The sequence below is a fragment of the Haemaphysalis longicornis genome, unplaced genomic scaffold, assembly GCF_048455015.1.
Source record: "Haemaphysalis longicornis isolate Haplotype H1 unplaced genomic scaffold, Haemaphysalis longicornis Haplotype H1 scaffold_6, whole genome shotgun sequence".
Taxonomy (NCBI): domain Eukaryota; kingdom Metazoa; phylum Arthropoda; class Arachnida; order Ixodida; family Ixodidae; genus Haemaphysalis; species Haemaphysalis longicornis.
The window spans coordinates 177,391,547-177,535,725 of record NW_027526407.1 but is presented as its reverse complement, the minus strand read 5'-3'; the positions used below and the strand labels follow the sequence as shown (position 1 = coordinate 177,535,725).

The following is a 144,179-nucleotide window of genomic DNA, read 5'->3' as shown; positions in this document are numbered from 1 at the left end:
CATCCACATACAGAATATGAGGTTTGATGAATTTCTTGGTGAGCATCTACACTAGTTGTATCGCCCTACCTCTGTGGCAGGTGGGGTGCATGTTCCTTGGAGGAGCGCGGATGCAAAGGCCGTCGCGAACACGCGGGGAATGTGAATAGCCTATTCGGTACAGTCTGAGGCCCCGATTCTCAGACGGGCCAGCATATGTTGACCAGTGGAAGTAGTTTATTGGCAATAAAACTCTTTGATAGCACACGCCTCAACCAGATTCTCGGCACTGTAATTAATCCGTGGACCTCTATTCTGGCAGTGGATGTTCTCACAATACGGTGTAGAGGAGCTTTTCAGGTCTTTCTGGTGGTAAAATTAATATTTGTCATTTACGAATTCGCAAAACAAAAGTTAAGTAGTTAAAATGATATGCGCCTAATGATAACGGCATTGACATGCCGTATTCCCTCAATGTTCTTGAGCCGTTGGTGACGTCAAGTATTTTTCCCATAGTGGCAATTGCCTGATTAACGTGCGTACATGAGGTAGCTTTGTGTTGCTACGATCAAACTGAATGTCAAGACCCAGGCACATTTTATACTCAACACCGCAGTCGCAATTAAGAAAAAAGGTGAACGTAATTTTTTATATTTTACTATTTTGGTGGTGTCATTTTTAACAATGGCACGCAAACAATTAAGTTACTTTGTGCTCGCAACTTTGTTTACAGGCCTGCCTCATTACAAATGTTTTCCTAAAAGCTTAAAACCATGTGGACGCTTACGAAAATGTTTAGGTGTCGATAACTTGTTTTCAGAACTTTCTGTCGCCTTGGTCGCGTCGGCCTGGATAGAAATGTTTATTGCTGAGTTGGGCAACAAACAACCTAATAACCTGCCTGGCCTAGGCTCTTCCTTTGCTCTTCAGTCTCTTTATTGCATTCATGCAATATTGTATGTATAATGATTTGGTGAGGAGAGACTGCCTCGCAGGTTCTTTTCAGGTATCCTCTTGCGACTGGGACCTGCCAGAGCGACAATAATTAGACGTGAGGGCGTGACAATAGCACAAATGCCTATATTCTTAAACCGAGGACATGCAGATGGCAGGCAATTGCCAATGAAACCTAAACAACCTGTAAATAACTCCAAGAAATACGAAATACCCAAAAAACACAGCGAAACGTCCCCACCATCTGTTCTGGGCGAAATACCCAAAAAGCACAGCGAAACGTCCCCACCATCTGTTCTGGGCGATGAGGGGTTGTCGGCAGTTGTCGTGGGTGCTGGTGACAATGCGGGGTCTGGCGTTGCGGGGCGATGACGACGGCCTCGCACACGCCGGAGGGTTGACGAGGAGCAGGAACTGTTGTACTCATTGACAGTCGGGCGCCCCGTAGCAGTGTGCAGGAGGCAATCGCACACTGCAGGTCGCCGACGCGCAGCTGGGGGAGGGTCGTTCAAGGGCAGAGCACGCCAATGTTGCCTGCTTCTACGATTCAGGAGTAGCTCACTTGCTCCAGGATCCAAGGTGCCAGGTAGACCTCTCTCGAGCTGGGCTAGAGGAAAGCCGAAGAGTGTCGAGTCTTCAACCTTGGCGTCGCCCTCCTTCACGCTGCTTCGTCCGCTCCCCCTTCGTTCTCGCCTCTTCTCGCCTGTCCTCCCGAAGTATTCGGTCGTGGCTGCCTCCTATTGATCCACGGCGACACCTCGTGTGGCTTGCCACTGCCTTCTCGGCGCAATCACCCTCAGTGCTATCTGCGCAGGCCGCACTGGAGCCACGAGCATTCTGTAGGTTGGTTGGTTCGTTGCCTTCCACCATTGTGCACACCCACGCGGGGGATTGGCCAAGAAGTTTTGTGCCTAATGAGGATGTGACCTATAATATTTTAGATCACAAAATTTAGAAAAAAAATACCCAACAGAATTTTTAATATGTATACTATAAAACTAGATCCACAAAGGAAAATGAGCTAAGTGTGGATGTTGGATGTTTAGCTGGCTAGCAGGAAAACCGGCCTCTCGCTGCAACATAAGACTGGAGGGCAGACACAACATCTCTGTGGCAGACTCCTAGGGCGGAAGCGCCTAGTAACAGGACCTCGGAACTAGAAAGCGGAAGGTTAAGGCGTATAATGGTTGACTCCAGATGCGTGCGTCGCATGGGGAGAAGCTGCGGCAATTAAACACGAAATGTTCTATATTTTCTAGTTCGTCGCAGAAACGGCATTGCGGAGATAGAGCCAGACGTTATTTATAGTGATAAAAATTTAGGGGGGGGGTAATTTTGCACCGAAGTTTAGTGAGTACTACCTCGCATATCCTTGTTTCACAAAACATCGGCTTCCATGCATGACGAAGGTTGCTATAATCTCTAGAAGATAGAAGGGCGTCTTGCTTATAAGCCTGAAGTAGCTCTAGACGTTTAATTCTCGCCCCCAAAAGAAAACTGTGATTTGGACATTGCACGACCACAGGGCCAACAAGAGACATGCTGGGTAATTGATCCGCCACTTCATTGTATGAGATTCCGGCATGCCCTGGAACCCACATTAGCCGAACCTCACAAAGCTGATGCGGAAGAAATGATCGGGATGTGCGGATAAATGGAGAATCTTTTTCGGATGTTAATGCGGAACACCCAGAGAGGGAGTCAGAAAGTATAACTACATTGGAAAATCTATGCTGAAGTTTTTAAAGAGCCAAAATTATTGCCAATAATTCTGCCTGGAAAATAGTGGTAAAATCAGGTAACCTGATCGAAAAGGACCCTACGAGGTAGTGGGAGAATATCCCGACTCAAGCTTTCTCATCAACTTGTGTGGCATCAGTAGCAATGACGATAAGGGAATGAAGGGTTGACAAATGATCCTCCAGCAATCCATTTAGAATTCGGGCTAGCAATATCTTTGCATTCGGGGGGAAGATAACATCAAAGTTAATTTCAACAGATGACACACTAATAAGGTAGAGGGGAGCCGGAAAAGGTCTGCGTGAAGTGGCTGAAGCCATGACTGTACTAGATTCATCTAGGATCTCTGGAAGCGCGTCCACTGAATGCCTTGAAAAAGATGAGGCCTCAGACGGAAAACGAACTGTGCGTCATTCAGTGGGGGTTCAAACAATTTGACAAAGGTTAATACGGTCAATCATTGGAATCTAAACTTCAGTGGAGAAAATCGTGCCTCAAGGTGTGAAATAGGGTTAGCGACATATTTTGGCAATCCCAAGCATAGTCGCAAAGCCATTCTCTTGACGATAAATAGGGGATTTAATTTGTACGCCGCACAACCAGAAAATAGGACGCAGCGAAACTCTAATACCGCGCGGACATAACTGCGATATATCATTAACAGTGTATCTCTACGCAACCCAAATTTGTGGCTACATAACCTGCGTAGCACGCCTGCAGCTGTTTCTCCTTTAGTAGCAATGTGTTTAATATGAGGATGCCATGTAAGCTTGTCATCATAGATTATACCGAGGTATTTTGTACGTTCCCGTCATGGCGACGTCGTCGTCGTCATCATCAACACGAGCATCACACCTCTCAGGTGGCCACTTTGGTGTTGGTTTTTGCTTCTTTTGAGAAAAATAAAAAAAACCCTATTTTTATGTTCTTCGAGACAATTTACACCACACGTGGCCAAGTTCAAGAGTCAAATATCAGCTCAGAAACCTCCGCTATTGCCGTCTGCTCTTAAGCTTGCCAAATAAACGGTAATAAACGTGCATGAATACCTCCACGCTCTTTCTTTTTCCTAGCTTGGAGTGTCGCGATGCACTTTTCCTACCTCCAAAAAATCTTCAAGAAGTCTAAAGTATCTACAAGTGCCATGTACCGAAGGGCAATCTGCTGCCGCTATTCTACGACCAAAAGTAGTGTCTCAGGCAGCGCACCAGCAGCACATTAGTCATTGCAATCTATCTTTCACGGTATCTGCAGCTTACAAATGTTTTCTTTTTGTTGTATGTATAACAGAAAAATTTCCGTGTCTTTTCATTGCTAACTGCAAGGTATAGAGCCTGTTTTCAAGTTTTTTTTTTCATTATGCTTGGACGACTTTGCGTATTTTTTTATTGTTCCAGATTGCTAGGTTAGCAACTGTACGTATGTGTTTTTTACTCCTGAAACAAGCTGTCAAAGAATCTGAAAGGTGTAAAAATTACAGCCACCCTTTTAAGGAAGGCTTCTGTGCTGCTGATGCAGCCGATTGGGGATTTGGTGCTCACGCTGATATTTGTAGCCTTGTTGCAAGTTCAATCACCAAAGCTTGAAGCAGGGGTAATTTGTAGTAATACAATATTGCAACAGAGCCAAAAAATTCAGATTCTTTCCCAAATATTTGAGCAACCTTGGTTTTGTTGAGCCATTGACATTGTTTCTACCAGTAACTTTACAACCGAAAAGCTGCGATAAAGGGGGAAACCTATATAACCACAACATCACTTGCACCTAAACACCGTATAGCGCAGTAGGCAAGACACAGGAAGAAGGGGACACGGACGAGCGCTAACTCGTCCGTGTCCCCGTGTCACGCGGGAGATTATCGAAGCAGCGGAAATGCAGAAGATTGGTGACTGCGTAAGCACGATGTCCATATCTTTGACCTCGAAAGAGCTGGCTTTCTTGGATGGACGCTGCTGATTATGCCTTCATGGCGAGGTGGCTTCGCAACCTTTCGTGATCACAAGAGCGTGATAATCTTTCCTATTTATATGTTTTCGTGTTGTTAATAAAATTCAGTTGTAAATTAGCGCTCGTCCGTGTCCCCTTCGTCCTGTGTCTTGCCTACTGCGCTATACGGTGTTTAGATGGAGTACCAGCTAGCTCGTACCCATACGTTGTTAAATCACTTGCACTTTTAAATGCGGATTGTGTACCTATTCAGAAATCCACTGATATTTCTGTGACGCTCCAAGAAAGTTGTAATATCTATGTTCCGGCAGTTTATCTACCGGACATCTCACGTTCCTACACTTTTTGATCAAAAATTTTCGATATTCAGACAAAGTTGAGGAAACATCTATTTTAGATGTCTTTGAACTGATGTTCAAGGCGTACTTTATATGTTGCTTGTACCTATTTGTTGGCGCTAATTAACATAAAATATTTTGTCGACGTACCTAAGACCTGGATGCTATTCTAGATTTTTTGTACACATATGTATTCTAGTTTTACTTAGCCGTTTCCTCTAAGTCTATTTTCAGATTCCTTATAGACGTACTTTTGCAAGATTACCTAGAATTTGGTAAGTCACCGCACGAGTTTTTTTTCTTCGGGATTGTTCCATTTGTTTCAAATATGTGGAGGTCGTATTCCTCATTTAAACTCAATATATGACCGAAAAATTTTCGGATCATTGCCGCCTCTTTATATTAAAGCAATTGAAGTTCTCAGTCCAGCCGCCTAATAAAATACAACGGCCGGCATGACAGACCATCTGAAACACTATGCAGACACACGTGTAACTTAAGTAAAATGTTCTGATATTTTTGCAAACAATTCAAAGGCTTTTCCTAAATTTCATTATTCGTCTTTCTCCAAAAATGGCAATGCCTTCTACTAATGAAAATCCTATCAACCCCATACGTCAACTCACAGATAAACAGCAAGATCAATTGTCTGTAAAAACCTTTTCTGTACATTCCGCCGATTGGCGGCACTTGAAGGTTGCGAGAACTGGGTATTTCAGTACTTGACAAAAATAAATGCAACTGCGAGTATTCTAACTGTTCACGTGCTGAGATTGTTCCTAATATTAAACGATTTTGCAAGGCACACTCGAGCACTGCCTATTTAGGAGCGGCCAGAATTACGTTGTGTTATAAGACAATAAGATTGCGAGAATGCAGCAAGATTGCACAAGGCTCTGGAAAGACTGCTAGTGCGAAAAATAATAATAGTGTTCATCTGTATTCAGCCAACATTCAACAACCTCTTCTTTTCCGGGTGAATGGTCGGCAGAAGAAAAGAAACTGTGTATTTGCGGGTTATATTGCCACGGAGAGGAGGCAAAGACGACAAAGCAGTGCACACTGTGAGTGGCCTATCAAGGTGCTTTGATGGTCGATGTCAAGTAAACGTATTTTGCCTCACATTAGCCTTTTTTTACTCTAATTCGTCCTGCCCCAACGTAAGATTTTCTTGTAGCTTTCGGTGTGCATTCTTATGCCAGCCATCAAGAATTGGCAATCTCGGCTTGTAACGCCTTTCTCTGGGGTTACCTGGGTTGTGACAACTCGCCCCTGCCCCGGTGCTTGTTAGACATGTCGATGTCCTCAGCCTTGTTCCCCAGCCAAGAAGTGACCCGTCGCGCAAAGATCTAACGACATTCTGCCTCCTCCCCGGCAAGAACACCGGCGCAACTAAAACAGCCTTCTGCATTGCAGCTCCATTTGCGGGCACGACTGTTTGTAAGCCAGGATTAATTTAGCTCGCCACCTTCATTTGTGGCAGCATTGACTTCCTGACTGCTGTAATCATTTCACTTTTCATTCCATGCAGTGAAATATCCACGGCGCCCTCCACTGGGACGGTTGCCATCGACAAGGGTGCCTTTTTACAGACAGAATACAAAGACGACGAAGCTGTGTACGTTGTGAGTGGTGTTTCTGGGTGCTGTGATGGCCACATCATGTAAAAAATGTGAAATGCGGTAGATTCTTTTTTTATAGAAACCAATAAAACACGAAAGTGAACATGCCCTAAAGGTAATGTAATTTTGTGTTGCAATGAACTTGCGCATTGCTATTTATTTTTCATCATTATGGCAGCGTTTTTCGCACAAACGTTAGACACTGAATTGCCCGCACCCGAGCATTTCCCAAATGAACTGAAACCACAGGCACTCGCAAACAATTCATGCGAATGAAACCAAACGAGTTTGCAGTGAATATTTACGTGAACACAGAGCTCGCACCAGCGAAAGGAGCAGCGGAACGTGTCATGAACGCGTCATCCGTACACGTAGCACTGGCATCAAGATACCAACTATCGGCGACCAAAAGCTTCATGATGCCCTACTTCGCTTCGCCTGTTTTAGGCGGCCGCACCATGTGAAGGTAAGGACATAAGGCGCTTCGGTAATCCTATTCGCGCGTCTCTTTGCAGCCATGTCGGGAACGCGTTTCGTACCTCCCTTTGCAGCGAAAGAGTTCGTGGCTCGAATCTCGCGCAGCCGCGTCAATGCAAGTTTTTCTGGCGATGTCATTTTCTCGAAAAATAAGACTTCACTGGAATATCGGTGGACCCATGCATAAAACACTATGGTGTTAAAAAATTCCCTTTCACAAAAAAGTTCCCAAATACGGATCAGATCACTGTTGCCTTGAGCGGCTCGCGGATAATTGGAACCATTAAGCACGGTGAAACAAGAATACTGCAGCTATCGGCCGAGTTCTTTTTTGTAAATCTTTGCACACTCTGAAAAGCTTCATCATACTTGTGTTTGGCGTGGAGAGCAAACTACTTTTAATTAACTTTGTCAAACGGGCAGAACTTTAAAAATTGCCCAATGGAGATTCGTTTCTCAGAATCTAAACATGCGCGCTAGTTGAAAGTTTCCGTCTTCTTATTCTATTGTGGTTCACTCTTCATGTCAATTTCGGCGTTTGTGGTCAAGACGCTTCATTATGGAAAGAGCCTTGTACTGCAGCAAGCAAACGCATCCTGGTATATTTTGAATGCCAATTGAAAAAAAGTACCTCTTTGAGTTCTACCATCATCCACAAATTAAAGCCGAGGTTGCTCTTCATCACCTACATCAAAAACATGTTTCACGGTTTTTTTTTTTTTGTTTCAAATACAAAGCGCCAAGTATGGACTGCTCGCAGCATTGCGGTGACATACCCCAGCGTTTTGTAAGAAAATTATGACCGTTATGTAGGGTCAGAAATGGTAGTTACAACGAGAAAATTATGAAGTAAATATTGCGGTGAGCATGATCCGTTGAAATTGTGAGCGTGTAAAGAACATTGCGCCTAAATCTCATAGTGAATCTCCGGCTTCCAGCCCATGTTTTGGTCGTGTTTATAATTATGGACTGGTGCAGTCTCAACTGCGCAACTCGACACCTTGTTGTAGTGTAGTGGCGCCCTCTGTGGAGCGCCCACGCACTGTGTGCGTTTCTGTTGTATGAGGTTGTTACTAGATGTCGTTGCGGTGGGACGCACGTGATGCTAATGATCCAATCACGTGCGTATGCGTGTCCGGTGGTGCCGTTGTGATGTGAAATAAATAATTCTTTGTCTGGGGTTGTAACAGCGAGGTCGCACTCCTTCTTGTGGGCTTGTGTGTGGGCAGGCGCGTTGCGGATTCGCTCCCGCCGCTGGAGAAGCCGCTCGCTGTCGCCCACGACACAACATCTTTTGGCGACGAGAATGGAATTCTTTTCTTGTGCTGCGACATCGACATCGTCGACGGTTCCGACAGAATTAAAAAGTGAGTGCGTTGTTTGACCTCGCTCGAGTGTGACTGTCTGGCGCGTCTGGCGTCCCGAGGCCTAGCGTTCTTTTGTGCTCACGCTCGTCGAACCGTTGCCTAGGCCTCGCCCTACTTCGTTCTTCTGCTTCTGCTCCTGCGTCTCTCTCCATCCTGCTTGGCAGCATTGGCCTCTTCAATAACCTGCCCGTATTCCTCGAATTGCCGGGGCCGCCTCCGATTCCGTGGCATAACCGGAGAAAATTGTTTCATGCCCATCTTGAGGCGGCTGGCGGCAGCGAGTGGAGCGACGGACGGCGCGCGTCGGCGCTTGTCAGCGTTTTGGGTAGGGAGGGGCAACGGAAGTATTTTGCCGAGACGGAGCAGGAGGAAGCAAGGAGGGACGCCAGTAACGTGACCGACTCTAATGTGACCAACCCTAACGTAACCGACTCCGCCTCTGGCTCTAGTGTGACCGCATCCTTGGCTTCGGCCATTTCGAAATTTGATCAACTCGTGGAGCAGCTAGACCGGCTCTTCGCCGCCTCCATAAACACGCTTGTTGAACGACACGAGTTCACAAGCCGTCGTCAATTTCAGGGGGAAAGTTTTTTAGAATACATGACCGTTCTAAAGGAGAAAGCCGTACGTTGCAAGTTCGGTCTGACGTACTCGAAGCGCGTCCGAGATCAAATTATTCATGGAACGTCTAACCCCCAAGTTAGAGAAAAGCTGCTCGCGCATGGTGAAACGTTGTCTTTGGAGAAAGCTGAAGAGATTGGTTGGAGTTTTGAATCGCTGTCGTGGGCGAATCAAGCCTTTGGTTCGCATCATCGTCAAGTACAAGCGGTAGGACGACGCGGAGAAGGTGGCGTCTCGGAAGATGGCGGCGGGAAGCATCAATATGGCATAGGCCGCCGGGGAAGCCAGCGCGCTCAAGATGGCCGCACAGGAATTCAAGATGGCCTGGCCAGCCGGGAAGGCCATGACGTCATTCCACCGGGTTCGGGAAGGCAAGATGGTGGCCCCCAAGATGGACGTTTCCATTCGCAGTCAGCTGCAGAGTTTCGCGGTACAGTCCAGTCGAAGAAGTTTGCAGGCAAGCTTCAGTTGTGCGAACGATGCGGAAATATATGGCTTAATTCAGGATTTTAAAATTGTCGAGCACGAAATCGGCACTGCAACTTTTGTAACAAGTGGGGACATTTCGCGTCGATGTGCCGCAAGCCGGCACCAGTGCATCGAGTTTCTTTGAAGGAAGCTACGGGCTCCGCTCCAGCACCGGAACCTGTACAGCATCCAACATCCACGGAGACCAACTCATCTTCGAGATCTTCCGTCTTAACAGTCAGCAATTCTTCGAGGAAGGACTTAGTCGTCCAAGCGGAAGTCAGCGTCAACAATCCTCCGAGAAAGGACTTAGTCGTACAAGCGGAAGTCAGCAGAGTGAACATGCAACTCTTGGTCGATACCGGAGCATCCGTGCCGTTGATGACTGCCGAAGATTTCAAGCGTCATTTCAGTAAACAGCATGCCTTGTGGAAGGACTCCGTCGACTTGTGGAATTTTTCCAAGCAGCGTATCGGCATCCGCGGCTCATTCCAAGCTCCTGTTCAAATCTTGCAACGGCCTTGCTCCTACACATTCTACGTCACAGACAAAGGGACATCACTTTTGGGACTCGATGCCATCCAGCAATTGGGTATTCAGATCGACGTTGCGTCTCTTACGTGTCGAGTAGCATAGGTGTCTGCAGTGCAGTGTCCCGTGAACGTGTCCTCGGGTTTCGAACATCTCTTCAACGGCGAGTTGGGTCTTGTCAAAGACGTCTCGCATAAGATCCAACGGCGGGCAGGTGTGACTCCAGTTGCATCTAAGCTACGGCGATTGCCTCTTGCTCTCTGTGATCTAGTGTCCAGCGAGCTGCGACGCCTGGAGGACAATGATGTCGTTGAACGTGCGACGCCTCGGAGTGGGTTTCGCCACTCGTCGTCGTCCGGAAAAAGAACGGTGACATTCGGCTTGTGTGGACCTCCGGGAACCGAATAAGGCAATTATCATTGATGGTTATCCTTTGCCGCATGTCGAGGAGCTGTTGCAGATGTTTCATGGGGCTGTTTCTTTTTGTAAGCTCTACTTAGCGTCGGCTTATCATCAGTTGTTTCTGGAAGAGGGAAGTAGTGACTTAACTACCTTTCTGACATGAAGGCTTATTCAGGTTTAAGATGGTGTGTTTTGGTCTAGCGTCGGCACCTGTGGTCTTTCAAAAAATGATGTCTCAGACCTTGAAGAATTGCATAAATGTCGTTTGCTATCTTGAGGATATTCTTGTTGGGGGAAAGACTCAGTCTGAGCACGACGCGAGCTTAGTTGAAGTCTTAACATGTATAGCAAACAGTGGCATGAAGTTGAACGACAAATGTCTTTTTTCGGTCAAAGAACTTGATTTTTTGGGTCACAAGATTTCGACTGAGGGCATCTCACTTTTGGAATGCAAAGTAAAAGCTATAGTACATAATCCGGCTCCTATGGACATAAAGTCACTACAATCATTTTTAGGTCTTGCAGGATACTATGCCAAGTTCATAAAAAACTATGCAGAGATAGTTAAACCACTGCGGCTCATGCTCAGGAAGGGTCAGACGTTTTGTTGGTCTGATGATGCTCAGCGCAGTTTTGATGAGTTAAAAGCGTGCCTCACTTGTTCTCCTGTCGTGAAGGTGTTTAATCCTGACTTGCTGTAGTAGTTACTACCGATGAATCTGATGTGGGAATTGGCGCGGTACTACAGCAGCGGTATGGTACTAGGCTTGAAACCGTAGGTTTTGCTCCTAGAACTTCGTCGGAGTTCTAGGAGGATAACTAACACTATTACAGAAGAAAGCAGTTCGGGCCGTTGAAAATGTTCCCTACCTGGAACACACCAGAGAGTTGTTCATTAAAAAAAAAAATTATAAAAGCTCCTTTCATATACGCATATAAGGTAATCCAAAGCTACAAAAGGGCAGTACAAGGAAATTTGGACTCTTTCTTATGTTTAGCAAACTTACGTTCGAGTGAATCTGTATATTCTTACAGATACCAACCACCATGGCAAATACCGTTTTCCCGCACCAACTACGGTCAGCAACGACTGTGTCATACATTACCTTACATACTAAATAATTTTCACCGTCATCACAGGGAAGTCATGACCTTAAGCAAAGCTCATATACAGGAACTTTTTGTAGCAGACATGCATTAATTACGGCAATGATTAAAAAAAAAAGGCTAAGATACGCGCAAATATAGGTCTGTGGCTTTGAAATAACATGAGTATGCCAGAAATGTGTCTTTCAATTTTTATGCTTCATTTCTGTTGTTGTCATTGAGTGTTTGCAATTATGTTTTAATTTTGAGGACCCGTCATCAAAACGCATGCGTTTGTGATTGTGTATTTTATTGTAATTATTTTACTTCCTTTGAGCGTCGACCTGTCACGACCGTGTGGGAGACCGGAGCTTTGTCAAGCCGTAAACAAGCGGCTTTTTCTGCGGCCACACCCCCTTTTTCACTGGATGCTGTACTGGTGAAAATAAAAACATGATTGATTGATTGATTGATTGATTGATTGGAGACTGAGAGAAAATACTCCGTGGGACAGCGCGAAGCGCTGGCTTGTTTGTTCGCGTGTGAAAAGTGGCACATTTTTTGGGGGGGTAGACGGTTCATGCTTAGAACTGACCATCAGGCTGTAGTTGCTTTGTTAGCCGCAGGAGATGCAGGTCGGAAACCTTTAGGAATTTCAAGGCGGTCAGCTCGTCTGCTGTACTACAATTTTGACATCGAGTACTGCAAAGGGTCAGAAAATCTGGTGGCTGATGCTCTATCAAGATTACCCATTCAGACCGGTCAAGAGCTTGTTAAGGAGGAAGAGATAGTGTCACTAGTAACATCAGTAGTCCATAAAGAAACCGTGCAGCTGGCAACAAAGGCTGATGTGACGTTTTAGAAGGTAGTCGAGTATGTGTCTATGGGTTGGCCAGATAAGAAAGGAGTACAGAATGAATTAACAGCTTATTTTCTTGTGAAGGATGAACTTTCTGTGGTGAACGGTTTACTCATGCGTGATGACCGTGTAGTTATCCCTTGTGTACTTGTACCTACGTTCCTCCAGTTAGCACATAAAAATCATCAAGTACGTACGAAACAACTTCTCCGGGAACGTTACTGGTGGCCTCAAATGGATCGTAATGTTGAAGAACATGTAAAGCATTGTCACGTTTGTCAGCTGGCAGACAAGCCTGCTAAGCCTCATGTAGTTCTGTTGCAGCCAGTGGAATGGCCTGAAGGGCCTTGGCAGAAGTTGGGAATGGACATCGTCGGTCCGTTAGATGTGTCGTACCCCCGATTTCTTGTTACACTAGTCGATTACTGCTCTAAGTAGCCTGAGGATCTGGGCACAAATTTCATTTTAACTGAGGATAGCATTAAGTTGTTGGACTGGTCTTTCAGTCGGGAAGGGCTTTCTGAGGTTTTAGTGACGGATAATTGACCCCAGTTTGTCTCCAAACAAATGCAAGAGTATCTAAAGAAGAAAGGTATCCGCCACGTATTCTCGTCTAATAATTACCCTCAGGCTAACGGTCAGATTGAACGGTTTAATAGGGTTCTCAAAGAACATTTACAGGTAGCCAGACTTAAAGGCAAGGATGCTTCGAAAAGTATTACACAATATCTTGGGTCGTATAGTGTCACACCACATTCAGTGACAGGTCTTTCTCCAGCTTTTTTGCTGAATGGACGTCCGCCTCGTTCTAAAGTGGATACATAAAAAGGCAGCAACATCGAACAATTTCCTTCCTGATGTTCAGAATCAGGTCTTTACGAAGCAGCATAAAGCTAAACAGTACATTGACAGAAGGAAAGGTGCGCAGCAGACCCGCATAAAGGTGGGAGATGTCGTGAGAGTACAATTCCATAAGCAAGGATTTCTGAAGTATAGTAATCCGTTGACAGTGCAAGCTCAGGTTGCACCTTTCACCTTTAAGCTCAGTGATGGAAAGATCTGGAACGCTTCAAAACTCGCAGTCATTCCGAAAGGAATTGATGTTGGCTCGGCACCGTATTCCTTTGAAAATGTTGAACTCTCTTCGACGCATAAAGAGTTTATACTCTTCGTCTAACTTAGACATTTGTGACAGTCAGTCCCCTAGTCTACCGTTGACTGATGGGGCAACCCCACTGTCCAGACAGACTCTGATCTGTCAGAGCTTCCTTCCAGTACAAGGTCTGGATCTGTTGTTCCTCAGGAAACGGTAGAATGTCAGCAAGAAAATAGTGAGCAAACAGATTCAAGTTACCATGTAGACAAAACAAGGAAAAATGAGGGGGAGTCTGGGTCGTCAGATAATTCAAGTTTAACGTCTACGCGTCCGCGCTGTAAGACTAAGCAGCCTCAGTGGCTGCGCGACTATGTGCGTAGGGGGTAGACGTAGGGTTCATGCCTTGTCATGTTGGACGTGTCATGTCTTGTGTTAGGTCGCAAATCACCATTGAAAGTGTTCTCGGACGTTTTTTCTTAATGGGTGTTAAAAAAAGTCTTACTCTGTTGCGTGTCATGTGTGCAACTTACAGGAGCGTGCGCGACCCTGTTAGTCATACCTCTACTGCTCCTGCGCAAGTGATGAGTGCTTTTGTGGGACTATGTAGGACTGTCCAGAGCGACTGAGTGCTTTTGTGTGGTACATGTGCAACGTGCAGACAGTCTTTTTAAGCACGGGGGAATGGTGTGGAGTATGTATTTCACAGAGTGTGCGAACTTTTTTTGCACGGGGAGAAGATGTGGTGTAGTGGCGCCCTCTGTGGAGCGCCCGCGCACTGTGTGCGTTTGTGTTGTATTAGGTTGTTCCGTAGATGTTGCTGCGGTGGGACGCACGTGATGCTAATGATCCAATCACGTGCGTATGGGTGTCCGGTGGTGCCGTTTTGATGTGAAATAAATCATTCTTTGTCTGAAGTTGTAACAGCGAGGTCGCACTCCTTCTTGTGGGCTTGTGCTTGGGCCGGCACGGTGCGCCTTCGCTCCCGTCGCTGCCGAGGCCTCTAGCTGTCGCCCACCACACAACACTTGTCACTTTATGTTCTGGGCTCTATGTGGTTGCCTCAATATATTACACGATAAACATTGAAGTGAGGTAGTGATACAAAAAAGCTTGTGATAAACTAAGACTGCCAGTTACTCTTCTGTCCCAAGTGTATGCATTGAGGTTGTTTGGTGTCTTCAAGCTTCGGGAAGAGCAGCCTTGTGTGTTGGGATCACGAAAATTTATGTGGCACGACATTCTATGGCAGACCGCGTAGCAACGACGAGGTCATACCTCATTACTTTCTTTTTCGTGAGCTTGAGCAGGAGGGCAGTGAAGTGATCCAATAAGTGAATAGCCGGTTAGCGGCAACCAAAGCGTTTTATGTAAAATTCTCCGGGAGGCAGTCGATTGGCGACATTCAGTACAGGCCTGGACGGACATGATGGTTAATCGTATACACGGCAAATTTTGTTACATTGCTCAGATCGTTCACGCTAGGGACGTTTGGTTTTCAGACATTGTTTTGTCTAATGCCCTCCTAAATAACAAACACAAAGTAAGTGATCACCTTTACGTTGCGGCTACTAGCCTCCTCTGGCTCGTCGCTGTGCTCGAATCGCCGCTGGCTATGATCAGGCTGAAAATGTTACTAGGCAATGATCTTTTTTAAGCCGCATAATCCTGATCCTGCTCAAGGAAGCTATGGTCATGGTTGTATGTTCTGTTTGAACCTTGAAGTTTCGCTTGGAAGCATAGGATGAAATCTTTTAGAAATGGGCACGTAGTTCGGCCTTCATCCTTTTTGTAACTATTTCTTTCCATTCTAAAAAATAACCCGATGCTGAAAGTTAGAATAAGATAGAGCTGCCCCTGCACCTCCTTTCCTCAGTCGCCTCCGACCCGAGAAGTCCGGAATTTTATCTTAGCAACTCGGTATACGGAAGTAAGCCTACAAGCCACCCACACGACAACATTGGGTAGCGCATAATTATGCCTCCAGAGGTGAGAGTGGGATTTGGCAAGAATTGAAGAATATTACTGGAACATTCTATGACCGAGCATTGATAGATTTCGAGAAAGAAAGCTTCCCCTTTGAGCACTTGTCAAAATATTTTACCGTTTGGCAATATTGATTAAAAAGTTTGCTCTTCAAGCCAAAAACGAATCCAAGCAGAGTATTTTTCTACAGGTTTTTTTAAATTCTTCGTTGTTTTTCGAGCCTAAATTTAACATATAATGCTCACCGCTACGGGTATTTATTGATTTTGTCCTCATAACGGCCTTTTCTCGCAGAAGATTACGGTCATAAGCTCCTGAAAAACCACTTTGGTACCTAAACACAGTGCTGCTAACTAGGCCATATTTGACGCTCAGTATCTGCAAAGTAGCAGAAATATCAAGAGATATTTTTGATGTAGTTGATGCAGAGCCCCCTTGGGTGTAATTTGTGAAATTTTGAAAAAAATCGATGATGGCGTTTTTGATTTGGCTTCCAAACATGACAGAATGAGTTATCTTGCCGCAGTACAGTGCTCTTTTTATAATTAGGCCTCTTAAAAACGTACGCAAAAATTGGCCCAAAGATTGAACAATGTCCAACACACTAAAAATGTTAACATCTTACATGTACGAATTGGCACAATGTTTTCCCATTTGGGATTTTATTAAGAAATAAAATTTTCTCTGTCAGCCTAACCCGTATGTGTCAAGTCATTTCAGACTATGCAAAGTTTCCCATAACAAAAACTGAGGCGGTTGCTACAGTATTATGTTGTTTAAAAGCGGCGAAACATTCCAATTTTGTGTGAGCCGCTCAACGCGCTATTGACCTCAGCCGGCTTTTCGAATTTTTTGAGTAGGGGAAACTTTTATGCCACAAAATAGTGTCAGATTCACTTTCCCCATGTGCAGAAGAACCTATATTAATTTTTCGGAATAATAAAAATGTCGACCGGACACGCCTGTTCGATCTCTAGAGAAAACGCACAATACCCTTTACAGAGTTCTGTGTGTACGTAATATAACCATGAGGCACTCTAAAGGTCCAAAACCATATTGCTCGCTACCCGCCCGAGTACCTTGGAGGAGTTTGGCTTTCCAGGTTTTCTCAGTTTTCAAAGTGTGTCATCTGCAGTGTAAAGATTGCACTCACCATTGATGGTAAGGCCAGCCTGAACCCATAGGCATAATTGCCCCACCGGAGTTAATCATATTTTACGCGTAATCACATAGCGAGAAAACCGGTCACGTGTTATTCTTCTAAATACCCGGGAGTAGGACAACATAAAGCCTATTTGCAGAACGCTCAAAAATCACGAAAAAAACAAACAAAACAATACAGCATAGCATCTCGCATCGGCATGTTACGAAACTTCTTCGCAGTGAAATGGCAAGATATGTATATCTAATTATTATTCTACGAGGCACATGGATACAAGCAGAGATGGTGGCGGAATAGTTTTTTCCACTAAAATAATGTCCGAGATGTTGCTCTGTTAGACGTTTTCCTCCAGGTCATCTGCACTAGGACATTGGTTGATGTGAGTGAAAACAAAACAAATATATACGGGAATTTGGTAATGGTCTTCAGAGGATAAAAAACACATTTTCAAACTTGATAAAGATTGGCCTGTATAGTAAACTGGCTCTGAAAAATATGAACGTAAAATAAATGGCCAGTTGAATAAATAACTGCTGCTTCAACCTCCGAAAGATCTGACGTATCTAGATGTAATTTACAGTCCCTAAATTTTTCTGATGATGGTTCCGAGAAGGCTAGGGCTGAACAACTTTTTTTCTGACTCCGGGCTTCTTGCCACAACAACAAGAAGCGTCTTTTTTGGAAGAAGCGTCTTCACGTAAGGACCTATTAAGAGTGGCTTCTGGGTTGACTTCGCTTTAAACAAATGAGCATTTATCCTTTTCTTCATAGAATGTCGGCCACTCCTCTCTGAGTTGTATGTATCTGTTGGATATATACTGGTACTTTTTAAAATGTACAGGTTTTTCCCGTGTACTATATAGATCCTTCCCCTGATCATACTTGTAGTTATTTTAGTGCAACTCTACCTGCTTAGCAAATTCCTTATTCTATCGAAGCAAAAGCTTTTTCCAGAAAAGGCAGCAACGGTAATTACAGTAATCCCGTGTTTGTGTATCCAAGCACAACCACAACCTATGTGAAGGTAACCCAAACGGTTTCGCATCAACATGAGATAATTTAGCCATTCAATAGTATCTGTGGTAGCGTAACACAAACGTCCAGCAGGAAAATGGACAAATACCTGCCTAATTTGACAGATAAAGTAGAGTTTACTTGTTTACTTTAAAATGAGTGATTTGGAGAATACCAATAAATAGGGCATATACTGCTGTGTGAAATTGGATTATGTCAGGAAAGTATGTGGCAGCAGGGTGTTGGTGAATCTAAGATGAAATGAGTCATATTCCCTGCGTTTTTGTGCCAAAGGGCGGCATGGAGGAATATATTTGTTTAGCATACAGAGAAGATAGTAAGGGGATAGTAGTATTTGTTTAGCTCAGAAAAAAAGTGAAAATAGAAGGCTCTAAACGCTGTTCTTGCTCAGTTTAGGTCAACAATGTCGGTTTTGAGTTTTTTCTTTGCCCGAAAAATAAAAAAGCACATCGTTGGGCTATGTAGCGCACATTTGCTTTAAAGGAACACTGAAGCAATGTGTAAACGTTGCGGTACTCATAGCGCAAGCTGTAGTCTAGAGTTCATAGGTCGCGTTTCGACCAATCTGAGTGCGTTTACGGAAATTTATTGAGTAAAAAATTAATTCGAAAATGCTATCCTCCTCTTTGAATTCTCGCCCGTTTTCTCTGGCGTTTTTCTGTCATATCAAAAGGAGATGACTTGGCTTGACTGCACTACTGCACGGCTCGCCGACCTTAAGACAGAGTTAGCCGCTGAGAAACTCTATGAGTCGGACCAGTCATTAGTCCGCCCGCCGGCGACGGGTCGTCGCAATTTGTTCGCTCACTTTAACCTAAGCCACGACACGTTTGTGACTAGAAGAATGTGCGTTACTTTATTTTGTTAGTCTGTACACTGTATCAAGCTCCAAGTCCCCGTCACTCAACACAAGCACTGCACAAGCGCACATACGGCGCTTTGCTGACTGGTACTAGCAGGGAAACCTAAGGCCACTTGAAGGCGGGAGAAGAGTCAACGAAGTGTATCTAGGTACTAAGGGAACTAAAACAACTGAAACTTTTACCGTGCTGCGTAAAACAGGGGAGCGGGAAGCACTTTTTTTGCGCTGGGTGAATAAGCACAGCGGTCAGCAGCACGACAACGCATCTGCAAACACTTTTCCGGCTAAGAAAGCAATTGCTAGGCGTGAAATAGTGTGAAAAATTTGGCGCACGCTTACTGCACGAGCGCTATACAACAAATATTCACCTAAGCTACTTCGAATACTAAAACTAAATATAGGTGTAAATTGTGTATACATTATATACCTCATAGTTCATACGTCGGCAGCTCTGGCCTCTGGCCGATTCGTAAGTTATTTTGCAAGTTCCAAATTGAAATCCCCGTGGGTACGTTATTTTTTTTTGAAAGTTAGTTTTTTAGTTCTCGGCCGGTGTTTCCCACACTGAGTTCACCATTTTTGGCCGTAACGTTCACTGCTCCAGGAACGAGGTCGAAGATAGTGCGGAGACTGACACTGACGCGCTAGAGAGTTTTTGTTGGCGTGCGGTTGCCATAAGCACCGACTGCTTGCGGGCAGTCGGCACAGGCCAGAAACAGCTGACACTTGGCCTCGTGCGAACACGCTTTTTAAAATACAGGCATAAGTAAGGCAAGCTCCTAATAGGGGATTGGGGGGGGGTGGATGGCATTTGAGCGCCTGCGGTGACGCGGAGGGCGTTCCTTCCCTGCGTAGGCCTCGGCTAGTGATTGCTACTATTACAAGTCGTCCTGGGATGCGGGTTGAGACATTTTACCGCCGACAACCAACATGGCCGAAGCGTGGTGTAACAATGTTTAGGATATCGAAATTGGACATCCAACAATAACGTCGGATGTCCAGGATGTTGTTTGACAAAGCCGAAACTGAAACTTGTTTTATAGCTAATCCTAATGCCAATCGCGGTGCACCTCCTCTCCACGTGACAGCGATTTGTTAGTGCGACCACAGCAGACCGTCCATGGCAGTTTTCCTTCTTTCCGGCTTTATAACGTATTTACTAACGTGTCAACCAGACAAACGATGAAAAGCGTGTTATTGTGAAGCAGTGTACGCAGCGAAATCAATAATAGGAGGTTGACAAATTCGCTTCAATGTCCCTTTACAATGTAGTAGTTTATTTGTGCTTCTCACAATCTAGGATGTTTCTCACTTTATATTTTAAGGCCAATCCCAGGATCCCCCAAACTCTTCTTATAAATAAGAGGATCCAAAGTAGTTATTTCGTAGTGTCTGCTACTTGGTTTTGTTGCTCTACCACTTTGCTTATCTAGGCGGCAGCCGAAATATATTACAACCAAAACTTGCACAAATCTGTCTCGTAGTTCAAATTGTGCATGTGTACGGGTGACGGACTTGCTCTCTAGTGCTGTGAACTCGGGCTTGAAACAATGTTTGGCACGACGAAGCTAAGTGTAATGTCAGGATTTTTGTGGAGACCCCTCCACATTGGTTAAGGTAGCTGCGGCGCTAACATAACAGACGCACTCTTTCCATAGTATATGCCGGATCGAGCTCTGGTGTACGTGCGATGTCGAAGCTTCTAGCTTGAGTAAATGTTACCTTTAATGTGTTTGCGGTAAGGTAGTTCTTCTTTTGCTCTCGACCAGTGTTCACAGCACAACAGCAATCAATGCTTGTTATCATATCGCTGCATCTTCCACTCAAATACCCGCCCTGATGAAAGGCGTGTATTTCACTGCGAATGAAAAACTAGGGTTGCAAAGATAGACAGAACATCGGGCGAGTTTGGGTGTGCTCAAGTGAGTGCTTTGTGTTTCCACGTTTAGTTTTTCCCGGGTAACTAGACTTGATTTCAAAACTAATGCAGCAAGGCATTTTTGTTTCTAACCAGTAACATTTACTGTAGGGAAACAAACGCTTTTATCAGTGCTTAATCTGTAAATGCTGAGAACAACACCAGTGGTTCAACCAGGAGCGACTTGGTACATGTCTCTGAAGAACAACGCTGAAACAGGACATAGGAAGAGAGACGCGAACGCTAACTAGAAACATTAACTCTGAATGAACGGAAATTGCTGAACTGAAACATTGCGCTGAGCCAATGAAATCCTGCTAAGCCACTTTACATGAAAATATTCCCCACAACAAAAAAAGAAATTCGAGTAGCACGACCGTAATGTGAACCATATGATGAATGGCACACAAAAACGGAAAAGGAAACTTTTCTTGCGAAAGTGCATGCCGATGCTGCTTAGGTGAAAATTTGCAAACATGGAGAAACTGATATCACTTCCGCGCTTGGGTTGCCCTGTTGGCCGGAATAGGCGACTGGTGGTATCATTTATTTCACTCGACTAGCCTTGAGAAACAACGGTCTTCAGAACAAAAACAAAGTAGCGGAAGGTTATTTCGACCTGATCATTGAGGAAAACTTGAAAACAAACAGGCAGAAACTGTTCTCTGTAAAACGAAGTACTAGGCGTCCGTATGTAAATCTTTTTGCCTGGCACATTATTCGCAAGATCCTGATACATCGATGTGTCGGGGAGCGCGCAGTACAGAGAGAAAGCGAGATAAACATTTTTATTGTTTACGGCGGTTTAGCGACGCTTGAGAACTATTGTCTGGGCTGTAGAAATGTTGTACATAATTTACTCGCAGAGTTTGCAGAAAACGAGATTCTACTCGTCATGAAGACCTTCTTTGGGAAAGGGGAGAGCTAGAGGTGGACGTGGACCAGCCTGAATGGGCAGTATAAAAATTACATTGTCTTCATACTATGCGTTAACCCAGTCGTCGTGCAGGATGTGGAGTTCCTCCGTGGGGTGAAGTGTACTCACCACCGTATAGTAAGACCTCGAATTAGGCTAGATTTTAGGAATGATCGTAACAAGTTAGGAGAAAATAAGCCGGACTCTCAGCTAATAATAGGACAGAAAGTTCAAGAATTTAGGATAGCACTGCAGTACCGATGTTCAGCTCCAAGCGAGGACGCCGAGCTACGACACAGAAAGCCAGCGACAATCTCACATGCAACATGACGGAGTGTGCAGTATATGTAGGAGGTACGATAGCTAGACAGGATACTGAGAAACTTTCCCACCAGATAAAAGTTTATATAGGACTCACTAAAGAATAAATCTCCCACTGTAGCTGACAGAATAGAACTAGCGGGCTTTTGAAGTTATTAAGGCTAAGACAACTTGCATACGGAAGTGTAATATGGAGAGGACGAAGCATGCTGTAAAGAATGAAGGTATCCTGAAAGCACTGAAGAGGCGTTTAGGCTTGAGGAAGAAGTGTATGTATGCACGTAAAGACAATAAAGTCAATGATATCCCAAATCGAGGCAAAATAGTTATATTCTCGGAGGAGTTCTATAATGATCTCTACTAGATCCGCGACTTGCTGGAGAATAATGAACGAAGATGTAGTGTACAGTAGCTAGCCATACCAGTTTTAATGACAGAACTAAAGAAGGCTTTAAAACAAAAGCAAGGGGTAGAGCACACGATGAGGATAAGATAACAGCAGTCCTCTAGAAGAATGGCGAGCAACTTTTATTGGAAAAACGGGAAACTTGTATTCCCAGTGACTAATCACCGCGATTAGGGATTCTCGCATTCGCCGCCTGCTTCATTCGGGCTGTGTCTCCCTGCTGTGTCTTTGCACTCGGTTGACATCTGATGCTTGTCCGCACTAGATTTGGCGTGTCCTTCACTTACTGTCATCCTAATACACTTAAGATCGCATGAACGATCTGGAGGCGATTTGGAGGGAAGCGAGTTGAAGGCGAGCTGGAGAAAAATCGGCCGCGTATCTGCTCCTTTCGTTGCAAATGACTTCAAAAGACGATAATCTTTATCGAATTTTGCGAAGTAAATGCCTCTTTTCGCTTTCCCGCTGACCTCTCATGTTGTTCCTCTTTCGTCGCGCTCCTCCCAAGGTAAAGACGCCAAAGGTTTGCTTAAATCATTTTAAATTTCCCGCGTTGCACAGCTCCAAACCGGGTTTCTCGATGCGAACGCTGCCGTACGGCGAAGACGAGCGTTAATCGAGGCGCCCTACTTCAACGTTTATAGAACCGCGTTTCCCTACTCCACGTTCGTTGCAAGCAGAACGTGGAACCTATCTAGTGGAACCTTGCGTAACTGTAGCCGGTTGATTTCCTAAAATGGCGCTAGAAGCTATAGTGGCGCGGGCGACAGCAGGCTACGGCGGAGTGAATTCTTTTCCTGATGATGATGAAGTATTTAATTTTGCAAAAGTCAAGAATGTTTGATTTTTTTTATAAAGGAACACTGCAAATATCACTTCTGTATTGATTTGTTGTCTCATATTTGCGTAATGTCTTGTTCTTCTTCAACAGTGTTGACAAGTATGAACATTACACCGGACATAGACGGGTAGATTTAGCTGTGACTATATAAGACTATTGCGCAGGCATTGTTTTGCTTTGCACAATGGCTGAATCGAGTCACAGACAGACAGACGGACAGACATACAGACATACAGACAGACCAAAATTTCTGGGTTTAGGTAGCCCAAGAAAGACTATCGTCTTTAAAAGATACATTGCCGGTGTCGCACCATTCCTTGCGACGCCGGTCCTGTGCGGAGTGCGGAAAGTCGGAGCTAGGCTGGAGCTTCTGCATTAAGCAAATAACGAACAATAGCGAATAAATCATTCGAACAAAGGAAAGAGAAAGCGGCTAGTAACCGAATGCAGCGACAATGCAAGACCAAAACAAATTGCTACGCGGCTGTAAGCTTTTGCAGAAGGCATTAGGACCACCGGGAATCATATTTTGGCGAAACCAGTTCTTGCAATGTATCGATCACTCGAAAGTATTGAATCAGTATAATTTACGTAGTAATCACATAAAAGTATGTCGACATGCACTATTGGCTGAAAGACCTGTAAGTTGACTTTCAAACGACCCACTCTATTTATAGGCGCGTGATAATGGATTTATACCTGGCGTCTAACCAGTATCGAAGTTTATTGAGCAGAACGAGTCATGTCCACACCAACGATGGAGTAACACAATGCTTGTTCAGACCTAGAGGGAAATTTTGGTGCATTCCCCACAGCCATCTCTTCCCAATATTCAGATGCTTTATGAGAAAACTGCCCTGGAAAAAGGGGATGGAAGAAAATTTAACAGTCAAACTAAGCTAATAGTAGACAGGGCCGTTCGTCCTTAACAGGAGAGTGTACTTTTTTTTATTCGACAAGACGCCATCCTGAGTGCACAAGGATTTGTTCTTTACGTCTGAAAAGATTAGAAAACAATAAGGAGTGGCTTGAACATGATCATCGGTTTCAAAACTTATAACATATGCACGTATACTACTCATTGTGTTCTTTTGCCAGTATATGAAGCCTTAAACATCGTAATCATGTTATAAATGTTCGGGCTGTAAGCTATTTTGTTATGATAACGATGGTTGCGGTGGCAATTCGGAGAACAAAAGCCGCCTTCAAGTACTCTGGACAACGTTGTCTGGGGCGCGATCGCGGTGGCGCTTCACAAACCTTCTAATTGTATGTCCATGTGAAAGAGCAAAGCCGGCTGCCATTAATCCTCTTCTTGCACAATACCGAAAGCCAATTTGTTATTAGTTCGTTACAACTTTTACATGAAACTATTTCCGAGATTTCTGGGGAAATCTTTCTTCTTGCTGGAGACTTTAACCTACCAGATATGCTTTGGGATGACGGTGCATGCACGTGCAAAACTGGTAGCCGCATTAACAGCGAGATGAAGAACATCGTTAATGCTTTTGGGCTGTACCAGTATGTGCATCAGCCAACCCGAAATGGCAACATTCTAGACTTGATGTTTTGTAATGTTCCTACTATTGTAACTTCTGTCGATAACGTTCCGGGTATAAGTGATCACACCGCTGTCGTCGCGAGTATCAAGTTTGAAAAGAACAAGGCAAAGAAGAAACCTACAAGGATGGTATTTCTTTTTGGTAAAGGTGATTACTCAGCGATGCCACAGGCGCTTTCAAATCATCTGCCTGTTTTCGAATGCCTTGCCGAATATTCTACCACACAAGAATTGTGGTGTGCTTTTAAAAGTAAGGTAATGGAACTTGTAGATATTTACATACCAAGTGTGCATTCTCGTGGGATGAAAAGCCGCAAGAAGCCTTGGGTTACCTCACAGTTATTAAACATAATTAAAAACAGGCAGCGAGTATACCGTAGCTTCAAAAGAACGAAGGCGAAAAAACACTTCGACAGGTTAAGCGCCCTAACGCGTGAATACAAAGTTATGGCAAAAAACGCGAAGGCGGGCTACTTAAATAGGCTAAACGAAGAAATGAAAACAAATCCCAAAATGTTTTGGCGGTACTTAAAACGTTGCGGGTCGGATGCTACCGGTATTAACGAAATCCAATATAATAATCAAGTGTTCTCGGAAGATATAGACAAGGCGAACTGCCTTAATGAATATTTTCGTTCTGTATTTTCGCCAAAGACTGATGAATACTGTGATATCCCACGTTCATATCTCGTACCCTTAATGCAGCCTATTGAGCTTAGCGTGAATGGCATTCAAGCCTTTCTAAGTAATCTCGATGAAACAAAAGCGAATGGTCCTGACGGCATTCCTCTGCGTGTTTACAAACATTGTGCTTCTCCTGTTTCCATGTATCTTTACTTAATTTACTCGAAGTCTTTATCTACTGGTGTCTTACCAGATGACTGGAAGATCGCACACGTTGTACCGATCCACAAAGGTGGACCCAAAAAGGAAGCTGTCTACTATAGACCAATTTCATTACCAAAAATTGCCTGCAAAGTACTTGAGCACATCTTGTACAAGGAAATAATGCGACATATAACACAGTAAAAATTGTTAATAGAAAATCCCCACGGATTCCGTAAAGGGCTATCTTGTACCACGCAGCTCGTTGAATTTTATCACGATTTATCATCTTAGTATTGACGAAAGTGGGCAGATTGACTGTATTTTTCTTGATTTCCAAAAAGCTTTTGATTCGGTTTCGCATGCTCTCCTTTTGCAAAAACTTAAGTCATTTAATTTAGACCTAAATGTGATAAGCTGGATAGAAAATTATTTAAATCATCGTCGCCAATGTGTTGTTTTGAATGGAAAAGCATCCAGTTATGTTGACGTGACAACAGGTGTGCCACAGAGCTCTGTTTTAGGTCCTTTGTTGTTTTTAATTTATATCAATGATATTTCGGTTGGTATCTCATCGTCTATCCGGCTTTTTGCCGATGATTGTATAGTCTACCGGAAAATTAAGAGTGAGCAGGATGCCTTCCAACTTCAAAACGATTTGGTGCGTATTCATGACTGGTGTACAACGTGGAAAATGTCTTTGAATTTTAATAAGTGCGTTAATCTTTGTTTTTCAAAGAAGAAAAAGAAGATCGAATATAGATACTGTATAAATGGTGTGCCAGTTACCACGAAGACCACTTACAAATACCTGGGTGTTTTCTTTTCTTCTGACTGTTCATGGAATGTACATGTGGATTATGTTGTCGCGAAAGCTGCGAGAGTGTTAAATTTTATTCAGCGTAACTTAAGATGTTCGCATCAGCGACCTAAAGAATGTGCGTATTTGACGTGTGTACGACCAGTCTTAGAGTACGCCTGCGCTGTCTGGGACCCGGCGCAGGTATCTCTCAGTGATAAGATAGAAAAAATACAGAACAGGGCGGCAAGGTTCGTCCTGGAACGGTATCAATGGCGGGAAAGCTGTACCGCTATGAAACAAGAATTGAATTGGGAGCTGCTTTCATCACGTAGCAGAAAATTGCGATTAAAACTTTTATATTTATATTTAATAATAAAACTGGAATCAACAAGGACATGTATTTACAGACGCCATATTATTTGTCAAATCGAATTGATCATTCCTTTAAACTGAGGGAATAACGTCCTAGGACTGCAATTTTTGCAAATTCATTTTTTGTCAAAACGATACATGAGTGGAATGGGCTCTCAAATGTACAAGTGTCTGCTGTGAATGAAAACTTGTTTTTTTCGAACCTGTAACCCCCCTGCTATTACGCCTTCGGGCGCTGCAGGTATATGTTGAATAAAGAATAAAGAATAAAGAAATATTTCTTGCTGTGCGATGCCGTGTGTAGGAGCCCGCTGCTTGGTACATAGCACTAGTGTTGAGTCTTCATAGGAGCATCTCAAATGCACTCTAGGGAAGCCACGCATTTGGAATTGTTATCAAGAAGCTCTGAGCGCTGAACTTCGTGAATGAGTTAGAATGCACGAGTTACAAACGATTTCCGGACCGATGCTCTAAAGAAAGTTGTTTTTTCTCTCCTCATGTGTTGCAAAGTTGGGGGGGGGGGCGGACACGGCTCGAAATTACTCAGATGTGTCAGCAGGTGGCCAACATAACTCATCTACTAGAAATAGCCTTCTAATGCGCTAAAGAATCAAAGGGGGCGATTTATAGCACTGGCAGTCCTGCCCATCATAATCGGAGTGTCGCAGACGACAGCGGCTCGAGTCCCTAAGCTGACTACAGAGCCAGGGGGCTGCCACTCAAACGTCTCTGCGCCAATACACCTAGACTGTTCGTAGATGTGTTTACTTAGTGCACGAAAAACCGTGGAATGGTTTTGTTGTTTTTTACATATTTGGGTCTCTAAAGGTATGACAATAGCTTCAATGCATTTTCAACGAATGATAGACGCAGTTTTAGCTTTCACGATTCTCTTAACTTTCCTTGAGAAAGGTTGGCAATTTTTTTCTCAGGCCGCGTGGAGCTCGTCAATGGTGGACTGGTGATGAACGACGAGGCGACCATCCCCTACAAGAATATTATCGAACAGGTGACGCTGGGCATACGCTGCATCAACGCCCCGCGGTCTGGCAACTGGGCTCCTACGGTCATTCCAGAGAGCAGGCTTCCCTGTTTGCGCCGGTCCGTGCGGTAACCACACCCTGTGCAGCAGCTATTCCAGTCCTGCAAGTATTAGCAGTCTAGTAGAGAGAGATATAGAGTGCACCTAATATCAAAAGCCAGGTTTACTGCAGCTGACACTGACTATGACAATCTTCTGGCGATTCGAAGAAATGCAGAAAGACGCGCGTGAAAGCCTCACCGATGAAAACGGACTAGCGGCCACATGCACGCAAGAGCTCTTTCAAAGAATTTGAAACAGCTCGCCAAACGGGAATGAATTTTGTTTTGATCTTTTTTAGGTCCCAGGAACCCTCTCACGAGGATATGCAGACTAGTTCATGGTCGTCGTGCATCACGGGTTCAATGTTTTCCCTTCACCCTGATTTCCTGTGGATGTACCCGAAGCTACTCCACCATCAAACACAATCACCAAAATCACCAACGCGCAAGGGTAACTTTTTTCAAGCACAGTAGGAGCAATCAGCCCTCCATCAGCGAACACCACCTTCCTCAACACACCATAGTCCATGGCGGAGCTCGAGGTTCTGGGCGGTTCGGAGCCATCTAGGTGGTTCGTAGCTGGGCGGTTCGGAGCCATCAAGGTGCTAATGCGATGCGGTGGCTTCTCCCAGTGTTTAACCGTTCTTGGGAGACCGGCCACCTTGAAACAAATTGGAGGCGTGCCTGCATAGTACCAGTTTTGAAAACTGGCCAGGTGCCTACGCACATTGACTCATATCGCCAATTGCGCTCCTCAGCTGCATTGGTAAATTGACGGAGCAAACGACATTGCAGCACTTGGACTGGGGACTCATTGAGCGAAGTATATATCCGTCCCAGATGTCAGGCTTCCGCAATGGCCGGAGCAGCATCGATAATATGATTTCCCCTACAACGAATGCTAAGCAGGCAAAGGCTCGACGACAATTACCCATTGCACTATTCATTGCCGTAGAATAGGCTTATGACTGTCAGCTGTTACATAAATGCACAGCAGAGAGCTCCAGTGTTCTCTTCATGGTTTTCACTTGTGGTGGCATTTTACTGCAAAGCATTTGCATTACCAGCCCAGAAAATTTTCGATTCCGCGTCAGAAAAATTACCAGTTTAATAAAAAAAAACTACTCGCACCGCTAGAGATCAAACCTGCATTCGGATACAGAACGGGGCGAGAGCCGTCATCTTACCTACTAAGCTAACCCCACATTTTTCTTTATTACCTTTTCTTCGCACACAATAAACGTCACATATAGATAAAAAAGCGTCGGCTGGACTTAGACTGAAGGAAAAACGTAAGATAAACATCAAACGTACTCAGTTCTTCTACTACAAGTAGCCATTCAAATTCGGGCGTCTGCAACTCGTGTACTTACAAGAGCAAAGTAATACTTTGTGCGAAGTAATTGCTCACAGTGAGGCCATGAGGGTCAGCATAACTAACCGGCATCCTGGACCTCCAAATGGTATGCAAGCATAGCGACATAATGAGGTCATACAGCACACAGTTTTCACTACGGACGCTAAGAAATCGTATGCCTTCCGGTGAAATGGCACGTCTTTCTTTAAGGCCCTCTGTAGCACATCCTAGAAAGAGGCGGTGTCCTTGCACTTCGCGAAAACGGGCTCAACGTTTTCCGGTTTGTCGCAAAGTGCAATTTGTAGCACTAGCGACAAAAAAGCCTTTCTCCAGCATCCACGTCTTAGCGAGAAGTGTACCGATGTGTAGTTTAAAAAAAAAGGTTTTTTCAGATGCTTGGACGGCCAACTTTTTAACATACGAAAACACGTCCTGGCAAAGAACACATCTATATACTCATCGGTAAAGTGGTACAGGTAAGAACACATCCCTGAAGTCTTCAGTAAGTGCCTCTCTTGACACTGTTGCTATGTACTTCAATGAAAATCGTAGTGTTTGAAACCTGAAAGCGACTACAACATTCTTCATATAGTCTTTAGTGCTACTGCAGCTTTCGTTTGCGGATGAGAAAATAAACGTTGGCCACACTTTTGACAGTACACTTTGTAAAAATGTTCGCAGGAAGGGGTCATTCGCATCCCGTGAAAACTAAAACCGGTTGACAAGCTGGCGAATATACCAACGACACAAGCTAACCCCGCCCTCCTTTACTCGCTGGAAAAAATTGGTTCTCCTTGAACGCTCCCAAACTCGGCAAACACACGATACATTTTCAGTACTCGCTAAACTCGGGAAACACAAGGCAAACTCGGCAAACACACGATGCATTTTCAGTACTTAAACTCGGGAACAATGGAGGACTCCCAGCACGTACCGCAGCTTTGCTACGGCACGTCCAAAAACAGACAAATCTCGATATCCCAACTTGCTTGTCTTTTCGCGCTGTCTCGCCGTTTCGGATTCCCGCTACTGGCGACTATCCTGATGGCTGTCCGAGGAACTCAAAGATAACACACACGTGTGCGTAACCAAGACAAATTATCAAACACTACTATGGCTGCCACCCACTTCCCACAAAAAGCACCGCCACACCTATCCCAATTAACAGAACTCTTTTTAATGAGACAAACTTCATTTGTTTTAATTATTGCTTTTCTGATGCTCCCCTTGTCCTAAAGAATACGCCCACGTCTTCCGCGTTTGTTACTAGTCTCACCTCACTCGAGTGGAGACGAAACCCGCGCATATAACAATCATAATATTGCGCCGACTCTGCTTTTCCAATAAAGAGCCTTCTCTCTCTCTCAAAAAGGTTCCAATAAAATGGAAAACCACCAGGGAGAGGCAGGACATCGTTGTCTCACAGAAAAAAAGAGGGAATACTTTTGAATACATGCTTTTTTAAAATCAATTTCGTGAAACATTCAGGATACGCCATACATACACTGTACTTCACTACCTCCCCAGCATTATATAGTCCAAAACGCAAAACAAGATTTCGTAACACACTTTATCAAAAGCCTTCTCATAATCAATGTGAAGCATTGCTACTCTTCTACAAAATACATCACAACACTGTAAAACACTGCGAGCGACATGAACATTGTTTATTATTCTTTTACATCGTATGTCACATGTCTGCGGCTGCCCTACTAGTGTTGATGTTATTACCTGTACTCTATTAGCTCTAATCTTCATCAGTGATTTGTAGTCTGTATTCGCTAGAGTGATTGGCCTGTAGCGAGTTACAGAGGGAAGTTTTGCCCTGGCGTCTGACTTTGCTACTAACACAGTATGCGTTCGTAAAAAAGAAAGCGCTAGAACACCCGCCACGAATGATTCACATAACACCCTATACAAAAATGGTGCTATAATGTTTGAAAATCTCTTGTGAAAAACAGCACCCAAGCCGTCAAGGCATGGAAATTTGCCTCCCTTTAAATTTCTTACGGCTCTCTCTACTTGGCCTAACGTTATGGTTTCTTCTAATATATTTTTAACATAATCATCGAAGGGTGGCATGAACCGAATAAAGTCTTTTTTGAAGTCTTCGATATTGTCAATGGCACGGTTGAAGGGTATAGTGTAATCTACGAAGGAAAGCTTGGCATCCACCTGAATGCAGGCAAACGGCTGCAAAGGAAAGCTAAGTAGCTTTCTTCAGGTAGATGTCAAGCTTTCCTTCGTAAAAACGTACTCCACATCGGGGATTTTCCCTAAATCTGGTCAATTTGGGTATAGTAATTTTGTACAAAAGCATCTTGTATAACCTTTTTATCTCGGTTAAGCTCTCAACTACCAGTATTTCATGAATCCTGTTGGGTTTAGCATAACGTGCCTTTTCACTTAACGCTCGTTTCGTGGGCGCTTCGCCGGCCAAATTGTGTTCAGCTCTGGCTTGCACGGTCGTCCCCCCCCCCCCCCTATATTTTCTGCTTATCTATTGGATTAGGCTACGCCCATACAAGAAGACAGGGAAACAGACGGTATACTCAAGGAGCACAGCAGCATGTTCCCCACCATGGCTTATTCAAGGCCCTCGTGTGAAGTGGCAACTGCATAAGGTAGGATAACAGCGTTCACGTGATTTGGGGTAGCCGTAACTCGAACAGAGGCAAAATGCAAGGGCCTTCGCGGCGACGCATAAAACAAGAGTCAGGAGGAGGCAATAGCAGAGCCATAGCCGGCGTTCCGCCCTCCTCCTTACCCTTTACAAGACGCTCCTCTATGTTTTATTTCTGCCGTCGCTGCTGCCTTCGTTCACTCGCTTAAGCGGCCATAAACGCCGACACCGCAAAACACAGCTAACGGATGCCAGTCTCTCTGGTTTCACTCTTTGTGGAGCCACGTGTGTGAATTCAAGTGACGCCGCATGGGTAATCATTGTGCGTGCTGTTTTCAGCTCCACAGTACAACCAACTTCACAGCTTGAATTGGAGCCAAATTATTTCAAAGAAACATATTGAGCGTACAGAAAGACGTGTCAGTGTAAAACTGTCGAAGGAATTTACGGTTCATACGTGCCACTACAGAAAAAGATTATAAGCATTCTATGTTCCGGACAGTGTAACGAAACCAGTAATATATAGAAGCACAATATCAAGACATTACGATATATTAGCTCTGGATAAACAGGTTTAAGCGCTATGCACAAGGGAAAGGCAAAAAAATTAACAATTCAAATGTTCCCTATGCAAGGATAATAATCAGAAAGAAAATGCCGTTTTATTTTTTTATCGATTAAATGTACGTAACTGACAACAAAGAAGGAGGTTTCAGGACAATGCCTTTTTTGAAGACCGTAGTTTGCACATCAGAATACCTTTCATTTACTGCGAATAAAACGAAGAGAATGAAATCTTTTAAATAATATTGGTAATGTATTTCATTCTTCTATCACTGCAAAAATGAAATTAGTTTAGACCTTCGGTACAAAAAAATAATGACGCGTAATCAATCTCGCAGAGTTGGTATTTGCAAGGCTGCCGCATGAAAAGAAATATATGTTCATGTCTTTTAGTGACGAATACGACTTCAAAAATTTTTCCCGAAAGCAAATAAAAAATATGTTGTCTATTATCACGTCAACCGCGAGAATCACCATCACAAATTAATCAGAATAGTCGTGTCTTATTGGACAAGCACGCCACGCGGTGATTCAAAAAACTTGTCCTACAGAAGCTCGTGTGGCACTGCGGTATAAGAAAATGCCCAGGTACCAGTCCGGCATTGGGCAAATTCTGAAAATTCTGAAAGCATTTTTAGCTTTCAGAACTTTGAACTTTTCGCTCATCCTGCATTTTCGTTAACGCTTTTCAATTCTGGTTATTACTATATCAATCGATCGATGCACAGTACTTCTAGAATGGTTTTGGTTGGGTTTAATATAGGTTGTATTCTATGTCGTTGGGCTGGGTTAGGTTACGTTCCTTGAAGTTTGGCTGGACTTGGGTAGGTTGCGATACATTCTGTAGGGTACAATACTTCGAGTAGAATAGGTTATTGCTTGTTAGGTTAGATTCGGTGAGGTTACGTTACGCGAGATCAGGTTTGGGTAAATCTCGCCCACACCTTGGTCGCTTGATTTGCAAGGTTCTCGCCATACGGGACTCTCGTTGGTTACCCGTACATTATACGCGTAAATTCAGGTGGGCTTAATTTACATCACGTAACCTTATCCTGCGAATTTCAGGCGGCCAGCTTTCTTCAAAACTGGCGTAAGGACTCCTCGGAAGTAATTCTTCCGGCTGCCGCTAGAAGAGATGCAGCCAGCGAAAAAACTACGCGTTCAAAAACGTTGTTGCCAAACGCCGGGAATAAAGCAAACTTTAAGACAAGATTTCTTGTGGAGCCGTTTGAAGCGAAACACAAAACCAAATAAAAATATAAAGGTGAGAGTTGTCCCTAAAAGCTGTGCGTGAGCAGTGCTAATGCGGGAAACTGAATCTACTCATATGTTTTAAGAATTGCGTTGCATTCATCATGAGTGGAGCGAGAGGATTAGGCAAGAGCGTTAGCAGTAGGAGTTGTAGAGGGGCGGTAATTGCGCGGCCTGGGTGGCATGAGGTCAGCATTTTTCGACTAAATTTGCGGCGGAGCAAACAGATACGCCATTCTCTACCATTATAAAGTCATTCGGTCACGTCTGTACGGATGGGTTGTAACGGCCTCTTTCTCGGAAGAGTACAGAAAAACAAAGCGCCGCTGTCGGGAAAACTTGAATGCGCTCAAGTTCGTACGGCGTGCCGTGATCAATTTGGTGAGTGGTCTGCACCATAACGACTGCTTCGATGCTCAAAGAATAAGGTGCGTCACTTCTCCTGAACGATGTGTCTAACGTATACGTTTGTTGCCAGGCCATCAAATCTGAAGGATGGAGGTATGTTCCGCTGCTTTTGTAAAGTTAAAAAAAAAACAAAGATAGTGTTGAAGTTACGTGGGCTGTTTTAATTCTCGAAATAGGCTGACATAGACGCTGAGATGAATATTTCTTGCGAAGAATTTTTTTGTTGGAATGGTGGGTCCGCAAGATGTTTTAGGCTCGTTTTTGTTAAAAGGCAAACGCTGTTTCTCCTCTTTAATGATATTATGTTCACCCACTCTATGACTTTTTATCGACCTATTTTTTGTCTCCTGTAATATTAACCTCATATACAATCTCCGACCTGTTAAAATCTATTCAGTTTGTCAGGATGCTGCTAAAAGTAGCGTGTCGGCTACAATACACTTGCTCATAATCATGGCCCACGATAAATATTCGTATCGCAGATGGAAGGGCAGGAACTGAGGATACACATGAGATCACCTAAGCAATACCTCACCGCTAATTTATATCTAATACAGCTGACAGGAGATGATGGACATGCAAAAATCCAGATACAGTCGAACCTCGTCATAACGAATTAGTACAGGGGGAGTAAATTAGTTCGTTATATCTGATATTTGTTCTAACCGTAGAGACAAAAATCGGCTCTAATAAAACGGCGATCTCGCTCTCGCAACAATTCTAGCTAAAAATGCGTTGTTCAAGGCTTTGAACCAGCTATAAACGAGGAAATCCTGATCGGTCTCCTTGTGGCATTTTGAACTAAACTGAGCGGAACGTGAGATCGTGAAATTACAACACAACAAAGTTCGTTCGGCAAAACAGGCCGGCCTCCTTATTTACTTGAAGGAGAATGTGGCTTTCGGTCATTGGCTTTTGGCAGTCGGGGGGGAATGAAGCTTTTCACAGTATCCACGCAATTAAAGAGCCTGCTCTTCTTGTGCAGTTTTCGATGATATAAAAAATGGTTGTAAAAGCGTTGTTTCGTCCCGTTTTTTGATCAATTTTGCTTTTAATATAAATCGCAGCGTTCGAGTTTTGAGCCTCACGGAAAACAAAAATCTTTTTGTTATAACCGGTATTGCTCGGCTCTCGACATTTCTGTTTTGTTACAAAAAGAACAGCCGTCATTTAAATGAAGCGTGACCAAACAACGTTCGTATTTAGTTAGCTAAAAACGATAATTCGCTATATCGATGTTCGCTGTAACAATTTTGGACTTTATAGTACCCGAATAACGGAAAAGGCAGCCAGAACGAATAAGACGTGTACGATTCGCACCATACCAAAAATAAGCAAAAACTGACAGGAGAAACATGTGTCACGTTTAACACTTGTAAACCTTCTTATCACGAGGGAAAGCTGCAGAACACCCCCACACGGGGCACCTTGAGTAATCTTGGTGACGGTGTTGGCGACACCGCGGACCCCGAGCCCCCATACTCTTGATGTAATCTACCGTGGCTACGAGTTGTAAGGTGAAGGGCAGAAACCACAAACGGTGGCCGTCGGAGCCCAGGTCAAGCTCCGGCGGATGAGCTCCCTGTCTGTTTACCAGGCAGGGAGCTCCGGGACCTCTCAGGCTATCAGGGTAAAGTTTGAGAAGAAAGTACCCCCGTCCCCTGCTTTTTTCAATATCGCATGGCTTTTTCTTTATCCCCCCAATCCAATGATCGGCCCCCTAAAAGGGGCCGCACCGAAGTACTAGCTAGAGGTAAACCAGAACATTTCCACAAATTTCTTGTCATTCACGCTGCAGAAACCACTCCTGTTGCAAAGAATTCTGTCATTCTGTTGGCAAAGTGCATTGAGTCTGTTGTTGGTTCAGACTATGATGCTAAGAAACTCGCCTCAGGTGATGTACTGGTCGAAGTAAAAAGGAAAAATCAGAGTGAGAACCTACTGAAACAGACGACGTTGGCCAACTTGACTGTCACTGTAACACCACACCGGACCCTCAACTCCTCGCAAGGAGGCATATCAGAGAAAGAAGTAGAGTCTGAGACCGAAGCAGATCTTCTTGAGGCGCTCCAACCTCAACATGTAACTGCAGTAAAACGAATCGTGATTCGGAGAGCAAACCAAGAAATTCCGACAAAGCATCTAATCCTAACGTTTGATCGCACAACGCCTCCAGAAAAGGTCAAAGTGGGTTTTCTTACCTGCAACGTACGACCGTATGTCCCAAATCCGAGGCGCTGCTTTAAGTGCCAACGATACGGCCATGGAACCCAATCATGCAGAGGGAAGTTGACATGTGCCAACTGTGCTGAGACAGGTCACTCCTCAGAAGCTTGTGAAAGCACCACTCAGAAGTGCCCGAATTGCAGCGGACCGCACGCTGCTTATTCGCGTGCGTGTACACAATTCAAGGCCGAAAAGGAAATAATTCACATAAAAGTAAATGAAAACATCACCTATCCAGAAGCGCGCCAAAAGCACAAGCTGCTTTCGGCCACATCGTACGCAGACGCTGCCCGCCGGGGGTTGGGGCGGCGTTTGGTCAGCACGGCAACACAGTGCAGCCTTCTTGCTGACGCGTTGTTGTCCCAACCCCCATCTGAGCAGCCACCTGCTGCCTCTACAACACCTGTAGAGGCTGCGGGGGCCCCGTCTCTTGCCGGACTGCCTTCGGTAGTCCAGAGTAGTCAGGAATCGCCCAGTGTGGCGACTCCAACGAATGTGGCGAGTGCGATCGCCGCTGGGAGCTCTGCCGCTCTCACTGTGTCCTCTCCACAGGCCCTAGGGACACCTGAGGGCATGGAGGACATGGACACGGTAGGGCCCACAGAAGCGCCCATCCTAGCCCCGCCGCCTGCCCCACCCGCGGCGCTTGCGGCTGGAACCAAAGGCACCCGTAAGGGTGCCAAGTCCAGGGGGCCCGGTCCGCCGGACACCCCCCGAACATCTGATGAGGAAATGGACGTCGGACCGTTCCTGTCTGCATCGCTGCGCAAGGAACGGGCTGCGGCATCCAAACCAACAGAAAAGCCAAAGAAACCCGCTCCAAGAATACAAGCCCCGATAGACAAAACATGAACCCACACACACATTCCAGTATCTCTTAAGGTACATAATGGGAACAGAATATCATCCAGTGGAACTGTAGAGGCCTCCTTAACAATCTTGATGATGTCTACGAAATATTGCATTCCAATCAGCCAAGTGTGATGTGTCTACAAGAAACACATTTAAACTCCAAACACACAAATGTCTTGAATAGTTACATGGTATTTAGGAAGGACAGGGCTGGTGGTGGTACATCTTCAGGTGGTGTGGCCATCATTGCCCGAAAATCATTGGCATGCCACCCTATCCAAATACAGACTGTCCTTGAGGCTATTGCCATTAGAACCATAATTTTCAATAGGCTAATAACAGTGTGCTCCATCTACATCCCTCCTGATTTCCAGCTTTCAAGCTCCGATTTCGAGGGCCTTGTAGATCAGCTACCAGAACCTTTCATTCTTATAGGTGACCTCAATGCACACAACACTCTTTGGGGCTCTCACCGCACAGATGCCCGAGGTCGCCTAATCGAAAAATTTCTAATATCTTCAGGAGCATGCCTATTTAACAAAAACAAGCCTACCTACCATAATATAGCACACAACACTTATTCACACCTCGACTTGGCCATTGGCTCTGCAGTACTCGTTCCATCACTTGAGTGGGATGTTGGCACTAACCAATATGGTAGTGACCACTTCCCTACCTCAGTAACATACATAGATAAAGGCCCTAGCAGTTCCCCTTCCCATTGCAAGTTTATAGAAGCAAGAGCAAACTGGAACACATTCACAGAGGCATCTCAACTACACTATACAGACATAACACCCTTACCTGTAGAGAAGGCAACCCAGCTCGTCACGGAGCACATTCTCGCCGCCGCCAAAAAGTCAATACCCCAGGCCTCTGGGGTCCCGCGCAACCCGAGAAGGCCCTGGTAGAATGACGACTGCAAGCGTGTGCGGGAGGCCCAGAACAAGGCGTGGGGCATCCTCCGTAGACACCCCACAAGTTTTAACCTTATTTCTTTCAAAAGAGCGAAGGCATTAGGTAAGCGTGTGCGCCGTGAGGCAAAAAGGGAGAGCTGGCGCGCCTTTCTCACATCCATAAATTCATATACGGACACCCACAAGGTATGGACCCGAATACGTAAACTAAAAGGACAACACACACATAGCCTGCAACTGGTTACCACCGCAGGGGACACTCTGGAAGATCAGGCTAACACACTTGCACAACACGTTCAACACGTCTCTAGTTCTGCGCACTATACAAACACTTTTATGCAACACAAAACATCTGCCGAAAAGAAGCCTATACGCGACAAGAAGAAGTCAAAGTCTGGATACAACTGTGAATTTACACTCCATGAGCTGAAGATTGCTCTTGCCACTTGTAAACCTTCTGCTCCAGGTGCAGACAACATTACATACACTATGATTCAACACCTACACGCAGACACCCTTGAGACACTCCTGCACCTATACAACCAAATATGGCTATCGGGGCACCTTCCAAGGCTTTGGAGGGAGGCCATAGTTGTGGCTTTTCTGAAAGAAGGGAAGGACCCTTCTTATCCCGCAAGCTATAGACCTATTGCCCTGACAAGCTGCCTGTGCAAGCTCTTCGAGAAGATGATTAACCGGAGGCTCATGTACTTTCTTGAGTACAATGGTCTTCTCGAGAGCTGCCAGGCAGGCTTCCTGGCAGGGCGATCCACAAACGATCAATTAGTTGCACTGGAATCTTACATTAAGGATGCCTTTATACACAAACAGTACTGCATGACCGTATTTTTTGATATCGAAAAAGCATATGATACGGCATGGCGTTACGGCATCCTTGCAGACTTAAAATCGTATGGTGTAACAGGTAATATGTTGAACACTCTTGATAGTTACCTGTCCAAACGAACATTTCGTGTGAGAGTCGGGTCAGCACTGTCGAGAGTTCACATTCAAGAAAATGGCGTGCCTCAAGGCGGAGTTTTGAGCTGCACGCTTTTTATCGTCAAAATAAATTCGCTTCGGAAAGCATTGCCTCCATCGATCTCCTGTTTAGTATATGTGGATGATGTACAAATATCTTTTAACTCTTGTAACATATCCATATGTGAAAGTCAAGTCCAGCTTGGGGTAAAGAAACTCTCTCGCTGGGCAGACGAAAATGGTTTCAAACTTAATCCCACAAAAAGTACCTGTGTCGTATTCTCAAGGAGACGTGGAGTACGGCCCGATCCCGAAATAAACCTCAATGGTGACCCGATCCCTGTTAAAAAGGAACATACGTTTTTGGGTGTGGTGATGGATGAAAAACTTACATTCATACCTCACATCAAACAACTAAAAAAAAATGTCTAAAAACAATGAATATTTTGAAAGTCCTGTCTCACCAATCATACGGTGCAGATAAACAACTCCTGCGGCGCCTTTATACCGCTTTGGTAGGGTCTCGTTTGGATTACGGTAGTGTTGTCTACGGGTCGGCCACAAAAACAGCGCTAAAAATGCTCGACCCAGTGCTGCACCTGGGGCTTCGCCTCTCGTGTGGTGCTTTTCGTACAAGCCGTGTCCAAAGCCTGTATGTGGAGTGTGACAAGCGGTGCCTGGAGTACCAGCGAATTTATGTTGATCTTTTATATGCTTGTAAAATATCATCAATCGACAACCATCCTTTTAAACCTGTTTTTATGGATACATCCACGTCACAGCTGTTTTTAAATCGTCCATCTCTGTCTCTACCTTTCTCACTTAGGGTGAGAAGGGAAGCTTCTGAACTGTCAATCTCCTTTTTGGACACATTCTGAACATCTACCATTGACTTTATAGCCCCCTGGCAATCTCGCCCTGTATTGTGTGACCTGTCCTTTACACACTTACAGAAAAGCAAGGTACCACAAATCGCGATTTCACAACATTTTCAGTATCTACAGCAAAAATACCAGGCTGCCGAATTTTTTAGTGATGCATCGAAAACTTCCATCGCGGTGTCTTGTGCTGCGCACGGACCCAACTTTACGGCCTCTACATCGATGCATGTAAATTAAAGCATCTTCACGGCGGAAGCGTATGGCATTTTTCTTGTTGCTGGTCACATTGTTCAACATCACATTCAAAAATCCATCATCTACACAGATTCACTCAGCGTTGTACGAGCATTATCATCCCAAAAGCGTTCTAAAAATCACGTCATAAATCTAGTTTTTAGGACTTTAATGTCAGCGTATGTCAAAAATCTTGAAGTGATTGTATGTTGGGTACCGGGTCACTGTGGGATTGCGGGAAATGAGACCGCAGACCAAATGGCCGCCGCTGCGGCACACACGAGCACAGTGGACATTACAAAAGTACCGTACACCGACCTCAAGCCATACATAAGAGAACACCTTCGCAGAACCTGGCAAGCCGACTGGAGCACACAGACAGACAAGTTACACCTAAATAAACCAAACCTAGGACCATACACTACTGACTCACACAACAGATTCATTGAAGTTGCACTAGCTAGATTGTGGATAGGCCACACACACGCAACACACTCTCATCTGCTCACTGGTTCTCCAAAACCCTTGTGTAGCAGGTGTGGGGAGGGCCTATCTGTAATTCGCATCCTCATTACATGCAGAGCACTCCACAGAACAAGACGCAAATATTTCCCACGACTATACAGACAACACATCCCACTACATCCAGCACTGTTTTTAGCGGATGATCCCATAGTCCCCCTACAACGTACTTTTAGGTTTCTTAGCGAAATCAAATTTTTACAGCTTATTTCCTATCACGCGTAATTCTTGCACGTAGTTTCATGCCCTGCACTATCACACCATGGCCTTTTACACCAGCCATCCTCATCGTCTCACTTATTTTACTATTTTAATCTATGCTCTTATTGAGTAGTCTTAGGGATTACATCTTCAACCGTCATACATAACCATAGCTTTGGCGCTCTTTGCCCTAGTTGGCCTTGCGCCATAAACATCCAATCATCATCATCATCAAAGCTGCAGAACAAGCACAGAGAGCCCAGCCTGCACGCTATCCAAGAAGAGAGTGAGCGACCAAGTACCAGCGAAGGAGCCGTTGAACGCTCGCCCAGTCACGTTATACCGCAGCAGTGAGGCTCCGTGTGAGCGCAGCCGCGACGTTTCTCTGCTGCGGATCACGTGGCGTGGCGTCACACCCGCCACACGGCTGCTCCGGCTGCGACACGATGAATGACTTTGCTATACGTGGTGTAGTGAAGCTATCACTTTAAAACAATTACCAACCAACAAGATAAACCGTTGTTCGGTAGCTGATTTTAAGTTTTTTCGACCGCACGAGTTCATGAATAGCCTGCAAGCTTCTACGTTACACCTGCTGGCCTATGCTTCAGCTACCCCTTGTAATCTTAGCATACAGCGTCAAAGACGAACGTACCGGCTTTACCGTCGCGCATATTCTCCCGTACAACCTCTTCCTTCGAAGTAGATGAAACTCTTAGTTTGTTTTCCGTTTTTGCGCTAATACAAAAACGCAACTAAGACAATCTTCCCGACCATTCTGACCCACCGATAGAACCCTCCGATTGAGGTGAACTTTCGCCAGTTTTTTTTCTTATAATGCGTAACGAAGTGTCCTCGCAAAATCAAATGCGGGAGCCTCGGTCGGAGTGTTACCTGGTAGTTTTCGTGACTGATTTGATTGTGGGCTTTTAAGCCCCGAAGCTACACCTGCGCTTCAAGACGGGCCAAAGTCCGGTGCTTCGAAATCCTTTTGAATACCTGGGGATTTTTAAAATGTGTATCAAAAACTCGCATTTTTGTGTCATTTTTCCAGGAATCAGCTCAAAGGGGGCGGGAAGACAAAGTACAAGTTCGGCTTATAAACATGACTTCTTCATCCCGGTAACAACGATAACAATTTTATCTTCAACCTCCCATACATAACCATGATGTCACATACATAATCACATATATATCATAATCACGACATAATCAAGAACATATGAGTTTTGTCAAGCTCTCGAATACGGGTGCCTGTGATTTCAGTGGTATTGAAGCCCAGGACCTATATTATTCCATGCGATTTAAAGATCTTACGACGAGTGTGCGGCTTTGCATCACTGAAGATGAGATAGTAACCGCTAGCACTTGTGGTGTGTCTGTCAACACCTTCCTGTAAATTTGTACCATTTTATTTTAGTTCCACGTTGTGGAGTGGAAAGGAAAGATTGATATCTAGAAAACAGGTATGTGCATGGGGTTTAAAGTTTCCCCTGATCTTAGCCACACATTTCTCGGAAGAATTGAAATCCAATTATTAAAAACTAGGCAGAGGTGGTCAGTAAGGTTTTCATATATGTCGATGATTTTCTACAATTTGAAAACCCTGATAGGGTCGATAAAAAGGTGAATCAGGCTGGCATCCTTTTTAAACAGTACATCTGTGGACCGAGCTTCACAGTCGATTTACAAAAGAAACATTAATTACAGTTTTAGATGCAAAGAATCTCTTACTCAGCGCTATGTCCGGCGTCTGTCCGTTGTCCGCACCTCTCCCCCTACACTATATAAAAAAGAAATAGTTAGCGGTGTCAAGTTTCCATTGAACGACTCTCTGGCCGCAACGGGAGGCACGCAGCGCTTTTCCCACTGCGTTACAAAACCGAGAGAGGAGCAAGTGCTACGAACGCGCCTTATGTCTTTCACTCATCCAAACTACGTCACGAAGCTACTGATACAACGAAGGCACACGAAGCTCTATGTCAACGGAAACGACGAACTGAAATCTTTAGAGGAGGATGTTTGCGTCTCTTGCTCGGGGGGATGTCCCGCGTCCGTGCCCCGTCCGCAGCGCCTCTGATTATGATTGTGGCAGGATGCCCCTAGGGACTGGCCAACCAAAGAAACCATCACAAGATAGCTTCGCTTTCAACCAACGTCGTCATCTTCCGTAGGGGAACCGATGAAGAAGAAGAAGGAGAAGAAGACAAAGCTGCAAAGACGAAGGCGTGTACGTTGCTGAAAGCCGGTGCACCAATATCAACAACCTTTAACTAACAAACGCTGACGGAGACTACCGATTCTACCACAGAGACAACAACATCGATAAGAACATGATGGACGAGTTTCGGCGCCTCGGGCACCAGCGCCTACTCACCGTAACGCAACAGTACTTGCGTGCCTTCGCCACCGGTGTGGACCCGGACGTGGAATTCCCCCTGGCTGTACTAAACACCATATCAATAAACATAACGGCAACTCGCCAGCTGCGGGATAAGCGCGCATGCGCATCTCCTCTCTATTCTCCTCCCCTCCACTCCATCTGCTCTATATAATAAGCCCCTTCAGCGCGCCGCTTCCTCCGTTGCTGCTTCGGTTGAGACACGCTGCACCGTCCGATGAGTTCAATGGACGCCAGCAATTCTGCTTTGCTTCACCACATAGTTCCTTGCGGGGAGATGGTGTGATTTTTTGGATCTGAGGCTGCATCTAGAAGTAAAACGTTTATGTATTTCTACTTCCGCATTCAGGGAAGCCCATACTAAACTTGAATTCTGGGAACTGAAAGCTCCTTAAATTGGAGATCGGTGTTTCTCGTCTGCTATAGCATCCCTCACAAAACCATGCACAAAAACAATATTCAGTAGTTTCAGATGACAGCTAGAATGACCAAATAGGGCCGGTTTTTCACAATTGTCATTCACAATACACTGAAGTAATGAAATGCACGAAATCAGATTGAGGTACGAGAAAAAAGAAATGAATGTAAAATACCTGTAGTCATTCCGTATATGTACGAGACGGCACACGGGTTAATCAATAAGAATAACAGGTATGACATTGACGTAGTTTTTTCGGCCCCAAACAAACTGAGCAATTTATGCTGAAAAATAGATAGAATGTAATGTGCCAGTGAGAGGCTGTCAAGAAAACAAGTATGCCGAGGGAAATACACCTCCGACTTTGTGGGTTTTGCTACGTGGGTTGTGTATCTGATACGGATGACGTGTGGCCACACTTATATAGAACAAAGTGGAAGATGTTTAGACATATCGTTGCCAGAACATAGAAGCGCAAAAAAATAAAGCAGGCCTGCCAACTATGGGAACACTGCACCGCATATGGCTGCTCACCCATCTTCGCCGATACCACATTTTTGTCCATGCATCGATATAAAACAACTGGAGAGCTCATCGAAGCATTTCACTATAAAGGTCTTGCGATAGGTGTGTTAGTGCCGCGGTAATTTTAAAACAGACAAAAATACATTTATCTGTGTCACTCATTGCGATCGTAGCAGGTTCTTGGTGAGTCATTGTTTCGCTCTGGTGATGCCCTTAGCCTTCCATTGTCGCGTATACCACGGTATGTATTTGATCCTTGTAAAAGGTGACCTCCATTGTTTTATCTTGGGCAAGATGAAAGCACCACGTGAGATTTTGAGTGTATATATTTGTGTTTCGTATGAATATATAACTGTTTGCTATTTAGTGCCGTGTCGTCTCTGTTTTTTCTACTTTAATTCCTATTGTAGGAGGGTTGCCCCTTCAAGATGAACAGCTACCAACTAGCCCAATTGTCCATTTCACTGCTGTGTGTTTGCCTACTAAACGGTGCGGTCTATCCCTAGGAGCGAATCGCTGGGCTTTAAAGTTTTTCCACACGTGTTTTGTGCCCGGGATTATGTTGCGAATTGTAGATTGGGATCCTGGAATAGCCAGCACCACTATCATCATCATTGTGCATTAATCTTTTATTGCCATTAAAGAGACCTTCCATCAGGGTTTACACGGCTCCGTTCCAAGCGGCTCAACAGCAACAAGGTGGTCATTCCGCAACCATATTATGTATAGTAGTAGAGCTAGTAATAGCAAAAGTAGTAATGGTAGTATTAATAGTAGAAGTTGTGGTGTGTGCGAGGACTTCAACCACGTCATATGTGAATGCACGCGGTATATAGCGGCTAGGACGCCCCTTTTGACGTCGTTGGTCCTTCCGCTTTCTAGAGGAATAACTTCAAGTGACGTGTTATGCCCTTGGTTTAACTCGAAACCAGCACCTCGTGCGACAAAAGCTGTATAATCTTTCCTCTAATGTCCGGCCTCGATATGTGAACATTACTATCCTCCTTTCGACCCTCCCCCTTCTCCGGCAGCCTAGGGCCATGCTTTCACAACAAAGTTTGCTTCCTTGTTTTGTCTTTCCTGTGAAGCACAGGACTGAAGCAGACTCCCTAAACAGGATTCCAATAATGAGTGCATCACCGGCTTCATGGTCATCATCACCATGGCTTCACCAATTTCGTTTTTTTTTCATACATGTAGTGTTGCAGCTAGGCGCTTCGGCTAGGTAGGCTAACCTCACCAGTATCATTAAAGATTATTTTCTATTCTCTAACTCTAGTAAGAGTAAAAGTAGAGCTGCTTGTAGTAGCAGTAGTAGGCGTAACAGAAGTATCAGTATTATTAATTCTAGTAGAAGTAGTAATAGTAAAAGTAGTAGTAGTAGCAAAAGTAGCAGTATTACTAGCAGCGGCGGTATTAGTGACCACTTTGTAGGCCAAGAACAGAAAGCGTAGGGGAAAGAGAGTCTGAATCCTGAAATTCACTAAGCAACAAGACGCAGCTGAGTTCAGGGCCATCCAGAGTTTCTTTAGAGTGATATATGCGCGACGCCACACCTTTCAAAGTCATTCATTGCGACGAATTGACCTTCAGCATCCGACCCGCAAACTCTGACTTTAATGCTTATCGCTTGTGAGCTGACCCGCTTGCGTACGAAGTGAGTAATAGAGGATGGCACGGCTGCTTTGCTTGCGCCTCATCATCCCACGCCGGCTGGGCCGTCTGAGCGTGTGGTTCAGCACCGGCTAGGCACGTGACTGAGCGAGGGCTTAACAACTCGTACTGCGCTGAGTGAGTTTAGAGGAACTACTACTAGAGAAACAAACCATACACGCACATGGAAGCGCTACTTTGCCGGGGCTCTGTTCTCGAGCCTCACGACTGATGGATCCCCGCCTGCGTATTTCCAAACAATTCGCTGCATAGAGCCCTCATGTGACATGTATGTTCCGCCATTCAGGCCGGCTAATAAGCGTCGTCAGTAGCTGCCCCCCAAACCTGAGGCGACATAAAACATACCAAATCAGTATGATTAACAAAAACAACAGTATGAAAGAAATTATATTTAAAAAATATATGCAATGAAAACAAATAAACTCCGACATACACCTGCTGAGGCTCGAACCCAAGCCGTCAGCGCAAATACTCAGTACTCTATATCGAGGCCAAAGAGCCCAAAGGGTTGGGCTCCGTTTATTAAGCGCTCAAAAGAGTAGCCCGCGAAGTGACATCTCACATGTCACGTGGGTGCTCTGTGCAGCGAAGCGTTTGGAAACACAGTTCCGGATTAGCCGTCCACGCGTGCCCTTCAGTGCAATCGCAAGAAGGAATTTTATCATCCAGAGATACATTTAAATGGCAGGCAACAGAATCTCAAAGCAAGGTAATCTTTCACAAAACACCCTGTGCATAGGTTGTGCTTTCTGCCGCGATAACCTGGTTCCGAAGTGTTGAACAATGGCCATGTTTGTAATGTGCGATTATACGCCCAAAGGCACCAAAAATTTGATTTGTTATTGTTCTGGTGTCGACCTGCTCAGCCCAGACTTTATCCGCTGAATTCATCCGGTCATAATCCGGGACAAGGAACTTCAGTTAGTCAGGGCAAGCTTGCGGCAAAGCCTAGGCTGCGAGAGGGCCGTTGAAAGAGTGTCAGTAGTGCTGGACGAGGGATGGGTAAGCATGTGGTAGAACAGCGTGGCTGATGTATGTACCGGTCGGTAGCCGACTTCATACATGTAGTTTCTAGTGGAGACAAATGATACACAAGAACAGGACAACGTCATCTGTCTGTCGTCGTATCGTCTCTCTGCCGTCTGCCATCGTATTGGCCTTAGGCCGTCGTATGGTCGGTCTGTGTTTTAAACATAAATCAGCTCCCAATTGATAAACTTTCCGTTTTACTTCATGCATTAGGTTGGCGCGGGGGCAAATCATTTGGAAGCGCCGGAAGATAGACAGGGTGGCGTTGTGGGTACAATCGAGGTGGAGGCCGAGCTGCGGGTGTCGTTTGCCTGAAAGATGGGAATTGCGGGAGGTTTGTAGCGTGAGCTGCCTCATTCCCGGCAAGGTACGAATAGCCTGGAGTCCACACGGTGTTTCTTTAGAATATGTAGCAACACATATGCCTGATCAAGGCTTTTTTCACTGTGCCAAGTGTGAATATGGGGTACTCCCTCTCCCACTGTAAACAATCACAAACGCGAGAAACCATGCCCGTTTTGCGTGCGCTGACCTAATGGGGTATTTGCTAATTAACCATAGAGCTTTTTAGTACTAAATGACCTTGATTTATAACGGTCCCTTTACAAAGCGGCTGGGCAATAAAGCGTACAGTCTTTATTGTAAACATAGTGTGTGCGCGAAGCTCCTGACAAAAAGTGTCCCAGCCAGCGATCCGGTGGTTATTGGTAAAAAAACATTTTTGGGAAACCTTTTGTCAGGAGCTGGGCCAGATATTCGGCAGGCCGACAGCTTGGTCAGACATCGCGAAAAAGAACCTCGCCACTTGCCTTCAGCTCCCTCAGGAGACCTATGCGTCTTACATTAAGGACGATCTCGCTCTCTGTCGCCGTGTGGATGGAAGTATGCAAGAGGGGGACAAGGATCGTCATGTCCTGAAGGGCATTGCACTTTTTGCCTTCAACGCCCTTGTAGTTCGAAATCCTTCGACCGTCAGCGATATCCGGGCAACATGTGAGTGCCTGGACAAACATGGAGGAAAGTGGCAAAGCTCCCAACCGGTACCACATAAGTACAAACGGCCGTCAGTCTGCAACGGATTGCTCTGGCTATGAACTACAGGGGAACATGGACCTAGGCGCCCTCCTACGTCAAACCATCCTCCAAGTCCTCCAGTTCAATGACCCGCCGTCTCCTCCAAGCGATCTCTTTCGCTCTGAAGCATTCCAGTTGCGCGAACTTGTGAAGGAGGAGCTGGCATCCATGACGGGTGTGCCACCCCCCATTGCTACAACCCCTCCGCCATCCTACTAGGCGATCCCATCGCGACCGCCTTTGTGCAAGATGCCCCGTTCGCACACGGACATATAACAGCTATCTTCGCAGTGAGCGTTCCATTGGGGTATTACACCAACATGCGAACCCCTCGCCAAGGTTTTCCCGAGCGCCCTAACCGGCTGCTAGCACTACACTATCTGGGGGAACATATTCCGCTTCTGCCGACGCTGCATGCAAGACGAACGACGAGGGTACGCACCGTTTGAACGAGATTTTTGTTATCCTTTCGGTTCAAAAAGTCGTGTCTATGATCCAACCCCGCGGCGCTCATCGCCACCCTCCTACTAGCTGGACCCGCCTCAGACCAACGGTCCTTCCCGCCGCCAATCACCCTCACTGAATCGACGGTCCGTGTCTCCTATTCACCTGGCATCCTACGTTCCCGACAACTGCTCGGAAAACTAGCGCCTGAAGTTTTGGTTGGTGAAATTGCGTCGCCCGGAAAATGGCCATGTCCTCCTGAACGACCATCAAAATATTTATGTGGTTTAGTGGAAGGAATTTTTGTTAATGCCCTTGTTGATAACGGTGCAAGTGTTTAGGTGATTCCCGCAGAGATATTTTATTTATTTATTTATTATTTATTTATTTAGGTTTACTTCTTTATTATTTATTTATTTCTTTCTTTATTTTCCCAGCTCAAACAAGAATACCACTACTCTAAAAGCATAGTGTACCGACGTAACGGCTGAGCAGAGCCTCCAAACGGTCGCTTGCACCACCAGAAAACAAAATTTATGGTTGTGGATGGCGTGTGGCATCATCAAAATTACCATCGTACAGGAGAAACGTGGGTTCACATTGCACCCCGGGCACCACTAGGGAAAAGTTTAGTTGCCTTTCATGACGATGCGACCGCTGGCCTTTGGATATCAGAAAACGGATGACCGCATCCGAGCCCGTTTCTCTTGTCCTGGCATGTCTACAAGCGTATTAAAGTACGCCGCGTCCTGAACCACCTGCCAGTGCCGAAAGTGCAACTACATCACCTACGGCTGGACAGCTACAACCAATCTCTAGCCCGCCTGAGCCTGTTGAGGTTGTTTGGATTGATTTGTACGGGCGGCTATCTCGAACTGCTACCGGTTACCGCTAGATTGTGGCAGCTGTGGACCATCTGCCACGCTGTTCTGGAACGGCTCCCCTGCGTACTGGATGTGCCGATGATGTCGCCAGCTTCCTTTTGCATCGCAACATGTTGCGGCATGGCGTCTGTAGCGTTCTTCTAATTGACCGGGAGAGAACGTTTATCTCGAACATCGTTGCATACCTCGCAAACTTTTCACAAATTGACCACCGGGTATCACCCTCGGACTAATAGACTCACAGAAAGATTTCATTGCACGCTTTCTCACAAGCTTTCAATGTACATTGCACCTGATCACAGGAACCGGGACTACGTACTCCCGTTTGTAACGTTTGCTTACAATGCGGCTACCCAACGCAAAGCCGGCTATTTCCCATTCTTTTCATATACGGCCACCAACCGTCCTCGCCACTAGACACATGTTTCTTTAGGGCCCCAGTGTCAGGTTCTGCTCCAAGCACTGAACAGTTCGTCTTTCGCGTGAAGTACTGCCGCTAGCTTCCACATGACCGCTCTACTGGGTATCAGCAGGACAGGAAAGATTGCTACGTCGGCTCTCACCAGACTGTTCATTTCTGACCTGGCGATGAAGGTTTGTTATGGACTTTATTCCGGGTTCCTGGACTCGGCGAAAAGTTCCTTCACCGTACTCTTGAACCGTACACTGTTCTAGAGAAAACAACATGAAAGATCAACTTCCGCATAACCCCCGTAACTCCACCGGCCGGCCGCCGATGCCAAGGTACCCAGTTTGTGCCCGTGTCTTGACTGAAGCTGTTCCATCGTCGTCCTTCCCTGTTATTGCGGCCGGGAGGCCGCGTCGACGGGTGGGAAGCTCCGAAGCGTAGAAAATCATTTATTTTACTTCCCCATTATGTCCATTATCAAGCACATCCAGGAACGTTTTGTCTACTACGTGACTGATCATCATCATCGTTGGGTGATGAATCGGTGTTCGGAGACGACTTTGTCGTAAAATAAACGCCTAACCTAATCGAGTACCCAAGGCTCTTGCAATATTGCTAAATGTGTATGCGTGGACATTTGCACGTGTGCAGGTGTTTACGCACTCTTGAAAATTCCCTGGTGGGCGTTTCGACATCGTGTTTTTCTGTTGTGGGTGTTGCATGCTTGATCAAAGAATGGCACGAGGAGGTGTTAGGCGATTTTGTTTATTGGCGAAGATGTTGCTAGTGGCATGTGTCAATGCATCCAAAATCAACGAAGTTCGACACGCAAGCATTCTTCTTTGTTGAAAGCGGCCTCCGAGGAAAGATGAGTGAGGTAAGTGTTCATTTTTTTCAGAAACGCGACGCGCCCGAAAGGAGCCACGAGACCAAACTCCGGGCACGGCGGATAGTCTGGCTGGTCGTCGTATTCAATGTCGTAGGCTGCTACGACAAAGGTCACTCCTTGGCAGGTGCTCTTCGCTTCGCATACCTACGCCGTGGAAGCAAGAAACACAGATATGACAAACTGTACGACTCCTGTCCCTCATATAACGCATCACGGGGTCGAATCGTGTTACGGCGACATTTACTTATTTATTTGTGTTTATTTTTATTTTATTTATGTAGTTATTAATTTTATTATATATTTGTAATTTATTTGTTTATTTAATGATTGTTTTTCTACATACTGCATATATTGCACAAGAAGAGCAAAAACAACAATACACAATAAACATGAGAACATAAATTAAGGGAGTTACAATTTGGTTGAATATCAAAGTTCGAATAAAAAAAATTCAACAGGTCTGTACAAGTGAAGTATGGCGCCAACTTTGCCCTGTGATTATGGCGAGTATACTTTATTAAAAAAGGAATGAGGTAATTACTTGGAATTAGGGCAGGCTTTCTATCGACGATAAGAGAAAGGCAATCTGAACGGAGTGTCCTGGGACGAACCTAAAGTGAAGGAATGTTACTATCACGCAAAATATCTTAGAGAAACATTAATGTGAAAATTTAGATTATTTAAACGTGACGGCTTTACTTTGGATTTTTTTCTAACTTCCTGATGTGAGAAGATGCCAACGGGTCTCACATTTTAAACGCGTACTCGAGCTTGGGCCTCATCAATGAGCAATAACTCAAAAGCTTAATTTAACATTCGAAGGAGCAGCATTAAGTTTATATCTTATAAAGCACAGCTGATGAAAACCAGATGTACATAGATTGTCAATATCCGTGATAAAGTATTTGTTAATTTCAAACCCAAATATTTTACTGAATTGACCACTTTTAAGGGTGATGATCCCAGCATGTAGGTATAGCCTAAATGCGCTTTCTTGCGTGCATTGTGCATTAGGAAAATTTTATCTGGGTTTAAACCATTCCCTGGAGGTCACAGCAATCCGTTAAACTACTGAGGTCTTTATAGATGCTTTCGATAATTGACGGGGACAGCGGGGTAATTGCAAACTCTGGCACGGTTAAGAGCTGCGCCCTTTCCGAGCTCAAAGAGTTACGGAAAAAGTTGAGGCTCTTTGCTGTGTGACACGAATGTCCTGAAACGAATAGTTCATTGATTACGAACTTTTCTACGTGGCCCCAAACCTTTCAAGTGCTTGAACGATGCTCACGAAAGGGGGCGACGGGACTGCGGGTATAGAGCAGGCGAATTTTCGCTTGGTTCACTTCCTCAATTATACGTGCATCGCGCGCGGGCGTCCTGACAATCATTCCCGTATCCGGACGAGTCGCGCCGAGACTGCGGTAAAGGAAGCTGTGGGTCGTGTGATGTGTCTTTCCCGGCACTCCGCGAGGTCTTTCCCTAGTGCGGGGCTGGGGAAGGAGCGGCAATCGCCCCTGTGTATCGAATTTTCTACAATCTTTCCGCCTTAGCCTTACAATTTATAAAGGATACCGGGAGGCCCGGATTTCCTGTGTACAAGCTTGTTAACACTTGAGGCTAATAAACCTCGATCCCCGGTTTTTCTTTCTGGAGTAAACTGTCGTCGCCAGCGGGGGCCGTTCTCCCCGCACCGACAAGGTCGCAGAAGGGTTTTGCATAGTGATTGTGATCCCATCAAACGATCATATCTGTCATTACACAACTTGAAGTCACTTTGAAATAGAGGCTTCAAGTTCAACTCCACTTTTTATTAATTTAGGGTTTTTTGGAGGACCGTTTTGTTTTAATCAGGTAGTTCCTACAGTTGTAACCTTGGGATGGCTGAGGAACATCCAAACAAGCATCCAATGAATGCCCCGCTGGTCAGATGGGAGGGCATTATTTACTTTTAAATTTTTTTGGCATTTTCTATGTGACTTGGGTGCTGGCTGAGAGCTCTGCTTTCTGTCCACCTTTGCGGCAATCTTGAGAATAACACTTCACCGGGGAAGATATAATAACTGAAAAGAATGATAGGTATGCATTAACACCCTTTAGTAATCGAATTGTTTCAAATACCGGTGGGTCTAAACACATGTGGTAATAGCATTTCTTACTACGTTAACTGCATAATCATACTATGTACGCCAAAATAACCTAACAGCCTGTCGATCTATTTTGTCCCACTGTATCGCACCGTTCTCAGTGAAATAAAATTGATAAACACTCTGGTTAGGTTAGGGGAAATTAGGTTATTCAAGTCATGGCTTTGTGTTTGATGCGGTTTTATTAGATTTCGCCGCTACTGCAAGCACCGACCGCAAAACAGCCGGCCGTCGGTTTCCCAGAATAGACGGCATGGGGTATAAACTGACTAGTCCCACGTTACATTCCGCGGAATTGGTCAACGATGCCACGACCAGGAATTCTCCTGATAAACATGCCTGCAATGCTGGGTTCTAGCAGGGGGTGTGTTTTGGTGCCACAACACCCCCAAGTTTCCTGAGGAGTTGCATTTCCACCTTTTTCAGCGCTTTTTTTCTTCCATGCTATTACATCTGCATCTACATATTATATCTACCTCTACATGATGCATGCACAGAACTGCATCTATAAATTAAAATACAAAACCGAAAATGGGTTAATAAAACGAAAATAAGACAATATTTAGGCGCAGGATATCAATCCCTTAATTTATTTTTTGCAGGCAGCGTATCACAACCGTTGAAAAATATTTTTGCTTGCGCCTCTGCTGGACTGTGATAAGCACCCTGATCCTTACACAAAAAGGCGATATGGCAAGTGCTGCACTGAATATAGACGAGAAAGAAATAAAACCTTCGGGTGATGGGGTATAAAGGTAAGCATTTTTGCACGCCAAAGGTGGTTTGCTTTTTTTGTCCGGAGAAAGCGTTTTCGAATTTCCTATCTTTGACGTCTGCTGGCTGCGGGCTGATAAAATAATATTCGGCCCACCAAGCTATGCCAGAGCTCATTCCTGTGTAGCTTTCCCAAAAGAAAGTAATTAGGTGTGAATGATGCAAGTGAAAAACTGAGCAAGATTTCGAATCTTGCGACATGATGATTACTCACCGCATTTAGCGCACCTCGCGACACTAACTTCACAGCCCTCTTTGCGTGGAAGGGAATTTCTTGACCGAAAACGCCCTTAGGAGGTGTTGTAAAGAGCTGTTCTTGCCCTTCTTCCCAAAGCACACATTTCTCGCCAACAGAAGGCTAGTACTTCAAAGCCGGTCGTGGATACAAGAAGGTAAAACCAGCACAACACGATCATTATTGTGAAACTTTCTTCTCGAGGCTGCCGCACCGACCTTGCTCTTTATCGTCGCGTCGATTTCGAATGTCAGTGCTCGTTGAGCAGAGGTGTTGAACGTGAACATAAAATGCTCACTTCTTTGAACTTTGTCGAAAAATCTGATGTTTGGTTTGCATAATACCTGTAAGAGATGTAAGAGGAAACTGTTAGAAAAGTAGGTCCCCGTCTATATCAGTGCTCTCAAAAATTCAGCGAATTGCTTGGACAGCATTAGACTAGGTAGGAGAATGAAGGCTGTTCTCGTTTTTCAAACAATTAGCGAAGTAGGCTCGCCTCGTTGGCTTAGTGGCTGAGGCGTTGTGCTGCTGAGCACGAGGATGCGGGTTCGATTCCCGGCTGCGGCGGCCGCTTTTCTGGTGACGCCGAAAAGCAAAAAACACCGGTGTGTACGAGATTTCGGCGCGCGTTAAAGATTCCTGGGTGGTCAAAATAATCCGAAGCCTTCACTATGCGCGCCTCATCGCCTGCGTTGCGTCGGAGCCTTAAACCCTAGAATTATTCAATTGACTAAGTAGAAGATGAGGATAAATTGCGGGACCACGTGTTTACAGGACGCGAGTTTTAGATTCAATGTCAATTTGTCTGCTGCCTGGCGGCTGAGCTCCTTCTATGGGTATGTGTATGATGCCACAAGGTGTGACCTTTTGCCTAGAAAGTCAGTGTTGGTATAAAGTTTGACGGATCACCTAAATACATATCTTGGAGATATGTCTCTTGCCACTGAGAATGGTTTAACCCCAATGTTTGCAATGGTACGCATGTGGAAGTGTCGTAACCAATACGGGTCCTCACCACGTCACTAGTATAAACCTTTAAGGAAGTTCAACGCCTCTTTCATGCTTTCAGAGATGACCAGCAAATTTGCAGTGCTTTGCCAGTGTTAGCTGGAACATTATTTGGGTAGAGCATTTTCCGTTCTCTGTGAATAAGTGTACCTGAAAAAAAAACATACGCACACGGAGATGCAAATCCGTCTGTGTTAAAAACCAGAAGCCTTTCACCTTGTGAAAAGGGAAGCCAAAAGCAGCTGCCGCTTTGGGTGAATTTCGTGCGCTGTTTTGGTATAACTAGTTATTTCATATGTTCAATCATTCGGTCGTAAACTAAAGACACGCGATTTGTGGGTAGAAAGAATTATGTTTTATTACAGCCTGACTACGCCTATGATGGCTAAGGGGCTTTTGTGCTGCACATATGCCCTCCGAGGAGCGGACGCATTGCGAAATGCCCGGGAGGGAGAAAGCCGCACCTGTCGGGAAGTAAGTGGCGTTGGAGAGCACTCTATATTGTAGCTGTCAGCATACTCCCTCCGTAGAAGGACATGGTTCACAATGCAACAGACAGTGTAGAAAAGCAAGCTTACAAACATAACGCTGACACCAGTCCTCTTAAAGTGAGCTACACCTCTGAACATGACGGGATTGCTTAAAAGACGTTTTTCAAGAGAAATATGAGCCATTCCTAAAGTATAGAGGCCTTAGGACATTTTTACTATTTTAACATTTTGGCTATGCACTGAAAATTGTTTGTCTATGCTTTGTCTGGCGCCGGGAACGATCTGATGGATATTATCCATACGTAGACGACTCCACTGCGAAACAACTTGGTGGTTTTTATTCCACTAATTTCATCCGGAGTTCCAGCACTCTTGCAGCTCACCTCGTACGGAGTCACGTAGTAATTTCCTTCAAAGTTCTCGCATGGGCAAAAAAGGTTGTAGTCTTCAGGTTGCTTGCCTTTAGGCTTGTACATGTGACCGCTCAACGTAAACGAGACAGCCAGGGTAATGTTGAGGCTAGCCTTGGCCACCTCCGAAAGAACCTGGCAGCTCGACATCTTCATGCAAAGATTTCAAATAAAATCGATTAGGCGATCTGCGCATTCCAGTGTCAACCTAATACTTCATAACAAAAGTGCGGCACGCAGAAAAATAAGTAGTCGACTGGAATGATATCTGGATTTCAAACATGAGGTAGAACTTACGAAACCTGGGTTTTCAATGCTTCCCTCGTGGCTTTTATACAAAATGCTGCAATTCTTTTGGTAAAGTCTGATTGTTGATACTGTTTTTGCCAAAACTCTCCCATCATAAACAGGGAGCTTAAGGCAGACAAAATTATCACTGCATCGTTTCGCATTGCGTTCGTATTTAGAATTCGTCAGTTTCGTCTAGCTTGCATGCGGGGAATATATTGACAGCCAAACGGAAAAAGTATATTATGTAGAATAGTCCAGCACCTATTTTTCTTCGATATTACTCCGCTACCACTAGAGCAAAAATCTTATTGCATTTTCGGAAATATAAAAATACGTAAGGAGTATCACTTGAATGCAATTAAACTTTCCTTGGAGCAACGTGTTGGATTTTCACTTTTTCTATGTGCCGCCACTATATATAAATAAAAACCGCAGTGTTTGCGGCATTTAGGCCTAAGTAGAATGTAAATAAAAATCTTAGCTTGGTTTTAAAAGAACAGGACAGCCACCCCGCGAACCCCTTAAGATGGTGTCTTGGCTCTGCACATGCACACCGAATAACTACGACTTTTGGTCGGGGTACAAAGTAGAATGCAAGACTGCTGAACTGGCCCAAATAATACGAAGTACCGCTAAAAGACTTCAACGTGACCCTGAACGTTGCAAAACAACCTGTTTCTACAAATTATGCCAATTAACATAACATCAACATAATATTAAGCACCATTCTGCCAAAGAGTTCTTTCTTTATTTAGGAAAACATGCTTTGTAATGGTTTGTAAATATAAGAAAAAACTGTAATCGTTCTAATTTATAGAGCTATAATTTAAAACAAAGCATTTTTTCAGTTTCGGTGTATCAGTAATATTTAATAATAGGCGACCGCGGCGGCTCAGTGGTTAAGGCTCTGTGCTGCTGAGCCCAAGGGTGCGTGTTTGATTCCCGGCCGCAGTTGCCGCTTTTCTAATGGAGGCAAAAAGCGGAAACACGCGTGTTTTCGAGACGTCTGCGTGCGCTTAATATTCCCAGATGGTCAAATCAATGCGAAGCCCCCCAGAATGGCGCACGTCATCATCTCTGAAACGTCGCCAGGTTAGCCTTACATACAATCATTATTATTTAAGCACTCTATGTAGTAGCGAGTGATGCGATAGCGGTGTTTAAGCATGCCCTCCTAGTCAACAGATTACGTGAAATTTGAGCCACTGAATCAAAGACCGCAGAACACCGGGACAAATAAAGCTCCAACCTTGTCATGCTTTATTCTCTTTTAACCTTGAATACTGCAGTCATTTCCACTAGAATTATCTTTTCTCTTTAATTCGTCTGCTACGAATTAAACAAAAGATCCGAACCCAGTTCAAATCAGCAGAACCAACATCGGCGATTCATTTCTCACCAGACTTTGTCCATAACTGACTTCTCCATTCGGGACCGAGAGCCACGTTGGCGGAACGATGCGGCAGTCCTTACTTGCCTTGTCCTGGTGCGATACGTGGGTGATGAAGATGAACATGGAAGGCACGAAGACCCGCCTGTGAGGGAGAGGAGACCGTGAGAATAATAAATATCTGGGACAGATAACCCATGAATAAGACCAGCAGGCAGTAAGATTTCTCCAACTACCAGTCCCATTCGCTTTTCTTACAGAAAAGCAGCAGAGAAAAAATTAAAATTACACACGTTGCTCCAACAAGCCAGTAAAGATTTTATTCCGGAAAAATGCCGTAAGCATGCCTCCGGTAGGGCATGTCACTACGATTGTTATCCTGTGTTTGCCTTTTCCCCAAACATATTTGTTTAGCCTTTTTTTCGAAAAGTGATCACGTCAGCACGCGTACTCCCGAATTCTAGACCCACCTAACATTGATACGTGGAGAGATGCCCCGGCATTTCGTGGGTATGGCTAAAGTATGCACAGTAGGATCTAATACACGCAATTGTATTTGTGCTGCAAGCATGAAAAGGCGGGATACAGTTCGCCCTGTCTATAGGCCAACACTTCTTTCTCGAAATTAGATTTCTCTGTGTCACGTGAATGGATGATGAGCTAGTCTTGACCAGCTCAAAGGGATGGACGCATTAAAACAGTTCACATGTTTAACACAACACCCATTTAAAGCACACTTGAAAAAAACATGGAGCAAACCGCGCAAGAAATTGCACCGAACCAATAAACACAAGAACACTCAAACCATTAACTCAAACTTCCCAAATACAAATCAAATCAAAGCCAACAAGACTTTACAACAAAGTTCTACACAATCATGTCATTAAATTTCATTTGCAAAACAACCCCCTAGCTGTGTCCTATGACTGCGTCCCCAGTGGGCTGGCCTACCCCTGTCGTCGGCGCTCACGTGTCGCACCCGTTGCGTGGCCGCGACTCGGTGGTAGGCGCCCGCGTCTCGCTTCGGTGCCGGCATTCGATGCGCGTGGTCGTTCTTTGGATGGCGCGGCCTATGCGCGTCCTAAAGTGTTTCCTCGGTGGCTACTTCATGATAGCCGCTGCCGCTGCAAGTCCAAGGTAGGTATAAGCATGAACGTAGCTCTTCGCGGCCGTCCAAACGAAGGTCGATGGAGCGTAGACGATGGCCGCAATTGCCCGACAGCGGGGCCGCTGGGGCCACGAAAAAACAGGTTCGTGGTGCGCCTAGGATGCCGCAGCCGATGCGAAGTCGGCCTTTCCCGCCCGAGGCTCCGATGGCATTGTCGAAGGCCTGTCCGCGTCCCCCTGGGCCGTTTCATGAAGCTCACGTGCTCCTGCTCCCAACACTAGCCTCCTGCTCGGCGTTTTCTGATTGGCTGACCAGTGCACTGCCATATTTGACCAATATGCCTCGGTGTTTCGGTGCGGCGTTCGTTCATTGGTGCGTTCCTGGCACGCACTTCAAATTGCAGTTTCTTTGTTTTTTTTTTTCTTTTCCGCTGAATTTGATGTATCCCCCGGCGGGAGTGCCCCTGACACATGAAAGCCAGAAGCTGAGGGCCACCTGTTCTTTGCACGTGCCGTCACGTGCACCTCTCACGTGATACGCTGTCAGCGCCGCCTTTACAAGGCTGCCTTTGTCGAGAACAGGCAACGTGCTAATTCGGGCACAGTGGTAGTACGCTGGGCTTCTGTAGTGGAGGGCTGGGTGCGAGTCCGATACGGACTCCAATGTAACAAAGTTTCAACCTCATGGGCTTACTACAAAGCATGTGTTCATAGCTGCGGCAACTGCACCGGGTAACTACAACGCCAGTTTTCTTTACACTGGCGCAACTAATGTTGTCGGGAAATTATACGAAATCAAAGCACAAGATACTAAATCCACAAGTCAAACATATTCACCGATACTGGCATATACAGAAAAAACTAAACCTACTTAACACACTGACAGGCGAAGCTGGCATACTATGGCCAACACCATGCCTAAATTCAAAAGTATTGACGGGCATGACGCTAGCGTAAACACCTCCACAAATACCAGAAAATAATGTGTTAGCATAATACATTTCTATTCCTCATTCAGGAAGGTTCTTCCTAGTGTCAAAGGATGAGAAAAAGGCTTGAGGATTCAGACTAGGGGTCAAGATGGCCAACCTGGGGCAGCAGGTCCTCAGCACACAGGTGACAGAGTGTGTTTACTGAACTGTCACAGCACCCAGGGAGCGCAGCAACCTTACGGCGTGCAAAGAGGAACTCCGTCCATTCCCATGTGTACACGCAACAGCAAACTAACGTATACACACATATATAGAAGGTACAGAGAACCGATGAGAATATATTAAAGAGAACGTCTTGACAATGCTCCAGTATATTCTACGCTGCGGCCGCGTGGTAGCCACCTATATCGGCTCTTGCCAACGATGTACTTGCGTTTTGCGTTATATATGCACTGCACTGATACATCCACGATATCCGGCTGTAAGCGGTTTATTTTACTCGTTTATACGGTTCACGGGGACAGGATTTACTCGTCGCCTGAAACGCTCCCTGGTGACAAAGTTTCATGACATCCGGGTAGATCATTTGGGGCATTGATAACGGGCAAAATCTCACGCTTGGATGCTCACTTCATTTCGTCTAGCAGTACTTGGAGCATGGACGTGTTGATGGCCGCACCAAGGACAGAGTAGATAGCGCCAGATTCCAACCTTGATAAAGTCTCGAACGCAGACTGAAAGAAAAGATTGTTGAGCCATTTTACTTTTCAGAAGTGAATAACCACCGGAGGTTGTCACCGCAAGGCAAAAATTTCACGCAATTTAAAATGAAAGGATTGATCAATTTTTTTTCTCTTGAGCGTAGACGGCACTCATCCCTAAGAAAGACACAGGGTTCGTTCGATTATGACTCCCGGATTGTCTACGGACTGCCCGAGTCGCTATGCGGCGCTCAATTTTTTTATATATTATTGTGGGACTTCCGGTCGAACGCAGTCCTCTTATTGTCCTCGGGCCGTTCAGCACTGGTAAATCAAAGATCCCCAGTGTTACAACCGTTCTTAGAAGAGCATCCACGATGGATATCACTTTCCCGTGTCGCGTTTGTTCACAGGTAGAACAAAAAAAATTGGGCCCATCTCCCCGCGAGGGGGACTCGAGTAAATGCTTCGCATAAGGTGATGGTGTAGTGCGTTAACGTTTAGTGTATGGGGAGTTGGTGGTAGTGAATGCGTTGTATCAGCAGCTTCTTGACGTAGTTTGAATGAGTCAAGGATATAAGGCGCGTTCGTAGCCTTTCATTCTGTGTCGGTTTTGTGGCGCAGTGGGAAGAGCACCATGTACATTGCGTTCCACCCGCCGGGTCGTGGGATCAAAACCAAGCGCCGTAAGTATTATTTTTTTTATAGTGTAGGGGGAGGGGTGCGGACTACTACGGACAACTAGAACGGGTGACATCGTGAGTTTAAGAAATGCTCTGCATTTAAAATGCACGGAACTGTATATTTTGGCTATCTCATCTCAGACCACTTCATGGTGGTGCATAGGTAGCATCAATGAAAGAAATGGTTACTCGGCACATACAGGGAATGTGCCGCTCTTGGGCCGAAGTCCCTAGACCGTTACGTAAGAAGGGTGAACATTTCGGTATGTTGAATAAGAATGCAGTCACCAAAAACATTATTGGCCGCATAAACCAAGTTTAACTTGGTTTTAATGCATGGCTGCGGTTTAACATGTGCTAGTGTTGGCCAACTTTTTACTGTGTGCTTTCATGGAGGTTATAGAGTGTACTTTGTTTACCTTCCTTTTCTCCCTCTTCCCCCTTTTTTTTGTTTCTTTACCCTAACACGTTACCTCGGCTGTTTACGGGTGGCTGGAGCATTGTCAATCTGCGAAAATGACTGATTGATTGATTTATCTTTTTATACATTGATTGATTGATTGATTGATTGATTGATTGATTGATTGATTGATTGATTGATTGATTGAGAGATACGCGGTACTCGTATGCAATATCTTCGGATGGAGTTTGCGCTGCGTCGTCGCCACAGGTGCAACCTTTGCTAGGCAACACATAGGTTCGCGGTAATATAAAAGAAAAAAAAAATTACGAAATATAGCTTGTTTAAGCCCAAAATATACAAAATAAATCTACCGTCTCCTTACAGCCCTTCTCAGAGTTCCGGGTCGTCCTCACTTGACAACTTGCAGTATCAACTCCAGGCTGACACTGCAACTAGTCAAGAGAGCACCCCCCGCCACCTTTGGGGAATCCCTTCTCCGCCCTTGACAGCTTTCACATTAAGCTTAACTGCTTGAATTTTTTGTGTTTTGTTAGTTTGGATCAGCACATACCCGCGTTCTTATCCCCAATGAAACAGACATTACGTGGGAGGTGCCTAGCTACTCACCTAAGCGGTGTTTCCGTTTGAGTTTGGCGAAATCACCAACGCAGACCACCGCAGATGTCCCTAACAGGCGTTCGTATGTCGAAAGTCACATGCCATTCCGTAAGACCACCTCCAGTTCCTCGACACATTCCACATTGCAGAGAAGCATACCAATATGTTTTACTGGCCCCGTCTACCTCGGATTCCCTGTTCCCCAGACCCATCCTCACAGAAAAGATTGCGCCACAGGAACATCGCTGTCATTGAAATATTTCTTCCGAAGCACTGCATGTCTTACCCTCAAAAAATAGAGAGCCACATCAAGGACTTCCTTTGTCGCATTTTCCCTGTGAATGTTGATCACCGCCGTATGTCTGAAGCCATACTGGTACATATGCTTTATATCGGCCACCAAATCGTTTGCCACCGCGAGGTATAGGTGCGCATCAGTCCTTGGGGAGAAAAATATGCACACGCCTTTTTAGTTTACAACAGGAAGTAATTACTCAGCATGAAAAGTGTGCTAACAGTGTCTCAAGAGTCCGCGTAGGCAACATGCAACATCGTTCCATCAAGAAGACTGCCTCCTCATAATCAGGGATTCAACTTTCAACAATACCTGTTGGATTTATGCTTACCTAGAATGAATGGCTAACGCAAACAAGGTGAGAACTTTGCAGGCACTTTCTGCAGCTGCAGCTAACGGAAATAGACAGGTAAGGAGGCAGAAAATAGGAGCTGCGAGTTCCTTTGAAGGTTTCTGCAAAAACACCATACCACTTGGTTTTTTTAATACGCGTTCTACTGTAGCGACAGTCTTCTATTTCATGCCTGTTTCATTTCTTCTCAAAAAACAAACTGAGCGCAAATTAACGGGGAGAGGAACACATGAAGACGGCACTGCGCTTGTGCCGTGTTCATGTGTTCTTGTTACCGTAATTGGCGCGTACTTTGTTTTTCGAGATGCAAAATGTCCAACTCGCCCAACTGTCATCCCTTTTGCCTGTTTTATTTGCTATCCGCCTTCTCATCTCCTGGAATTGTAACGCTGCAAAAACAATTTTCTGTGTTGGCTGATGCCGACACACCCAACCACGATATAAAAAATACTGGGAGATTGAAGTGCAATTTCATCGCTGTTAAAAATAAAAATACGAACTGTTCTCTTTGTGGGTTTGTAGGTTTGTGGGTTTGTATAAGCAACAGGGCCAAAGCGCGCCGGAAGAAAATACTGATTGCTAGGCGAACTCTACAAATTCCTAGGATGCTCGTCACCCCAAGGCTCGTTCACGCATCCCGATGCTGATTTTAAAATCCCTATAGATACGAAAACATCACCTTGCCCCATTATTCTTTGTGAAACACGGTCTGCAGGTGAATTTGGGTTCAAGGGTTCCACAGTACATATTTTGAGAATGTGGCTTGCATGAAACGAATAAATGGCGCATTGGAGAATTTTAACCCCAGAACACGTTGCGATACTTTGTCAGAGTACTTATTGTGGATGATATATACTTATAAATACATATATAAATATATATATATATATATAAATATATATATATATATATATATATATATATATATATAGTATAAATAGTAAAAAAATGGGTATAGCTTCTAACAAAACTGTTTATTGGTCGACGTTTCGATCGGATGCCGATCTTTGTCAAGACAACATTTCGTATTTCTGTGCACGTATTTATAAGCTCGTCGTCCAACGACGCCGAAAAAAGAGAGAGGGGGGATTTGGGGAGAGAGGTAGCAACAAACACGCTCTCGGCGAGGTGAGGTGAAGGTTTGCAAAAAAGAGAGAGAGAAAAAAAAAGACACGAAAGAAAACGCAAAACACAAACAAACCTAAACATGCAGAAAAGAGAGAGGAGTACACAACTCTTTCAAAAAACATGTCCTCCATCGTTCGTCAGCTTGTAGAACGAGTGACAGGTAGCGCCCGCTTCAGAGGGGGGCCGCTCTGCTTAAGAAACGAAAGCGCAAAGCAGTAACAGGGACGCTCTCACACCATCACTGGGAGGCACAGAATTCTAATGGTCAATGACCTTACGGGAATAGTTTACAGGAAGCGGTCGCAGCCGCACACATATCTCAGTGACGCCAACCCTACAAAACAGACAGGCCGGCTCGTTAAGAGTGTAGGTACGATCTCCGCACTGTGGCTCAAAGCATGCACGATTCTGCCTACCGGCAGGACGGGCGAGCGCCATTCATCATTCTTAGCTCTATTCTTCTGCCCTGCCCGGGCAGCCGACAGGGTCGTCCCTGACCATAAACCAGGGAGAAGGGGCTTAACTAATCCCCTAACCACACGCGGGAGTCGCGCGGGTAAATAAAATAAGAATAGCTTGATTACTTGTTTAAACAACACAGAAACTTACAATTTAGATAGGGGATGATTCTGCAGCCAGATTATCGACAGCATGTATAGACGACATAATGCCCGGGCTAACATTCATTCCTGCCTTTACTGTGTTGAATTTGTAAATAATGTAAGATTCACGTTGTTCGCGTTCTCTTGTAGTAGAAAATCCACTTTGTAAAAGTGTGACCCTGATGGAGTCGAACGGGTGGTTTTCGGAGTTAATATGTCGTGATAAGGGTAGATCCGGGAGTGAACGAACATGTGCGCGATGGTTGTTGAAGCGCATGCGGAATGCCGTGTCCGTCTGGCCAATGTATTGGATGCCACAAACACCGCACTCCAGGAGGTACACCACATTAGAAGAGTCGCAGTCGAGTGTCGCGTAAATTAGATGCTTGAAATTTGAGTTGGTGCTTTCTGCCACCGTGGTTGTCTGCATGTGTTTACATACGCGGCACCGTGCCTTTCCGCATGGTCGACACCCACCCTTGGGTGCCCTCTCAGTTTTGGCGTGTACAAGGTAATCTTTAATATTTTTGGGGCGCCTGTATACGACCCGAGGAGGGGTGGGGAAGATTTTCGAAAGCCGTTCACTCTGTTGTAGCATGTTGAAGTGCTTTTTCAAGATTTTGTTTATGTTTGTTTATGTTTTGTTATGTTATAATGTATATATATATATATATATATAAGACCGAAAATAAGGGTTGGCAGTCAAGAAAAACCTCGGAAAGCAAAGAAAAGGCTGTGGTGGGTAATAGAAAGAGAGTAAAAATTTTTTTGTCGAAAAGAAAGTGGTGAAAAAATGCCCGCCGGGTGGGGTCCGAACCCACGACCTCCAGAATACCGGTCTTGTCGATGACCACAGCGCTACCGGCGGGGCTGTTTCCCCACCACTTTCTCGGGTATTTATGTTAAGGTATTTTTGTTTCCTGCACTTGAGGGTGGTAGGCAGCGCCACTCGGACTAGTAGGGGTGAAGGAGACCTCCTTTTTAACCCCCGGGCCGTGACTCGAGTGTCTACGACATGTCAGAGTGGTCGACCAGCGTTGAACCCTCTTAAGCTACCTCTGGCACAAAGACTGCCAGAATGGATGCCCTCGCTATGCATGTAGCGAATAAGAACTTGGAAATGAGGGGCTCTGTGAATTAAGACCGAATAAGGGTTGGCAGTCAAGAAAACCATGGAAAGCAAAAGGGGGAATGCTGTAGGTCATAAAAAGAGTTGAAGAATTTTTGAGTGAGAAAGAAAGTGGTGAAAAAATGCCCTCCGGGTGGGATCCGAACCCACCACCTACATAATACCCGTCTGGTTCGATGACAACTACGCTAAAAGGGGGGCTGTTTCCCCACCACTTTCTCGGGTATTTATGTTAAAGTGTGTTTTGTTTCCTGCACTTGGGGGTGGTAGCCAGCGCCACCCGCAGGCCGTGACTCGATTTTTTTTGCGATACCTAGTCGCAGTACGTATTTGCGGAAGATATATATATATATATATATATATATATATATATATATATATATATATATATATATATATATATATATTATATCAGAGTCACCACAAAAACATAACAATATTTAATACGACGTTACGGCTGGGAACCAGCCTTTTTCAAGTGAAGTACATTGGTCGAATACAGGGTATATGTAGGCTCGCAGGGAGCGCTGTGTGCACGTGGACACATAATTTCAAAAGTGTACCAGAAGGAAGTACAGTAAGAAACAAGTTAAAAGAAACATACTGCACTACTGGGCGCGCAGATAATCCATCTCAATATAGAACGCGGCGAAAAGCAAAAGCGAGACACTTAGGAATGGTGTTTCCTTCAGCCACCGCCAACCCACGCACTGCAATATTAGGAAAAGTAAACGAATAAGGAAGGGGTACTGGGCATCTCACTCCAAAGGAGCGGAAACAACCTGCCGCATAAGGCGGAAGCGTAGAATCGACAATTATTCATCCAGGCACTGGGGAACGCAAAATGGCAGAAGGCGACGTTGAAGTTCAAGAAAGCAGGTGGGAGGATTAGCGAGGGCGCCGCTTCGTCAAAGGAAAGTGCCGCCGCTTCCCCAGGAGACCAAATAAAACCCACAAATGGCTTATCCGCGGCCCGCGTCCCGGGCACAAGGCGGACAATGACGACCCCTCGAAGGGCGCCGACGCCGACAGAGGTGTGCGTGAGCCACCCAAGAAGAGCGCAGGTTGTGCGATGATCTTGAGAAATGACGCACAAGGCAGGAAATAAACAAAGAAACAGGACACAGAAAAAAGCAGTTGAATGAGCCCCCGGCTTATGACATGAAATGGATTGATACTACAAATTGTTAGTTTACATTTGATATTTTTGCAAGTAACAAGAGTTTGCACATTATGAAAAAAGTAAAATAAAGATGTGACGTACGTACGAGAACAAATCTCCAGTGATATAGGAACAAAAACACACTTCGTAGCTAGTCATCAATGGCCGTATAAAGTCGCACACAGCATTCTTTAAACAAACGACAAACCGACACTGTTTTACAAGTGGTACATCGACATTTTCTTGGTTTGGTCTCATGGTGAGGAAGCCCTGAAACAATTCGTATCCGATTTCAACAGTGCTCACAGTGATATCTCATTCTCACATGAGTATTACAATTCTACAATAAATTTTCTTGACGTGCAGATAACAACTAACGGAACCAGACTGGATACTTCTGTGTAAAGAAAACCCACCGTCCGACACCAATACTTGAACTTTCACAGGAGCCATGTGAAACACTGCAAAACGGCCATTCCATACAGCCAAGCCCTACGCTTCCGCAGAATTTGCTCTAACCAAAATGACTTCGCTTCTAATTGTGATCAGCTCCGCATTGACTTCGCACGACAAAAATACCCACTACCACTCATTGAAGATTCAATCAGGAAGGCACCAGAACAGGAGCATTCTAGCCTTATTAGTGGCAATAAAACCTCCACTTCGAGGTCACAAACCAATCTTACTCTGACATATTCGGCATCTTACCCAAACGTCAATGAAATTTTAAGAAGACACCACAACATCTTGCTCCAGATTGAAAGAACGAAGCCCGTCATTCCAGACCCACCACGCGTGGTGTATCTCCGGGCAAGAAACATGAGAGACATTGTAATATCATCTCGATCAAGAGAAACTAGTTTCACAGGTTCCACAACATGTGGAAAACCCCGGTGCAAATTGTGTCTAATGATGACACCAACAACAAGCGCTCAGAGCAGGGAGTCTGGCTTTTCCATGCAGATCAGGGGCAACTTTAATTGTGGCACTGCAAATATAGTTTACTTCCTAGAATGTGGTGGTTGTTGTGCGCAATATACTAAACAGACTGAAAATTCTTTTAGAACTCGCATCAATAATCACAGATCCGATGCAAAAACAAAACCTTATCTCCCCCTTTGAAAACATATCAACTCTTTGAAACACACGTTAGACCAATTTACGGCCACGGTGCTCCAATCAGGATTAAAAACCCATTTCGACTGGGAAGCCTGCAAATCTTATCTGATCCACAAATATAACACTCTCACAAGAGGTATCAATGGGACTCAGGGAAGGCTGTCGTGCCTTCAAACCAAGACCTTGTACCGGCACATATCGCACGTTTCCACTTCTCAACCGTTGGATGGTTCATCGTTGTCAGCAGGTTACTTTTCCGTATGCTTTAGTGCTTCTCCTGCACGAAATCTTCCTGTATCCCATCATTACACTTTCCAGGCACTATTTGGTCTAGTGTTGTGAATAACGTATTTCTTCCGTATGCTTCATTGCTCTTTTGCCCGAAATGTCACTTTGCAAGCTATTTTTGTTCACTGCTATGGTTCCCCATGTTCTACGATTTGTACACGTGTATTCCTTGAATTCTTTGGTTTGTCAGTTTGTTTAAAGAATGCTGTGTGCGAATTTATACTGCCATTGATGACTATATATATATGACCCCTATATAAACCGTGCCTGCCAGGCGAGAGATTGCCCTGAGGAAAGCAAGTTTTCTTTGATGAAACGTAGGCCACAATCGTGCTTTTACCTTGTTCGAAGTTTTTCTTCTCTTGTGTTCTCATATATATATATATATATATATATATATATATATATATATAAATATATAATATATATATATATATATATATATATATATATATATATATATATATATATATATATATATATATATATATATATATATATATATATATTTGCGATTGACGGTTATTATGTCTCTTTAATGACGTAGTATCAATTAGTCACACAATATCGCGTACTAAGCATCAGCAGCGAAACCTATCAAAGAACGCGCTAGAGACGAGACAAAGAGGGCTGAAAAGTACCGCGCTGTTTCAACATGTTTTAGTGCTGCAGCAATAAACTCACCCACATTTACGCAGTGGCAATACAAGACCCTGTGCATCCTTGCCAAAATAGCTATGCAGACTACCGAAACCTTTCGCAGTGGCGCCTGCAAATATAATATGATTGCTGGATGTAAGTTCTAGCCAGTTTAATCGTCCGAATAAAGTATGAAACTCAAGTCTACGTTTTTGTACGGCCACTAGATATTTCGCAAAAAAGGCTTGGAATCCTTGTTTTTGTGTCTTCTGGGTTTCCTTGCTTCCGGTTAGTACTTGACTCGAGGTATATTGGCCCAAAAGGTAAACTGACTCATTAACGTTGATGATGCTTGAGGAAGCTCATTTACATGCTCTTGAATTCACATCCATACAAAATAGAGGAGGAGAAAGACACGTAGCACCTGCCCGTGTCTTGTGATGGTGTCTTCTTGCAGAACTTCCGGTCGCTTTCGCGCATTTCATTCCACCGAAAATTGTCTCGTGCTATTTGGGTACGCATGCAACTATTGCGAATGACACCACGTTAGAGACTGTTCAAAAGATGCGCTAACATCCCATCAGGCCCGCCGCCAGGATAGTTATGCACCGACAAATCGTTGTATAATCGGTCTTGAAACACTATTCCTACACCGTAACGACTATTTTAACCACAAACGTCCTGCCCTAAATATTACGCACAAAACTCGGCACGCTGACATTGCTTTTGCCTGGATAGAGCAGGAGAGGGGTGGGAGTTTTGCGAAGTTCCTAAAAACGCCACACAAAGGGCTTAAGCAACTCAATTTTAAGGAACCTTTTAGAATATGGCTCCAGGCTCACCTGCCCAGGCAATCTTTCTCCTCTCCGTAATGATAAAGAACGCGATGTCAATGGCGTTTGCGAAGGCCTTTGAATAAGTAATTTAAAGCAGAGAGGCCTTGAGAACGTAAGCAGGCAAATGAGCGTACCGACTGTATAACAGAAAACAGCCCCAGACAATTGTATTATACACAATGTGTCGATTGTATTATGCACAATGCTCTGCCCGGTGCGCACACCTTGCTCTGTTTTCAAAGGCCCGAAACGCGGCGTTTCTCTCACATCCCTCGCTCCCGAGGTCAAGCATGTATTGCACTCTAACCATCTCCCTGGTCACGTTTGCTGCATTCGCTACCCCAGCCGCAGGCCGTCGCGCCTTCTCTTGTTCACGAGCATCGGCCTATCGCCACCGTCATTTCCGTTTCTTTACCTCTAGCCACAAAGGCACTTCGCTGTAAAAAGATTTATACCATTTTCGTCTACAGTAAAGCCCGCTTATATCGTACAGAGCGAGCTTCGTAAAATAGTTCGATATAGTGAAAATTGGAGTGAGAAAGTGAACCAAACACAAACGTACGAAGCAATGCTGCCGATGGTGTCGCGAGCTAACGCTAATACGGCACTTCCTCGGAAGGAAAACCATCAATGATTGGGGTGGAAGAACTGCGTAAGTGTAGCCGGCTGCTTTTTGGAGCGCGACGCGTTGCAGCTGACTGCTTGCTCGACGGCATCTAAACAGTCGACAACCACAAGACCGCTCCTTTAATGGCACTGCAGTATCGGCGTAGTACGGCCATAGCAGCGACGGCTTCGCTCGTGCTCTGAAGCGGTACGGAGTCCTCGGCGTCTTCAAAAGAGCGGAGACAAGCACGGATACAATCGAATAACGGTGAACCCACCGAACCGAGCATTTGCGGGCAGCGAGTAGCGCGGATTTGAAGATCGTTGATACTGCAGCCAGCAGAGACCAATGTGGAGCTTTTGGCGCCAACGGCATGCATTCTCGCAGCTAGTGCACTCCGCCCCGCCCTTGTTGGACAAGCTCGAGCCCGCGCGGAAGTCGCAAGCGACACCCACGCCACAGGGGCCCACCAATGTATTGCGCGAAAGCCTGTCCTGTGGCTAAGAAGAGCCGAACATCCGGCGCGGGAAAATTCGATATATCAATTGTGAGCACAATCGCGTTCGATATAAAGAGTTTGAAATGCCCGTAATTTTTATCACAAATATATAAGCATTCGATATAAGCAACAATTCGATATATCCCTGTTCGATATAAGCGGGCTTTACTGTGTAACTAGCACCGTTAAACCCTATCAAAGACAAGGATAACGCCTCTTGAAAGGGGCCGGTAATGACCAAACGGCCTTGCATTTTTACTAGTGTGTAAGGGTACTCTAAACAACAAAACACCTTTTGGGTGTTTCGCTTAGTTTTTTAATAATGTGTCAGGGTGTTATTCAGGTGAGTAAATCATCTTACAGTGTACACTCCACTGAAAAACCCCTAAAAGTGGTGGCGGTGGTTACGTGACTCGTCGACACAGCTTGTAACCAGTGCGTAAGCAGCGGCGCTTGGCGAGCCACGATCCCACTTGACGTTTCCCCAGCAATACCGGTAACGGTACGAAAGCAGCGCAACCTAAGCCCCGCACTCTCGCATGCTCTCTTCTCTCGCTGTGCTGAATAATCGACAGCGCAATATTTTGCCGGTACGGCACCCGTATTGGTAACGCGATAAAGTTGTGCGGTGTTTCAATCCTACTTTTTAATTTAAATATGAAGCCGCCCCTGAATCAGTCGATAAACTTTCTCAACTTCCTCGGTGAAGGTGGACTCTAACAACGGTACAACATTGCAATAAGAAATAATGTCTGAAGTGGGGCCAGTTGGTTCATTATGAACTGAAGCAAAACAGCGCGAAAAGTTCACAATGAACCAACTCAGCGCTCGTGTGTGTGTTCTCCCTCTTCCTTCGTTTTTTCGCGCTGTTTTGCTTCACTGCAATAAGACCTCTTTGTAATGAAGCCACTTTGATTTTCTATCTGAAGTGTGCCTTGGCTATCGGCCACACATCAGCAATGTCCTTTTCTTGCGTTCAATGTGCACATTTTCCTACAGCACCTCCTTGAAGACACTAAAAGCACACCGCAATGTCATTCAACATCATGATACTCACTCCATAGAGTAGGACAAACCCAACACTCCGTCGATGTCGTCGTGGAATGTTCTCCAATTCACGAAGGATTGTAGGTTGGTAGAGAAGGTTTTTTTCACTTCCTCGCCAACATTTTTTTCAGTACAATCGAGGAAAATGAGGTCGCACAGTCTCCCTCTACCAGCGAGCTTCTCAAGCAATGGTCCTTTGCCGTTGACCGTGCAAACCATGAAGTGGTTCGGTATAGTTGATGGCACTGCGATCAAGAAGGTATGGTCAAATTTCTTGTAAACGCACTGTAAACTAATTTATACCGTTTTTCTGCAAATAACACCCGTACGTTATGTTGAAAAACAAAAAAAAACATTTTAAATGACGAAATTACGAAGAAACTATGTTTAGACGTGTTTTTATGTGTTTCTAAAAAGTTGTAATTTTGGTACAAACGATGAAACAACCTTAAAGAGAGTTTTCCTGACCTTTTATTTTTTGATAGCGTGTACAAGTGCTATTTAGGTACATGAATGTACACCCTTAAGGGTTTCCATCGTTTTACGTTGCGTCTCTTCGATACGGCTTTAGCAAACGCCCGGTTATGCATTTCAAAAAGGGCGGGCACACAGCCTACCATCAGTCTCTGAGCATTTCTAAAGGGTAGCGCTATTTCCACTTACACACGTGAACTTGTCTCCTTAGAGGATACGAGCGCAAGTGCACTCTTGGCGCATGCCCAATGCTATCGAATGCTCCAGACAGCGGAGCCACCGATCACGCGTGGTTTGGGGGTGAGTTTTTCGTAATGAGGGCCGCCTCATGCGGCGAACGGTCTTCCAAGTGCAGGCCATCGATGACCTCTTTGTAGGAACATCCTCAATCCGGGATACACTGAAGGTTCATTGAAGACTTACGGGTTCAATTGGAGTGGACGGTCGTGATCGCTGGTGTGTTTTCCGGATTTGCTTGGCTGTTCTCGAGTACATTTTCCCCGCGGAATATTGTGTATCCCCGATTCATAGTCAAATGCGACTTTCCACAAGTAACGGCTCGGCGATCACGTTTTAGCTTTTATGACTGAGCATTTATTTTTGCCTTGATGTCGTGCATGAAGGAACACGTTCAAATAATACTGGTCCTGCTGACACATTCAGAGGGGCGAGTGCCTCGGTGACATGACACAATCTAAGTAGTCAAACATGACACATTGAATCATTCTAGGTGAATTTATACCTGCGCAAGCAAGTAACTGCGACCTAATCGTTGCTTGAGCATACTGTGTTCACACAGAACTCCATGACGAGTGTCTCCACAAACTTTGGCCGTGATGCATTAAACCTACAAAATGAATGCGTAATTTTGTAGAGTGAGCTACACTGGCTGAGGTTGAGCAGTTTCTCGTTGTTCCTGGAGAGCCGTAGTGCGCGTGCGTGACAAGCAGTGATGTCACACGGCGCACCGAACGTTGCTCACTGCCGGGCGTCTCACACACACCACACGCGCCCAGCGCCTTGACTGACCTCCGTTCGGCACGTGACGGCCCAGTCCACACGAATACGCGAGGGGTGGCTTGGTGTGGAACCGATGGCTAGTGCGTCGCAGCAATACCCGCCTGCACCTGTGGAACCAGGTTAGCTCTGGGGCGATCTGTGACGATCCGCCAGGGCCGCTTCATAAATATGTGCATCACATTATGCGTATACCATGTGCGTGTGCCATTGAAGCAGCCCAAAGCATGATATTTAGGCTAATTCTAAGCAATCACGAAAGCTAAGAATAACCAGCTGAACCCTAGCTCATGCTACGTTTATCCTGGCACAGCCGAGCTAAGCCACTGCTATTTTTTTTACTGCTGTAGATATTTGTAATCGGTGGCTTTGGAATTGATGATAAAGAACTGAAAACCCAAAGACATAAAACGCGATACACGGCTCTCGCCAAAATGTTTAATAATGGGCCTTGGTTCTTCATATTTCTAGGTAAAGCGGTGTAATTGTCCCTAGGACACTGTCTGTTCAGCATTGCAAAGGTTCCTATCAGAGCAGCCAATTTCCAACTTCCAGGTGTATTCCATTCCGCAGAAACACACAGAATCCTTTGGAGGTATTTCTAACAAGGCCCTGCGGCCTCTGTATTTCAACAGAAAAATCCTTACATTTCCTCCCGTATAGCTTTTCTGCAGTACATTTTTTATAGCAGGAAAAATTACTTTAGAAGGTATCAGTGTACTGCAATTTATCGACATATGGTGGTACCCTAGGTGGTTTATATATATGGTGCATAGACAACGGTGTATATAACTTCAGAGACAGAAATATGGTCTAATAGAGGCCAAGTGTCCTTCCAGGAATACACAATTGCGAAGCGGGCATTAAAGTGGCTCACTGTATACTTCAGCAACTGTAAGCCATGAGGTACCAGTGATAAGTTTCACCAACATGGCAAGTTGGGAAGTTGGTGTGGATTAACTATGAAAAAAAAAAACAACCAGCGCAAGGCTACAAACCAGAGCAAGGCTACAAACACTGCGCTGCACTCACAGCTAAATTTATTTATTAAAAAGTAATTACTTTCCAGCATTCCTGTACCAATTTCTCTTTTAGTGCTTTCCGCCGTTTTATTTTTATGATAGTATTTTGTATTTGATCCAAATAAAAGTACGCAGAAAGTACGGAATAAGCGCGATACATAGAATAATGACCGCTCCCATTCCTCCACTGACAAAACTTTCTGTTCCGTCTAATCCTATTAAAGCTCGTAGTTACCGGAGTATTCTTGAACTCCAATATCCACACATTTTACAGCCTCTGTGACTTAAGCTTTGTAATTGCCAAGCATCGAAGTCTGTGCACTACGATACGATGGAATTTCGGACCCTAAGCACTGCGAGAACGCGTGTGGATCCCCGCCCGTCCAGCGCTCTTATGATACTCCCTTGGGAATACATAAAACGTTACCCGCCATTGTACTCTGCGAGAGTGGATGACTAAGAAAAGTTTTATGCTTTACCCCACCCCGCTCCACGTTGACTCAGCGCTGCAGATGCGTTCCAGTGAAGTTATGGTTCTCAAACGGGGTCCGCTTAATCTAGATTCTCTGCAAGGGAACTCATGAGGTATGCGAAGCCTTCCCGAATACTTTCCGCCCATCCTTTCGTCCTTCTTGTCAAACCTTGCCGGGCCGGATAAAAGGTGGCTTTGCTACTGTACATTTATTTGCTCGGCGTTGCACAAGTTTTATGGTTTTATTTTAGTGGCGAAGTGGCTTAGGCCCCCGGGCTCTCCGCGTCAAGTCGGGAGAACCCAACGACACGCCGGGAGACCAGTTTTCCAACGCCTCGCACTTGAATTTTTCCTTTCCGTGGCAGAAATGCGTACTAAAAGCCCACGCGGACACTCCTTTTCTTTCGCCTCGCGCAAGGGTGGTTCCTGCTTCAAATACAGGACACTTTTACCACAAAGCAGTATTCCTCTAGGAGAACTCGGCACCATCTACGATATGAAAGTGCAGGACCCTTATCAACACCAGGAGCATAACGAGGAGGGCGGAGAACCCGAGAAATACATTATGAATATTCACTGGCATTACCTACGCGATTGCTGATTGTATATGATAAATGTATACAGATGTATATTTTTGAAAAAAAGTCGTTTTCTGTTTCTCATCGCACATTATCAGCGATTTTGGTATAGAAATGGCGGAGCACACTGCATGCTAGCCCGTCCCCAGGTTTTATGTTAGTAGAGATAGCGCAGAATTTTTAGGGGCGGAGCACCTTAGGACCTCGCTTTGTCTGTGGCTTGCCCTTTGGCGTCCATGTGCACAGTGTTGCGCGTGCGCGAAAAGCATGTAATTGCATTTAACTTGATTGGAATAAATTGAATTATATCTGATTGGATTGCATTGGAATTGTATATACGGTACACACGCGTTGCCCTTCATTTACTTGCACGCATGGGTAATGGCACTGGTGATTTAAAGTAACAACGATCCCCAGTGCTTCCCGCACTCGTCATCATTCACTTCGTTGATATGCGTGATTTTTTTCGCACAGCACTCTCCAGGCAAAAAAAAACCAAACACACAAAATGCTCGAAACATTGCTAGTGTTCAGCGGGACAGGGACGAAAAACAGCACAAACGAGGGAAGAGCACCACGGTTTTTTGCATATATTTGGCCTTGTCCCGCTCAGCGCCAGCAATGTTTCGAGTCAAATACCAACTAGCCCTAATTCAAGATCTGTTTGTAATGCTCGGCATCGGTTGGTGACTATTGCTGAAAGAGTAAACTGCTTGACAATATCATAATCATCGGCTCCGAAGGCGGCCTTCGAAAAAGTACGTGGGCGAGTTTACTGAAAGTGGAAATTGTGCATTTGAACGCGAATCAACATCATTTATCATGGATTCTCTATCACTTATCATGGGTTCCCCAATCCCTTTTTTCACTCTTATAGAGGTCCTTGGCATACCCCTTCATTGAGAAATATTGCAGTAGAGGATTAAGTCACCCATGTACCTCCGTTGGACGTACCCCTGTTTGCACCAGCTACTGTTGAATTGTCCTGCGTCAGTGGGACCTGAGTCAATGCATCACGCACCAAGTCGCCCCGAATACCTTACAGACGGCCTCTGTTGTCGCAAGCAAGTTTCAGCGGTGATGTAGCGGACGTGACAAGCCATCGACCAGCTGCAAGGGTATGGCGTGGCTTTAAAACAGGATAGAAGGTGATTGACGTTCTTCATACCACTCTCAGCCTCCTTCTGCTGAATACTTGAGGCCCCTTAAGAGGCTAACAAATTTTATCATAGTTAAAACCCTGTTCATACCTCTATATCTCGTTTAATAAAATAATTCAACAGCTTCTTCTGTTTTTTTAACAAAACAGCGCGAAGCACGGGACAAAGAGAAGATGAAGACAACACAAGCGCTGACTATCAACTGTTTATTTGAAAGCAAAGAACGAAATATATAGGCGAAATGTTATCAAAGAGTAGCCGTGCGCATGATCAATGAATGAATTAGGCTATTTGCTAACAGAGGGAAAGTCACAATCAATGGAAGACGCTATCTTGACAAGTATGATTTTTCTTTTTCCAAGAGAGCTACTGAAGGGGTGCTTACACACGCGGTTCCTCTTTTGTGTATCGCAACGCTTCACAAATTTCGCGCGTGCGCTGACCCTTGTATCTTCGTAAGATACTACATTTGTCGAACTGTGGTGTACATCGGCAGGCCTTGACGTGTTGGGCAAGCATGCTGCCCCTGCCAGTCTTCAGTGTGTTGGCATGCTCCCTTAACCTGTCGTTGATGCACCGCCCGGTTTGTCTCACGTATGACTTGCCACAAGGCACCAAGGGGATCTCGTACACCACCGCTTCCTGGCATTCGACAAAGGGCTTGGTGTGATTTATCTGGCATCCTTTCTCCGCTGCTTGATCTACCTTCACTCTCCTGCAGAGCCCGCCCAATTTGTTGGGGGCAGAAAACAGCAGCTGTACCCCCGACCGTCCTACTATCTTTGTGAGTTTGTGGCTGACACAATGAATGTATGGAATTACTGCTATTTTCTTGCGGCTTTCTAATACCGGGCGGTGCATCAACGACAGGTTAAGGGAGCATGCCAACACACTGAAGACCGGCACGCGCAGCATGCTTGCCCAACACGTCAAGGCCTGCCGATGTACACCACAGTTCGACAAATGTAGTATCTTACGAAGATACAAGGGTCAGCGCACGCGCGAAATTTGTGAAGCGTTTGCGATACACAAAAGAGGAACCGCGTGTGTAAGCACCCCTTCAGTAGCTCTCCTGGAAAAAGAAAAATTATACTTGTCAAGATAGCGTCTTCCATTGATTGTGACTTTCCCTCTGTTAGCAAATAGCCTAATTCATTCATTCATCATGCGCGCGGCTACTCTTTGATAACATTTCGCCTATATATTTCGTTCTTTGCTTTCAAATAAACAGTTGATAGTCAGCGCTTGTGTTGTCTTCATCTTCCCTTTGTCCCGTGCTTCGCGCTGTTTTGTTAAAGTTAAGTACCAACTTGCCCAACTACAAACCCTGCTGCAGCTTCTTCTGTTATTTTTCTATAGCTAAATTCCATAGCGTTCACAGCTGCTACGGCCTGCCATCATCGAATAAGTAAAGAGCAGGGCTAATGCTGAGGATTAACCTTTTGCATTACTGTTTACAAAAATTGCGCACCAAAACTAGACCAAAGTGGCTATACAATTACAAAGAACCAAGAAGTCCCTGAGTCTTTCTTAACCAACAAATTAAATCCGAACAACGAAAACGATCCAGCCCGCGAGGACTCGGGAACTTCAATATTTTGATGTCACATTCGGGCATGGTGATCAGAGAAACAAAGTGGTAGAAAAATGTTTAAATGCCACCACCTCCAAGTGAAGGGCTTACACAGTTGTTGCCGTATGGCTGATGGGTTGACAATTTTTCCCTAGAAAGAATTGTTGTTCCCTAGGTCTTGAACTTGCCGCAATTAAATTTACACTATCTGGACAGAGTCCACCATCTAACCGTCTTCTGCCTTACCAAATTTCACTACCCTTCATCTTTTCTTTATAATCAGCGTTCTTTGCCGAGTATCTCCACAGAGAGGTACGTGTAACATTTTGCATTTGCACATTGCACAATCGGCGGTGGTGACACGCCTAATCGTTATTTAGCGTTAAAGAAACAATTGGTCAAACAGAATTAAAAAAAACCAGAACCCCAAATTATGAAAATGTTTATTAAATGAAAATACCAAAACCAACACATTCACTTGACACATCTCGCCACAAAAGCAAAGAATAAAATTAAAAATCTTGGAAGGGATATATAAACACCATTAAAAATAAAAAAAGGCCAACCCTGCATTTTCACAGATATGCATAACTGGTGGCAGTAAAAACTTCTAGCGGTATAATGACAAGGATGAAGATAATTGATAGAATGGAATTTTGAAAAACCAAGAATGTAGAAAAAACAAATTTAAATGTTACAAAAAAACACTGACAAAACCAAACAATCGACCGCATGTCTGGTAAATGTGGCCGAGATACGATAGTCTTTTGCCATCCATGCCGCGTAAATTCAACTGTTCTGTTACCCCATTCATGTGTGGCGTCCTTCCCCTGCGGTTTCGCTCTTCACACCATAAGCCCGGAGATTTTCCTTTGATTAAAAATTCACGCAATCCACTGCTCTCTCCATCTACCAGCCGCGGTGGCGCAGTGGCTAAGGCGTTGCGATGCTGAGCACGAGGCCTGTGTTCGATTCCTGGCCGCGGCGACCGCTTTTATTATGGATGCGAAAAGCAAAAACGCCCGTGTGTACGAGATTTCGGCGCACGTAAAGATCCCCAGGTGGTAAAAATTAATCCGGAGCCCTCCACTACGGCGCGCCTCATCGCCTGCGTTGCGCCGGCGCGTTAAACCCTACAATCAATCAATGCTCTCTCCATCTAGAGAAACTTTGTTACTGTTGAAGTTGGAATGCCGATACGAGGTATAGGCTCATCGCGTGATATGTTTTTATTAGATGTGACGCTGAGAGGAGCATGTCTTGCCGGCGGCCCTGTCCTGCGTCCGTCGTCGTCGTCCGGGTCCGCACATTTGCGTATGTCCTCCACTCACCCCCTCTCCTCTCTCCGATAGCGAACACTCTCGCCCAACATCTGCGGGAGCGTGTCGCAGTGCACTCTCACTCCGCCGGAGGGCGGCGCTGCTCACGGCGCTGCGCGCTGTGCGCATGTGCAGTACTCTCTCTCTCCACGGTCTCCTCTCCTTTGGGTGCGCTGCGCATATAAGCGGAGTCCTGCGCTCCGGCCCGTCTCTCAGTCGACAGTCGCCCGCGCATGCGCTTGCTCTCCCGTCCGTGGGTTGTGTATGGACTTGGTGTGTCCTGATCACAAAGACTTGATCGCGCCCATGCTACGCGAACCTCTAACGGGCATTTTCCGTACCATAAAGCATCGTTCTTGTGAGTAATAAGGCCTCCGTCTAAACGACAACAGCAACAACGTCTCTAATTATGCTCAAAATTACGCCTGAATCCCCTCGCGTGGAACCCAACGATTTAATAAAACGCAATTTACGCTCACTACGCCTTTCACGCAATTCAACTAAACGACCCAACGGAAACACCCAATGGAACCCCCTTCAGCGTTGCATCACACCGGGGTTCCCGCGAGGGGAGGTGGGCGTAATTTTTTTTAATCCAAGAATTTTTTCTGGCGCGCTCTTTACTTTCGGTAGGAAGAATCTAGAAACCATGTATTTTTATTCAAATGACCAGTGCAAATAAATCTAAGTATTGTTATCTGGCAGCGAATATTACTGATGTTTTCTTTTTCCGTAGCAATTCTTACAGGTATGACATCTATTCCCAGGAATACTGGTTTGGAATAGTTTTGCCTGTATAAACCTTGTGGTGCAGCGATGGCGTAGAGGTAGAACACCCGCCTCGCGTGCAGAAGGACCGTGGCTCCAATCCCGGTGCCGGACAATTCCCACCGGATTAAAAAAAAATCCGCGTATTGATGGAATTGCACAAAGGGGCTTGGGGTGCGGCCTGACCCCGGCGACCATTGCCGGTAATGCACTCTCTCACCAGAGCAGGATTGGCCACCCTGGTGTAGTAACGGCCACAACCTCCCATGAATACGCCAATTAACCCTCCGCCCTCAGTCCCCAGCGGCTGCGAAGCAACTGACCACGGCGGCGGTCAGACCTGTGACGCAGCAGAGGGTGCTAAGAATCCCTGGATCCGGACAGGCCGCCAATGGAATGTGAACCTGGCAACGTTTAACGCTCGAACCTTATCTAGCGAAGCAAGTCTCGAGGTGTTGTTTGACGAATTAGAGGGCATTGAATGGGATGTAATAGGGCTTAGCGAGGTTAGGAGGGCAGGCGAAGCCTTTATGGTGCTGAGAAATGGACAAGTCCTATGTTACTGGGGTCAAGAGTACAGAAGAGAGCTGGGAGTGGGATTTCTAGTCAATAAAAGCATTGCTGGCATCATAGACGAATACTATAGCATTAACGAAAGGGCAGCAGGTCTTGTAATTAGGCTCAATAAGAGGCACAAGCTCAAGGTGGTGCAGGGCCACGCGCCCACTTCCAGCCACGACGACCAAGTAGTCCAACGCTTCTATGAAGATGTGGAATCGGCAATGGCTAAAATAAAAACACAGCATACCGTAGTTATGGGGGACCTCAATGCTAAAGTAGGCAAGAATCAGGCTGGAGACAAGGCAGTTGGGAACTATGGTCTGGGCTGAAAAAATAGCAGGGGGGACATACTAGTTCAGTTTGCAGAACAGAATAACCTATGCATAATGAATACCTTCTTCTGTAAACGGGAAAGTCGGAAGTAGACCTGGAGGAGCCCGAATGGGGAGCACAAAAATGAAATAGACCTCATATTATGCGATAATCCTGGCGTCGTGCAGGATGTGGAAGTGTTCGGAAGGGTAAGGTGTAGTGACCACCGTATGGTAAGATCTCGAATTAGGCTAGATTTGAAGAGGGACCGCAACAAGTTAATACAAAAGAAGCCGATAAATGAGCTAACCGTAAGACGTAAAGTAGAAGAATTCAGGATCGCTCTGCAGAACCGATATTCCGCCCTTAACGAGGAAGCCGAGCTTACGACACAGGAAGCCAGCGACAACCTTACACGCGTTATCACAGAGTGTGCAGTAGAAGTCGGGGGCACTATGGCTAGACAGGATACTGGTAAACCTTCACAGGAGACGAAAGATCTAATCAGGAAACGGCAAATCATGAGAATCTGTACCGCAGCTGACAGAATAGAACCATCTGAGCTCTCGAAGTTAATCAATAAGCGTAAGACAGCTGACATACGGAAGTATAATATGGAGAGGATGGAATACGCTGTTAAAATAGTCACAGTGGCTAAAATAGGGATAAAATAGTCACAGTGGCCGAGGGGCTCTATAGGGATCTGTACAGCAGCCGGGACATACAGGACAATGCCGAACGAGACAGTAGTTCAGAGGAGATAGACATCCCACCAGTAACGACCGAAGAAGTAAGGAAGGCTTTGAAAGAAATGAAAGGGGGCAAAGCACCTGGTGAGGATCAGATAACAGCATACCTCTTAAAATATGATGGTGAAATTGTACTTGAAAAACTGGCAAACCTGTATACGCAATGCCTAATGACCGCAATTGTACCGGAATCTTGGAAGAGCGCGAACATCATCTTAATTCATAAGAAAGGCGACATGAAAGACTTGAAAAATTCTAGGCCGATCAGCCTACTGTCAGTCGTCTACAAGTTATTTACAAAGGTAATCGGTAACCGAATCTTTGCAACATTATATTTCAGTCAACCTAAAGAAGAAGCAGGGCTCCGTAAATGTTATTCATCACTGGACCATATACACACGATCAATCAGGTGATAGAAAAGTGCGCAGAGTATACCGAACCTCTATATATACCCTTCATAGATTATGAGAAAGCATTTCACTCGGTCGAAACCCTAGCCATCATTCAGGCATTACGGAACCAGGGGGTAGATGAGCATTACGTAAGAATACTAGAGGATATCTGCAATGGGTCTACAGCTACCATCAATCTCCATAGGGAGAGCAGTAAAATACGTATAAGGAAGGGTGTCAGACAAGGAGACACAATCTCTCCAATGTATTCACAGCATGCTTACAAGAAGTATTTAAAACGCTGGATTGGGAACAGGTGGGAGTAAGGGTTAATGGAGAATACCTCAGTAACCTCAGATTTGCTGATGACGTTGCCCTGCTAAGTAACTCGGGGGACGAATTGCAAAGCATGCTTTCCGCACTGGGCGAACCGAGTAGAACCGTGGGCCTGAAAATAATATGCAGAAAACTAAAGTAATAATCAATCACCTCGGGATAGCACAGCAGTTTGAGATAGGTGGCGAGGCAGAGGAAGTGGTAAGCGAATATATCTACTTAGGCCAAGTTGTGACCCCAGATCCCAACCACGAGGCAGAGATAATTTGAAGGATCAGAATGGGGTGGGGTGCATATGGCAGATATTCTCAGATAATAAATAGCAGCCTACCATTGTCGCTGAAGAAGAAAGTGTATGACAGCTGAATCTTACCGGTACTCACCTACGGAGCAGAAACTTGGAGGCTCACTAAGAGGGTTCAACATAAATTGAGAACGACTCAGCGTGTAATGGAGCGGAAAATGATAGGTGTAACATTAAGGGACAAGAAGAGAGCGGAGTGGGTCAGGGAGCAAACTCGTGTTAAAGACATATTAGTAAAAATTAAGAAGAAATGGACGTGTGCAGGGCATGTAAGGCGAAGGCAAGATAACCGCTGGCCATTAAGGGTAACAGAGTGGATCCCTAGAGAAGGCAAGCGTTGCAGGGGGCGGCAGAAAACTGGAAGGGCAGATGAGATCAAGAAGTTTGCGGGGATTAATTGGTCACAGTTGGCACAGGACCGAGATAATTGGAGAATAATGGGAGAGGCCTTTGCCCTGCAGTGGGCGTAGATAGGCTGGTGATGGTGATGATGATGATGAAACCTTGTGGTAGAAGTATTAACTTCAGACGGCTGTATCGAGCAACAGACCGACACACATACATACGTCCGAGATTTACAGATTAGGGTAGCCCAAGAAAGGCTGTCGTTTTTTAAAATATGCCTCTCACACATCTCTCCTAGTAAAGCGAGTCTAAAATAATCAATCCTAGAAAGTAACGCTAAAAAAACAAACACGATTGAAAAAAATGATACCATGTCATGAATGTCAAATGGTACCATGCCATGTCAAACCGTGTCATGCACTGCACTTGCACAAAATTGCATACTTGGCATAAGCAGCGGATTCATATCTATAGCATAAAATGAGGACATTTAGGCAACTAAGTTAGTTAAAACCAAAACAATTCACACGACAGCAAATCTAACGATGTGAAAAATATAAAATAACCACATTTACAATATGTGTATCATATCTTGCGCAGCATGCGCCTCGTATCAAACGCGCCCCCTTTGATGCGGTAGTGCGGCGAGTGTTAGCACCCTTTCTTGTCTCGCTCGGTTTATAAACTCTGCTACAATAAAGATGCGGAATTCTTCCCATCGCACCCCTGCGTCATGCCTCGTTCGATCGCGCTAGCCATACATGGTGTCAGAAGTGGCCAGTCAAACCCACGACTTCACCAAAGGACCGCGACTACGGGAACAGCCATGGACTTCCCCAAGCCAACAGACCCGCTGCGCATGTCAGGAGACACAGACAAGAACTGGAAGCTGTACATTTAGAGGTTTGAACTTTTCTTGACCGCATCCGACCCACCCGAAAAACCTCAATCGGCGAAGAGGAAGGCAGCTTTACTCCTGAGTGTCGCCGGTGAAGAAGCGCTGGAAGTTTTCAACACCTTCGCGTTCACCGACAGTGAGAGCAGAGAGGTTTACGGAACGGTTGTGGTGACGTTAGAGGAATACTGCACCACCCAGTACAGCGAAGTACACGAGCGCTACGTCTTTCGGAATATGAGTCAAGGCCCAGGTAAGCCCCTGGAACACTTCCTGCGAGACTTGAAAAAACAAGCTCGTGAGTGCAACAGATTCCATGATCAGGGATCAGCTCGTTTTTGGAATAGGCGATGATAAAACCCGAGAAAAGCTGCTCAGTGACAACAATTTGACCCTAGATAAGGCAGAGCAAGTTTGCAAGTTAGCGCAGGCAACAGCGGCGCACCGAGGCGTATGGGAAAGCCAACAAAATCAAGTAAACGCTGTGCGGAATTCGAAGCAGAGCCAAGGTCAAAATCGACAAGGCAACCGCAAATGCCAGAAGTGCGCACGCACGCACGCTAAACGAAACTACCCTGCATACGGATGGACATGGCGAAGATGCCAACGAAAAAACCACTTCGGCATATGTTGCAGAAACGCATCGCAAGTTCACGAGGTGGGAAGGCATAAAGACGACTTTGATTTGCTCGATGTGTCGGTAAGAAGAGTGACAAGTCAACGTGATTGGGTCATTCAGGCGCAAGTACACAGCATCCATATCACGCTGAAGATTGACACAAGATCAAAGTCAAATTTACTGCCCCTCGGGGTGTTCAGCAGGATGCATCCGAGGCCAGCACTGAAGCCCAGCTGCGCTGTGCTTCGCTTATACGCTGGCGGTGTAATCAAACATGCAGGGATGACGCGAACAGAGGTTACGCTGGATGACCACACCACTGCACTCGGCTTCTTCGTGGTACACAAGGGTCAGGCCATCTTAGGCTTGAAGGCGAGCGAGCAACTTGGATTGATCCCGCACGTACACGCCGTCTCTCGTACAAGCTCTGAAGAAATCGTAGATGACTTTCGCCACTTGTTCACCGGTACGGGTTGTGTCAAACGCGTGTAAAAGATGGTCCTCAACAAGGGAACGGTGCCGGTGGTCCAACCAACTCTGCGCGTACCCCTGACTCTCCAGAAGCCCCTCAAAGAAGAACTGGAGCGCATGGAGCGGGGCCATATCATCACAAGTCGACGAACCAACGGACTTGGTGGGTCCACCTGTAATTGCCGGGAAAAAACACGGGACGCTGTGCGTTTGCATAAACCCTAGAAACATAAGTCAATGCCTGAAACGAGAACACTACGAGATGCCTAGGCGAGAGGACATAGAAGCTGAGTTGTCTGGCACGACGCTGTTCTCTCGACTAGGTGCAAATTCAGGGTTCCATCAAATACCGCTCGATGAAGAAACTTCTATAAATTGCACGCTTTCCACGCCTTTCGGCCGGTACCGTTTTTTGCTATTACCGTTTTGTATATCATCGACTTCTGAGGTTTTTCGGAAAATCTTAACAGAAACTTTTGATGGCTTTCCGGGTGTCAGGGTGTACGTTGATGAAGTTCTTATCTGGGGCACAACTCAGCAAGAGCATGAAGCGCGCCTGAGGTCGGCACTACGAGCAGCCCAACAAGCTGGCTTAACATTTAACCCGGCCAAATGCACAATCGGCGTACTGGAGATCGAATATCTCGGTGACGTCATCAGCAAAGACGGCATCAGGCCGAGCCCCTCCTTGATATAATGTATGCTCCAGACGCCTGCGCCGGAGGACAAAAGGACAAATCGGCGGTCCAAAGAATGCTAGGAGTCGCCAATTATTTCGGCGAATACCTCCCATCACTAGCCGAAAGGACAACTCTCTTGCGAAGCCTGCTGAAGCGAGATACTGTTTAAATGGAGTGAAAACCACGCGCTCGAGTGGAAGCAACTTTCCGCTGACCTCAGCAGGCAGCCCGTACTTTGAGTGTTCGACACCACGAAAGCCACGAAAGTATCGTGCGATGCTTCTCAGAACGGTATCAAAAGGGCGCTGCTTCAGTGCAACAATGACACATGGAACCCGGTCGCTTATGCCTCCTGTGTGCTAACTGAAGCAAAGCAGCGCTATTCGCAAATTGACAAGGAAGCGACGGCTTGCATTTACGGCGGAAAAAGCTTTCACCACTTCGTGCATGGCCGAAACGTTATCTTAGAGACCGACCATCACCCTTTGCTCGCAATCGCCCTGAAACCCATTGGTTATATGCCGCCCTGCCTGCAACGATTTTTCCTCCGATTGATGCGCTATGCACAGAAATGCGATTCGTTCCAGGAAAGCAGCTTCTACTGGCTGACATGCTGTCACAGGCGCCCACCTCAAGTTATGCCAGTGATGTCGGGAGCGATGATGTGGAAGTCCACGCTGTTAAGTGTCGTTTCATCTCTTGTCAGTGATGACACATGAAAACAACTAGCAGCATTATGATGATGATGATTTTGGGTTTAATAGCGCAAGGCCGACAAAGGCAAACAGCGCCATGACAATGGTGAAAGAGATGAGACAGTTTTTTAAAGGAGGCACTAGTTTAAAAAATCTTTACTCACGGGGTTGGTGTATAGGGCCATAATAAAAGCATAGTGAGTATGCTAAGATAAATGGTGTATAAGGTCATATTAAAACAGTGAGTGCAAGCACCTAAGGCGTAAAGCCTCATGTTCCACCACTGTTTTAAAACACATACTGAACAAAGGTGAGGTTATGGTCTATATGGTATGTATTTTAAAAAGCCTACACCTGCTAGGTAACAAAAACATTTTTGTATTGGAACATTGGATGGTCTGAAAAAAATAGTGAAGGGTGCAAGGGAATGTTATATTGTAAGCTTCAGTAAAATGATGTTTCCTTTAAATGATGCACATGTCACACTCAATAAGCATATGAAGGACAGAAAGCTGACCCCCACATCGATGGCACTGTGGCTTGTTTGCGTGTGTTAAAAGGTATGTGTGTGTGATGTGTGTGTGGCCAATTCTAAGTCTGCAGAAGGCCACTTTTATTGATCTAGCAAGTTTCTCAGATGGAGGTTTTTCAATTTTAGGTTTAATGACCTTTAATTTGTTGCTTCTTTCTTAATTCCACTGTTGTTGCCAGTGCTCTCGCAGCTTCCTCCTGACATAAGGTTTGAGGTCTTCATATGAAACCAGCTTAATATCTATGCTTTCACGAAGGGCAGCAGCTGCAGCACTTTGGTCAGCGGCTTCATTTCTAGCAATGCCACAGTCACCTGAAACCCAGCACACCGTGACAGCAAGCTTGAGACTATAAGCCGAGTACAGAGCTCTTAGAACAGCAATAAAAGTTGGGTTTTTACTAGCCTTCAGAGATGAAAGCTTTCTAACAACACTCAGTGAGTCTGTGTATATAACTGAGCTCTTAATTTTGTTTTGGAGAATGTGGTTCAAAGCTAGCAGGATACCATATGCCTCTGCAGAAAATATACTAGTTTTCCTGTTCATTGTTTTGGACAAAGTGAATATGGGGCCAATTGCAGCACAAGACACCGCTGCAGAAGTCTTCGAGGCATCTGTGTGGAATTCAGCTGCCTTGTATTTCCCTAAGTGACAGAAAGGGCTGAGTAATAACAAAGTTTGGCACATTTTTTTTGCAGTTCTCTGAAAGACATGTCACACTGAATTGGGCAAATGTCTCACGGAGCAACCAACTCATGAATGGAGGTGCAGTAAACTTCAGCAAGAGGAACTTGTAGGTCCTTTGAGAGGCGTGACACTGCCCAAGGGAAGGGTGGTGCTATGGATGGTCGATTTTCAAAAAGTTTATTATTAGTGTTATTTTTCATAATTGCGTTCAAAGTTTGTTCCTTCATAGAAGTAATCTATGCAGCATACATCAGAGCTGTGTAAGTGCACTGGTACTCCAAGCACCACTGATTAGATTCAACATGAAGGGATGGAATGGGGCTTGTTCGATATGCACCTGTTGCCAAGCGAAGCCCCAAGTTGTATACTGGGTCCAACATTTTCAGTGCTGTTGTGGTTGCAGACAGGTATACAATGCATCCATAGTCAATTCTTGACCTTACTAGGCTATTTAGAAGTGAAAGCAGACACTTTGTGATCGTTCCCCAAGACTGATGCGATAGTACCTTTGAAATGTTCATCGTTTTCATGCATTTCGTTTTTAAAAATTTAATATGCGGTATAAGTGTGAGTTTGTGGTCATGTAAAATACCCAGAAACTTGTGTTCATTTTTTACTGGTATGGGCTGACCTTGTAATGTAATGCAAGGAGGGGGATGGACACAACGCCGCGTGAAAAATACCACAACAGCACTTTTATCAGCATTAAACATAAACCCGTTCTTGTCAGCCCATGTAACCAGTCTGTTGACACTTAACTGTATTTGGCGTTCACATATCGATAAATTAGAGGACTTAAAACTAACTTGAATGTAATCAACATAAGTGGAGTATGAGACAGTTCGTGGGAGAACATTTTTTAGTGAACTCATTTTAACAAGAAAACGTGCGCAGCTCAGCACTCCCCCCTGGGGTACACCATTTTCTTGAACAAAGGTTCTAGACAGCACGTTACCCACACGAACACGAAATGTGCGATCAGAAAGATATTCTTAATAACATTGAGCATATTACCATTAGGGCCAAATGACTGCAAATCTATCAGTATACCGTATCGCCATGTTCTATCATACGCCTTCTCCATGTCAAGGAACATTGAGAGGCAGTGTTGCTTATGGATGAAGGCGTCTTTCACATATAATTCAAATGCAACCAGGCTATCTGTAGTTGACCTTCGAGACCTGAAGCCTGTCTGATTTTTATCTTCCAGACCATTAAACTCGAGAAAGTATAATAGTCGCCGATTTATCATTTTTTCGAGCAGCTTACATAACTCGTCAAGGCGATGGGTCTATATCTCGCAGCCAGACAGGATTTTTTTCCTTCTTTTAGAAGTGGTACAACGATAGCCTCTTTCCATGTTCTTGGAAAACGACCTGTTTGCCATATTTTGTTAAAGAGAGAGAGTACTGCATGCAGGGTTTCACTGTGTAGGTGTCTGATCATGTCATAGCTGATTCGGTCAGCTCCAGGGGCTGACTTACCACATGTCGAGAGTGCACTCATCAATTCAAGCATGGTAAATGGAGCATTATGTGCCCTAATCGAACGTAGGTTCACACGAAGGGGCTGACACTAATCTGCCTTCTTATGCTGTAAAAAAGTTTGTGTATAATATGAACAACTGCATACATGTTCAAAGTGTTTCCCAAGAGCATCTGCTTGATCTTTTACAGAGTTAACCACACTACTTACTAGGGGAATAGGATGACTCTTGTATCCTTTTAGCTTCTTTATCGTAGTCCAGACTTTCCTAGAATCTGTATAAGAATTTATAGATGATATAAACCTGGTCCAACTTTTGTTTTTTGCCATACGTCGCGGACGATTCCCTTTAGTTTTTGCCTGCTTTAACTTGAGAAGGTTGTCGGCCATGGGATAGCGCCGTAAAAGTGCCCACGCCTTGTACTGTTCAGACCGTGCACGCGCGCAGTCCTCATTCCACCATGGTCTGGGTTGTGGGAGAGTTCTAAAAGTAGTCTCTGGAATGCTTTTCTGAGCAGACACAAGAATGTGGGCTGTAACCAATGAACTTGCTGCTTCAACATCTAAATTGCATATTGTTGTAGGGGGTAGCCTGGAAAGTTCTTTGTATGTTTTCTAGTCAGCTGCTTGTAATTTAAATGTTCCAAGAGGTTCTGAACCTTGAGTCATTGTTTACAGGCGTTTGTTTTGCAGGAAAATGATCACTGCCATACCGGTTGTTAAATATACTTCATTCAAGCATAGGCAGTAAGATTGCAGAGCCAATTGCAAGGTCTATTGCTGAGTATGTGTGGTGTGTGGAGTTTCTTAATAAGGATGCACCATCCGGATGTCGTGACAAACCTTTCAATAAGCCGCCCTCGAGGATCGGCTCGCACAGATCCCCAGATGGGGTTGTGAGCATTAATATCACCAGTTGTGATGTAAGGTTCAGGTAGTTTATTGATTAGGTTTTCAAATTCGACGTTGGAAAGGCGATAGTCCGGTGAAATGTAGAGCGAGCAAACTGTCACTAGTTTGCCAAAAACTATGGCTCTGACAGCTACAGCTTCGAGTGACGTCTGTAGCTGGACGTACTGACAAGCCACAGATTTTTGGAGTACTACTGCCACACCACCAGACGGCTGGATGCAAGTTTGTCTGTCCTTACGGTAAACAATGTACTGTGTTAGGAAGTTTGTCTGTGATGGGCGCAAGTGGGTTTCTTGGAGACACAGTATTTGTGGTTTGTGATTGGTGAGGATGTCATAAATATCGTCTAGATTTCTTAACAACCCCCCCAATTCTAGTACATAACACTTTCAGCAGCCATGAAAATGAGCAAAAGAGAAAAAAGGATCATGTTCTGGATCATGTTTTTCCCCTCTTTTTAGCAGGCAGTGTTTCGGGGCCCTTCTGAGCAGGTTCGCTTAGGTTGTGGGGTCATTTCGAGGGGCAACGACTTTACTGGCCTTTGGTTTGGTCGGTTTGCCACGACCTGTGGCACCGCGGCGCACCTGTGATGCCTCAGGAGCAGACGTACTTGGAGAGACATCCATGGTTTCAACCGCGGTTTCTGAAGTTTAATGATTGTCAGAACCAGACTTTGTGCTAGTCAGAACCAGACTTTGTGCTAGACTTTGTGCTAGTAGCCGCAGCACTGGGCACAGCTGGAACAGCAGTAGCCACAGGAGCAGTCTTCTGCTGTTGCACAGGTGCCTGAGACGAGGCCAGGTCAACATCGCGACAGGAGTCGTGCTGGCGGCCTTTCGCCCAGCACTAGGTCGGAGTGCAGCAGCAGAAGCCACGGTAGAGACTTTCTGCTGCTGAGTTGGGGGCTGCGACGGGATCAGGTCAGCCTCGCTGTACTGGGTGCCCGCATCTACCAGACGACGCCCTACCCCCCAGCGAGCTGCGTCTGCGTAACTTTTGCCCGAAAGCAAGGCATGCTTCAGGCGTGCCTGTGGGAACGTTAGGTTCTCAGTGACTTTCAGTTGGATTATTTCTTTTTTTTGTATGATGGACATGCACGTGAGAAGGCAGAGTGTGGTCCATTGCAGTTTGGGCATTTAACTTGTTGCTTGCTCCAATCATCACTGGCGTGGTCAGTGCTTGCGCAGTGAGCACAGATGGATCAGCCACGGCACGACAGAGTTCCATGGCCATACTTCTGGCACTTGAAGCACCTTCGCGGATTAGGTATGTATGGACGCACTGGACAGGACATAAATGCAGCATGGACCGATTCGGGAAGTTTTGGACGGTTGAAAGTCAAAACAATGTGCTTATTTCTGATGTTCTCACCTGTGCGACGTATAGTTATCCTCCGCACAGCTGTTACGCCTTGGTCTTTGAGCCCTTCGAGGAGATCGTCTTCATTTTCATGAAGTAGTTCTCGTTCAGAGATGACGCCTTGCGTTGTGTTTAGGCTACAATGTGGCGTGACCGTTACTTTGAGTTGAGCCAAGGTGTCCTGTTTTAGGAGGTTTTCACTTTGGTTTTTTCTTTGTACTTCTACCAGCAGGTCACCTGAGGCAAATTTTTTTGCGTGGTAGTCTTTTCCAACGATGTTCTCGAGGCATTTTGCAATGAGGAACACCGATTTTTTTGCTACGGGTACATTCTCTTCTTCGGAGTGTACCACAAGGTATTTGTTAAAGGTTTCGACAGGTGAAGCTGCTCTGCTGCTAAGTGCTTCGGTGCGGCCCCTTTTCAGGGACCGATCAGTTTTTCTTGGGGTGGAAAAAGAAGCCATAAATACATGGTGTACATTCGGTAGCAAGGCCGGCCGCCCACCACCGAGCCCAATAAGGGAACGTGACTTAACACGCTAGCCGTACCTTGCCACTATAATCCTATGCTCGGGATCGAGAGTGACGTCTTTGCACAGGATTAACCCTCGCCGCCTGGAAAAGCTTAGAAATAAGGAAGAAATGAGATGACCGGACAGTGTTACGAAAGGAAATAGGAAATAGAAAGAGCTGAGAGGAGGACAGGAATAGGCGACTGGCTGAATCCCCCCGGGCGGGTCAGACCGGGGGTACCGTCTGCGAGAAGCGGGGGACGAAGTTGCGTGTTGCCGCTGCTGGGGGGCCGTAAAGGTCCAAAACAACCCCTACTTTGGCTCAGCCACCAGGTTCCCCTTTTCCCCGGACACGGCAAAGCCACGCACAGCCGGGACGTGGGTGGGTGCAACCCACATGTGCTCGGGTCCGTGGTGTTGCAAGACACCAAGTGCCTACAGCAGTAGGCACCCCTGCGGAGCTCGGGACCGTGGTGGCGCTACTCACCAAAACACCTTGAGTACACAAGGTGCACCCTGCGGGGAAACAACTAGCAACAAAAACGAGTCGGGACTCGTATAATTAATCGGTGCGGCACAGTTTGGAACATGGGCTACGCATAGAGGGACAGCTGAGGCTATTCTCTACAGTGCTGACGCAGGTGAAAGGTGTGCTCTTGAAAGGATGTAAAGTGGTAATTCCCAAGAGTTTAGGAAAGACACTTTAGAAAGAATTCACCAAAAGACACATGGGCATCAACAAATGCAAATAAAGTGCAAGGCGACTTGTATTTTGGCCTGGCATTAACGCCGACATTGATGCATTCGTGCAGAAATGTGCAGTGTGCAAGAAGTACGCGTATACTCAGCAGCAAGAACATTTAATGATGCGCCCGGCTGCCGAGATGCCGTCGCACAAAGTTGTCATTGATATCTTTGAGTATGGTGGGCGGTCGTACCTCAGCGTATACGACACGCTGTCAAATTTTGCGGAAGGGGAGCAGTTGCGTGACACATGGGCGAGCTCTGTCATTCAAGCAACCAGCGCCATATTTTCTAGGAAAGGTATTCCCATGGACGTCCTGACAGATAATGGCCCCCCAATTTTTGTGTCACGAGTTCAGTTCCTCTTCAAGGGCATACGACCTCGGACACATCACATCCAGTCCAGGATATACGCAACAGAAAGGTTTGGCTGAGAAAGGCGTCCAGGTTATTAAGAGAATACAGAAAAAAACGCATGAAGCAAAGCAAGATTTCTGGCTCGGTCTTGTTGCTTACAGGACAACGCCACTTGAGTGCGGCATGGCCCCAGCGGAGATATTGCAAGGCAGAAGACTGCGCAACATCCTGCCGGACATGGAGACCGGACCGGAACATTCCATCGTAAAGCGCTCCCAGAGCAACCGCCATGGAAGAATGGAAGACTGCTGGCACCGCTCGAAACAGGGGCCAGGTTTGTCTGCGTTCTAAAGGAGCATGAGCGAGGAAAGCTAAAGTCGTGAGGCCTTCCGGGCATTCAAGGACCTACGTTGTCCCGACAGAAGGGCGGCAGCTGCGACGGAAATGTCGACATTTGCTGCTAAACAGCGGGGACTTCACCCCAGACCTTCCCGAAAGCGGTGAGGACGAAGCACCGTCTGTTACGGCGCAAGAGGTTCCAGTCGCGTTATCGGGCTACATGCCCGCGGCCCCGATCCCGGACACAACAGCTACACAAGTTCCAAGAAGATCGCAGCGAACAGCAAAGCGCCGAGACAGCTGGCTTACAAGAAAAATTTTGTTGAAATGCCATGAATGAGTGCCTAACATTTTGTGAGCCTTTCAATTGTGTTCACGTGCTAATTGTTTTGTACAGCAAGAAGGATGTGTCTTATCTTGCGCAGCAAGCGCCTCGTGTCAAACCCTCCCCCTTTGATACGATAGTGCGGCGAGGGTAAGCACTCTTTCTCGTCTCGCTCGCTATATAAACACTGCTACAATAAAGATGCGGCCTTCTTTCCATCGCGCCCCAGCGTCATGCCTCGTTCGATCGCGCTAGCGATACAATATGTATCTCATAAATCTCCTCCAAAAAAACGACGGCTAAAATATAAAAAGCCCGGGAAACAACTTCGTAAAGACGTGTAAAAATGGCGAAGACAAGGCAATGTTCTCACGCCTTGCATTTGCTTAAAAAGGCATATTTGTGGCAAGTCACTCATTAATTCCGTATAATGGTGTAAACAGAAAACAAAGGACCTATCCCCGCGAGGAAACTCGAGTAAATGCTTTGCATAGAGGGTGGGTGTATTGCGTTAACGTTTAGTGTTTGGAAAGTTGGTAGTAGTGAATGCGTTGTATCAGCAGCTTCTTGACGTAGTTTGAATGAGTCAAGGATATAAGACGCGTTCGTAGCCTTTTATTCTGTGTCTGTTTTGTGGCGCAGTGCGAAGAGCCACCATGTACCTCGCGTTCCGCCTACAGGTAGTGAATGCGTTGTATCAGCAGCTTCTTGACGTAGTTTGAATGAGTCAAGGATATAAGGCGCGTTCGTAGCCTTCCATTATGTGCGGCTTTGTGGAGCAGTGGGTAGAGCACCATGTACCTTGCGTTCCGCCCGCAGGGTCGTCGGATGGAAACCAGGCGCCGGTAAGTATTTTTTTATATAGTGTAGGGGGAGGGGTACGGACCTGTTGTTGAGACCGAGGAGGGTAGCGTGATGCGTGAGAGGAGGAGTGGGGGAGAGGGCGCATCTGGAACGGCTGTTGCGGACGCTGAGGCACGCCAACGCCGGGTGACATCCTGGGTTAAAGAAATGCTCTGCATTTAGAATGGTACTACTGGTCGAACAGGAGCTTCGAGCGCTACGGTCATGAATGCCACAGCGGAGCCTTGCGTCAATTCTTGCGCGTCTCCCGTTTCACGAAGGGGCTGGTATCGAGACGCCAACTGTCGGCGCTCATTGCGTCGTAATACGCTACTACGCTTTTCCTCTTCTAGATGGCAGCACCAGCCTAATGAGTCATAGGGGAGGGCATAGGCGCGTTCGTAAACCTGCACACGGCCCTGCTCATAGCGTAGAAAGGGGGATGAAACTCCGCCGTTCTTCTGTCTCGTGACTGCAGCGATCTTAACGTTTGGGGGCTGTACTACATACGAGCATAAATGAACGTCGTGAATGCATTTTATATATTTTACCAAGTTACTTAATAATTACGGATTTTTTTATGCAAGTGAACCTAACAGTTGCAGTTCGAGATTGCGAAAATACGATCGCCACCCCGAGTGGAAAACGGGAACCGCGCCTTTCTACTTCGCACTACAGTGCTCTAGAAGTTTTAAAGGGGCGTTTCTTGTCGCGCCCATGAGTGTCCTACAATCCACGGTGTTCGGAGGGCCGTTTTTGCCACCGTGAAGTTCGTTTTATCGAAATAGACGCATAAATGAATTCGCGCCGTCATCACAGATAGTGCTGTACTGAGTGGTGTCAAAATTCTTTACGCCTGGCCACATAACATTCCTTTAGGTTCCGGCCGACGAAACGTACAATCTGCATGGGGCTCGTTTTGCTTTTCTACGCTTGCACGAGATAGCAGGATGCGGTTGCAGCAGTAGCTTTATAATTTCAGTGCGCTACACGTGCATTATTTGTTTGTTACATTCTGAGTGTCTTCTTTCACTCTTGAATTACGCATGAACTGCGCGGCAGTGCATCTGATATTTAATTCAATGTCTACATTAGCTACACACGTTTGCTTATACGTGCGTTATATATTTAATGCGTTTCGATCGTGTGTGTGCATTTTAGCGCCAGTGAATGCACGGTATGCAGGAAAATGTATATGCGGGGCAACATATACAATGACTAATGGAACAGTGTGAGCCTATCCGCACTCTTTTTATTAGCTTTTGATTTCCTGCGTTGTTGTTGTTATTATAATATTGATATTACTGTGAATATTATAATTATATCAGTACTATTGTTATCGTTATTATGAGCCTATTTATGTCTACAGCTAGATGAAGGCATCTCCCTAAACTTATGGGTCAAAGGGTGGGTTCCTAGGTTCATATTGTGTTGATAGCAGTATGGTAACTAAGTTTAGTGACTACATAAATCATTTTATTGAGTTTGAATTGTGTGTTCTGCATTTTCTCTTCACGTGAATCAAAGGAATGTGGCAGAATAAATTTGTAGCAATAAATATACACACTGAGCAATGACTTTATATGTTTATTATACAATGATTACGATATTTCCGCCACTTAAAATATATACTTTATGCTTCAGATCCGTGCTTCGAGTTTCAGCTTTAAGTACAAGAACGATATATTCACAAAAAATGCAGTTACAGCTACAAGCCGATAAATTATTATAAATGCAGGCTCAAAGGAGCCATGAAGAGAAAATACAACTTCGTTTAATTTAAAACAACTAGGTTTCAGTATCTCACTAAGCTCCATTACAGCCACGAAAGACGTTTTTTGAACAAAAAAATAGCATGAAGTATTTAAAAACTTTTAAATTTGGCGCCACAGTGACTTGTTAAGAGCCAGAATGACGTCTTACTGGCCAACAATAAAAGATAAATTTCAGTGCATTACTGCACGTTAGCATTCAAGTGATGCGGTCAAATAGAACTAGAGGCCACTTTAAAGACGTCCAGTCATGTGTCGTCGCGACAGGTCAGTTAGGCGGCCGCCAATCGCACAAACAAGGTTCGGTGACGTCATAGAAAAGTTGCGGGAAATTGGCTAGGGGTCGCGACTGCTTCACACGTTTTCTTTAATATATCTGTTATTTGTTGGAAGATTGCGATGATATCGGTGTCAGTGTTATCGGGACTAAGGATTCTTTCTAATAAATCCAACTTGTATTTTGTCTTCATGGCTCCGTTAACCTTTGGTGGTAATTTATTAGAGGTATAACCGGTTTACGGCAGTGCGCGAAAGTATATATGAAATAAATAATTGCTTAGCGACTGTGGTGTGGGATGGCTGCTTTTGTCTGAAGAAATGTATTTTGGATTAGGAGGAAAGGTGGGTCGTTGCCACCGAACATTATGATTGCACAAATAAAAAACGTATCACCGTCTCTTATTAATAAAGGCTGATTTAAATTTAAAATTTTTCTTTATGATTGGTGCTGTTCCAAGTCGTCTTTGTAAATTTAAGAAAGTTGAAATATATCGAAATATATCAGATCATAGTTATTTAGAATACAGATGCACGTTTTCAGTCAAAACTATGTGCGCCTGAAAGCACCATTAAAGCTAGTATTCATTCTAACCCAAATATAAAAACGTGCTTGTTGATGTTCCAGATCTCGCGTTTGGCTCCAGTGTGCGAGAAGGCAGAACCTGGCTCATTTACCACCTCGACAGATCTACAGAAGCTACCGGCTGTGTCAAGCCCCTTTGACCAGCAGAGGCGACACGGACCTTGGACAGCAAAGCACTGGACACATATGCACTGGCTGGATACCTAGTTACTAGCATGCGGCCATGTGCCATACACTTTTGTTTGCGACTAACAGCGCAAAATATGCAATTGTGTTTTTACTTTATGAATGGTACATTTAGGCAATTAAACTTAAAATACCTGTACTTTTTATTCTTGTGTAGATTGTGTGTACTAATAAACCAAAACAACGTCGTACTTATATTAAGTGGTGCAAAAAGAAGTGTACGCGCAAAAGTTCATTACACAGGTCAAAACAATGCCTCTTTTGATATTGTGGCGGGTTCCGCAACACTAACAAGGTCGTACGTTGGCCACCTCAATATATTCCACTCGCTCAATTTACATTGCATATGCGTCCCAAATGAATTTGGCGCAAAATTGCCCCCCCACTCGGCTTTTCAGTACGCATTAAGACGGCGTCTCCCAGTGCATGTCTGCAACGCGCCGCCATGTTTTTAGTACCACCTCCAAACACCAGGGGTTGGGTCGGCGCTGCCAGCGAATATCGCGTCCCATGCAAGGTATGTTAGGTTTCACTCCCCTGGTGCAGTCGCAAGAGCGCCGCGTACCTCCCGTTGCGCCGAGACAGCTCAAGGGGGAAGGGACAAGAATCCGGCCACCGCAACGCCAATGGCACGTTTTCTGGCGACGTCACTTCCATGACGGATATGACGTGAGTGAGACCTTGGCGTACCCAGTCATACAACACTTTTGTTATAAAATACAGCATAATTCGCCTTTATTACTGCTCCTCTAGGTAACACAGTGGCGAGATACAGATTAATTCACCCCTACCAATGACTTCTAATAGGGATGTTTCGTTTTAACCACGGAGCTGCTTTAGCAGCGGTTATGACACCAGTCTGAGCTGGTATCGGGTCACGCTGCCTGTGGAGCAGGTTTCTCAGCCGCGCAGGAACCGGTTCTCAATAGAGAAAGAAAATAGCCACGTATCTGCTCCTTTCATTGCAAATTTTGCCGAAAGACGATACCCGACTGGCACCCAGTAAAAGTAAAGGGCTTCCTTCTCTTCCCTGGTCACCTCTCATGTTATTCTTCTCCCGCCTCGTTCCTCGCAAGATAACATGTTAGAGGTTTGCTCAAGTGAATATAAATTTACCGCGCTGCACTGATACAGGTGCGGGTCCTCGATGCCAGCGCGGCAGTGCGGCGGAGACGCGCGTTAATCGAGGCGTCCTATTTGAACGTTTATAGAACCATGTTGCCCTACTCCACCAGCGTTCCAAGCGGAACGTGGATCCCATATAGTGTAAACTTTCGTTGCTATTGCCGTTTTATTTCTTAAATGCTGCCAAGACTTAGCTCTGGCAACAGCAAGCGGCGGTTTACTAAAGTTGATGTAGTATTTATATAGCTAAAACAAAACCAAGGATATATGAGGTTTTTTACTCAAGAAACACTGAAATCTTCACCTATGCACTGATTTGCTGCCTTATATTTGCATAATGCCTTGCTATTCTTCAACAATGTTGACAAGGATGAAAACTGACACCGTACTCAGATGTTTAGATTTGGCTGTGAGCATACAAGACTTGTGCAGCCTATGTTTAACTTTGGTTGGGTGGCTGAATCAAGTCATAGACAGACAGAGATACAGACAGACCAAAATTTCTACCTCTAAAAGCCCAAGAAAGATTTTGAAAGGTGTGCAAAAAATTCGGTTATTTTCACATTTTAACATAGGACGGCTTTCATTGGCCTGGAGAATACTTGAAAAGCCGACTGTAAGAAGATCGTTGTAACTAACTAGCTAGCTTTTCAACTTCGTCTGTTGTACAGTGAAGCCTGCACATCTATGGAGATAATAAAAATACTGCAAACGGCTCCAACTCTTGTATTGTCGTCTGCTGTCAATACAGGAACTTCTGAGGACGGGGTATGATTGCAAAAGACGTTTGTATCTATTGATTTACTTGAACTATCTGTAAAAAAATCTTGTGACAATTATCCGCTAAGAAGACTGTAACATAACGATCAAGAAAGAAGCCGAAGCTAGGAAGTATCTTCCTAGAGGCATCCACAGCTTCGATGTTTCAGCAGATTTCACACTAGGTGCAAGTAGGTTGACGCTTTCTTTTTTTACCACGCAAGTGTTTTATTCTGAGGTACATGAAGGCCCCACCGACGTCGTATCCGTGACGGAAATGACATCGCCAAAAAACGTTGCACTGACGCGGCGGGGCAACGTTTCAAGAACCCGATCAATCTGGCCCCAATGGGCGCTGTCAGACGCTTTGCCGACTGGGCGGTGACTAACGCCTGTGTAACTTCACGAACGCGTCTTATACCCTTTCTTATGAGATTCTTTATTTAGATGGTGCTCTCGTCTAGAAGAGGTTATTCAAAGTAGTGCCTTGTGACGCCAATGAGCGCCGATAGATGGCGGTGCTGCTGTTGGCTACGAAATCTGTTCCTGTGTTTCACAAGCTGAGCTCCTCGCTACTCAACCGCCAGCCGTGCAAGCAGCGGAGGACGACCGAAGTGGCCGCAACTTTGCCAAAACGACCCGCCGGCAGGACGTCGGTCTCCGAGCACACTGACCGGAGAATTGCATATTCGCGATTCGCGCTGTTTTCCTGCAGCAGACCGTTAATTCACCGAGCGATTCGCTGACAACCACTTCGGTTTCTTTCGCACGGTTTACGAGTGCTAGCGGTTTTAGTCACGTTTACGCAATGCTTCGGCGCGAGTAATCCACTGTCAATTGTTTAGGGGTCTAGCGGTGTCATATATATATATATATATATATATATATATATATATATATATATATATATATATATATTCTGATTCGCTACATGCTTAGCGAGGGCCTCTGTCTTGGCAGTCTTGGTGCCAAAGGTAGCTTAAGAAGGTTCAACGCTGGTCGACCACTCTCGACATGTCGTAGGCACTCGAGTCACGGCCTGGGGGTTGTAAAGAAGGTCCCCTTCACCCCATGTAGTCCAAATGGCGCTGGCTACCACCCCCAAGAACAGGAAACAAAAAAAAAACTTAACATAAAAACCCGAGAAACTGGCGGGGAAACAGCCCCGCCGGTAGCGTAGTGGTTATCGCACCAGACCGGTATTCTGGAGGTCACGGGTTCGGATCCCACCCGGCGGGCTTTTTTTCACAAATTTTTTTCTGACTAAAAAAAAATTCTTCATCTGTTTCCATCAGCCACCACAACCTCCCCCTTGTTTTCCGAGGTTTTCTTGACTGCCAACCCTTATTCACGGTCTCATACACACACACACACACACACACATATATATATATATATATATATATATATATATATATATATATATATAGATATATATATATATATATATATATATATATATATATATATAAATCTAGAGAAAGATAAACTCACAAAGCGGGCAGAAATAGTATAAGTAAAGAGTCGGATACACAGCAAGAACAATAACAAACAATGATACTTAGCGGCAACGGGACTTGCCTTCATCAGAGTAAAGTTACATGATTTCGCACGGTTTCGCAAATCATGTAACGTTACTCTGATGAAGGCAAGTCCCGTTGCCGCTATGTAAGTAAACATTGTTTGTTATTGTTCTTGCTGTGTATCCGACTCTTTACTTATACTATTTATATATATATATATATATATAGTCAGGAAATGAGGGGCTCGTTGAGGAAATACAGAAAGATAGGTCAGCAGCCTACAATTCTAAAGGAGGCATAGGGGTGTGGTTAGGCTCTTTTTCTTTTTTACTACGGTTAATGGAGTTTACTTCATTACCCGTAGTAAAAAAGAAAAAGAGCCTAACCACACCCCTATGCCTCCTTTAGAATTGTAGGCTGCTGACCTATCTTTCTGTATATATATATATATATATATATATATATATATATATATATATATATATATATATATATATATATATATATATATATATATATATATATATATATATATATATATACACATATATATATATCTATATATATATGTATATATATATATATATATATATATATACATATATATATATATATATATATATATATATATATATATATATATATATATATATATATATATATATATATATATATATACATATTTATATAAATATACATACCTATATATACAGCAATGTGCAAGTTCACACTCGTGCACATAAAATTCAACTGCTCCTGGCAGGCAAATTTCACTTTCGTGTTGTACATAACCCTATGAATTTGAGATAAACCACATTTTTTTCTACTAGCGCGATAAGTTGATTTTTTTTGCTGAGGTGAGGAACGACGAGGGCTCACCTCTCTCGAGCTTTGGACCAAGGCTGGGAAGTGGCGGGAGAGTGAACTGCTCCTCTGGAAGAAAAAGGAAGCATGATCAGAATGCGTATGTTAGAAGCTACAAGGACATGAAACAACACCTACACTCCCTTATCTCTCAAGGATTTCTTGTGTTTTATCTCATGTATTTCTAGCGATTCGTTTTCGCTCGTATTTGGCCAGTTTTGCAGATTCATAGAGATTTTATGAGATATATTTATTTGACTTTCTTGGTCACAAAAAGATGTGAGCAATAACTCGTGATGACGAATGACTAGATTAAAATGAGCATTAGAGGGCACCTCAATCCACATGCAAATGTTTGAAAGGGACATGTTTTTATGTTGGCGAACATGATATTGGCAAATGTTATTCTGAGTCCGTGCGCTCAACGTCCAAGCGGATTTCAGCAGCACTAGATTGCCGCCATTCACGAAAAATAACTGCGGCTTAGCTGAGCTAAACTTGGATATGCAAAAGAAAAGCGTGGTTTTGTCGGGTTCAGTCTTCGTTTCGGGTGGGTAAGCTTCGATGTAGCTGCATTGCCATCCAGGTATCAGAGCCATTCTATCGGTGCATCGCTCACAGAAAGAGGCCCAGCGAATGTGGCGTTCATTCAATACGAACGCACCGTTCCCCTTCACTGGGGCGAGGCGAGTGATGTAGCCCGAAATGACCCAAAGGCGCTTGCGTGAACGTCTGCGGGGGTGCTCGCCTGCCGATCAGCTATTTGGCTTCAGCGGCGGCAACGGCCGCCGCTCGAGTTTAAACAGGGCCTTGTGCGCAGCGCCGAAAGCGGGCCCGGCCGATCACGCGATGCGCTTCCAGGGGCGTGTCACCGGGGGTGTGTTTCCGGTAAAAAGGGAAATGGCATATCCGCCGCGTAATCACAGAACAAAAGTACTAAAGCTTTGCTTTAATATCATGCACCCTTCCATTTAACAATACAGATGGTAGAACATAAACTTTCCTCGTAATGAATTCTTTCGTTTGTCAGGCACAAACAGCGCAGTCCGAAACTGCGCATATGTGCTACTCTGGAGGTACAACTCAGTTTTCTTGGATATTGACAGTAGCTCACAGGTGTGCACTCCGTAGGCCTAACGTTTGGGTTTGGGATGTATTCTACCTCTAGAGACAAGTCTGTGTGATTATAGTGGGCCTCGTGTTACGTTTACTCGTTACTCAGCTTGACTTTAGTCGTACACCCTGAAAATTGCGTTTTACACAGTGGCCTCTGTCCTGTCAATCCTGCATATATTGCTCCGTGGTAGCGCGAAATTTGAAAGTTTTGCTATATTTTGTGCATTATTCCCGTGGCAGGAATGGAGCTGACTGAGTTTGCAAAGGCTGGTTCTTGCAACCTGAACTAATATTTTTTCGGCGTAGCACGTTTAAAAATTTTCATTTAGATACCGACATAAGCTGAACGTGCAGCTGTTCAGTAGTTTTTTAGTGTATTGATTGTAGTTGAAATATTCGCGCAAGGTTTGAAATTAGGTTTCGCGAAATTCTTTTAGGTTGACATAAACACCCTTGAGGTACGTCTTCACTTGTGGAAATGGGCACAAGCAACTCCGCGCGATTAAAAACGCTTTTGGCGTTATGACCCACACCACTGCACGCTTGTGGATGCAGGGAACGTCGGGCAACCGAGAGTTTCGCCCTTTCTCGATATGCTTCGGGAATACGCGAGAATACCCCCCGTTCCACTCATTCCCCGCCATTTACTATGAGCACGTTCGCTCGCAATCATCTGTACGTCACGCTCTTAATTCGTTCTCCCGAAATGACAGATGATTTGCTTTCCACATTGAGCCAGACAGTGCTCTTTTCGCTGGTTTTGCGACGCTAATATTTAGACAAAAATAACCAGTGCTTGCCGTTTCAAGTGTAAAGTTAGCGAAATTGTCGAACTCATTTACCAAAACGTGCCTGTCGTGGTGGCCAGTGACTAAATGGACGAACACAAGAGCGGAAGAGAAAGCGACCCCGCACGCGCCTCCGCCCGAGACGCGATTTGTATGCCGCATGACCCGCCGCACCGGTCGCTTAAGCGCGCATTCAACCTGTTAAAGATATGTTGACGCGCCAAGTCGTAAACCGGGCCTCTCGGACGTTTATGTGTGCCCGCTTAAGGCATTGGACTGCTGAGCCCTAGCACGCGCGTTCAATCCCAGCCGCAGTGGCCGCTTTTGAGATGGAGGTGAAAAACAAACGCCCACGTGTCAAATTTTCGGCAGAGGTTAACCATACCCAGGTGGTCAAAATTATTCCGGAGTCCTCCACTACAGCTCGCCTAATACCCCGGGTGTAGCTTCGGCGCGGTAAATCCTACAATCAAACAAACAAAAGACTGCGCACGATGGCCTATCCTCGGCTGCCAGATGCGCCAGAATAGCGTCTGTGCAAGAAGTAAAGCCCGTCACACATGTGCAGCTGAAGATGGTTACAACATATGAATAACATCAATGAACTATTTCAGTTTCTGTCGATACATCTTCCTCAGTGGGACACAAAACTGGCATTTGCAAAATGGCCAGGCGTCTCACTGCCTGCCGGGAGGAAGAATCCGACAATGGCCATCACGACGACTATCATAACAACTCGCGCACCGAGGAATATAACCGGCTACCATTTCAACAATGGCCTGCAGTCCAACAAAAGACCTGGTTCTCGCTCCAGTTTATATACGAGCGTTTGCCAAGTGGTCGTGTAGCAGCGGCACGAAGGATAATATGCCGTAAATGAATACTGACACAACAATTTTGCGTTACATTTTTAAGATGATAGTTTTTCTTGGGCTACTTACAACCAGAAATTTTGGTATGTCTGTATGTCAGTTTGTCTGTTTGTCTCTCTGTGACTCGATTCAGCCAGCCGGCCTAGTGAAACAAAACCTGAGTATTAGTCTTATGTACTCACAGCTAAGTCTAAATGTCTAAGTCCGGTGTCAATGTTCAAACTTGTCAACATGGTTCAACAAGAACAAGACAGTGCGCAAACCGAATGCAGAACATCAATATAAGATTGATATTTGCACGGGTCTGTTATTAAAGAATTGCTGGATGCTTTGTTTTTGAGATGGCAAATTATATTCTACATCTACTGAAGAACACCGTCGCCTGCTCCTGCCCGCGCTCCTTGTAGTATAAGAGAAATTACACGGCAACAGCCACGAAAGCTTTAACTAGATAGGTTTCACGTTCTGCTTTGGAACGCACGTGGAGTACTGCAATGTGGTTCTATCAACATTTCAAACAAATTTTCACACAAAAAAAAACAGGCCCCGCAAAACTTCCACAGGTCACACACAAAAGACAGGAAATACCATTCGTTACACTCTACCACAGTTACTCTCTGACAAGCACCCCCCCCCACCACACACACACACACATCCACACATGGTCACGGTGGATTTTTCTCGACTTTGATTTCATTGTTCCTGTATTATACAAAAATGGCAGTCACCTTTTTTGGAGTAATAAAGCATACTAAAGTAGCCGAATAGCACTGGCAATAAGGACTGCATCTTTGCAGTATATATATATATATATATATATATATATATATATATATATATATATATATATATATATATATATATATATATACAGAAAGAAATGCCGGCAGTCTACAACACCAACGAAGGCATAGGAGAATGGTTGGAATATTTTTTACCGTTAGTGACATTACTTTTTTTTAATAAATACACGAGAAAGAAAGAAAAACACGCACCCAGAGTGGGGACCGAACCCACGCCTTTCGATTAGATCTCGAATGCCTTACCAATTCGGCTATCTGGGCGACTGTGTTCTCCTTCACATTCTGGGGTATTTATATATACTACAACTGTACCTGACGCTTGAGGATGGTAGCCAGCGCCACTCAGACTACACGGGGAGAAGGGGACCTACTTTTCAACCCCCGGGGCGTGACGCTAACGTCTACAGCCTGTCATGAGCGGGTAACTGGCGGGAAGCCCTCTTATGCTACCTTGGCACCAAGGCTGCCAGAACCGAGGCCCTCGCTAAGCATTCGCTCGATAATAGGGTTTGGAAATGAGGGGCTCGTTATTAAATACAGAAAGAAATGCCGGCAGTCTACAACGCCAAAGAAGGCATAGGGGAATGGTTGGAATATTTTTTACCGTTAGTGACATTACTTTTTTTTATTAATTACACGAGAAAGAAAGAAAAAAAAACACGCGCCCAGAGTGGGGACCGAACCCACGCCTTTCGATTAGATCTGGAATGCCTTACCCATTCGGCTATCTGGGCGACTGTGTTCTCCTTCACATTCTGGGGTATTTATATTTACTACAACTGTACCTGACGCTTGAGGGTGGTAGCCAGCGCCACTCAGACTACACGGGGAGAAGGGGACCTTCTTTTCAACCCCCGGGGCATGACGCTAAAGTCTACAGCCTGTCATGAGCGGGTAACTGGCGGGAAGCCCTCTTATGCTACCTTGGCACCAAGGCTGCCAGAACCGAGGCCCTCGCTAAGCTTTCGCTTGATAATAGGGTTTGGAAATGAGGGGCTCGTTAGGAAATACAGAAAGAAATGCCGGCAGTCTACAACGCCAAAGAAGGCATAGGGGAATGGTTGGAATATTTTTTACCGTTAGTGACATTACTTTTTTTTATTAATTACACGAGAAAGAAAGAAAAACACGCGCCCAGAGTGGGGACCGAACCCACGCCTTTCGATTAGATCTCGAATGCCTTACCCATTCGGCTATCTGGGCGACTGTGTTCTCCTTCACATTCTGGGGTATTTATATTTACTACAACTGTACCTGACGCTTGAGGGTGGTAGCCAGCGCCACTCAGACTACACGGGGAGAAGGGGACCTTCTTTTCAACCCCCGGGGCATGACGCTAAAGTCTACAGCCTGTCATGAGCGGGTAACTGGCGGGAAGCCCTCTTATGCTACCTTGGCACCAAGGCTGCCAGAACCGAGGCCCTCGCTAAGCTTTCGCTTGATAATAGGGTTTGGAAATGAGGGGCTCGTTAGGAAATACAGAAAGAAATGCCGGCAGTCTACAACGCCAAAGAAGGCATAGGGGAATGGTTGGAATATTTTTTACCGTTAGTGACATTACTTTTTTTTATTAATTACACGAGAAAGAAAGAAAGAAAAACACGCGCCCAGAGTGGGGACCGAACCCACGCCTTTCGATTAGATCTCGAATGCCTTACCCATTCGGCTATCTGGGCGACTGTGTTCTCCTTCACATTCTGGGGTATTTATATTTACTACAACTGTACCTGACGCTTGAGGGTGGTAGCCAGCCGAATTTTGGTGGAGTGTGTGGGTGGAGTGTGCGGGATCATCCCCATCCTGGCCTCCGTATCGCATCGTCTCGGCCTTGGCGAAATCGTCGATGGAACGTCGGCCATGTCTGGCAGCCCCAGCCCACGGCGAACTGCCTTCGACCACGACCCCCGCCCCGTGTATCCAGCCCGTGTGCAGCCCCTGAAGACCAGTCGACACAAGCCGAGAACAGACCAAAGAAGACGCCGTGTCCTCAGCCCTTTCGTCTGGCGTGGTTCGAATTCCACAGACGGTTCGTCTCTGCCTTGAAGACATCGCTTCTGTGGGGCCAGGCTTCAACAGGGGTGTTTTCATCGCATCCCTCACCACATCGCAAACCTCACGCTGCCTCGGCATCGACTGGGACGGTCGCCCTCAACCCGGGGCATGATGTTACAGGACTAGGTGGGCAATGCCTCACAGCCCCTTGACCGAAGAATGATTACGACAACGACGACGTCTGGCGCGAACCTTGCGCGGGGTCTGGGTAATGGCCGCTATGCACATTCTGTAAATAGATCGATTCACCGCATCCCATTGTCCGTCTCATCCGTGTCCTGCCGCCACGTACACCCCTGGGAGTCATGCCGCTGCCCGGGTTAAACGTGTCCGGTCAATGCGTGTCACTCCGCATCCAGCTTCTACATTCGCGAATGCTTGGCGCACGCCCGATAATCGCCCCATCTGCTTTTCGTGTGGGATTGCGGGACATGTGGTACGCTACTGTCACCATGGCATGACGGGTGCGCGCCACTCATCATGGTCCTTTCCCTATGCGCACTCACCGTCCGTGACGCAAGCCCCAGCCCCGTTTCCGACGACACCTATCTCGTCCAATGACCCTGACTTCGCCAGCCGCCGCTCGCAGTCTCCAAGACGCTGCTCACCCTCTCCGATGCGCCTTCACCCAACGACTAGTCAGACGGAAAACTAGACGCCGCAGTTTCGGAGGCAAAAACTGCGTCAACGTCGAAATGCCAAAGTCCTCCTTCTTCGCCGCCTAATTTAATGAAACTATGTTTATGGTGTTGCTACAATGGCGCTCATGGATACTGGAGCTGCGGTTTCTGTTATTCACGACAAATTCTGCCGATCGTTATGAAAGGTGACGACACCTATATATAGTGTTACGCTGCGCAACGCTAATGCGCAACGTTTGGAACCGCTGGCCGCATGAAATGCTCGGGTTACAATTCAAGGGGTCGTCTACATCATCGAGCACATCGTCCTGTCGTCTTGCTCTCACAATCTCATTTAGGATGGGACTTCTTGTCGCGCCATCACGCCATCATTGACTGCGCGCGCGCTGAAGTAGAGCTGTTTCCGGCACTTGAAAACGATTGCTAGAAAGGTGCCGCAAAGTTGCTTGTTGCTGACGTCACGGATATTCCACGGATTCATCTGTGCTTGTGCCGCTGTCGTGCAGCAGTGTTTCGGACACCACAGTCATATTTGCTACTTCTGGTCTCTTTTCGCTTCGCAAATCGTTTCCACTGCCGTTTGCTGTCCTCGACATCAAATCCGGTTCCTGTTTTGCGCCTGTCTCAAACCCTAATCCGTGCCCCATCAAACTCTTTCGCAGTGAATGCGTTGGCCTTATAGAAGAAATTGACCCTTTCGTTCTTATCGACGTAGCCGAAGTCGTTTCTCCCTGTCGATATTACCACGCTTAGCTCCGGTTGCTTAGGTGATATCTTGCCTGATGCGACTATGTTTCTCAACGCTATCGACGACGCCCTTACTTCGACCCAACGTGACCAACCGTTGACGAGTCTACGGCGCTTTAGTACATCATTCGACTGTCATCACACTCCTTTGGGCCGCACGTCAACTGTTTCGCATCAGATCGACAGTGGCACCCACGCATCATTGCGACAGTGACCGTATCGTGTGTCTTCCACCGAGCGTCGTGTCATTGAGGAACACGTTTAGAGTAGCAGTAGAAGTAATGTAGCGAGTTGGGCAGTCTTCGAAAGAAAGCAGATGTTTAAGCGACAAAACTGGAGAACAAGCATAAGAGATGGTCGCTGGGCGAGTGATACTGTGTGAAGTACCGGTCTGCCTTTCTGCACGTGGCACCTGCCTAATTACTGTTTGTGCTTCTAAGACAAGGACGAGGGCTGCAGTATCTTGCGAAGAGATTAAGTGTGCACCTTAAGAGTTTTCCCTGACATATCTGTTTTTTTCCTACCTGAAAAAACAGGAACTTGTCCACTGTACTGAAACGAAAAACGGACCGTAGAACTTACTTCCTTCGCATTGATGGCACGTTTGGTTGTGGAAGCCAGGCAAAGAAAAGTATGGAGAAATGTCCACGTTTGGGCGCTGTTTTTCTTATTCGGTTTTACTTATTTTTTGCGTAGTATTTTAAAACAACGTGATTCGCCTTTTTTGTTGCGTTTCGTGTAAACACATTTAAAAAAAACTGGCGTATTTGGTGCCCCGCGCTATATTTCTGCTCCGAGGCGCCGCTTATGTTGCAGGCCGGCAGACGTATTTTAACCAGCTGGCGATATTAAACGTAGATCAAAATCTCTACACACCTACCTTCCCCATTTCCATCTTCTTCAGAAAAACGGTCGTGGGGAAGGGAGATCGAGGCCACTTGAACGTTCCAGATTTTGATCGACTTCAGAAAAACGGTCGTGGGGAAGGGAGATCGAGGCTACTTGTGGTCTGCAGCAAACGGCATAACCACTCAGAAATCCTGCAGTCACACTTGTCAGGTATTAACAATTTGCAGAGTATCAGATATTTGTGACAAAAATATGACATGCAAAAAATTCGCATGCGTCGGGTGTGGGCTTTGGCTGTTGCGCAGTGGAGCACTACAGCAGCCTGACTGCTCCAAGAAAGTCCAAGAAAGCTGCCGAGAATTATATCTCTTTTGGTCAGCTTGCACTACACTCGCGTTTCCAGCAGCAACAGAACATTGCTTCATTGGTGCTCATTCATTTCCCTTGTTGTTACATAGAGGTTTATAGTGTTCAATGGTCCTGAGGGGAAAGTGCTGGAGCGGGCACGAAGTTGATGGTGCGTGAATTAAAAAAAAAGCCCTGGATTGTATTGATTGTACAATATCAACAACGACGGCGCGAACCGTTTCGGAATGTATCTGTAACCGTTATTTTGTTTCTCGGTTCACATCCGGTTCGGGATCAGCGTGCTCCCAAATTAACGGTTCGGGTTCAGTTTCGGGTTTCGGTTCGGTTCCGTTCCTGTTCGAAAACCTTATATTTATATATATATATATATATACATATATATATATATATATATATATATATATCAAAGTTGCAGTCCTTATTGCCAGTGTTGTATGGCGTTTTAACAGTGTTTTATAGTGCCGATAGTCGTAAATACAAAACCCCGCGGTATAGTCGAGAGGGGAGTCGCCGCGGAACTAGCGCAATAGTAGAGCACCACACGCGTTATGTGGAGGTTGTGGGTTCGATTCCCGCTTCCGGAAAAAAACGCCGCATTTTTTCTCGACTTCAATTTTCAATTATTTATTCCTGCATAAAAAAAGGCAATCATTCTTCATTCGGCACTATAAAACACTGTTAAAACGCCAAATAGCACTGGCAATAAGGACTGCAACTTTCATATGTGTCCTTACGGAATCCCTCGTCCCGTACGTCTCTGTTCTACAAATATATATATATATATATATATATATATATATATATATATATATATATATATATATATATAGATTACGAGAAGAGCTGCCTTAGCTTGCCGTGACAAATACTAAAAAATGGGAATATCTTCTAACAAAACTGCTTATTGGTCGATGTTTCTGTCAGATGCCGACCTTTATCAAGACTTGATAAAGGTCGGCATCTGACCGAAACGTCGACCAATCAACAGTTTTGTTAGAAGATACACCCATTTTTTACTATATATGTATATATATATATATATATATATATTGTTTGTTTCCCATGTGACTTGTGTTTCGGGGCGCCGCCCCCACTCTGAGTCCGTACGATTTTACCCAAAGCTTTCATTTCTGAGGAATACCTGTCTCAGGTCGAAACGTTGGAAATAGTCTCCGAAGAGCGTACTTCTACATATATATATATATATATATATATATATATATATATATATATATATATATAAATATATATATATATATATATATATATATATATATATATATATATATATATATATATATATATATATATATATATATATCTTGTAAGGCAATGAGGGTCTCGTTGAGGAAATACAGAAAGATAGGTCAGCAGTCTACAACGCCAAAGGAGGCATAGGGGTGTGGTTAGGCTCTTTTCTTTTTCACTACAGTTAATTAAGTAAACATTTTTTTTTAATTATACAGAAGAAAGAAAGAAAGAAAAACACGCGCCCAGAGTGGGGACCGAACCCACGCCTTTCGATTACATGTCGAATGCCTTCTCAATTTGGCTATCTGGGCGACTAGGTTCTCCTTCACTTTCTGGGCTATTTATATTTACTAGAAGTGTATCTGACGCTTGAGGGTGGTAGCCAGCGCCACTCTGACTACACGCGGAGAAGGGGACCTTCTTTTCAACCCCCGGGGCGTGAATCGAACGTCTACAGCCTGTCATGAGCGGGCTACTGGCGGGAAGCCCTCTTATGCTACCTAGGCATCAAGGCTGCCGGAACCGAGACCCTCGCTAGACTTTCGCAGAATAATATAGTAAGGCAATGAGGGGCTCGTTGAGGAAATACAGAAAGATAGGTCAGCAGTCTACAACGCCAAAGGAGGCATAGGGGTGTAGTTAGTCTCTTTTCTTTTTCACTACAGTTAATTAGGTAAACATTTCTTTTATTATACAGCAGAAACAAAGAAAGAAAAACACGCGCCCAGAGTGGGGACCGAACCCACGCCTTTCGATTACATGTCGAATGCCTTACCAAATCGGCTATCTGGGCGACTGTGTTCTCCTTCACTTTTTGGGCTATTTATATTTACTAGAAGTGTATCTGACGCTTGAGGGCGGTAGCCAGCGCCACTCTGACTACACGGGGAGAAGGGGACCTTTTTTTCAATCTCCGGGGCGTGACCCGAACGTCTACAGCCTGTCATGAGCGGGCTACTGGCGGGAAGCCCTCTTATGCTACCTAGGCATCAAGGGTGCCGGAACCGAGACCCTCGCTAGGCTTTCGCAGAATAATATAGTAAGGCAATGAGGGGCTCATTGACGAAATACCGAAAGATAGGACAGCAGTCTACAACGCCAAAGGAGGCATAGGAGTGTGGTTAGGCTCTTTTCTTTTTCACTACAGGTAATTAAGTAAACATTTTTTTAATTATACAGAAGAAAGAAAGAAGAAAAACACGTGCCCAAAGTGGGGACCGAACCCACGCCTTTCGATTACATGTCGAATGCCTTACCAATTCGGATATCTAGGCGACTGTGTTTTTTTTCTTCCTTTCTTCTGTTTAATTAAAAAAATGTTTACCTAATTAACTGTAGTGAAAAAGAAAAGACCCTAACCACACCCCTATGCCTTCTTTGGCGTTGTGGACTGCTGACCTATCTTTCTGTATATATATATATATATATATATATATATATATATATATATATATATATATATATATATATATATTCATACCTATACTTATGTATTTCAGTCGCTAACGTACCGAGATTTTATAATCGCGCCAATTTTAATTGGTGTGAGTATATCACTAATAGACGTAGTTCTGCGCAAATTACCTACGGTTGTAGAAACTAATCATCACAGAATTAACCTTGAAGTTAAGATAATGGAACACACTTCGTTTTCGAGCATTTCAGTGGAATACGAAACCATACCATAGGCCCCGTAGGGACAGTCCCGTAAAAATTGGCCGCGCATCTGATCCTGTCGTTGCAAATGTCAACAAAATACTATAGTCTTGATCGACGCTTACGAAGTAAATGCATCTCTTCGCTTTCCCTCCCACCTCTCAAGTTGCTCTGGCGTCGCGCTCCTCCCTAGGTACAGGCGCCAAAAGTTTACTTAAAACAGTTTATATTTAATGCGTTCCACTGCTCCAGGCCGGGGGTGTTGATGCCAACGCTGCCGTACGGCGGGGAGCCCTACTTCAAAGTTGCAGCCCTATCGAGGAGCCTACTTTAACGTTATAGAACCAGGTTTCCCTTCTCTACGTGCGTTCCAAGCAAAACGTGGAACCTATCTAGGAGTGAAAATTTAAAGCGCAACAAATTTAGACACAAGACGAATGACACAGGGATAAGCGCTTGTCCCTGTGTCATTCGTCTTGTGTTTAAATTTGTTGCGCTTTAATTTTTCACTATGGAGTACCAACTAGCTCAAACCCTCCCACTGTTAGGTTATCTATCTAGGAGAACCTTTCGTAACTTTTGCCGGTTGATTTTTAAAATGGCGCTAGCGGCTATTAGCAGCTTCGCCGTTACCCGCGGGTGACAGCGGGTGACGGCGGAGTGAATTCTTTTTTCTTCAGTTGATGAAGTATTTCCTATCGCAAAAATCAAGCATGTATGATTTTTAAAAAGGAACACTGCAGATATCAGATCTGTATTAATTTGTTGTCTTTTTTTTGAGTAATGTCTCTTGTTCTTTTTCAACACTGTTGACAAGTATAAACATTCCACTGGATCTAGACGGGTAGATTTCGCTGTGACTGTATAAGAATATTGCGCAGGCCCTGTCATACTTTGGCCGGGTGGCACAATCGAGTCACAGACAGACAGACACACAGACAAACAGGCATTCAGACAGACGACATTTTTTGGGTTTACGTAGCCCAAGAAAGACTATCGTCTTTAAAAGCTTGAGCGAGTTCAACGAAAACCGCCTGGGTGTATTTGTATTGCATATCCCATGAATAAATCTGTGACTCCCTACAAAGCATAAATGGGGAAGAATAAATCCTTGAAGGAACTATACAAGAGGAAACGAAATTTGTGCCCTATATTTTATCTGGAATTTCCTAAAAGAAAGTCACAGTGCATCGATCATGCGTAGGCCTATTTAACTAATGCAGTAAGCGTTCATGATTCAACCGTATTAGAGAGATAAATTTTGTTCAGCAAGAATTTTTTTTGTAGAGTTTTGGTCCCCAGAAGCATTGAAACGAAAAGTTAACCTGATAGTTATGAACTTGTTAGTTTACTAGCATGACAAGAGTTAAGGTATGTACGCCATCAAAATTTTCTTTTTTTCGAAAAGCTACAATTACCTGATACAAAATAAAAATATGGCAGGCAGTGCAAGTATTTATATAGTTATGAACATTTTGACAAAATATATTTGCAGTTTTTTGCCTCGCCCCGTCGTCGCAACCTCTGGCCACTAGAGATTCTTCCTTTCCTATCTCCTAGCTCCACAAAAACTCATAAATGGTGATGTCTTACGCAGGATGTATCTTTGAAGAACCCTTGCCCAGAAAACTAGCACTGTTGGTTTTGTTCTCATTGCGAAGGGGGTATTTTTTGTGGTGTCATCTAAATATGGTGCACTGGCACAGCTTTCACCCGCCAGATCTTGCTGAACCTAGTACCTTAGATGATTTGTAACACTTTCCAGGATTCCTACACACGTCTGAGTTACTGATTTGTTACTGTTGAGCTTCGTTATAACAAACTTTGATATAGCACATTCTCGGCTCTAGCGAACTAAGTGCAAACTTTGGTTACTTACACTTCATTTTATTGACAAATATTCTTCTAAAACCAAAGTTAAACTCTGAGAGGCAGGAGCACTATTGGATATAACGAATAAATATGCTACCAGTAGGCTGAGAAGCTACTTTGTAAAACGCCCTGCGTCCGAAATTGCAGAGGTACAGAAGGCCCCTTTCTTCAGGGACACTGGAAAGCTCTACTCGTGCTGTAAATAGCCACCGGACAAATTAACGCTTCCTAACAAAATAGTAACGCAGACCTGTTCCTTCAGCTTAAATTTGTTTTCTAGAATTTTACGTCTCATGTGCGGTTCATCTAGCTTGAAATGCCACAAGAATATAATGGTAACTTGTTTATAGCAGGTTTAAGATTAAAATTATGCGCTTATGTATCGGCGATTTCTGTAGTTACCCGGATCACCAATTGGTTTGAACCGATTTTAGCACTGCTCTTACAATGAATATCGGATATAAATAAATTACTTTCCCCATATGCTTCGTTAAAACGAAGTTCGACTCTATTACTCTTGTTTTTGGTATTTAACTTGTGGTGTGGATGAGTGTAGATTATAAAGTACTTGCCGACTGCTGTAAGAGCCCGTAAGACGGAAGTGTCTCTGAAAATTACAAATATATTTCGCCCTTTTACCGCCCGCGATTCTCAATACGCTGCCCTGCACCGCTGCTGTCAAGGTACGCTGCAGCGCGGTCAGTAACGATGCACTTGTGCTAATAGTTTGTGCATTGAAAACTCCTTCTCTTTACCTTTCAGGGATAGCGTCTTTCATTTCGTTTCCGTTCTTTCGTTTCCCTTTTTTTGGAAACGAAACGTGTTGCCACGAGACACAGAGAACTCACGTTGCGTCGTCTGCGGGGGCAGGTTTGGCGTCGTGGCACGTGGCGCACGGCCAGAGGTCGGCTTCGGCTTCGGCGTTACTTCAGAGAACCCCACTTCTAGTTTTCGTGTTGTATTCTTGGAGGTACCACCATACGACGTTGTTAGATCATCCGAGCCTGAAGGAAATTGAAGCACGACGAGGGTTTGCCTTATAGAGGTTACGCGGCCAGAAAAGCGTCATTTTCAGAGTAGCCAGAAAAGAAAATTTGAACAGAAGGGGTTCTGCCGTAGAGACTAAATCGTGCAAATTTATAACACACACACAAAAACAAGCACGTAAAAAACAACACGCAAGATGGTAGAACGTCATAGCTTCCAACACAGAATACATAAAAAATGGCGAAATCACCGCTGTGACTAAATATGTCTAGTTTACAGATATTGCTCTATAATATTTCTCTCTCGCGCCGCTCCTACACATCTCTCCCCACTTGCCATTTTATTTCTTGCAGGTCTTTCTTTTTTATAAACATTTCTCTCTCCTTTATGATCCTTTCCCCCAATCTAGAATTTTTCTCCGCCTTTCTTTCTACTGAGAGCAGAGAAGAGCCGCCTCAGCGCAGCATCATTCGGAGCGCCTAAAAGCGCCACCACCTGATTTCTCACCAATTACCGCAACAATACCGCGTTAGCCACACCATAGCCACACGACATTTATGAACAAAATAAATTACAAAAAAAATTGTCACAACAAAGTTTAAAAGATTTTTTAAGACACGTGGCGTCATACATTCTGCATGCGTTGAAACACAGCCTTTCCGGATTGTGCCCTTGTTGTCTCAAAGCACTCGTTGAAAAGACTCCGCCGGGCTACCTGTTTAATTTGCCTGCCTCGCTGAAGTCTATGTTAACAAGACTACCGTCATTGCTGCACCCGCCGCACTACAGAAATGAACCTGTTTGTACTCTTCGGACCCACCGTACCGCCTCATTGTCACCATAATGTTTATCAGTCCAGAAACACCGAACCTGTCACTGTAGCAGCTTTCGCATATTCCCGTGATTTTTTGCTCCATAATCTCCCCCTAACTCGTCTCGTGATGCCACCGAGTTACAAAGGCCCTAACTTACCCTCATTTGCTCAGCGGAAGACTTTAGTACCTCTACGTGACTTTCTTAAAAGTTACCACCATCAGCACATAAGACAAACAGAACTTTCTATTCCTTCATCCGAAATTTTGTGTCACCTCTATGTTGTCTGCTGAAAAGCAACGCTGGTCTTCTACCTTTATAGAGGAGAATGGCTTGTAGTCTGTTTACCTCTTCTTTTGTTTTTAGGCCTGCGCAAAGATGTCATGGCAAAGTGAGCAAAGCGTATACGTCGTGTCCTCACCTGTTCCAACGAGAATTGCAAGGACACCAATGAAGATCAAGCCGCCAAAGACCATGGCGGTGACCAGGACGAGGACGCGTATCTCCCACTTCCACCTGGTGGGCCTGCAGTCCGACGGAACAAAACGTTTCCGTGAATGCTCCGTCATTTGTGCAAGTTAACCGAGAGGAACTACGCAAGCGAGACAGGGCAGCATGCCCTCGGCTTAGCCTTTATAGGCAAGCGTCCCTTAGATATACGCCTCCCTCTTCCTCACCGCGTGGACGTTGTGTTATCGAAGAAAGGGCTCCAGTGCACTTCTGTGCGGACGCTACCGGTGTGATGCAGCTTAACAGAAACCTTTGGGATTTTATGCGCTTTTTACTACGAAGCAGTGTACCTCTACCAGCCGAGGAAATGTTTGTGTGCGCGTTTGCTGAAAACTCCCAGGTTACTATTGGTACCACCAGAAATCGAACTCGCCCCGAAGAGCAAAACAGAGCGCCAGCTCGTTGTCTTACCGACTTAGCTACGCCCACGCGAGGAAACTGGGAGACGGGTGGTTTGTTTAACGAGGATAGCTGCGGCTCTCTCACCTGCGCTCTTTGAAAGCCATCGTGTGAAGTGCAATCTGTACAGTGTACAATAACTGCGCTCCCGTGGCTTGGATTAGCGGTGAACTAAACAGCTTATCAGCCTGGAGAGGGCGCTTCTTGGAAACGACGCACATAAAAAGAGTATGGTGGAGGCAGTGAGAGATGACGCCATAGACGCACGTGCAACCGTGTTTCTCACCCTTCGCCAGACGCGCGTCGTTTTTTCTGCCGTCGTTGCTGCGTTCTGTCATCTGCCCATACGACAGCCTCGCAACGGCTGCGAAAGTCCCTGGCTTCAGTGTATGTAGGCCCACGTGTGTAAGTTCAAGCGACGGTACTCGGGTAATCGTTGTGCGTGTCGTTTGCAGCTCCGCAGTCCAACCGCCTTCACAGCAATTAATGGAACACAACGTTTTCATTTTTTCTCGTTCGTGACATCTTTATTGTAAGCGGAAGATAAGCTTCAGGTATGCTAATATAATCACCGAATATACCAACTTCCAAAATTATGTATTGCGGTACAGATGACAGGCGTTCGATGTTTGGTGCGCTGACCAGTTTTTCTTGATTCTCTTTTTTTCAAGTTTCGAAATTGCCTTTAAACACAAGGGAGTGGATAATAAGGTATACCTTTGGTTTTATTTGTTTATGTTTATTGTGTTAAGCCGTTATTTTTGGAGGGTACCGCTGAAAGAATTGGACCTTTGTGATTTCTTTCTCTTGTTTAGCTGAATGTCCAAGCTTGAGTAGGTTGGTGCTAAAACGTCGTGGTTTTAACACCCCAGAGAAGACGCCGTAGTAAAGCGATGCCCCAGCAGTACCACAACGAAGACTAAGAAGTAGTGTTTATTGTTCCTGCGTCGATATTTATATGCCTTTCATGCTAATGAACAAAACACAAACAAAAAAGCGTCATGGCATAGGGGACGCAATATTTCTATACATTGGGAAATGCAATTTTGCTTTCCATTCGAGCGATCGAGGCTGAAGTTATCTCTCTTCATTGGCGTGTAATAATATATGCTTCTTGAAGCGAAGCTTTATAGGACTAAATGTAAATCGGAAAGTCTTGTTCGCGAGAAATACTCCTTCTGCAGGACTCGCTTCTCATGCGCAAAACAATCGAGTTAGCGAGGAGTTCGAAGTAAGGGACAATGAGCAACGCTCGTGCATCAACCTGCACCGGAAAATGAAAATGGCGCATCAGAGGGAGCGAAAAAACCGCGCCACAGGTTGAGGTTTCGCTGGGTAAACACAACATCCTTTTGTAATTCTTGGTTTCAATTTCTCGTATTTGCAAATTTTGTCTTGTCATTTTGTCGGGCTTTATGTGCAACGTCGTTTGGTTAAATTTTTGGTTTGTAACCAAAGATACCGACAATGAACACCAAAGTGGCTGCAATTAGCTTTTATGTATTTATGGTGGTGTTACTTGACTTTATTATTCAAACACCTGCCCGTACAGGCCACGTATAACCAAAATTTGATAAAATCCCAATGGTGCACAAAGCTGCGACCACATGGCGAGGGAACTCATAAAGCGAGATACATCATCAGTTCCTTATGATATTGAAGACGCCCGTGGAATATAAAATTTCGCGTGTGGTCAAACAAGGCTGTTCCACGACATTTCTCTAAACAATCTCATATCTTATACTAGACATTAAGAGGGTGCAGTGGCGGCTTAGAGCCAGAACATCCGCCGAGTGTGTAGAAGGACCGCGGCTGGAATACCGGTGCCGGATAATTCCCACCGAACTAAAAAAAAATCCGCGTAATGATTGAATTGCACAATGCGGCTTGCGATACGGCCTGACCCCGGAGACCATTGCCGGTAATGCACTCTCTCACCAGAGCAGGATTGGTCACCCTGGTGTAGAAAAGGCCACAACCTCCCGTGAAAATGCCAATTACCCACGGACCTCAGTTACCAGTGGCTGCGAAGCAACTGACCGTGGCGGCGGTCAAACAAGTGAAGCATCAGAGGGTGCTAAGAATGCCTGGACCTGGACATGCCGCCATTGTAATCTGAACCTCGCAACGTTTAACACGAGAAATTTATCTAGCGAAGCGAGGCTAGAGGTGTTATTTAGAAAAAAAGAGGGCAATAAATGGGATTTCATAAGGATTAGTGAGGTTAGTAGGGCAGGTGAAGCCTTTACAGTACTAAAAAATGGACACCTCCTATGTCACCGTGGTCTAGTGGACAGAACAGAACTGGGAGTGGGATTTCTAGTCAATAATTGTATAGCTGGCAACATAAAAGAGCACAATAGCATTACGAAAGGGTAGCAGGTCTTGTAATTAGGCTCAATAAGAGGTACAAACTCAAGATAGTACAGGGCTACGCGCCCACATCCAGCCATGACGACCAGGTAGTGGAACACTATTATGAAGATGTCGCATTGGCAATGGCTAAAGTAAAAATCTAGTATACCGTAGTTATGGGAGAGTAAATGCTAAAGTAGACAAGAATCAGGCTGGGGACAATGCAGTTGGTAACGATGGTGTGGGCTGTAGAAGAAGCAGAGGGGACCTACTAATTGCGTTTGCAGAACGGAATAACCTACGCATAATGACCACCGTCTTCTGTAAACGGGAGAGCCGGAAGTGAACGTGGAGGATGCCAAATGGGGATCATAAAAAAAGACTTCCTACTATGCGATAACCCTGGCGTTTGAAGGATGTTGAAATGCTCTGAAGGGTAAGTTTTTGTGACCACCGCATGGTAAGATCTCGAATTAGGCCAGCATTTAGGAGGGACCCTGAAACCCTACTAGTAAAGAAGCCGAAAAATTAGCTAAGAGTAAGACGTAAAGAAAAATAATTCAGGATCACGCTGCAGAACCAATATTCTGCTCTTACCGAGCAAGCAGAGCTTACGACACAAGAAGCCAGCGACAACCTTCCACGCACTATCACGGAGTGTACAGTAGAAGTCGGGGGCATGATGGCTAGACAGAATACTGGCAAACTTTCCCAGGATCTAATTAGAAAGCGGCAAGCCATGACAATCTCCACCGCAGCTGACAGAAAAGAACTAGAGGAGCTTTTGGACTTAACAAGCGGAACACAGCTAACATACGGAACTATATTATGGAGAGGATCCAATACGCTGTAAAGAACGGAGGTAGCCTGAAAGCAGTGAAGAGGCGTCTTGGCGCGGGTAAAAATCAGATGTAAAAACTTAAAGACAAGCAAGGCAATGTCATCACAAATAGGGAGAAAATATTCACAGTAGGCAAGGAGCACTAAAAGGATTTGCACAGTAGCCGTGACAACCACGATAATGACGAACGAGAAAGTAGTTCAGAGGAGGTATACATCGCACCAATAACGACAGAAGAAGTAAGGAAGGCTTTGACAGAAATGAAAGGGGACAAAGCACCTGGTGAGGATCAGATAACAGCAGACCTGTTGAAGGATGACAGAAAACTGGAAAACCTGTAAACGCAATGCCTAATGACCGCAAGTGTACCGGAATCTTGGAAGAACGCGAACATCAACGTAATACATAACAAAGGTGATATGAATGACTTGAAAAATTACAGGCCGATCAGCTTACTGTCAGAGGTTTAAGAGATATTTACCAAGGTAATCGCTAACAAAATTTCTGCCACCTTAAATTTCAGTCAACCTAATGAACACGCAGGGTTTCATAAAGGCTATTTAACAACAGACCATATTCACAACATCAACCAAGTGATAAACAAGTCCGCGCAGTATACTGAAGCCCTATATATAGCCCGTATATATTGAGAAGGCATTCGACTCGGTCGAAACATGAGCAGTTATTCAGGCATTACTGAACCAGGGTGTACATGATCATTATGTAAGAATACAAAGGGATATCTGCAATGGGTCCACAGCTACCATCAACCTCTATAAGAAGACCAGTAAAATATCTATAAGAAAGGCCGTCAGACAAGGAGACAAAATCTCCCCAATGTTATGCACATTGTGTTTAAAAGAAGTATTCATAACATTGGATGGGGAACAGGTAGGAGTAAGGGATAATGGAGAATAATTCAGTAGCCTCAGGCTTGCTGATGACGTTGCCTTGCTAAGTACCTCGGCCGTTGAATTGTAAAGCATGCTTTCCGCATTGGACAAACAGATTATAACCTTGGGCTTAAAAATAATATGTATACAACCATAGTAATGATCAATAACGTCGCGACGGCACAGCGATTTCAGATAAATGGCGAGGCAGTGGAAGTGGTAAGGGAATATGAATACTTAGGTCACGTTGTGACCCCGGTTACGAACCATGAGGCAGAGATATTAGAAGAATAAGAATGAGGTGGAGGCCATATGGCAGGCATTCTCAGATAATGAATGGCAGCCTGCAATTGTTCCTTAAGAAGAAAGTGTATATCAGCATCTTACCTACGCGGCACAAACGTGGGGGCTCACTAAGAGGGTACAACCTAAATTGAGAACGACTCAGCGGGCAATGGAACGGAAGAAGATAGGTGTAACATTCAGGGATGAGAAGGGAGCGGAGTGGGTCAGGGAAAAAAACGCGTGTTAAGGGCATTTTAGTAGAAATTAAGATGAAATGAACGGGGACAAAGCATTAATTGCGAAGGCAAGATAACCCTTGGTCATTATTGGTAACAGCATGGATCCCTAGAGAAGGCAGCCGTTACAGGGACGGGCAGAAAACTAGATATGAAGAAAATATCAAGAAGTTGGCGGGGATCAATTGCTCGCAGTTAGCACGGGACCAGGGTAATTGAAGAATAATAGGAGAGGCCTTTGCCCTGCAGTGCGCGTAGATAGGCTGGTGATGATGACCACATGGCATTAAACATAATCCTTGCATGACCTCTTTTAAACATTACCACGTACAGCTTGGTAAAAACGCTAACAATAACTAACGACAAATGTCTTCACGCCATGGGATATCTTTACGCTAACGGTGCGAATTCGCAGGTTGTGGCTCGAAGATTCAGCACAGAAAGGCCACTCTTCTGCTTAAAGTGTCCTGTTCCTGGTGCAAAAAAGGCGTACGCTTTCCTTTTTCATCTTTTTACACGAATATACTCGTCAGACAGCGTCACACTGCCGCCGTTGTCCGTAACAATCATTCATTAAACCGCAGCAACTTTGAAATTGTAGTCTAACAACGAACGGTGATTATGGAAACACCACAGCACTTAGCAACAGGCAATGCTTACTCGCCACTTGTAGCATCTGAAAGGCGCAAAGAAAGCGTGGTGATGGTACACGAATATAGGTGAAACGTACAAACAGAAAGCCGATATGACCTATAGGTTACATTCACTATTGCATACAGTGCCGAAGTCAAACTTCTGCAGGCATGGGCTTCCTTAATCAAAAACCTTTTTTTGTGTGGACTGCGTAAAGCTTACAAGCCGCTCCACTACATCCGTGCTAATCAGTAAATAATCACCGCTTTGTTGACCTCAGTGCTACCTACAAAATTCCTTTATCATTGTTAAGACCTTCGGCAACCACGAAATCGCAACGATTTTGATAGTTTAAATGCCCGCCCAACTAGCAAGATTCTGTTCTTGTTTTTATTGGGTGGAAGGCACACCGACGTTCTTTTGCAAAAGAAGCCGCGTCTTGGATCCGGAGCTGTATGTTTGTAAAACGGGAACGTATTCCTGTTCATCGTCTGGGAGACAACGAATCGAAGTGCGTGAGGGCTGAGCAGCAATGTGATGTTGTAAAAAAATAGCGAAACTAAATGGAGGACAACAGACAAATAAAAGTCAACACACTCACGGGACTAGCCATCTGGTGTGTTCCCTTTTTGTGTCTTGTCTTCGTTGTATTTTCGGTACTTGGTTCGAAAATGTCAAAGTGCTCCATCTGATCTACCAAGACAGACTTCTCTAAAGAGTTAGGTTAGAAAAATCAACAGCATTTATAGTAAAACATCACAGGGCCTCTGCAAATGGTGAACTAGCCTTCGTTCTTTTCGTCCGCTCAGTCTGGGAACACACGGGCAAAGAGAAGCTTCCTTTGGCCCTGTTCATGTTTATTGCCTAATTCGAACACCATAGAGCTACAACAATCAGAAACTTAAGCGCTTTGGTTTGGTGTTTCTTTTCTTAGTGTCCGTGTTTACGTGCGCTTGCTTCAAAACGTCGCATATTAAATTAAACCACGTCAATTGGAACCTTCACATCAGGGTTAAGGTGCTTAGACATACTTGTGGTCGTGGTTCGAAAACGCACAACTATAACAGGGCGAAGTTCAGTCGCTCGTCATACTGGCTGCAACATTTTTGTCACAGTTTATACAAACTAAGACATGACAAAAATCGAGAACTATCCTGACTCTGACAAAATCTGCAGTGAAACTTATGGAAATCACGACTGTTGGTCGCTGTATGCGATACATCTTAAATTGATCGTGATGTTAGAAACAACATTATTGTGGTCCCTACGGCACTCCAAAAAGGTTCGAAACAGATCTTCACAACGTTCTTCGCCAATGTAGGAACGCATTCATACACCCAATGTACGTCGAGGATCGTGGAATTGGGTCTTAAAGCACGCTAGCCCAAATATACACCCTTATATACATAAGGTGCCATATCGACGAAATATAAACAGCAATTGCTGTTTCGTATCGATGCATAATGAACATTTACCTGCTCCTGTGAAAGTACATTTCACTCTAATTTCTGCGGATTTTTATAAAAGACGAATCAACAACCATTATTTTTCATTTTCCTTCATTTCGATGCCAGCCGCCAGGTTTTTGGAGAGCGCGAGGGTGACGAGAATGCGTTCGAATATATAGGGTCGAAACTTTTTCCATCCATCGCCAGCGCATCTGATTGGTGAGTAGGAGCTTGATGTGGTGATCTAGACAAAGTTCTAACTGTAAATCAGTGTGGTAGATTTGTCTTGCTCTCGTTTTATTGTTAGGCATGCTGGCATATGCAATGAGTACTCCGTTAGGATTCACCGATGTCACCATGGGAAACGCCAGTATACTAGTAGACGCATCCCGCCATTTAGCAGTGCATTCATCGGTTATCTTACTTCCTGTATAATCTACCGGATTAGGCTCACCTGTGCGCTATACCATTGCATTTACTTGACCATTCAACCGCGCTGACATTCGCGTCGTACAGAATCCAGAACACGCATTCACAATACTGCGGTGCCCTCCGACGCCCACGATAAGGAAGCGAAGCTGTTAGGTTCTCAGTGAGAGTGCGCGTATGCGAAAACGCACTGCAGAAAAGCAAACTTTCACTGACGATGATAACGATCGTCGGAAAGTGTACAGAAATAAAACAAATCCCTACGAAGTTCCACGGTAGCTTCATTAGCTCTGCCAAAGGTTGATGTGCAGCAGAGGGAGCAGGGGATCCATGCGCGCAACACAGTGGCACACATGGCGGTAACGTCATATTCTGAGCTACACCTCTACAGCTGTTACGCGTGTATCTACGTCCGAATAGAATTACGTTGCTGTGCATACGGTAAGGCTGCTAACCGCAGTCTGTAAGACCAAAGATTGCAGAGTGATGTTTGGGGAGTTAGGCATAATCTCTCATTTTTGAGGCTGAACACCTTCAACAGGCACCCACTTCTAAAATAGTCACAGTACTGTACACAGTGTAGCATGCACCGACTAACTCTGTATACCCCAAATCCAAACGTTAGGCCTATCGGGTGCATACACAAGTTTTCGTGGTTACTGCACAAGGTGGCTGGTACCTCCCGAGCAGCAAATACTCGCAATGTGGGATTGGGCAACCGAGGAATTCATCACGAGAAAGCCTCGCGTTCAACCATCTTGACTGTTAGGCGTAGCGGTGTATGACTTGTGAATACCCAGTCCTTGCCGAGGATGCCAAACCTCCACCCCAGCTGGATTAAACTCTCCCGCTAGGCTTGTACACAAAGACTACTGCGAGGTACAGATAAACTCTCTGCAGCCTTCCACAAAATTTCTGGCGAATCCCCCAAAATGAAGGTAATAATTGCTTTGAATCGAGGCTAATACCGGCATCTCATCAATAGTAGTTTAATATTTACCACCTAAAATGGTTCCCTCTATACTCAATGTCCCCACCGTTATGACGAAAGTATTGCATGCCGATGAACTCCACACTCCACCCTACTTCCGATCCCTACTTTTAGCTGCGGAGGACTTCAGCGGTCAGTTCGGACAAGGTACCTTAGCTCACACAGGTGACTTAAACATAGACAGCCAGTCGTTGCCAAGCTATCGCAGACAATAGTTGCCTTCTCTAGAACTAGGCCTATCTCATCAACAAATTTGCTATATTGTCTTTCTAACCTTCTTGCGTTTTCGGGAAGGTTTTTATTTGGGTGTGATGTAATAGGTCAGTCAGAAAAGTGTGAGATTTCGGCTGCTTTTTTTAGTAAGTTCAAATGGTAAAATTGTACGAGACATGGACATACTTACCGTCAGGTTCATCAGCACTGGATTCGGAAGGCTCTGGAAAAAAATGAGCCTTTGAATGACGGAGTTGGTGCTACAAAAACGCTTCACAGCATGTACAAAAAACGCCAGATGGACCCAACGGGCGTCATTTTACATGCTGTGAAGATACCAGCATACTCTTTACGCTGTTGAGAAGATGCGGGTATTCTGTTTACAACTATATAATAAAACTGTGTCTATTTATAGGCCCTTTGTAACAACACGGCCATTGACCACGAGAAATCCAAGCATTGGTCAGAAACACTGCAGCGTTCCACGTGGTATCATTTTTACATTATGCCTCGTTTTACTTCATGTAAAGGACGTTTCTATGTGCGCTTTATTACTGAAGTAATTATATGGATTTACTTTTTTACAGGTATTTTGCCCCGGGAGTGACCTACACATAAAATCAACACTAACAAATGTCTGGAAAATTAATCTGGTTGGAAAGATGTAAAGCACGCCTTAAAGGTAAAAGTAGGAGATAGCTTAAATAAGCATGAAACTAGCAAATATTTGTGCGATTATTTGAAGCTAAAAAGTATCGTTGGATTTTCTCACTCCCCTTTCCCGCGCCAGAAGAACTACAGAGAGAGGAAGTACTTTATCGAACCTCTCGATTAGTTAAACATTTTCACTAACCCCACGTGCGTGAAAATGCCAAATATTCAAATATTGGCCAAATGATCAACAAGCCAAAAGGTTGGATAAATTTACAGGTACCCAACAATTGAATGACCCGAAGTGATTGCCTGAGGTAACGATTAATTACCGCCTAGCCGGCTCTGCTCGAGCTGGAGACATGGAATTTTGGTGGTACATTCTCTGAGTACAACGTTTATGTGATCAAAAGGGGGAGTGTGCCTAATTATTTAACACTTCTTTAAAGCGCCACTAGAGCGCTCTCGCTGAGATGACTAAAATTTAAACATCTAAGCAGGCTGAAATCCTGAAACCAAGAACACAAAATATGTGGGGTAAATATCAAATGCAGTCGCTATAGTAGAGGTTCCTGGGCGTAACTTTGAAAGCTTCGCATAAAGCGTCGAAGCTTGCAAGTTGATTCCGGCGTCCGACCCAAAAAAAAACGGATGAACACTTCGGCATTGTGAAGACTCAATATCGCCAGTTTTATTACTTTCTTGTTCTTTAGCGCAGTTTCTATTGATCGGGATTGTAGAGAACTCGTGGTATCAAGTACTCACGGAGCAGGTTTGACGCCAAAAAATGCATCATTATGAATACAACATTTTTTGCGTGAGTAAACCCTTTATATTTCAGTCACATGTGAGAAAGACGGCACTAAACCAAAGCAAATAACGAAACCGAAAAAATAACGAAACAGAATCCCTTTCTCAGAAAAAAAGCGATGCTATACTGATTGAAACCAAAAGCGGCGGCTTCTGTATGTAGCCTCCCTCCTCCCTTGGGGACAGAAAGCAGCGAGAATAAACAAGCTAGCTAGATAACATCACTACTTCCTATTCTTCAATATGTTTTCCTTATTTGGTCTTTTTAACTGAGAAAATGTGGTGTGTCTGTCTGTGTGTCATTTCAAAAATGCAAAACTTTACCCACAAAAACTCGAAACACAGGACACAGAACATTCATTTACAATGCCTAGAGAGATATACACAGACTGTCAATGGTCAGCACAATCAAGTGAACCGGGTACCACAGGAGGAGCGCGTGTGTATGACTATGGAACCACATATAAAACTATACACAAAATAAACTAGCATACAAGTTGCAAAGAAGAAGCATGTGTGCCGCACTGGTTTCAAAGTCCCTTTCTTCGCAGAAACAAAAACACATCACCAGTAAATGAGGAACTCCTCTCTCCAAGGAAGAAAAGCCACTCCGATAGGTAGAAAACTTACTGTTCAATGCATCTGATAACAAAAGGCCACACAGCCCGACTACGGTGGCCACTGGAGACCCCTTTGCAAAAGTTTCGCCACAACACAAACGCACCCGCCGCACTAACAGGGCCGCAACGAGGCCTCTGGCGCCGCCAATTCCGTTTATATACAGCACAATACCTAGGCCTCGAGCCTCACTGTGCCCAACACGTCCGAATGTATATAGCGAGAGGCATTTTTTGACCTCATGTTTGTTATTTTTTAGCAAGGGGCAATTGAAGCACACTGAGCCGCGCGTTACACCACAGCTCTCGTGTCTGGCATATGGTGCGCAAACACTCCACTACAGGCGACGTATGCACCCTCGCAAGTGATCGGGTAAGAAGGGGAGAGTGAATGTGCTCCAAATTGCATTCCTCATTTTGTTGTTAAGGAGAACTAGCTGTAGTAAAAGAACGGTGAGATTTCAAGCTACGTGGTCTTCCAAAATATTTGGTTTAGTCCATACCTACGACAAGTGCCCATAAAAAGATAGAGATACCTTATAGAATGCCGGCACGCAGTTATAATAACACGCGTGGTTCAGAGAGAAACTAGGCATATATCCACGCAGCTGTGTATATATGTAGGCGAGTTGTGTTTCTTGTTAGTACTTTGCTTCAAAAAACACCTTTGGGGCATGCCCGTCCTTCAGCTGTGTTCATCAAACCCTGCACCAAAAACAGAACAGAAGTTTGGTTGTTGTCTAATGGTTTGTTCTAAATAATATTAATTGGCATTTCCCAGCTGTTCCATGCCAGTGAGCTCTGTGTGTTGATTTCATGTTAGACCAAGCGACAAAGTTGTCGCCTTTTAGGTACCAAGTTGTTGCGGTCTTTATTGCTCCTTTGCTTGGCCGCACAAAAAAAATGTGTTCCTTTGTTTGCTCTGTGGGCGTTATTTCGAACAGCTGTGTAAAACAACTGCTGATACCCTTTTTATCGATTATGTTTGTCCTCTCCTGCCTAGGGCGTCTTAAGATAAGCTGGAAGTATACTGTAAATGAATAAATAAACAAATACTGTGCGGGATGCGAGCCCCTCATGATTTCGCGTTTGCTTAAGGAAGGGGAGCACGGAAGAGGCCAAAATCGTGCTTGGACAACATCCAAAATTTAGAAAGGGGCATTGCACCCCTTTTCTGGGTCTCGCCTAGCAGGATATCGCGGGCAGCGTTATTTTTTCACTCAGAAGTTTGGAACCCCCATCATTAGCCTAATTCATGGCGATGTCGGTTCGCCGAATCTAAGCAGCAGTTATCCCGCGGGCGGACGGAAAAGCGAGTGAACAACGAAGTATTTTGTACTTCAACAAAAAATGGGACCACGCTGATGTACGCACCCATCGCTGCAGGGTTAGTGGTCGTCTCGGCGAAAGGTTGGAAGGCTGTGACCAGGGCACGGTGGGCTTGGGAAAAGGGAGACTGGAAGCTTCTGGCTCGTGGTGACGATGGCGCTTGTTCTACTCTCTGCTGTTGGCTTTGTGGTGGTTCTGGAAAAGATCACATACCCCAGCGATTGGCCAAGGAGTCATCCCCTAGAAAATAACGGTGGTGTGGCGTCAGTGACAGCCCCCAAGGGGCGAAGCAGGATAGCTACGCAAGAGTTGAATAGTCAAGCCAGAGAGGGGCTTTTATTCAGCCACATCACATTTTTACTCTAGCTGGCGTCACGGTTACTCACCTAATGGTACAATTGACATCAAAACCGAAAACGAAACACAATGCATTCTCCCTTCTTTAGGAAAAGAGAACAGGACCAGTAACTAACATTCACAAACTCGAGAGGGAAAACTGACACTTCAATAGCAACTCACATGTCCAAAAAAAGATAATATCATTCGCGTCAGAATACCCCGACTAAGTTGGCGAAAAGTAATAGGAACATGCCGGACATATGCATCGCAACAAACACTGCAAGAAAATTGTCAGGGTGGAACCACACCGCAAAACACCGACAAACTACAACAGGAACCCTCTTTGATCAAGCTATGGTCGCACGACTTGGCCTAGCCATTCGGCAATGCTCTCTCTTCGTCTCAGAGCTAGCGTAGCCGATATATGCACGTTTGGGGACAAGGTGAAGTTTGACACGTTACCTGACACAAAATATACCACGTCAGTAAAGTGCAAGACGACAATTTTCTCTCTTCCCGTCCCTTGAAAAAAAAAGCACAATGCCAGAAAGTGATGTGAGGAAAGAACTGTGACTATATGTGGATGTCACCCTGGTAACTTCGGTAGGGCACCTTGTACATTGCCAATTCAAAGAGAAAGAATTACCAGTATTGCTACTCTAGCTGGGCCACACAAGTGTGCTTGCATGTGAGAAACTGGACGTCCGGGTTATAGTTCAATAGGTTATACAATAACACATTTGGGGCGGACCTCACGGAACCCCAGGGATACCCATTCCGCGGGTGTGACACTGAAATTACTGTGGCCGTTCGTGGGCAACTAGTCTGGCTAGAAAAGAAAAACAGCAGAATGTTCGCGTTTCACAACTTGTGGATCATGAAAGACGATGCCTGCGCATTTTATGACGACTCTAATTTAACATGTGAGGCAATTCAAGATATTGAGTGTGTGCACGAATGTTGTGCCCGTGACATATTTCTAAAACATCACTGAACCACGAAGTGGAGCACAATGCACACATAGTAAGTGCATCAAAGTGCAGTGCAGTAAATAACGTCAGTTAAAAATACACCAGGAGTTGATACTTTCGGGTCGTGCCCATAGGCGGGTGTGTTCCCGTAAGTAGTGCCACATTGCAAACATCTTTTTCACACTTGAGGAGACCAGACGTGGACAGGCCGAGTTGATAGCGAGGGCTGGTCATTGAGGTTGTAAATGGCAATCATTACATAACCTGAAAGAAGGTACAGGTACATTGTAATTCTGCGTTTGGTTGGCACATGGATCCGAAAATTCAAGACGTTCCCCTAAGAGTTCATATGCAAAAGTGTGTAACCCATAGGACACGTGTGCAGAAAAAGAAGAAGAGCGAAAGAAAAAAAATGAACTTTCCCTTTCACCGGCACTTTCCCTTTCACTTTGAAGGTGTCTTTGAAGTGGTGAGTGCCAAAACGTTCAGCTAATTGTGATAGTCGACGGCAGAGGAAACACTGTTGAGGAACAACCAGTAACATTCATTTTCACTGCTTGTAAGTTTTTTTGGCAGAAGGCAGAACGTGGACCTGAAGATGTGAGGGAAGTTTTCTAGCCCTGTGTCGATGGTCGGAAGTTGTCGACGCACTATGCGTATATTGCGATGTGTGCGTGAAGCCGTTGCTTGCCTTGTGGCTGATGGTGGTTGATGATGATGGTTGGGTTTTTTTATGGCGCAAGGCCGCCTAAGGGCAAAGAGCGCCAGAGGGAAGCTTATTTAATGAAGTGGTTACAAAAAAAATGTCAACCGAACATAATAAAATCAGTTACAGATAATGGTGATGGCTGGTGTATAGGGCCAGATTTCATTATGCGTGATAGGAAATGAGGTTTAAAAACTTAACGTCTGAAAAATACTCAAACACACGTTTAACAGAAACAATGGCTTCGTCACCTAGAAACTGCGATGGATGTAGTGGGATATGTTGTCTGTAGAGTTCTCTGAAGTGTTTGTATTGTGTTGTGTGAAGTGCCTTGCATGTGAGTATTATGTGCACTACGGATAGGGCCTCTCCGCACCTGCTGCACTAGGGTCTAGAAGATCCCATCAGCAGATAGGAGTGCGTTGCATGGGTGTGCCCTATCCGTAATCTGGCCAAGGCGACTTCAGAGTATCTATTGCGTGTGTCGGTGGTGTATGGTCCCAATTGAGGTTTTATTACGTGTAACTTGTTGTCTGTTTGTTCACTCCAGTGTGTTTGCCATGTTTTGCGAAGTTGTTGTCTGATGTGTGGTTTCACGTCGGTGTAGGGTACTGTGGTTATGTCTATTGTATTCGAGAGTGTAGCAGCAGCAGCCATTCGGTCCGCTGCTTTGTTTCCGGCAATACCACAGTGGCCAGGGACCCAGCAAAGAACCAGTTCAAATTTGCGTACATACACAGAAATAATACCCTTGACAATCAGATTGACAACGTGGTTTTCCGAAGGCACTGTTGACGACAGTGCCCGCACAACACTGAGGGAATCTGTATAGATAATGGATTGTGGGATGTGGTTTTGAAGTATATGATTGACAACAAGAAGTACACCGTAAGCCTCTGCCGTAAAGATACTAGTATGACCATTCAGAGTTCGAGTGACACTAAGGCCGGGCCCATGCGCCGCGCAGGACAAAGAGGTGGCAGTTCTAGAAGCGTCCGTATAAAATTCAGAGCACTCATACTTCTGCTGCAAATACAAGAAATGCTGCAGAATTGCACATGTGGGAGCTCGCTTTTTATCTAGATGTGTAAAAGATGTCTCGCATGATACAGGGCGGAGATGCCATGGTGCTATAAAATCCGTCAGAGAACTTTGGATTGTATCTAAAAAGGAGACAGCAAGCTCTGACGCCTCCTCTCCAACTCTGTAAGAGAAGGGCGCAGAGATCGATGGTCGATTTAAAAGGAGTTCAGTCATGGACGTATCATGAAAAACTGATTTAAAAGGATGGTGAGGCATGGATGAAATTTTAAAAGTATAAAGGAGATCTGTGTAAGCTCGCTGACGTTGTAGGTTCCATTTGTTGCACTCCACATAGAGGCTTTCGACCGGGCTAGTGCGGAAGGCGCCACACGCCAGGCGGAGTCCGAGATGGAGCACTGGGTCCAGCAATTTGAGAGATGTTTTACTTGCTGACCCATAAACAACGCTACCATAGTCCAATCGTGAACCTATCAAGCTGGTAAAAACACGTAAGAGAAGTTTTTTGTCTGCACCAAAAGAGATGTGCGACAGAACCTTCAGGATATTCATTGTTTTTAAGCATTTATGTTTTAGTTGTTTTATGTGTGGGATGAATGTCAGCTTTTCGTCAATGATAATACCCAAGAACTTGTGTTCCTTTTTTACAGGAATAGAGACACCGTGGAGTTGAATGTCTGGATCCGGCCGGATACCACGTCTCTTGGAAAACAAAATACAAGTGCACTTCCCGGGATTAAATTTAAAACCATTGCCATCTGCCCAGCCAGCTAGCTTGTTAACACCAAGCTGGACCTGGCGCTCACAGACAGACAGGTTACAGGATTTAAAGGAGAGTTGAATGTCGTCTACATAGACTGAACAGGAAATCGACGGTGGCAGCGCCTTCCTAAGGGAATTCATTTTGACAATAAAAAGGGTGCAACTTAAAACTCCACCTTGTGGCACTTCATTTTCCTGCACATGAACCCTAGACAGTGCAGTTCCAACTCGCACCCGAAAGGTTCTTTGAGACAAGTAGCTGGCAAGTGTGTTTATCATGTTACCTGACATGCCGAAGGACTTGAGGTCGCTTAGGATGCCATACCGCCACGCGGTATCGTACGCTTTTTCCAGATCAAAGAATACCGTCATACAATATTGTTTGTGGAGGAAAGCATCCTTTATATAGAACTCGAGCGCGACGAGTTGGTCGTTCGTGGACCGCCCCGCCCTGAAGCCTGCCTGGCAGCCCTCGTGAAGACCATTGTACTCAAGAAAGTACACGAGTCTCCTATTTATCATCTTCTCGAGGAGAATCACAGGCAGCTTGTGAGGGCGATGGGCCGATAGCTAGCAGGAGAGGAAGGGTCCTTTCCTTCCTTCAGGAAAGCCACTACTATGGCCTCCCTCCAAAAGCGAGGAATGTGCCCCGAAAGCCATATGTTGTTGTATAGATGTAGGAGTGTTTCAAGAGTGTCTGGGTGTAGGTGTTGTATCATGGTGTATGTGATTTTGTCTGCACCTGGAGCTGAAGGCTTACATGTGCTCAGAGCAACCTTCAGCTCATGAATAGAAAAAGGAGAATTGTAAGAAGTGTGCGACTTGTTGTTATCACGCAGGGACTTCTTTTCTACAGATGTCTTGTGTTTCATGAAAGTGTTTGTGTATTGTGCTGAACTGGACACGTGTTCGAAGTGTTGTGCAAGTGTGTTAGCCTGGTCTTCCAGTGTGTCCCCTGTTGTACTAACCAGGGGCAGGCTGTGTGTCTGTTGTCCTTTTAGTTTTCGTATTCGTGTCCAGACTTTGTGTGTGTCAGTGTATGAGTTGATGGAAGTGAGGAAGTTGCGCCAACTCTCCCTTTTTGCCTCACGACGCACTCGCTTCCCCAAAGCCTTTGCCCGTTTAAAAGAAATTAGGTTATCTGACGTGGAATACCGGCGAAGGACACCCCACGCCTTGTTCTGGGCCTCTCGCGCCCGCCTGCAGTCCTCGTTCCACCAGGGCCTCCTTGGGTTGCGGGACGCACTGGAGGCCTGGGGCATGGACTTTTCGGCGGCGTCGACTATGTGCGCCGTGACGAGTTGGGCTGCTTCCTCCACGTGTAGGTGTTTTATGGTTGTGTGGTGTAGTTTAGATGTTTCTGTGAATGTACTCCAGTTTGCTTTTGATTCATTAAACCTGTTATGGGCAGATGGACTGCATGGGCCTTTACCTCTGTATGTTAGGGATGTGGGGAAGTGGTCACTACCATATGGGTCCGTGCCCACGCCCCACTGAAGACATGGAAAGAGAATAGCAGAACCAATAGCCAAGTCGAGATGTGAGTACGTATTATGTCCTAAGTTATGGTAGGTAGGCTGTTTTTTGTTGAAAAGGCAATGTCCTGAAGATGTAAGAAATTTCTCTATCAGGCGACCTCGGGCATCCGTTCTGGAGGAGCCCCAAAGAGAGTTGTGCGCATTAAGGTCGCCTGTTAGGATGTATGGTTCGGGCAGCTGGTCGACCAGCGCCTCGAAATCAGAGCTCGAAAGTGCATGATCAGGAGGAATGTAAATGGAGCACACCGTTACCAACCTATTAAATATTATTGTTCGAATTGCTACAGCCTCGAGGACAGTGTTCAGAGTGACAGGGTGGCAGGCTAAGGATTTCCGGGCGACAATTGCCACACCTCCTGAAGAGTGTGTGCAGCCAACCCTGTCCTTTCTGAATACCATGTACCTATTTAAGAAATTTGTCTGTTTGGAATTGAGGTGAGTCTCTTGGAGACACATGAGACTTGGCTGATTGGCATGCAGGATATCATACACATCATCAAGATTTTTAAGGAGGCCTCTGCAGTTCCATTGAATTATGTTTTCTGTTCCCATTATTTAGGTTTAAGAATGAATGGAGTGTGTGTATGTGTTCATGTGTCGTCTTTCGGGGCTGTTACTCTGGGGTTAGGCTTTTTAGGCCTGTCTGTAGGCTTGGAAGTCGGTGGCCGCTCCTTGCGCTGCGTTGCAGGCAGGAACGGCCCGACATCCATCTCGTCGTCGGATGTCCGAGGGGTGCCCGACGGACCGGGCCCCCCGGACTTGGCCCCCCCTCGGGAGCCCTTCGTTTGAGTCGCCACCGCCGAGGGCGTCCGGGGCCCCAGAGGTGGCACGGGCGGTGCGGTGACGGTGGGAGCCGGTGCGGGGCCCGTGGTGTCCATCACCTCGGTACCCTCCAACGGACTGGAGGACGGGGAGACCGAGGTGGGAGCGGCACCGGTCCCGACAGAAGTGGTGTGCACCACAACCGCTGCTGCCTCAGCAAGCGGCGTGGTGCCGGGTTGGGCTGCGTGACGCAACCCAGCGGGGGGCGGGGGCGGGACCAGGTCAGACTCGCTGAACTGGGTCCCTGTGGAAACCAGACGCCGCTCCGCCCCCCGGCGAGCCGCGTCTGCGTACCTCCCCAGAGGGAAAGAGGCGAACCTCTTTCGCGCCTTTGGGAAGGTGATGTTCTCCGTGACCTTGATGTTAATTATCTTTTTTTCCATTTGGAATTTTTCACACTTGCGGGAGTACGCTGCATGCGGCCCCCCGCAGTTTACACAAGTGACAGTTTCGGATGGGCAGTTCTCGCTGGGATGATCATGCGCCGCGCATTTTGCACACGTCGTTCGGCCACGGCAAGAGTTCGTACCGTGCCCGAACCTCCGGCACATAAAACAGCGCCGCGGGTTCGGGATGTAGGGACGGATGGAGCAACGCATAAAACCTGCGTTTATGTATTGTGGAAGAACTGCGCGGTCGAAAGTCAAGATAATGTGTTTGGTCGGAATCTCCCTGTCGTCTCTGCGGATAGTGATGCGTCTCACGGCAGTGACGCCCTGATCCTTCAAGCCGGCAAGGAGATCCGCATCCGTTTCGTTCAGGAGGTCTGTCTGACCCGGATGGGGTGTGACCCGGATGTCGAGATCAGCCAGTCTAGTCTGAGCAAGAAGCTTTGCAGACTGCTGCTTGTCATTTATTTCAATTAGGAGTTCACCAGACTTTTGTTTTTTGCACTTATACGATTTTTCTACTATGGCTTCAAGATACTTGGCAATCAAGAAGACTGACTGAGATGCAAGAGGGTGGGTTGGATTGATGGTCGAATCATTTGGTTTTCAAAAGTAGTACTCGAAAATGGTACAGTCCATATTTATTGTAAACGCGTTGGGTATTTGCATGCTTTTGCTGTTATGTTCGCATTTGATGGTATCAAAGTGTCATGATAATGTGAGATTGGTATGATGTTGCTAGGCTGAAGGTGTAAAGGTTGTGAACTGAAATCAAATTGAGTTTGTTGAATAGGTTTCATGTATGTGCAATATGCTCTACGCCAGCTATACGTCATATTGATTTTTTTCGTAACGCTTGCATTCAGTTTAGGTTTGTTTTGGTTGTGTTTCCCCCACAAGAAAGCAGCAATTTAGTTGAGAGTGAAACAAGGAGTTATAGATATTATTTTTAATAGCAGTTTAAATGAGAGTGCGATGCGCTTCTGCACCACTTTCGCCACATCTGGAGTGCAGTAAACGTGTTTGAAACAAAGCCGAACAGGAAAAAAACTTTCACAAAGAGTGCACAACGTACTTGATTGTTTGCACTTTCGCGGAAGCCTGGAAAACTCCAGTCAATGCGTCGCCTAGTCATTACGACGTGCAGTCCCATTCCTGAGGTCATAAAATACGGCGGGAATTCGGTCGGCGTCCACGTGCTCGTCCAGCCCTGTGCGCACTCTAAAGTGTTCGATTCACAAGGCGCAGTTTCTTGTGACCATTGTGCGCTTTTGAGACCCCTGGCCGTGTTTAGGACCACGTGTTGGGAACCCCCGGTCTAGAGGCATTGCCGAGCGGTCAACAGCGCCCGAAAAACGTGGAGGAAGTAAATATTTCCAAGCCCGTACATGCATTTGAAGACCCCAACACAGAAACCAGCATCTTTGCCAGCAGCTGCCTGACCACACTGCCGCTGCACGAAGAAATACTATTAGAAATCCTCGCTACCTCGTTTTCAGTGCTGGCGCAGAAACAAATATTTTAGCTACAGCTGCTCCCTAATGTTGGGAGCAAAGAATACTTGAGCGAGCTTTGTACGGTCTACGTCTTAAACCAAACTAAGGACCGGGCTCTGGGATAGGGGAAGCTGTTGCTGTGAACGGCAGGGTTTTTAAAGTCAGTGTTTCCGGGTGGAGGCGAGAAAACCCGCCTTTACGAGGACAGGAGGTGAAGAAAAAACGGTAAAGCGTGTAGTTCAGTTTTTATTCCCTTTGGAAATAGCCTTGGTTTATTCCGGGTGTTCTAGTGGGTGGGGATTGGGGCGGGAAAACTACTCCGAGGGCCTACGGACGTACGTCGCTTCGGGAATTGCGCAAGTTGGTCTCCGTTTCCTACGAGTACAAAAAAATGTTCAGGCAGCGCTTTCTTTTTGTATCTTTCAAAAACACCTCGACAACCGAAGTACTCTCATATCCGTTTCTCGTTTTCTTCAAAGGGCCTTCCGGCAATCCACCAATCCCACCACCTTTTTCCCCTTCTCCCTCCAAATGCAAGGCGGTCAAGCGACAGCACTGCATGTAGGTGAAAATAAAGTTAGTTGACATTGATTGCTTCGTCTGCTTTGTCCTCAAGTTTGGTATAATATAAGTTCGGCCTCCGTGTTCGTACTTTTTCTAAACGTTTGGCAGCAATTTCTGTCGACACACAGCAAGTGCAACCGCTTCCTGGGCCCCCTTGCCTTTGTACGTTTCTATTTATTAGGTTGAATGGTGTTATCTAATAATTAGTTTCATACAGTAACAGAAAAGTAACGACGTTACTTTTTACAGTAACTGTAACTGTAACTACATACTTTTGGAAACTTTGTAGCTGGAACTGTAACAGACTCACTTACTTAGGTTAGGTAACTGTAACTGTAACACTTACTTTTTTTTGGTAATCTGATTCTGACTGCCCTTTTTAATGCTGTAAAAAGTATTTTGTTTAAGTGCACTCACAATATGTGCCATCTCCTACAATTAATTGTCACTTAAACCTATACTGACGCTCACCTGATTCATGGCGTCTGGCTGGATGGGTTCCATCCAGTCGGTGAATGATTCCGTCCAGCCTCCATATGGCCTGGTATTTCAGGCAATGCCACCTCTCGTGCAAAGAGAAGTCCTTCTCCAGATTGTTCTTCGACCGAGCTGGTGGCAGCGCAGTTTAATCAGTGAAGCTAAGCAGTTTTTGAGAGGGACCCCCTTGTCCTGTATAGCATGCAATGACATTTACTGGTATTAAAGATCCAGAAAAAAATTGCGGGTTGCAATGCTGTACCAAATATTTTGTGAAGGACACATTCAAAAGTAGCAATAACTAATTTCGTGTGTCTGCTTATAAAATAACCAGGCCACAATATGCTGCTACACATTGAAGGTTAGTTAAACCAACTGTTCAAGTTACATAGATATGTTCGATAGGTTTCGTTGAACGTAAGGGCGAAAGTATCTGAATACTCACTTGCGACAAGCACTCCAGCTGTTCGGCAGACAGCCAACACTGGTTATTTATGTCGTGAAGGACGGGCCCGAATCTACCCGCAGTGTCTGTCAATAGCAGCCCCGTCGTCACACTTGACATCACGGAGCTGTGGCAGCCGAATGCGCTCGAATTCGCACCACCGGTTCGGGGGAGCGAGCCTCCTCAGTAGGACGGAAAGGGCCTCACGCCCGGACACTTGCACACCCTGCGCACTGGTCACAAAAACGCGCACACCCAGCTTGTAGTACAGGTCGGCACAGTGCAGCCTTCCTTTTTCAACCTGAACTGCGGTATAAAAGCAAGGGGATCGATGGCGCCGAAGTCAAACAGACTGGTTTTAGACCCGTACCTGATCACATGCCGTTCGGCCTTGAGCCGAATACACTAACCCAGGGTATCGCCCTCAAATAGGTTCGGTCGCAGTACCTGCCGCTCTCTCCAACCCAAGCACAATTTCTTTCTTTCTTCTGAGGAAAGAATTGACTGATACCGTGTTTAGCACAAGAACCCTTGCGGCGTCGCTGTGACATCACCGGGCAACCCGAGTGAAAAAAACATGGAGGAGGAAATTCCGTCACCCCGTCGCCGGCAAAGCTTGGCTCGCGCTCGTAATGGGTGATTGGTTCGCTTGGTAAATATAGGTATCTTTTTTATTTCCTAATTGTACTTCCTAGTTTACTACCTAGGCAACTCTTTTAGGCATCCGAACGTTTATGAACGTATATGCTGTTGAAACGCTATTAGCGGACGCTAAACAAAAACCGTGTTTGCGTGAAACATTTCCGGCGCGCAAGCGCAATATTTTGCGCGGGATAAACGCTGGCGCCCGCTCTACTAAAAATAAAAACTATTTAAAAGAAATGGCGCGTGCAGGGCTTGTAGTGCGAAGGCAAGATAACCGATGCTCAGTACGGGTAACAGAGTGGATTCTTAGAAAAGGCCCGTGTGGCAGGGAGCGGCAGAACGTTAGGTGGGCAGATGAGATGAAGGAGTTTGCGGGTACGAATTGGTCGCAGTTAGCACCGGACCTGGATAGATGGAGCTCAATTGCAGAGGCCTTTGCCCTGCAGTAGGCTCCGACGGGTGGATGATAAGGACGCCGTTTAACAGCTCGAACCGCCTGTGATCGTACCCGTGCCGCAAGATGGCGATAACCTTGCAAAGCCGCTTTAAATTGAGCCCATTTACCCGATTATCGGATTGTATGGTTTAACGTGCCGACGCAACGAAGCCGATGAGACGCGCCTTAGTTGAGTGCTCCAGATTATTTTGACCACCTGAGGATCTTTAGCGTGCCCCCGTATCTCTTACACACAGGCGTTCTTCCTTTTCGCCTCCATCATAAAACCGCCCGCGCTGTCAGGAATCGAACCCGGGTCCTCGTGCTCACCAGCATAGCGCCGTAGCCATTGAGCCAATGTGGTGGGCGAGTCCAGTTACCCTCGATGCTCTTATGTGCCCGAGGTCTGAAAGGTAAAACGTCCACACTTCAAAACGGAAGTTGTAGTGGTACTTCCCGACCCCAATCAACTCATTGCCGATTAACCTGAAGGAGGGGAGACACAAACACTGACGATACGCGTGCTAGCAGATTCCGACAAGTACTGAAAACTGGCTATGGGACGCATCGTGCTATTCAACGACAGCCTTTGCGCTGTTGAGACCATGTGTGGCTTGGTTCTTCAGGGACCGTGTTGAAGTGCGGACAATCCCCTGGTGAGGAGCAGCCGCACCAGTGCCTTGTTTTGGGGTTGTGTTGAAGGACCGGGCAAAAGTTGCCAAATTATCTATCGCACAGATATGTCAAGTTGCATGCCATAGGGGTAACGGACGTGCCTGAGAAAATAAAAGGTTAAGACCACAATGCGTTAGTGAACTTTCGGAGTGGACCAATGCAAAGAAGACGGTCAAGCCGTCCAGCCACTTATGATGTAAAATCTAGGGGCCTTATGTCCAGTACTAACCGTGCCATCACGGATAGCAGACTTCGATGGCAGGTACAACACTTTGAACAGCAGCCCAAAGTTCTGGATGAGTAAAATGCCGCCACCGGGGAGTACTTCAAGGAAGGTCATGCAGAGCGAGTGGTACAACGGGATATCACCGGGAAAACAGTGATCTTCGTACCTCATAACGCAGTTGTCAAATGGGAGGGAGTAACAACACAGGAAGGGAAGGTTCGCGTGGTTTTCACGCCTCGTTGCACGAGAAGAGAGAGGTATTACTTAACAACGTGTTGTACAACGCAGTTAGGCTTAGGCCTGAGGTGCTGGAGTTACATTTGCAGCCCAGGAGCTATGTTGTTGAAATGACTGCAGATATCTAGAAGGCTTTATACAGATACTGATTCATCCAAAGGATCCTGACGCTCGTTCATTTCTGTGGATTGATCCGCCCCCGGTCAGCCAGCATACTAACCCAAACACAGTTGAATAGCGAATGACAAAGGTGCAGTTTGGGGCCTCGTCCAGCCCGTTTCCTTTGGCAGCTACCTTGCTGCAGTGTCTCGAAACGTGAAAGGACCGGTATCTAGAAATATCAGCTTGGCTACAGCGATCCTTTTACGTTTCAAATCTTGGCTTCGGCACATCTTTGGAAAAACAAGAACTACAGCTTTTGGAGGCAGCTATCACTAGTTCAGCTATGCCACCATGAAGCTACCGTAAGTCGTGATCGAACTCTAGCTTGGTGAATGACCATTTTGTAACGGACTCAGAACGTTGCACAAAGCAAGCCAACTTGGAAGACTCTTGGGTTGCACTGGGATCCCATGGCAGACGACATAATACTTTCAACTCAAACCATGTCTTCCTACGCTTAGAAACAGCCAGACACCAAGTGAACTGTTACACAAGCTTTTTCACTGCTTTTCGATCCCTTAGGCTTGATTAGCCCTCTCCACGTACAAGCTAGACTGATCTTTCAACGGCTGTGGTGACAAAGCTCTGCATGGGACAGTTTATTACGGCCAGACATTGGAGATCAGTGGAAGGCGTGGGTAACAACGCTGCTTACCCTGTCTCCTCTGCGAACTCGTAAATGTATCAACTACCCAAAATTTCAGGACTCTGCAAAAAAAAAGTTTGCCCTTCTTTTCCTGACGCAAGCCCCCCAGCGTAGGGAGTCCATGTGTTTGCCCGACAACCACTCTGAAACGACATGTTGAGCACAGAGCCTCTGATGAGTAGAAGCCATGTCGCGTCACTGAATGCTGTTTTCCTCCCATACTGGAGCTACTAGCGTGTCTTCTCGCTTTGAGCCTGTGGAGCTACATATTACAAGTTCCCAAATTTGCAGTTGTCGTGCTTTATTCTTCATCAATTCGGCGATATCACTGCACGGAATGTTGGGGTTCACAAGTAACCTGAATACCTTCGTAATAAATCGACTTGCGGATATTCAACAATTAACAAGAGGGCGCTCTTGGCGACACTACGTGAGCGCTCACCATCCCGCTGACTTGCTTACACATAAAAAGTCGGCTCTTTCTCTGACGCGAAAAACGATTTGGTAGATGAGACCACCGTGGTTAGGAAGTGGTGAAGAGGACTGAGTTAATACAGCTTCCCCACTTCTGCCAGCGAGCGACCTGTCTACGAAGCTTGTACATGTGTGCCCAGCTGGGATCGTTCGAGCGTCCGAACGTACGTTTTTCGGGCAGCTTCATTTCGATCAGTATAGTCGCATTTAGGGCTACTCAGATTTACGGCGTGGGTATGAGGTTCCCCCGAAATTCGGGCCCCAAAAAGCTGTGAGTGTATGGCCCCCTCCCACCAATGGAAATAACGAGTGAAAATGGCACTGGTTGCGATTAGTCAAAAACACTGCATTTCCCTCCTTGCTCGCAGTGCGTCGTTGAGGCCGGCCACTTTTATCGAGCTCTAGGGTGCTCACTCTACAACCCGAAACTGACGAGGGCGGTCTGCTTTGAGTGGGCGGTGGACTACACGAACTAGATAGCCTGAGGAAGCTAAAACATCCAGTCTTTGAACCGGATGATCACCTATAAACCTGACCATTCATCAATACAACACATGTCCCCCTTGTGCACGCTAGTTTTCAGGTGACGATTTTGGACTTCTGATCACTCTTCTGGATTTTGAAGGGATGTCTGACTGTCCGAATTGTACTAATGTCTTGTCTGCCGTGCCGCCATTCCCATGGGATCACCTAGCAGAGACTTCACCCTGCGACGTCGTAGGCGTGGACTTCTGTTGCCTCGTCTACTCACGGACCTTCTCCCATTCATCTACAAAAGTTCTTCAGGCTGTGTTTTTGAGAAGTCACGCCTAGGATGCAGTTAGAAATGACCTTAAAATTGAGCAATCTAACCTTTCTTCTCAAGGTTACGGTGCTTTATAGGGAGACGCGGAATACCATCGTGTGTGTATTAGTATGACGCAAGGACATTCCAGAGCTGTGCAAGACCGCTTCGAGCTTTCCCTACACCATAGATACAAGCTCATGCCAGCTCAAATGAAATCGAGTGTTTTTTGCTGAACGGGCTCCATTGTGGAGCCGCGTTTCGAACTGCATCAGCAGTTCCATCACAGAATCGCTCAAACGTTGTTTGGGACACAGCTGTCTTCATTATGACGAGCTGCTTACTGTGCTGTGGGAGGTTGAGGCTGCTATAAAGTACTGCTAACTCCGGTTAGTGTTGACTGTGCTGAATATAGGGTGCTCACACCTGCCGATTCACCCATAAGAAAGCGCGCTGCAATTTGGTCGCTGAGGATAGAGTGCATCATGCCAACGTCCGCTGCACCCGATCTGCGTGGACGGGCTAAGCGCAAACAGGGGACGGTACCTCGCCTATGGAGGTGGTGGAAGAAAGATTATTTGCTTCTTCTGCCATCAGCACATCCCGGCCCGTCAATGCTCCCGTCAAAACTCCATGTAGGGGATCTCGTCATGGAGCGTGAGGACATCGGGATCCCAGTGATCTGGATGATCGGACGTGTATTCCAGTCATTTCCTGGAAGAGATCGCGTGCCGCGACACCACGAGATTCTCCTACCTTACGGCCAGCGCGTCCGCCGCGCCATTCAGCAGCTCTGTTTTTTGGAATCAACCATGGCCGAAGGAGGATGTTGATTCTCGATCCCGAGTAAGGGCGGGAAAGGAAATTAAGAAGCAAGTGCGTGGTCTTTCGCTCCCACGCCTCCTTGATCGTAAGAAGAAATAAATATTCAAGGGGTTCCGAACAATAGCGCACCGTTGCTTCTTGAGAGAATAGCGAGTTTTAGCTGACCGTTTTTTACGGTCTGCTCCGTGGCGAAAGCAAGCCGGAGCACCGTTTCGTATTCGTGGCGCGCTTGTCCGCGAAGGGCATTAGCTCCGGTTGCGATGAGCGTTCCGGAGATACTGTAACGGACCGTTGAAAACGGTCAGCAAAAACTCAATATTAACCCCTATTCAATAACATACTTTTAGCAGCGAAACATTTTAATCGGAAGCCTGGATCCATGTTCAAACAACAACCTCGTGATGCCATTAAGGATAGCCACTCAACGCCAAGGCATCCCTACTTAGGTGTCCCTTGGATGGGGCGCGGTCAAGTACATCAACACCTTCGATTTTTTCTTCTCTCTCTCTCCCTGTCTCTCTCACTCTGGATAGCTGGCACAAATTCGCACCCCAGGTATTCCTTTTCGTACGATGTTTATGTTCATAGAGACAAAGGAAATTTCTGCTGCGCTTTTTCAGTTTGTTTAGAGTGCTGATATATCCAGCAAACATGAACACAATCACTTCTAGACTCGTATATGATAGATTGTTCGAGCTTATTGAACAGAAGATGAACTCTTTGGATGACTGTGTGGGTGGCGCAACACTCCTGGGAGCACATTAAAATAACGCAAAATCAAGGAGATTTCTAACTCGCTGCGCAAGTTACGGTTAGGTTTTTTTAAACTGATAGAACTAAACAGTTATAAGACTGCGGTCACAACGCGGTTTTTATCGCAAAAAATTCAACACTACGTAAACTTTCCGT

General features: G+C 45.4%; 1 protein-coding gene and 1 pseudogene across 2 annotated transcripts; both read right to left on the bottom strand.

Annotated features, from left to right (window-relative positions):
* Positions 1-50,205: 50,205 nt before the first annotated feature.
* Positions 50,206-129,041, bottom strand: LOC144142082 (uncharacterized). Of its 2 annotated transcripts, XM_077673505.1 has the most exons (12): positions 128,656-129,041; positions 125,394-125,426; positions 116,392-116,495; positions 115,019-115,174; positions 101,170-101,223; positions 71,239-71,473; positions 61,812-61,965; positions 59,751-59,854; positions 57,091-57,226; positions 55,374-55,550; positions 53,710-53,835; positions 50,206-50,482 (listed from the first exon to the last, which is right to left on the bottom strand). In XM_077673505.1, exons 3-12 carry the CDS (start codon positions 116,444-116,446, stop codon positions 50,261-50,263), a joined length of 1,419 nt encoding a protein of 472 aa, XP_077529631.1. In that variant the 5' UTR covers positions 116,447-116,495; positions 125,394-125,426; positions 128,656-129,041; the 3' UTR covers positions 50,206-50,260. The 2 variants fall into 2 exon arrangements, with proteins under 2 accessions (XP_077529631.1, XP_077529632.1); XM_077673506.1 differs by lacking the exon at positions 55,374-55,550.
* On the bottom strand, positions 92,547-93,117 carry LOC144142204 (uncharacterized; annotated as a pseudogene).
* Positions 129,042-144,179: the final 15,138 nt, after the last annotated feature.

Bases quoted from the DNA above. Each gene is read 5' to 3' on its own strand.
- LOC144142082 (XM_077673505.1), bottom strand. From the start codon at position 116,446: ATGGTCTTTGGCGGCTTGATCTTCATTGGTGTCCTTGCAATTCTCGTT. The intron at 53,836-55,373 runs GTGAGCTGCAAG...CATCTCTTACAG, and splicing joins ACTACGTGACTCCGTACGAG to GTATTATGCAAACCAAACAT. The intron at 50,483-53,709 runs GTCGGTGCGGCA...TCCACGGCGTAG, and splicing joins ACGCGACGATAAAGAGCAAG to GTATGCGAAGCGAAGAGCAC.